At 41.3% G+C, this 144,179-nt stretch overlaps 2 protein-coding genes, 2 long non-coding RNA genes and 1 pseudogene across 5 annotated transcripts; 3 read left to right on the top strand and 2 right to left on the bottom strand.

The window, feature by feature from the left end:
- Positions 1-7,819: 7,819 nt before the first annotated feature.
- Positions 7,820-44,858, bottom strand: LOC148000333 (uncharacterized). Its single transcript, XR_015641958.1, has 4 exons — positions 44,789-44,858; positions 18,644-18,677; positions 11,046-11,358; positions 7,820-8,270 (listed from the first exon to the last, which is right to left on the bottom strand). It is a non-coding gene; the product is annotated as an uncharacterized LOC148000333 (long non-coding RNA).
- LOC148000334 (sperm motility kinase 4A-like) lies at positions 24,621-26,586 on the top strand (annotated as a pseudogene).
- A 27,779-nt stretch (positions 44,859-72,637) lies between the features above and the next one.
- On the top strand, positions 72,638-78,439 carry LOC134482788 (sperm motility kinase X-like). Its single transcript, XM_087591908.1, has one exon. It carries the CDS (start codon positions 76,533-76,535, stop codon positions 78,375-78,377), a length of 1,845 nt encoding a protein of 614 aa, XP_087448034.1. The 5' UTR covers positions 72,638-76,532; the 3' UTR covers positions 78,378-78,439.
- Positions 78,440-109,902: 31,463 nt separating this feature from the next.
- LOC148000331 (uncharacterized) lies at positions 109,903-143,948 on the bottom strand. The gene is made up of 3 exons (XR_015641959.1): positions 143,744-143,948; positions 114,806-115,118; positions 109,903-112,029 (listed from the first exon to the last, which is right to left on the bottom strand). It is a non-coding gene; the product is annotated as an uncharacterized LOC148000331 (long non-coding RNA).
- On the top strand, positions 123,517-133,308 carry LOC148000332 (sperm motility kinase X-like). Of its 2 annotated transcripts, XR_015641956.1 has the most exons (5): positions 123,566-123,686; positions 126,692-126,783; positions 127,788-129,532; positions 129,866-130,036; positions 132,812-133,308. XR_015641956.1 is itself a non-coding variant. In XM_087591910.1 (4 exons), the coding sequence occupies exons 3-4, from the start codon at positions 127,821-127,823 to the stop codon at positions 129,900-129,902; spliced, it is 1,749 nt and encodes a 582-aa protein (XP_087448036.1). In that variant the 5' UTR covers positions 123,517-123,686; positions 126,692-126,783; positions 127,788-127,820; the 3' UTR covers positions 129,903-133,305. The 2 variants fall into 2 exon arrangements, 1 of the variants encoding a protein (XP_087448036.1); XM_087591910.1 differs by having other exon boundaries at positions 123,517-123,686; positions 129,866-133,305.
- Positions 143,949-144,179: the final 231 nt, after the last annotated feature.

The following is a 144,179-nucleotide window of genomic DNA, read 5'->3' as shown; positions in this document are numbered from 1 at the left end:
AAAGCTCTTTACATACAGACACCGCCTACCAATTAACTACATAACAACATCTTTATTACTATAAGATTACTAGGTGTGGATTAGTATAAGGTTACTAGATGTGGAAGTTAACATAAGGGTAGAACATCCAAGGGCCTTCAGGAAGAAAAGACACAAATCACTGTGCCTTACCAGTCTGTTAAACAAACCCTGGAGTAAATGGAAAATGAATTTGATGCTTAAAGAAATACTGGCCAGAATTCAACATAAATGGCATTCAACACGAACCAACAATTTTTTTCTCACACATCTATCAAGCAAGAGCAGATCTCTGTCTGTCTGTGTTGTGGTGTGTTTGTGTGTGTGTGTGTGTGTGTGTGTGTGTGTGTGTGTGTGTGTGAGAGAGAGAGAGAGAGAGAGAGAGAGAGAGAGAGAGAGAGAGAGCAGAGAGAGAGAGAGAGACAGAGAGACAGATAGAGACAGAGCCAGAGAGAAGAATGATTTGCTGTTTTGTTTGTCTCTCTCAGGATTGGAAAAAGACACTTTTCTTGACTGCCTGAGCTCCAACCCTTCATGAATGTTGGCTTCAGGTGGCAGAGGAAATCTCCCTGGTTTATTTCCCTATAATATTAGCATCTCAGCCACCTCTCCAGAGATGAGCATGAACCAGGAAGGGTGGTGTGTGGAGTGCAGCAGCAGGTGTCACAGGCAGGGAAAGGAGAGCAGGAACTTGGAGCACCTGAGTGAGAATGAGATGGGCCCAAGGCTTAAAGTGAGACACCCTCAACCTGTCAGTTCCCTCAATCACCTGCTGGGAAGGACCAGGCAGGCTGAGGGTAGGGAACTTCCAGTTGAGCACTACCTTGGGTGAAGAGACCCCTGAGGGCTCTGGCCTGCAGAACCAGCGCCCTGCTTAGTAAAGTTTCCATGGGGTCCGCCCCACTGCCAGAGCCCTTGGGGCAAGGGACCACCTCAGTAAGCAACCATGCACAGCTCAAGTTCAGTGAACCCGGGCAGGACAAGCACTGGCCACCAACCTTTCCCCTGGCGCGGTACAACCCCGCAGAGTAGCCCTCCACCTTCCCCCCATGACCTGCTGAGGTCGAGACCCTGATCCTCTAAAGCAGCCTGCTCCCTTCTTTACCTCAGCTATGTGGTCCCAGGTGGATTATCACCCTGGCAAGGGAATCCCGACCTGCCTAACCTGCCTGGTCAACCAGAGCTGTTACTCCGCCCTCTCAGGTAACCAAGGAAAAAGGGTTTCCACACCTTCCATAGCCCTGACCCAGACTAGATCTCTATACCTGCACACAGGCGCCTTTTCCTGCGCTTTGATTCCCTCTCTGCTGGGAGGGCGGTCACAACCTGGTCGCCGGAGTGACGCGCTGAGAATCTCAGCCAATGAGAGGAAGAAGGCGGGACCAGTGCAGAGGGGCGAGCCCTGTGCAGCTTCTCCCAGTGACTCTGCTTCTAAAAGCACCAAGTCTCTTGTTTCTAATGTAAGTGCAGGTTCACTGAAAAAACGACATCTGTGTTGAAGACAGCTCAAAGTGCCTGAATAGTACTTGACCACTACACAGGGGATGAATCATCGGAAGCCAAAATTATCTTGTACTATCTTTGGGGTCTTTAAACTTATTACCAACCTTTGTAGCTGACCTAGGATCTTTGTGCCTGTTATATAAAACATTTGAAATGTATTGTTGAACCCAGCCAACGACTGGCTTTTCAGTAATGCGGAAAAGAATATCATCAGCGGGACATTTTCCTGCTGTGCTGTAGGCTGCCCACCAAATGTTCTTTCCCCTGTATTTGTGTATTGATTTATTATCTTTTGTTCTATGGCTATAAGACCTCATGCCAACCTCTTCCCCAATAGAGTCTTTAATTCTGGAAAACCCGAATCTGTACTCCTATGCAGTATTCACTCAGAGTTGCCTCAGAATATACTTCTCCTTGTTTTTGGTTTTGGTTTTATTTTGTTCATGGTCAGTATGTACAATGAACTGTTGTCCTATCATCTGCTGGAGGTCATAGGATTAAAAAGGATGAGTAAAGTTTCACCGAGATGACAGCAGGGCTATCCTCAGATATCTTTGGGGCCCAACCTTATATTTCTTTAGAGAAATAGAGATTCTTGAAAAATTCTGGGTCCAGCTACAATACCCTTTGTAGCCCTGTCCAATTACATTGCATACAGTCGGGTATCTGACACAGATTCTTACACAAATCAAACTTTAGTTAGACTTTGAACCTTCTCCTTGGCCTGTGTGCTTTGTGTGTACATCTTTGTTCACTCAAGATTTAGCAGTCGCCAAGGCAGTTTAGCAAGAACCCACATATACACAATCACCCCCTCCCTATCTTACAGAAATGTTTCTATCCACACCCTTGATATCTGTGCATGCTTGCCTGCCTTCAGCAGGAAGCTTTCAAGGTAGGGGTTACTAAAATTCACCCATGTTGGTATCAACCATGAGCTCCATGTTTCTTGACTATACATCCCCATGTATCTCTCGTGTGTTTAGAACACAGGCCAGCTCAGTACCTGGGTCTCTTTTGTTATACTACCCTGAATAAAATTGGACTTTGTCACTTTAACTTGTGCACAGCTTTGGCTTTCTCTGAGGACTGTTAAGGTTATGTACTTTAATATGCCAATCTCTTCTGAGTGTGGGAACTACAAATTAAATAGTAGGATATCTGAGCCTCACTACAGACAGTCTAACTAAACCAAAGAGTGACAGGACGATCCTGCTCTTGGAATTTGACACATTAGTGGCCATCCTTCCTAATCTTCCAGTCACAGTTGTGAGATAACAGAAGCATGGGGGAAAGTCAAAGATATACTGACATAATTGTTATACTTTGGCAGTTTTAAACGTCTTCCCAAATAATACAATCAAAAGTTAAATAGTCTATGGACTCAGGATCAAGGAGCAGAAGCGTAATGTGGAGAGATTACAATCAAGGACAGAAAAATCGTGGAACCCCCATTTTCTCAACCAAAGGATACATATAACAATTAGAACATATCTGAGAAAATCCCATACCATAGGCATTTGAGGAAAGGTAGGATCTGAGTAAATGATTTATAAAGATGCACAACCCCCATGACCCATACTTTGAGCCTTTGATCTGACTCCAAGATTGGCTCTAACTTTTCTTCCTTAATAAGAGAAGAAAACATTCCTTACTTTCTACCAATATCCTATGTGTCCCTGGTCCAATGCCTTGCTGTTAGTGACAAAAGCCTGGAAATTTCAGTGGTAACTCCAAACCCCACAATTTATCAACAACATGTGTGCACACTGTGTTCACACTGTGTGAAAACACACACACACACATACACACACACACACACTCACACACAGACACACACCCAGTGTGAACTCCAATCAACCTCGTCTACAGTGAGACTTGCCTATCACGTCTGTTTCACTGTTAGTAAATCGATGTCTAACTTATTTTATTGCCAGATATATTTAAAGTGGCAGCTGATGACCAAATGCAGTTGTTTCAATGATTTTTTTCAGATTTATTGGTATGAATGCATGGTGCCTGCAGTGGTCAGAAGAGGGTGACAGATACCCTAGAACTGGAGTTACAGAGTTTGCTTATCAATCTCGATGTGGACCCTGGAAACTCTTGCTCTGCAAGAGGAGCCGGTGTGCTTAACAGCAGAGCCCATCTCTTCAGCCGCTAAACACAGATATTTTTATAAATAGCTTCGTAGGAAAGTCAGATGTTGTGAGCATCAATGATCTAGGCTCCCAGCAGAAAGAGGGGGCGGGCTCTAAACATTTCAGAGATGTGACTGGTTGCCTACTTTCTCATTAAGCTGTCCATGGAATGATCTGGCTGTTTTCACAGGGTCTTGTAGCTCAAGATGCTTTCAAACTCACTCTGTAGCAGAGGATGACCCTGAATTCCTGATCGACTGCCTCTGCCTTCCAAGTGCTGGACCACCATATCTGGTTTAGCTCTTATTTCTTAGAGCAGAAACAAATGCAGGGAAATGTGCTGGAAATCACTGTGTACGAAGGAACTCAGGAGGTGAGGCTCAGAGAAAGAGGGATGATGGAGCCTTAGGAAATGCCAGCCCTAGCATTCCAATGTACCCCATAACTCCCAGAGGATGAAAGGAACATCTTCCAGGCTGACCTATATCTTGTTGACACTGTCTAGCCAGATGTTTTTGATAAGCCCCTTCATTTCCATCTCTACCAAAGCAGACTTGTCACTTCAGCCCAATTTGTGGCCACACCAGAGGCACTGGACTAGGGGAACCTCTATCCTGTTCCTTCTACCTCTGAGCCTGCCATTTCCCCACACAGAGAAAAGAAGGGAGAGGAGGAACTCCAACTCTTTGTCTCTGGTAAGAAGATAGAAAGATACCCTTGTTCCTAAACACTCGTCTTCCTGGAAGGGGCAAGGGGAGAGGCACAGCAGAAGGCCCAGGTAGAAGGGCATGAGTTAGCTCCTGCCTCTCTACCTATGTCCACAGTTCAGTAGAAACTCTGCTCTACTTAAAACATTGGGACAGACTCTATGGTTTGGACACAGCAGCTAAAATGATGGCTTCCAATGCTCTCCAGTTGAACACAGTAGAAAAAAAAACCCCAAAAACTAAAAAACTTCCTAATGCTACTGATTTTACACCAGGAACTAAGATGAAAAATACTCTGATAGAAACAACTGATTAATGGAGATTAGGTATATAAGGTTTCACATAGCCCAGAGTCTCCTCAAACTTGGTATGTAGCTGAGGCTACTCTTCAACTCATGATCCTCCTGAATTCACCTCCTGAGTAGGGGGTGGGGGGATGTGCTACCATACCGAGCCAAACACAATTTACATACACCAGAAATTTCCAGAGTGAGTACTGTTCATGACTGGCCTGGGGCAGCTGATCATCTCAGCCATCACTGTCACAGCCCTTCAGTCTTGAATCTGAACTGGTCACGATGCATCTCCAGAACACAGCTGTGCTTGTAAGTGTTCACTGAACTTGCATTTCTAGCCTTGGATTGAAACTGTCTAGCAGGGCTAGAGAGATGGTTCAGCACTTAAGAACTCTTGCTGCTTTTAAGATAAGATCCAAGTCCTCACATGGGGTGAGTCATGACTGCATGTAACACTAGCTACACACACACACACACACACACACACACACACACACACACACACACACACACACACACACAGAGTAAGTCTCTAAGAGATAACATCAAGCATGGTCTGGAATGTAGCCCAGTTGGTAGAGTCCTTGCCTAGCATGACAAAAGGCCTGAGTTTGTTCCCAGCATGTACCAATGTGATGTTACATGTCTATAATTCAAGCACTTTTGGGCAGAAGTAGATGATCAGAAATTCAAAGTTATCATTAGCAATAAAGTGAGTGTGAGGTCAGCCTTCGATATATGAGCCCATGCCTCAAGAAGAAAACAAAATGTCATGCAAGCCATGTGTGCTCATCCCAATTCATGTGGCCCCAGCATTTTACTCCGTGAGAATTTTTAACTAACATGGGCACAGAATCATCAGAGAGATGAACTGAAATATTTCTTCAAGTTAACTCTGACTGTAAATGTAAGATGGCTTGGATCTGGGTTGCCCAAAGAAAGCCAAGGATTATTCTCAGCTACAGTACAAAATCAGTTTATTGAAAGGTAGCTTACAGTCAGTGATGTCTACAGAAGCATAAATACCCTGGAACGTCACAAAGGTGAGACAAGGGAGAAGGAGGTTACTTTATGATAAACTGATTAAATAATTACTGAAAGCTTGGTCATCATGTTTTAAATATCTGATCATTTTTAGTTACATATCTCTGCGTGAAGTGTGCCCATGAGCATAGGTGTTTGTAGAGACCTTAGGTATTGGAACTCCTGGACCTGGAGTTGCTAGACATGGGTGTTGGGAACTGAACATGTCCTCAACAAAAGTAATATGAGATCTTAACCAATGAGCCATTTCTCCAACATATCATATTCACGCTTAAGAACTTTTGGTCCTGGACACCCGTATTAAGGTGAGCTGCTTGGGAATGATGTTGTTTTCCTAGTAAAGTGTCAAGATCTGCTTAAATATGTTTCCAAAGGCATTTTTCTTTAAGCAAAGTTTCCCCCTGTAAAGGTCTATAATGAGGTCATATATAATATACATTTTATTTGACTGCAGTAGAGAAGAGTCAAATGAAAGGGAAGGGCCCAAAGCCACACTGGACATCCATATACACAGAGACAGATTACACAGTCCTGGGGACCCACACCAGAGGGGCAGACAAAAACACAGCATGCAATATTAGCACCATGAGCTTTTAACTAGTTAGGGCTCGGGGCTCTGCTGGGATGTCCAACCTGTGCCTCTAAGAACAAATAAACAAATAACCTCTGTACAAAGCAGCCACCTACTGGAAATACTGTAATCTGTAATAATACTTAGTAATAATAGTGGAAATCTGGCCATCTCAAACAATAATCTTATGTAGTGCTGCCCCCTGCTGGAGGACACAGAGTCTGGCTTGGTTGGGTGCCTTCCAAGCCTTCCAAGCGGACCCAACTAAGACAGAAAGAAAAAGCATGAATTTTCTCTGTGACTTGGCAGACAAAGGCACTATAACACTGGCATGGCTGAGACTGAGTCTACTGTCACCAGGATGTGCCCAGCACAGTGACCTGGGACTCATCTGTCACCACTGATGGACTTGCCTCCTCCCCGGGGACTGAGGGTACTGTCCTGTCTACTAGGTCTCTTCTTTTCCCAGTTTAGCAGGCAAGGATGCCCTGATGAAGCAGTCTTAGCCTCACCTGCCTTCCAATCATGTACACTACAAAAATGCATGCTTCTAAAGACAGGATTAGTAACCGAGGCTGAACAGTTTTTTTTTTCTTCTGGCCTCTTCCTTGTGTGCCCCTAAGCAGATCTCATTTGGTTTGAGCAAAGACTTTCACCCACCTCTGTTTTTAAAAAAATCAACCCTATTGTCCCTGCTTTATAATTTCCCTCCCCTTTGAAGCCACGGTATTGCTGTCTGTGGCACTTGTTCAGAGCAGGCTCTATGCACATATCAAATCAGCTTCCTCCACCAGCAAACAGTATTGCCCTCTCTGAGATGGCAGAAAACCTCTGCTTCATGTTGTCATGTGCACACAAGGAAACAAGAATGCCATGGACCTAGCAATGCCAAACCACTCTCTGCTCTAGACCAAAGCTGGAGGCACACTGAGAGATATGTGTGCTGTCCCATCACCTGCCTGGGACTTGAACCCCACCCTGGGACTCATGGGTACTTGGTTAGGAATGGGCAAGGAAGGGTGAGTCTTCCTTTACTGTGTTTAGAGAGAATCAAAGCCAAGATGCTGGGCTGAGTGCTGAGGCTACTGAAGCCTCATCATCAGTGGGGGGAGCACATGTGGGTTCCCAAGACTTGAAGGACCTTGGTGGAGTAGGGCCGGCTTCCTTCCCTCCTGTAGCTGTAGAGGGATATGTCCCTGAGAGTTATGTCTGGCAGGGGAATCTCTGGGTGATCACATGTACTGAAGGGCCTGGAGTGGCCAGTGATGCAACTGGAAATGAGATGATCGAGTTTCCCAGCTCTCTTCGAGGTTAAGAAGGATCTTCCCCTTTGTGTGACCATCCATGACCACTGTTCTCTGCAGCACCCCCTGGGAACGTACAGAAGACATTTCAGCCCAGGAAGGCAAAGCTTCTGAAAGTCTTGCTTCCACAGGGATGGCATCTGTATTCCTCGGTGCTAGCCTTTTGAACCTGTCTACATCTTCATCTCCTGTATGATTCTCTAATCCTGTATGTTTTTCTAATGAATAAGGAAAGATTTTTTGGTGCCAATTTAAATAGTTTTATTATTCCATGTTGCTTGTTTTGGGTCCCTGTGGAACAATGCTATACCCTCTACTTTGACTTAATCCACCTCTTCAATGGTGGGGCCTGAAGAACCACCACCAGATGGAGGAGCTCCTCCACCAGGGAAGCCACCAGGCATTCCTCCAGGCTTGCCACCAGCACTCTGGTACAACTTGGTGATGAGAGGGTTGCAGACCTTCTCCAGTTCTTTCTGCTGATGCTCAAATTCTTCCTTCTACGCAGTCTGGTTCTTATCCAGCCAGCTGATGATTTCATTGCACTTGTCAAGAATCTTCTGTTTGTCTTCATCATTTATCTTGCCTTGAAGTTTCTCATCCTCAACAGTTGCTTTCATGTTGAAGGCATAAGACTCCAGCGAGTTCTTCTATAGACATGACTTGAAAATTGTCCATGAATTCTGCTGTTGAGGATTCAGCCAACATCAGAATGAAAATATGTGAGAATTGCATCTAGGATGAACATTTATGCCTTGCCTTCTGATTATTCTCAAAAAATAGAGCATAACAACTATTTATAAGGCATTTCTTTGACATATTACAAGTAACTTAAATATAGTTTAACTTACATAAGAGGCTATATGTATGTTATATGTAAATACGTCATTTTCTAGAAGGGATTTTTAATATTCATAGCTTTTGGTATTCATGGGATGCCTGAAACCAACCTCCAATGAATACTATGGAGAACTATTATTTATGTATGAGGATCAATAAAACCCCTGGGCATTATATATTTGTGACCAATATATACTACGAAAGAAATTATTGGAGCTGTAATATTTTAACTCACACCCATATACTACAAGAATGAATCCACTAGGAATTTCTTAAATTACTTGAATAAGAAGGGTAATACCTAAATTAAGTTGGGATAGAAAAAAATGAAATGCCCAGAGATATCAAGCATTTATATTTGGTAATAGACTTAGAACTCTGGTGCTAGAACCAGATTAAGGTAGCATGCCATATGTCTATTACTACATAGACATCACATTAGAGTTAATAAAAATTTCATAGACTATCCTAATGTAAACATTAGGATAACCCTCTAACCCTGAATGAACCGTGCCCTACTTTGGTTTCTATTGCTATGATCAAACACGAAACAATATTGCACTTTCAAAAAATGGCACTGGTTCAACTGGGGATCACCATGTAGAAGAGTGCAAATGGATCCATTCATATCACCCTGTACCAAGCTCAAATACAGGGGGATCAAGGACCTCCACATAAAACCAGATACACTCAAATTAATAAAAGAAAAAGTGGGGAAGAGCCTCAAACACATGGGCACTGGGAAAAGTTTCCTGATCAGAATACCAATGGCTTCTGCTCTAAGATCGGGAAATGAGAAATGGGACCTCATAAAATTGCAAGGCTTCTGTAAGGCAAAGGACACTGTCATTAGGACAAAACAGCAAACAACATGTTTGGAAAAGTTCTTTACCAATCCTATCCAATAGAGGGCAAATATTGAACATATACAAAGAACTAAAGAAATTAGACTCCAGAGAGTCAAATAACCCTATTAAAAATGGGGTACAGAGCTCAAAAAAGAATTCTCACCTGAGGCATATTGAATGGCTGAGAAATACCTAAGGAAATGTTCAACAGCCTTAGTCAACAAGGAAATGCTAATCAAAACAATCCTGAGATTCCACCTCATACCAGTTAGAATGGCTAAGATCAAAAACTCAGGTGGCAAAAGTACCCATTGAGGATGCTGAAAAAGAGAAAGACTCCTCCATTGTTGGTGAGATTGCAAGCTGGTACAACCAATCTAAAAATCAGTCTGGAGATTCCTCATAAAAATGGACGTAGTACTACCTGAGGACCCTGCCATACCATTCCTGAGCATATACCCAAAAGATGTTCCAAAATACAAGAAGGACACATGCCCCACTATGTTCATACCAGTCTTATTTATATAATTCCCAGAAGCTGGAAAGAAGCCAGATGTCCTTCATGAGAGAAATGGATACAGATTATCTGGTACATTTACACAATGGAATACTACTCAGCTCTTAAAAACAATGACTACATGAAATGCTTATGAAAATTAATGGAACTAGAAAATATCATCCTGAGTGAGGTAACCCAGTCACAAAAGAACACACATGTTACCACTCACTGATAAATAGATATTAGCTCATAAGCTCAGAATATGTTAGAAACGAGTCACAAACCATATGAAGCTCAAGAAGTGGGAAGATAAAAATGGTGATCTTCATTCCTTCATAAAAGTGAGAGCAAAATACTCATGGGAGGACATACAGGGACATAGAGTGTATCAGGAACTGAGGAAAAGGTCATCCAGAGACTGCCCCACATGGGAATCCTTCCCATATTCAGCCTCTAAATCCAGTCACTATTGCTGATGACAAGATGTGCTTGCTGACAAGAGACAGATATGGGTGTCTTTGAGACGCTCTGCCAGAGCCTGACTGATACAGATGGGCTAACCTTTGGGTTGAACAATAGGACCCCAATTACGGAGTTAGAGAAAAGACAGAAGTAGGTGAAGCGGCTTGCAACACCTTAGGAAGAACAACAGTATCATCCAATGAGACCTCACACAAGAGCTCCCAAGGACTAAACCAGCAACCAATGAGTACACATGGAAGGACCCATGACTCCAGCCACATATGTAGCAGAGGATGGCATTGTCCCCATCAATAGGAAGGGAAGCCCTTGGTCCTGTGAAGGCTTGTTTCCTCAATGTAGGGAAATGCCGGTGTTGAGTTTGGAATGGGTGGGTGGGAATTGGAGCGTCTTCATAGAATAAGAGGGAGGGGGAGGGGATGGCCGAGGCTGGGAAAGGGAGTAACATTTAAAATGTAAATACATAAAATATCCAAGAAAAAATACAGTTGAAAAAACCAAATACACATAGTGATACCCTAACAACATGAAGCATTTATGCGTTTGGTTTTGAAGCACTGAATTTGGACAATGGAAGTTTGTAATACAAAGAGTAGATGGTTAAATATTCCCAGCTACCAGACTTGTTTCTATTTTTATTCTTTTATCCCCTTACTCCTTTTAATATTCTTTCTTTATTTCATTACTGTTTGGACTATCACATTGTTAATGCTCTTCACTTTAGCTGTACGTACAATATTATTCAAGAGTAAAAAGGGTGAACAATCGGGTTGAAAAGTATGCAGTTTACTCACAAATGGTGTGTGGAATAGACAAAGATGAGCATGTAGATCTGGATCCTTTAGGTGTGTGGGGGGTGCAGGGCTTGCTGTGATGGGAGAACTGGGTTCTGATGTTGCCAAGTATTAACGGTTTCTGTTGCTTATGTCCTTGTGCTTGAGTGCTGCCATCTGTATATCTCTGGGTTTGATTGGTCTAGCTGTCTCTCACTGGAGTCTGTCCCTACTGCAAGCCTGTTGACCTGTGAGCCTGTGATTCTGTGATGCTGGATACATCAGAACTTCTTGAGGGTCAAGCTGCTTCTACGTGTGGACTCAGTGGGGTCATCTAAAATTGTGAAAGCATTAAGAATAATATTACTTTTGAAATTACTCTGTTCATATATAGAAGTAAATATTCATATATAGATACACACATGTACAAATAAATAAATAATTAGGCTCCAAATATCAAATGTGTTCCCACAATTTTTATATCTCTTTTTTATCATTTTTAATTTAACCTGTGTATTATCCTAATTTTTAAACAGCCTTAAACTTCCTTGACCAATCTAGCAATTAGTTACAAAATTTCTAATGGGAGAAATTGTGGAGTATATTCTCTGGCAACATTCCAGACCCCACTTGAAAATGCGTAGTGTCATCTGTGCCCTCTGAACACAGGGACCTAGGAGCATTCAGGGGCACGACCCTTCTAGTTCCTGCCCTCCCTGAGAGCTGAAAATCAGCTGCCAGGAGCAACTACAACCCTGAGAACAGAACACTCTGTTCTTGGAACTGGCTGAAAGTGAACAGGAAAAGAGGTCCACAGGAGTGCAGACACACGGGCCTACAGGAGAATCAAGCCACAGCCAGAAACAGCAAGAAAAGCTAACTTCAGAGATAAACTGATGATGAGAAGTAAGCACAGGAAGACAAACAACAGAAACTAAGACTACTTGGCATCATCAGAGTCCAGTTCTCCCTTCAAAGGAAATATTGGATATCCAAACACACTGGAAAGGCAAGACTTAGATTTTAAATCCCGTTTTATCATGATGATGGGGGACTTAAAGAAGGTCAGAAATAACTCCCTTAAGGAAATACAGGACAACATCGGTAAACAAGTACAAGCCCTTAAAGAGGAAACACAAAAATCCCTTAAAGAATTACAGGAAAACACAACCAAGCAGTAGAAGGAATTAAACAAAACCATCCATGAGTGAAAAATGTAAATAGAAACAATAAAGAAAGCAAAAAGAGAGACAACCCTGGAGAGAGAAGATCTAGGGAAGAGATTAGGAGTTGTAGATGGGAGATTCACCAACAGAATACAAGGAAGAGAAGATAGAATCTCAGGGGTAGATGATACCATGGAAAACATCAGAAGAACCGTCAAAGACAATGGAAAAAGCAGAAAGTTCTCAGCCCAAAACATACAGGAAATCCATGGAAGAATGAGAAGCTCAAACCTAAGGAATATAGGTATAAAGAGAGAGAAGACTCCAACCTTAAAGGGCCAGTAAATATCTTCAACATATTATAGAAGAAAACTTCCCTAACCTAAAGAAAGAGATGCGCATAAACATACAAGAAACATACAGAACTCCAAACAGACTGTAACAGAAAAGAAATTTCCCCTGTCACATAATCGTCAAAATACCAAATGCAGAAAACAATGAAAGAAATTTCAAAGAAGTAAGGGGAAAAGGTCAAGTAACATATGAAGGCAGACCTATAAGAATTACTCTGGACTACTCACCAGAGATTATGAGAGCCAGAGTTCCTGGACAGAAGTCATACAGAACCTAAGAGAACACAACTGTGAGCCCAGGCTATTATATCCAGCAAAACTCTCAATTAAGATAGAAGAAGAATCCAAGATATTCCATGACAAAATCTAATTTACAAAATCTCTTTCTACAAATACAGCGCTACAAAGGATATTATGTATAAAAGCCCAACACAATGAGGGAAACCACACCCAAGGAAAAGCAAGAAAGTTAATCTCTTTGCAACCAAAATAAAGAAGAGAAACACACAAACATAATACCACCTCTAAATACAAAAATACCAGAAAGCAACAAGCACTATTCCTTAATATCTCTCTACAAAAATGGACTCAATTCTCCAATAAAAAGTTACAGACTGACAGATTGGATACTTAAAGAGTACCCAGCATTTTGCTCCATAGGAAACACACTTAAGAGACAAATATTGACCCTACCCCAGAGTAAAAGACTGGAAAACGACTTTCCAAGCAAATGGTCCAAGGAAGCCAGTGAGAGTAGTCATTCTAATGTTGCATAAACCAAAAGTCATTAAAAAAGATAAGAAAGAAAACGTCATATTCATCAAAGGAAAAATCCACCAAGATGAACTCTCAATCCTAAATATCTATGCTCCAAATGCAAGGGCATATATATTCATAAAAGAAACCTTACTAAAGGTCAAATCACACCTTGTACCTCACACAATAATAGTAGAAGGGTTCAACACAGCTCTCTCATCAATGGACAGACCATGGAAATAGAAATTAAACAGAGACATAGAGAAATTAACAGAAGTTATGACCCAAATGTACTTAACAGATATTAATAGAACATTTCATCCTAAAACAAAAGGATACACCTACTTCTCAGCACCTCATGGTATCTTCTCAAAAATGAACCATATAACCGATCATGGAAACAGAAATTCAACAGATGTAGAGAAACTAACAGACGTTATGAACATAATGGATTTAACAGATATTTGTAGAATATTATATCCTAAAAAACAGGTTATACCTTCTTCTCAGAACCTCATGGAACCTTTTCCAAAATTAACGATATAATAAGTCACTGAACAGGCCTGAACAGATACAGGAAGATAGAAATAGTCCCATGCATTCCATCATGTTCCCACAGACTAAGGCTGATTTGCAATAACAACAATAACGAAAGAACGCCCACATATACATGGAAGTTGAACAACGCTCTACTCACGTATAACTTAGTCAAGGAAAAAAATGAAGAAATTAAATACGTCTTAGAGTTTAATGAAAATGAAAGTAAAACATATCCAAACTTTGGGACACAACGTAAGCTGTGTGAAGAAGAAAACTCAAAACTGTGAGTGACTGCAAAAAAGAAAAAGACAGGGGAGAGCATACATCAGTTCCTTGACAGCACACATGAAAGCTCTAAAACAAAATGAAGCAAATGCACCCAAGAGGAGTAGAAGGTAGGAAATAATCAAACTCAGGGCTGAAATCAACCAAGTAGAAAGGAAAAAGGTCTATACGAAGAATCAACAAAACCAAGAGCTGGTTCTCTGAGAAAATCAACAAGATAGATAAACCCTTAGACAGACTAACCAGAGGGGACAGAGAGTGTGTCCAAATTAACAAAATCAGAAATGAAAAGGGAGACATAACAACAGAATCTGAGGAAATTAAAAGGATCATCAGGTCCTACTAAAAAACAGCCTATATTCAACAAAACTTAAAAATCTGGAGGAAATGGACAGTTTTCTAGACAAATATCAGGTACCAAGGTTAAACCATGAACAGATAAACCATCTAAATTACCCCATAACTCCTAAAGAAGTACAACCAGTGATTAATAGTCTGCGAATCAAATAGAGCCCACCACAAGATGGTTTTAATGCAGAATTCTATCAGACTTTCATAGAAGACCTCATACCAATATTCTCCAAACTATTCCACAAATTAGAAACAGACAAAGCACAACAAATGTCTTCTATGAAGCCACAATTACTTATACCACAGAAAGACCCAACAATGAAAGAGAATTATAGACCAAATTCCCTAATGAATATCAACACAAAAATACTCAATAAAATTCTAGCAACCAGATACAAGAACACATCAAAATGATCATCCATCATCAGGAAGTAGACTTCATCCCAAGAATAGAGGGATGGTTCAATAAATGGAAGTCCATCGACATAATCCACTTTATAAAAAAACTCATAGATAAACACTACATGATCATTAGATGCTGAGAAAGGAATTGATAAAATTCAATACCCTTGCATAATAAAAGTATTGAAAGATGAGGAATTCAAGGCCCATACCTAAACACAGTAAAAGCAATATACAGGAAACCAGAGCCAACTTCAAACTAAATGGAGACAAATGTTAAACAGTCCCACTAAAATCAGGGAATAGAAAAGCTGCCCATTCTCTCGCTATTTAATACTAAATATAGTTTTTGAAGTCTAAGCCAGAATAATCAGAAAACAAAAGAAGGTCAAAGAGATAGAAATTGGAAAGTAAGAAATCAAAATATCACTATTTGCAGATGATATCATAGTATACTTAAGTGATGACAAGAGTTCCACCAGAAAACTACTAAGCCTGATAATGAGCAGAGTGGCTGGATATAAAATTAACTCAAAGATATCACTAGCCATCCTCTACTCAAAGGTTAAAGAGGCTGAGAAAGAAATCAGGGAATGATACCCTTCATATTACTCCCAAATAATACATAATACCATGGTGTGACTTTAACCAAGACAGTGAAAGATCTGTATGACAAGAACTTCCAGTCTCTGAAGAAAGAAATTGAAGAAGATCTCAGAAGATGGAAAGACCTCTCAAGCTCATGGACTGGCAGAATTAATATGGTAAAAATGGCCATTTTGTCAAACGCAATGTACAGATTCAATATACTCTCCAAAATACCAACTGAATTCTTCATAGAGACAGTATGAGCAATTTGCATATTTGTTTGGAATAACAACAACAACAAACAAAACCAAACCAACCAAACAAACAAAAAGGAACGAAGGTAGTTAAAAGTATTCTCAACAATAAAAGAAAAGACCTTCTGGTGGAATCTCCATCCCTGACTTCAGCAGTATTACACAGCAGTAGTTATGAAAACTGCTTGTTAGTTATACAGAGACAGACAGATAGATCAGTGGAATTTAATTGAAAACCCAAAAATGCACCCACACACCTATGGTCACTTGATCTTTGACAAAGGAGCTAAAGCCATTCAATGGAAAAAGATAGCATTTTCAAGAAATGGTGCTATTTCAACTTGATGTCAGTATAGAAGAATGCAAATAGATTCGTTCTTATCACCCTGTACAAAGCTTAAGTCCAAGTGGATCAAGGACCTCCTCATCAAACCAGATACACTCAAACCAATAGAAAAAAAGTGGGGAAGAGTCTGAAACACATGGGCACTGGGGAAATTTTCCTGACTAGATCACCAATGGCTTATGCTCTAAGGTCAAGAATCTACAAATGGGACCTCATAAAACTACAAAGCTTCTGTAAGGCAAAGGACTTTATCATTAGGACAAAAAGGCAACCAACAGATTGGGAAAGATCTTTACCAATCCTACAACTGAAAGAGGGCTAATATCACAAATATACAAAGAACTCAAGAAGTTAGACTCCAGTGAGTCAGACAACCCATGAAAAAAATGGGGTACAGTGTTAAACAAAGAATTCTCAGCTCGGGAATATTGAATGTCGGAAAAGCACCTAAAGAAATGTTCAACATACATCTGTAGTCATCCAGGGAATGCAAATTAAAACAACCCTGAGATTCCACCTCACACCAGTCAGAATGACTAAGATAAAAAAAACTCAGGTGACAGCAGATGCTGGCAAGGATGAGGAGAAAGAGGAACACTCCTCCATTGATGGTGGGATTTTACACTGGTACAACCTCTCTGGGAATCCCTGGGAAGGTTCTTCAGAAAATTAAAAATTGGACTATCTGAGGACCCTGCTATATTTCTCTTGGCCATATTCCCAAAAGATGTACCAACATAAAACAAAAACCCCAAAAGAACAACAATTCCAACCAACCAGAGCTCCTAGGGAGTAATCCACTACCCACAGAGTACACATAGACTGACCCATGGCTCCAGCTGCATATGTAGCTGAGCATGGCCTTGTTGGGTACCAATGGGAGGAGAAACCCTTTGTCCTGCCATGTCTGGACCTCCCACTGCAGTGGAATTTCAGGGCGGGGAGACAGGAAAGGTAGATGTTTGGGGAGGGGAACAAGCTTATAGAAAAAGGGGGAGGGCAAATGGGATGGGGGATTATGAATATGATATCAGGAAAGAGAATAACATTTGAAATCTAAGAACAATTAAAAAATTAGAAGAGGAAAGAAAAATAAAGAAAAATTATCCAGTAAAAATAAAATAAAATAAAAAATAAAAATATAAAAAGAGCAAACTACAAAAAACCAGTTACATACAATCAGACTTAAGGGAACTAGCTCGGTGTATATAGGTGTTTGCTGGGCAAATATAGACATGAGTTTAAATCTCCATAAAAATCACATCTGACTGCATATGTGCCTCTAAACCAAGACTTGAGAGCAGCAAACAAAATATTGGTGCTGGCATGCCAACCTAGCTTCAAGTTCAGACACTATCTCAAAGGAATAAGCAGGATAATGATAGAGCAGGACACCCGAAATCCTCCTCTAGACTGTGCATGCGAACAAATGCTCACAACCAGGTGTACACACACACACACACACACACACACACACACACACACACACACACACGCATAAAATATTTTTTGAAGAGTATAGAAGACAATCTTAACATAACTAAGTTAAAGAGAGGAGGAGCCAAGAAAACACCAGGTGCAGTCTCAGAGTGTCTCCTCAACACATCACATTGCAAAGACATCATATCTGGATTCAGCCCCCTTTACCAAACTCACTCCAGAGAGCTGCTGCAATCCTCCAGCCACATGAGGATGCAACAAAAGGCACAGCCCACAAGTTAATGTCCTGGCTGACTGGCCTGTGGCATTTTGTTGTAACCCCTGAGTCTCATGCAACAACCCCAAAGCCACACTGTCATGCTCTCTCACTGAAGCTCAGGCTTGCTGGCAACTCCTGCTGAGACTAGTTTTCTGTTCTTTGATATTTCATGAGTGATACTCTAATTCATGTTCCTCTATAGCACACACAGAGGCTGCATGCAAAACTCCAACCTTAGGTTGGCCTCCTGAGCTGTTCAATAAGTTGCAAAATAGTGTTATGACTGAACATCTCACAATCCTCTGAGTTTCCCTCAGATGATGACGTGAGTTTGGTAAGCTCAAACATATGATTTCCTTGTTCCTTTACCAATAAAATGAATTATAGTTATATCAGATGTCTTTATAATATGTACCCCAAACCAAAAGTATAGAGAAGAGACAAATAACCATGTTTTACATAAGTAACAATGCAGATGCTTCTGAAAAGCCTGACTTTTACAGGAAGGACACCTTTACTATTGGTGACATTTTTTTTTTCAATTTTTGTTTTTATTAACTTGAGTATTTCTTATTTACATTTCGAGTGTTATTCCCTTTCCCAGTTTCCAGGCCAACAATCCCCTAACCCCCCCTCCTCCTCCCCTTCTTTATGGTTGTTCCCCTCCCCATCCTCCCCGCTTTGCCGCCTCCCCCCACGTTCACTGTGGGTTCAGTCTTAGCAGGATATTGGTGAATTTTGAAAATGTTTTGAAAAGAAATATTTGAATATAACAAAAGATTCTTAATTTTTGTTTTCTACTATATTTCAAAATCACCATATTACTTTAACTTTTATACTCTATCTTATTAAATATGATTAAATAAATTTTTTTCATACTTTGTCCTTTTCATTGGAAGTTTTCTTCGAAGACCTACAAAAATATAATTTACATTCAGATGAATATTAAATTTGTAAAATAAAACAGAAAAATGTTTATTTCTCCTATTCATAAAATTTACCAGCTATTAGAAATAAAATAATTTTCTACAAAAGAAATATGCAGTAGACAAGAAGGGGAACCATGACTGCAATCATGAAAATTGAAATTAAGACTGGAACACAGCTCAGGTTAACAGAAGGCACAGCTTCTGCACAGGAGTTGAGTTCAGAGGCCAGAAGCCATGCTGTGTGTCTCACAACCAACTCTTTTAACTCCAGATCTACAAACACGTAAAACCTGTGGCTTCCACCACCTACTCTAGTCATGTCTGCATACAACTACAAGCACAGACATGTACATGTTATTTAAAATAATGATGACAATATTAACATTTTTAAAAATAATATATTTTGTTCAAATATTATAAGCGTTAAGACAAGGGAAAATGTCCTTCCTCATTTGTTTGATAGAAGCAAATACACTAACATCTCCATTGTCATTTCCAGTAAGAACTTGGAATGAGGTAGACACAACTGTACCAGGATTTTAAATCCAGAGGTGTTCCAAACACAATACAGAACTAAGATCACAAAAGGGGTCAAGGGAGCTACAGTGGCCCAAACCTGCCCAGGGAAGACTTGAGGAGTTGCTTTAGCCTGGAAATGTACACTAAATCTTCATTTATGTCTTCACACTTTTGGTTGGTGTTTGGTTGAGAATTTTTGCTCTATTTCTCAAATCTTGGCGAGGAAAAGCTTGTTTTGTTTAACAAACCATGTGTGCCTCTGTCTTCGGGGTTGAGGATTCTAGGATGACTACTGATCAGTTATTTTCTCTATCATTTAGAAACTATCAATCCTAGCTTTCTGTCTGGTAAGAAACTGGATGAAGACACTATGGGAAAAACATGGGAAAGTCTCACCCCTAGGGATGGTAGTCACAGTGCACTTTGGTCAAAGTATGCCAAGGTCAGTGAGAAGTTAATATTTTATTCTTATGTGAGTCCAAGAAAAAGATCCATTTTTCTCAAGTGCAGATGGGATAGCTTCCACAAACCAACAGTTGTTACAGAATGTTAGGGTCTAAGTGAAAAATAAACCAGGTTATCGATTGACTAATACATGAATGTTAGTGTGTGCCCATTAGTTTGTGTCATATTGAAAGCAAGCTGGAGTAATTTGGGAAAAAACTGAATTGAGTTTAGGTAAGGTCATGGAACCTTTTAATTGATTGATGACATTGAGTATAAGGTCATGGCTCTACATAAGTACGTAACTGTATAATATTACAAACAATAAAGCAAACTAATACACTGTCCATAAACCAGTGTTGGATATCAGTTGTGAATCGTTTATTATAGTTCATATGATACCACTCATTATTTTTAAAGTAGAAAGAGGCTTTATTGGGGTTTGGATATCTACTATCAAGAGAGGATCCTGTTCTTGAACATTGGTCTCTGGCATGTGACCCTGTTTTCTGAGGTTGTAGAAAATCTGAAAAACATAACCTAGCAGAAAGAAGTAGGTCATAGGAGATATAGGGACTGCTAACTGGGTGTAACCATCTTCCTCAAGTCTCTACTGCCTCACTGACCTTAATCCTTTCCTGTCTGGAGGACAGAAAATAAAGAAAACTAGTGGACTGTGCCGAGCCCTCATTGGTCCATTTCAGCTCTGACCTCAAAAGGAACCATTGTGAGGTCATTTACTTCCTTAGTTACTGAAAACACATCTTGTCTGTACAGGGCATTAGCTGTTGGTTGGTGGCTGGGTTAGTTGGTTGGTTTGGTTGGTTTGGTTGGTTTGGTTGGCTGGTTGGTTGGCTGGTTGGTTGGTTGGTTGGTTGGTTGGTTGGACAGCAATTGCATTTATTCAGTTAGCCACTGAACTTGGATATTCATGAATTGTTGAATCTGAACACAGTGAGTTTTCCTCTATATTCCTATGTCTCACTTTAGACTTGTTTGTTTTCTGTATTTAAACTAAGTCTCTCTTCCTGTATATTTTTGTTTGAATATTGAATAGGAGAATTTTTCTTTGTTGATTTGATTTATCACTCGATTTTACATTGTCATATTTTACATGCATTTATTCAATGAACTAATTTTGAACAATAGTTTATGATAACTACACAGCATGAACAATTTCCTAATGGCATTTCCAGACATGTACATGATGAACTTTGACCATATTCCCATGATCACACTTTCCCTGGCTTGTCCCTTTCAGGTTCCTCAGTTTTTCCCTTTTAGTTTGTTCCCTTTCTTTCCAAGTACTGGCCCAATTGTTCAAGTTCTCCTATTCAGAGGACTGATAGGCTACATTGGGTGGTCTACTAAGAAAAGGCACCAACAGGTCTCTGTGATTTAGCAGGAAGCCTCCCCCTAGCCGGTTAACTTGGGATCTTCCTTGCAGTGCAAAACTCATGACCCTATGCAAGCTACAAGGCAATGCTTAGATCCTAATTTTTTGACGATAACTATGAAAGTAGGTAGATGAATAGGATTCAAGGACAGAATAGATATAAGTCTAAGAAGATCCAGTTTTATACTGCCAAGAAGAACCTTCCAAAGTGAGACATATGATACTATGACCCTTCATTTACCTGGGTCATTCTGTTGGCAGCTGTCATTCCATTGAATTGCTATCTTCTATCTTCAGGAGAACAAATGTGACTCTGAAGCTAGTGTGGTACCAGGCACAGGAGGTCGGGCCAATAATGAACTTGAAGCAAAGGAACAAGCATGGGCCTTTGAGTCTTGCTGGCAAAACAGCTTAAAGTACACGTCCAGGAAAAAAGTACCTAGTGCTGGAAATGTCTGCCCAGCATTCCACTGGACTCACTCAAACAACATTTAGAGAAAGAGAGGGAATTTTATATTAACAATGTGTCTCTCCAAATTTCCAAACCTAGGCTTGAATAAAACTACTTCGACCATTCCTATAGTTTTTATCTGTTAGTGGAATGGCAGTGGAGAACAGAACCTTCATAGTCAAGGAACATAGAGCCTTTCAGGATCCTTTTTGATTTCCATGACATTGCTGAGGAAGGAGGGTTGTATTCCCTGGGACATTCAAAAATCTAACATCTGATTAGAGACCTAACAAGTAGAAATTTGAAGCCCATGGCTGGACCATACCTGTACCTCCGTTTCATTGTTTGAGGTTTAGCTTGTTAGCATTGCTAGGAAATGCTTTGTGTGCAATGTGTACACATGTGGTGCTTCTACATGACTATGAACATTTCAAGAGGGAATGTACTTCCTTGACCTCTGCTAAACTGCAGTCCATTTCCTTTGGCATCTGTCATGGAGTTGGTTCTTAGTGAGTCCTGTCAGATTCCTTTAATGTGTAAAACTGATGTGTTGTGGTGAGAGGGGATAGCAGCATACATTCAAACACATGCAAATGGCTCACAAAAGCCCTTGCACCTCTGTCATTAATGTCATAATCTCATGTGTAAGCCCCATGGGTCTAAAGTTACTTTCCAGAGGTTTGGGAACATGGATCAAGCAAAAATACATAGCAGCCACTTCTTTCTTTCATTTCGCATGTGTGTTTTTGTTCCATGAGACAGACGCTCCTGGAGCACAGGCTGGAATCATCATTTCTGAGTAGCCAAAGATTACTTGAAGTGATGATCTTCCTCCACAACTTTCACAAATTTTATAATTAACATGGGCTCATCTTTATGAGACTATCCTGACTTTAACTTTGTCCTATGTCTGTCAGAGGACCCTGAGGGACTCTCATCACTCTGGGTCCAGGTAGCTTACCCAAGTCTAGATTTTTCCTATCTGACTGTTTTGTGCCAATTCCTACTTCAACCTTCAACCCCAATTCAACAGCAGTAAGATGTGGATACACAGGAAACTGCTACAGGGCACAACATGTCACCTGCACCAAAGATACACTGATCTCATACTTTTTCTTGACCCTCTGGGAATACATACACAGGGCCAGTTAGAATTAGAAAGCAGCCTTGGTACATAATTAATTTGTTGGGTACCTGTCCTTGCCTAGCTAACATCTTGATGCACAAGTAATCAACTTCTGTTGTTTTGAAGGTCAAACACAAGGCATTGTGTTTGAGAGCAGAAGGACCCAGAGTTTCAGAACATGGCATCCACTATATCAGTTGTTTATAGGTTCCTGGCTTACGGGTGTTTACTTGATCATTTGGAACATATCAGCTCACTGTTTCTAGATCTTGAGCTTGGTCAGAAGTCTCAAGCCTGAGGGCAGGCAATATGGGATTAATGATGTCATATTCCTCTCAGCCCCACAAATGGTAGTCTCATGCCCAGGGGTGCAATGAATAATAGCATTTTCTCACAACAATCAAGGTAGTCATGACTTACAATCCTTTGGCAACCACTTGTCGGAGTTCAAAAAGTAAATAGAATACATTGAATATGGACATGAATTATTACAAACTTATGAAGTCTGGGGTCCATGTGAGAAGCAAGACAATGTCCATCCACTTGCCATTGAATATCAGAATCCATAAAAAACTGGAGTGCCAAAGCTCTGGCGTCCATTGTCATTCTCAGGATTCCTTGTTTGATTATTAATGACAAAAGTGTCCTTGTTAAAGATGGAGTGTTAAGTGTTTGAACATTGTTCCCATTAGCTGGTGCAATTTGGGTTTAATTATGGTCCTTGGGCAGGGGTACAAGTAGGAAGAAATGGGTCACTGGGTAACATTGGGGACAGACTCTTGAGTCAAACCTGCCCTCTAGTGCTCCAATGACCAAGACTAGCCTTCCTGTCCATGGAGACAGAAGCAGAGGAGAAGCAATGGACCGTGCCTAGCCACAGTGTTGGCTGCTCTTTGCTCTAACCTCCCAAGGAACCCTGTGACAATGGATAGACACCTGTCTACTTACAGCTCTGATTGAGGCTGCATTCTGTCCTTACAGGTATAGAAGCTGTTGCTTGGCTGGAAAGAAATTAGAGTTTGAAGAAACAGAAATTAGACTTGGACATTCAGGAGCTGTTGGACCCTGACATAGTGAGTTTCTCCAAATTGGACACTTCAACTTGCTCTTTTTGACTTTGGTTTCTGTATTTGCTGGCTTCAGTTATGCATTTACATTTCCATGTTTTTTATTATCTTCTATTTCACGTTTTATTAAATTATGTTTGCTATGTTAGAGTATTCTATTTTTTCACTTCATATGTATGACAGATTTGCATCCACATATGCCTTGAGTACCATATCCCAGATGCATTCTGTGGAGGTCAGAAGAGGGAGTCAGGTTTTCTGGGTCTGGAGTTACAGGTGGTTGTGAGTGTCTCACACCATCCCTAGGATTGATATAATAACATATTCACATAGCATAACTCAGTTGTGTAAGAAAATAAAATCTCTCTATACCTGTCTATAGTTCCACTTCCCCGAAATCTGATTCCGTTGCTAACCTGACAGCTCATACTAATAAAATTATATAGAAAGACTTGTATCACTATTTAAGTGGTGTATACCACCTGTGAGTGTGCTGTATAGGTGTGCTTAGAGTAGAGAGTTGTAGTAATCCCTGGAGCTGGAGTTAGGGTAGCTGTGGGCACCTGTGTTCTGAGAACCACCTACAGGTCCTCTGCCCAAATAGCCAAATTTGGGAACTCCAGATGCAGATCGCCATCCTGCACTGTATAGGTTTTCGGGGATCTGTTCTCTTTACACCTTCTCTTGAAGCTGGTATTCTAGATGCCTCTACTCAAAGAGAATGCTGAGATCAGGAGAGAGGATGGTGAGCTTTTCCAATTTAGTGGCTTTTAGTGTCTAGGATACTCTGTTTGCAGTTGGTCCCTGACAACCGCCTCTATGTCATATTTTGCATCTGCTCCTTTGCAGTAGGTCCTTGTCCTTCCCTTCCCAGTATGTAAAGTACGTGGCTAGATTGTCTGATGTTTTTCTGAGCTTTTTTCCTCATATCTTTAATGTAGGAATTTGAGCGTATCAACATGTTCTGGATCCTGATTTTAAATGTCTGTTTTATTTCTCATTGCAAGTTTGCTTCTAGCCATATAAATGAGGGCCTGATCATGGAGCAGGACCCAGAGAGCCGAGACTCTATCGAGAACTTTACCACTGGCTATAAGATCATAAGAACCCTGGGAAGGGGACGATTTTCAGTCGTAAAAATGGCCTACCACGTCCCAACCCTCACCTGTGTAGCTATAAAAGTTCTCAAGAACACCGAGAAGTGCTCCTCAGTGATGAGCAGGGAAGTTGACATTCTAAAGTCCCTGGGCCATCCTCATATCATCAAGGTGGTCGAAGTGGTCCAGACAAGAGAGGCCACCCACCTGGTCATGGAGCATGCCTCTCAGGGAGACCTACTGGACCGAATCCGGGAATGTGGATATTTAAAGTCGTGGGAGGCCCAAAGAATGTTTAGACAGATATTAGAGGCAGTACAATTCTGCCATGACAAAAATATTGTCCACCGAGACATAAAGGCCAACAACATTTTGATAGACGGAAGGTCGAATGCCAAGCTTGTGATTTTGGCCTAGCTGCTAAAACACTTCCTGGGCAGAAGCTGATTGATTTCTGTGGCACGCTGCCATACTGTGCGCCAGAATTCTTTGAAGCTGAGGAATATGAGGGCCGCCCATTTGACGTATGGAGTGTAGGTGTCCTCCTCTTCTTCATGGTGACTGGGCACTTGCATTTCCTAGGCAAGTCATTTGCAGAGGTGAGGAGACAAATCAGTTCAGCCAATTTCAGCATTCCGCCTCACGTTGCCAACGATATTTTCAATGTTATAGTGGAAATGCTGATGATAAATCCCAGCAGGAGGCCCAGCATCCAGCAAATTATGATGCGCCCCATGATCAAAGACAGCCAGGCCTACTCACCACCGACATCCATACAGACGTTCACAGGAACACCAAGCCCTAGCATCATCAAAGCCATGAGAGTCATGAGGCATACACCTGAGAAAAGCACTGAGTCTCTGATAGACCAAAATATCAACGAGGTGCTGGCAACATATTTGATTCAACAGCACAAGCCACTCAGGAAAGTCTGCACACACCACCAAGTGGAGCCAGGTGTAGAAGATCTTCACTCCTTCCCTCGTTTTCTTAAGAGAAAGGGACCTCTTCTCTCCTCCTTCACCTTGTCCTCAAATTCATCCAATATGCGGGAGAACGAGGATAGGAAGAATTCCAGGAAGGTTGTCAGAAGGCATGATGTGGGCTACCAGCAAACAAGGACCAACACTCTCCACCTCGACTGCCTAGACTGTCCTATAGCTGAAGAATTCAAGGATAACAGGCTGCAAATCAGGAACACATTCTCAGACTCCAAGACTGTGTTGTCTTGTAGTCTAACTGAACATATCCAGTCACCTCGACTTCAATACACCTATTCCACTACAGCAGACAGGAATGTGTCCTCCTTCATACCGCCACATGATTTCTGTGCATCACTGCAGACACCTAAGGGGATAAGCCTTGCAGGCTGCTCTGGAGATACCTGGCAGAGAGAGACACTCGTGGACAAAAACACCTTCATCAAGGAAGAGGCCATGGTTCATGAAGATACCGTCACTAGTGGCCAGCCACAAGTTCCTTGCCCAGCTTCCCGTCGGGGATGGCGTCACCACTGGAAGGGGTTTAAAAAGACAATTAGTAGAAGCCTTCGAAACCTGTGCTGCTGTCTGCCACCACCATCGGAAAATCAAGTCTCCTGCAATAACTTGGCTCTCAGGAAGAGAGGAGAACATTGTGTCACCCACAGGACCAGTTGGGTGCATGTCCTCATTCATTTCATCCATATTTGTTCCTGTCCTTTGTGACAAATGATGATGGCCCTTGAGGCACACAGAAACTTGACAAAATGTAACTTCAGAAAGATTAAGTTCATAGAAACCCCTGAAGGGTGATCTGATGCTTCGTGACTCATAAGGGGAATCAGAGACACTGATTAAAGCAGGACGAGAGGGAGGTGGGGCAATCCCAAATGGGGCAGAGAGTTCTAAGACAACCAGTGGGGTGCTATGGCTCTTTATGGAAAGCACTTGAAGTTCTTTTTTTTTCTTTTTCTTTTTTTTTTTTTGCCGGGGTTCTGTTTCGTTTCTTTATTTTTTTTTTAACATTCTTTTTTTTTTTTATTAACTTGAGTGTTTCTTATTTACATTTCGAGTGTTACTCCCTTTCCCGGTTTCCAGGCAGACATCCCCCTAATCCCTTCCCCTCCCCTTCTTTATGGGTGTTCCTCTCCCCACCCTCCCCCCATTACTGCCCTCCCCCCAACAATCACATTCACTGGGGGTTCAGTCTTAGCAGGACCAAGGGCTTCCCCTTCCACTGGTGATCTTACTAGAATATTCATTGCTACCTATGAGGTCAGAGTCCAGGGTCAGTCCATGTATAGTCTTTAGGTAGTGGCTTAGTCCCTGGAAGCTCTGGTTGATTGGCATTGTTGTTCATAAGGGGTATCGAGCTCCTTCAAGCTCTTCAAGTTCTTTCTCTGATTCCTTCAACAGGGGTCCCGTTCTCAGTTCAGTGGTTTGCTGCTGGCATTCGCCTCTGTATTTGCTGTATTCTGGCTGTGTCTCTCAGGAGAGATATACATCCAGCTCCTGTCGGCCTGCACTTCTTTGCTGCACTCATCTTGTCTAATTGGATGGCTGTATATGTATGGGCCACATGTGGGGCAGGCTCTGAATTGTGTTCCTTCTGTGTCTGTTTTAATCTTTGCCTCTCTATTCCCTGCCAAGGGTATTCTTGTTCCCCTTTTAAAGAAGGAGTGAAGCATTCACATTTTGATCATCTGTCTTGAGTTCCATTTGTTCTAGGCATCTAGGGTAATTCAAGCATTTGGGCTAATAGCCACTTATCAGTGAGTGCATACCATGTATATCTTTCTGTGTTTGGGTTAGCTCACTCAGGATGATATTTTCCAGTTCCAACCATTTGCCTACGAATTTCATAAAGGTATTGTTTTTGATAGCTGAGTAATATTCCATTGTGTAGATGTACCACATTTTCTGTATCCATTCCTCTGTTGAAGGGCATCTGGGTTCTTTCCAGCTTCTGGCTATTATAAATAAGGCTGCAATGAACATAGTGGAGCACGTGTCTTTTTTATATGTTGGGGCATCTTTTGGGTATATGCCCAAGAGAGGTATAGCTGGATCCTCAGGCAGTTCAATGTCCAATTTTCTGAGGATCCTCCAGACTGATTTCCAGAATGGTTGTACCAGTTTGCAATCCCACCAACAATGGAGGAGTGTTCCTCTTTCTCCACATCCTCGCCAGCATCTGTTGTCCCCTGAGTTTTTGATCTTAGCCATTCTCACTGGTGTGAGGTGAAATCTCAGGGTTGTTTTGATTTGCATTTCCCTTATGACTAAAGATGTTGAACATTTCTTTAGGTGTTCCTCCGCAGTTCGGCATTCCTCAGCTGTGAATTCTTTGTTTAGCTCTGAGCCCCATTTTTTAATAGGGTTATTTGTTTCCCTGAGGTCTAACTTCTTGAGTTCTTTGTATATTTTGGATATAAGGCCTCTATGTGTTGTAGGATTGGTAAAGATCTTTTCCCAATCTGTTGGTTGCCGTTTTGTCCTAACCACCGTGTCCTTTGCCTTACAGAAGCTTTGCAGTTTTATGAGATCCCATTTGTCAATTCTTGATCTTAGAGCGTAAGCCATTGGTTTTTTGTTCAGGAAAATTTTTCCAGTGCCCATGTGTTCCAGATGCTTCCCTAGTTTTTCTTCTATTAGTTTGAGTGTGTCTGCTTTGATGTGGAGGTCCTTGATCCACTTGGACTTAAGCTTTGTACAGGGTGATAAGCATGGATCGATCTGCATTCTTCTACATGTTGCCCTCCAGTTGAACCAGCACCAATTGCTGAAAATGCTATCTTTTTTCCATTGGATGGTTTTGGCTCCTTTGTCAAAAATCAAGTGACCATAGGTGTGTGGGTTCATTTCTGGGTCTTCAATTCTATTCCATTGGTCTATCTGTCTGTCTCTGTACCAATACCATGCAGTTTTTATCACTATTGCTCTGTAATACTGCTTGAGTTCAGGGATAGTGATTCCCCCTGAAGTCCTTTTATTGTTGAGGATAGCTTTAGCTATCCTGGGTTTTTTGTTATTCCAGATGAATTTGCAAATTGTTCTGTCTAACTCTTTGAAGAATTGGATTGGTATTTTGATGGGGATTGCATTGAATCTGTAGATCGCTTTTGGTAAAATGGCCATTTTTACTATATTAATCCTGCCAATCCATGAGCATGGGAGATCTTTCCATCTTCTGAGGTCTTCTTCAATTTCCTTCTTCAGTGTCTTGAAGTTCTTATTGTATAGATCTTTTACTTGCTTTGTTAAAGTCACACCGAGGTACTTTATATTATTTGGGTCTATTATGAAGGGTGTCGTTTCCCTAATTTCTTTCTCGGCTTGTTTCTCTTTTGTATAGAGGAAGGCAACTGATTTATTTGAGTTAATTTTATACCCAGCCACTTTGCTGAAGTTGTTTATCAGCTTTAGTAGTTCTCTGGTGGAACTTTTGGGATCACTTAAATATACTATCATATCATCTGCAAATAGTGATATTTTGACTTCTTCTTTTCCGATCTGTATCCCCTTGACCTCCTTTTGTTGTCTGATTGCTCTGGCTAGAACTTCAAGAACTATATTGAATAAGTAGGGAGAGAGTGGGCAGCCTTGTCTAGTCCCTGATTTTAGTGGGATTGCTTCAAGTTTCTCTCCATTTAGTTTAATGTTAGCAACTGGTTTGCTGTATATGGCTTTTACTATGTTCAGGTATGGGCCTTGAATTCCTATTCTTTCCAGGACTTTTATCATGAAGGGGTGTTGAATTTTGTCAAATGCTTTCTCAGCGTCTAATGAAATGATCATGTGGTTTTGTTCTTTCAGTTTGTTTATATGATGGATCACGGTGATGGTTTTCCGTATATTAAACCATCCCTGCATGCCTGGGATGAAGCCTATTTGGTCATGGTGGATGATTGTTTTGATGTGCTCTTGGATTCGGTTTGCCAGAATTTTGTTGAGTATTTTTGCGTCGATATTCATAAGGGAAATTGGTCTGAAGTTCTCTTTCTTTGTTGTGTCTTTGTGTGGTTTAGGTATAAGAGTAATTGTGGCTTCGTAGAAGGAATTCGGTAGTGATCCATCTGTTTCAATTTTGTGGAATAGTTTGGATAATATTGGTATGAGGTCTTCTATGAAGGTCTGATAGAATTCTGCACTAAACCCGTCTGGACCAGGGCTCTTTTTGGTTGGGAGACCTTTAATGACTGCTTTTATTTCCTTAGGAGTTATGGGGTTATTTAACTGGTTTATCTGTTCCTGATTTAACTTCGGTACCTGGTATCTGTCTAGGAAATTGTCCATTTCCTGAAGATTTTCAAATTTTGTTGAATATAGGTTTTTATAGTAAGATCTGATGATTTTTTTAATTTCCTCTGAATCTGTAGTTATGTCTCCCTTTTCATTTCTGATTTTGTTAATTTGGATGCACTCTCTGTGTCCTCTCGTTAGTCTGGCTAAGGGTTTATCTATCTTGTTGATTTTCTCAAAGAACCAACTTTTGGTTCTGTTGATTCTTTCTATGGTCCTTTTTGTTTCTACTTGGTTGATTTCAGCTCTGAGTTTGATTATTTCCTGCCTTCTACTCCTCCTGGGTGTATTTGCTTCTTTTTGTTCTAGAGCTTTTAGGTGTGCTGTCAAGCTGCTGACATATGCTCTTTCCTGTTTCTTTCTGCAGGCACTCAGCGCTATGAGTTTTCCTCTTAGCACAGCTTTCATTGTGTCCCATAAGTTTGGGTATGTTGTACCTTCATTTTCATTAAATTCTAAAAAGTTTTTAATTTCTTTCTTTATTTCTTCCTTGACCAGGTTATCATTGAGTAGAGCATTGTTCAATTTCCAAGAATATGTGGACATTCTTCCTTGATTGTTATTGAAGACCAGTTTTAGGCCGTGGTGGTCCGATAGCACGCATGGGATTATTTCTATCTTTCTGTACCTGTTGAGGCCCGTTTTTTTGACCAATTTTATGGTCAATTCTGGAGAAAGTACCATGAGGAGCTGAGAAGAAGGTATATACTTTTGCTTTAGGATAGAATGTTCTATAATATCCGTTAGGTCCATTTGGCTCATGACTTCTCTTAGTCTGTCTACATCTCTGTTTAATTTCTGTTTCCATGATCTGTCCATTGATGAGAGTGGGGTGTTGAAATCTCCCACTATTATTGCGTGAGGTCCAATGTGTGTTTTGAGCTTTAGTAAGGTTTCTTTTACATATGTAGGTGCCCATATGTAGGTGGCATAGATATTTAGGATTGAGAGTTCATCTTGGTGGATTTTTCCTTTGATGAATATGAAGTGTCCTTCCTTACCTTTTTTGATGACTTTTAGTTGAAAATTGATTTTATTTGATATTAGAATGGCTACTCCAGCTTGCTTCTTCTGACCATTTGCTTGGAAAGTTGTTTTCCAGCCTTTCACTCTGAGGTAGTTTCTGTCTTTGTCTCTGAGGTGTGTTTCCTGTAGGCAGCAGAATGCAGGGTCCTCGTTGCGTATCCAGTTTTTTTTTTTTTTTATAATTTTTTTTATTTTTTTTTATTTTTTTTATTATTTTTTTATTAACTTGAGTATTTCTTATATACATTTCAAGTGTTATTCCCTTTCCCGGTTTCTGGGCAAAATCCCCCTCCCCCCTCCCCTTCCTTATGGGTGTTCCCCTCCCAACCCTCCCCCCATTGCCGCCCTCCCCCCATAGTCTAGTTCACTGGGGGTTCAGTCTTAGCAGGACCCAGGGCTTCCCCTTCCACTGGTGCTCTTACTAGGATATTCATTGCTACCTATGGGGTCAGAGTCCAGGGTCAGTCCATATATAGTCTTTAGGTAGTGGCTTAGTCCCTGGAAGCTCTGGTTGCTTGACATTGTTGTACTTTTGGGGTCTCGAGCCCCTTCAAGCTCTTCCAGTTCTTTCTCTGATTCCTTCAACGGGGGACCTATTCTCAGCTCAGTGGTTTGCTGCTGGCATTCGCCTCTGTATTTGCTGTATTCTGGCTGTGTCTCTCAGGAGCGATCTACATCCGGCTCCTGTCGGTCTGCACTTCTTTGCTTCATCCATCTTGTCCAATTGGGTGGCTGTATATGTATGGGCCACCTGTGGGGCAGGCTCTGAATGGGTGTTCCTTCAGTCTCTGTTTTAATCTTTGCCTCTCCCTTCCCAGCCAAGGGTATTCTTTTTCCTCATTTAAAGAAGGAGTGAAGCATTCACATTTTGATCATCCGTCTTGAGTTTCGTTTGTTCTAGGGATCTAGGGTAATTCAAGCATTTGGGCTAATAGCCACTTATCAATGAGTGCATACCATGTATGTCTTTCTGTGATTGGGTTAGCTCACTCAGGATGATATTTTCCAGTTCCAACCATTTGCCTACGAATTTCATAGACTCGTTGTTTTTGATAGCTGAGTAATATTCCATTGTGTAGATGTACCACATTTTCTGTATCCATTCCTCTGTTGAAGGGCATCTCGGTTCTTTCCATTTTCTGGCTATTATAAATAAGGCTGCGATGAACATAGTGGAGCACGTGTCTCTTTTATATGTTGAGGCATCTTTTGGGTATATGCCCAAGAGAGGTATAGCTGGATCCTCAGGCAGTTCAATGTCCAATTTTCTGAGGAACCTCCAGACTGATTTCCAGAATGGTTTTACCAGTCTGCAATCCCACCAACAATGGAGGAGTGTTCCTCTTTCTCCACATCCTCGCCAGCATCTGTTGTCCCCTGAGTTTTTGATCTTAGCCATTCTCACTGGTGTGAGGTGAAATCTCAGGGTTGTTTTGATTTGCATTTCCCTTATGACTAAAGATGTTGAACATTTCTTTAGGTGTTTCTCAGCCATTCGGCATTCCTCAGCTGTGAATTCTTTGTTTAGCTCTGAACCCCATTTTTAATAGGGTTATTTGTTTCCCTGCGGTCTAACTTCTTGAGTTCTCTGTATATTTTGGATATAAGGCCTCTATCTGTTGTAGGATTGGTAAAGATCTTTTCCCAATCTGTTGGTTGCCGTTTTGTCCTAACCACCGTGTCCTTTGCCTTACAGAAGCTTTGCAGTTTTATGAGATCCCATTTGTCGATTCTTGATCTTAGAGCATAAGCCATTGGTGTTTTGTTCAGGAAATTTTTTCCAGTGCCCATGTGTTCCAGATGCTTCCCTAGTTTTTCTTCTATTAGTTTGAGTGTGTCTGCTTTGATGTGGAGGTCCTTGATCCACTTGGACTTAAGCTTTGTACAGGGTGATAAGCATGGATCGATCTGCATTCTTCTACATGTTGCCCTCCAGTTGAACCAGCACCAATTGCTGAAAATGCTATCTTTTTTCCATTGGATGGTTTTGGCTCCTTTGTCAAAAATCAAGTGACCATAGGTGTGTGGGTTCATTTCTGGGTCTTCAATTCTATTCCATTGGTCTATCTGTCTGTCTCTGTACCAATACCATGCAGTTTTTATCACTATTGCTCTGTAATACTGCTTGAGTTCAGGGATAGTGATTCCCCCTGAAGTCCTTTTATTGTTGAGGATAGCTTTAGCTATCCTGGGTTTTTTGTTATTCCAGATGAATTTGCAAATTGTTCTGTCTAACTCTTTGAAGAATTGGATTGGTATTTTGATGGGGATTGCATTGAATCTGTAGATCGCTTTTGGTAAAATGGCCATTTTTACTATATTAATCCTGCCAATCCATGAGCATGGGAGATCTTTCCATCTTCTGAGGTCTTCTTCAATTTCCTTCTTCAGTGTCTTGAAGTTCTTATTGTATAGATCTTTTACTTGCTTTGTTAAAGTCACACCGAGGTACTTTATATTATTTGGGTCTATTATGAAGGGTGTCGTTTCCCTAATTTCTTTCTCGGCTTGTTTCTCTTTTGTATAGAGGAAGGCAACTGATTTATTTGAGTTAATTTTATACCCAGCCACTTTGCTGAAGTTGTTTATCAGCTTTAGTAGTTCTCTGGTGGAACTTTTGGGATCACTTAAATATACTATCATATCATCTGCAAATAGTGATATTTTGACTTCTTCTTTTCCGATCTGTATCCCCTTGACCTCCTTTTGTTGTCTGATTGCTCTGGCTAGAACTTCAAGAACTATATTGAATAAGTAGGGAGAGAGTGGGCAGCCTTGTCTAGTCCCTGATTTTAGTGGGATTGCTTCAAGTTTCTCTCCATTTAGTTTAATGTTAGCAACTGGTTTGCTGTATATGGCTTTTACTATGTTCAGGTATGGGCCTTGAATTCCTATTCTTTCCAGGACTTTTATCATGAAGGGGTGTTGAATTTTGTCAAATGCTTTCTCAGCGTCTAATGAAATGATCATGTGGTTTTGTTCTTTCAGTTTGTTTATATGATGGATCACGGTGATGGTTTTCCGTATATTAAACCATCCCTGCATGCCTGGGATGAAGCCTATTTGGTCATGGTGGATGATTGTTTTGATGTGCTCTTGGATTCGGTTTGCCAGAATTTTGTTGAGTATTTTTGCGTCGATATTCATAAGGGAAATTGGTCTGAAGTTCTCTTTCTTTGTTGTGTCTTTGTGTGGTTTAGGTATAAGAGTAATTGTGGCTTCGTAGAAGGAATTCGGTAGTGATCCATCTGTTTCAATTTTGTGGAATAGTTTGGATAATATTGGTATGAGGTCTTCTATGAAGGTCTGATAGAATTCTGCACTAAACCCGTCTGGACCAGGGCTCTTTTTGGTTGGGAGACCTTTAATGACTGCTTTTATTTCCTTAGGAGTTATGGGGTTATTTAACTGGTTTATCTGTTCCTGATTTAACTTCGGTACCTGGTATCTGTCTAGGAAATTGTCCATTTCCTGAAGATTTTCAAATTTTGTTGAATATAGGTTTTTATAGTAAGATCTGATGATTTTTTTAATTTCCTCTGAATCTGTAGTTATGTCTCCCTTTTCATTTCTGATTTTGTTAATTTGGATGCACTCTCTGTGTCCTCTCGTTAGTCTGGCTAAGGGTTTATCTATCTTGTTGATTTTCTCAAAGAACCAACTTTTGGTTCTGTTGATTCTTTCTATGGTCCTTTTTGTTTCTACTTGGTTGATTTCAGCTCTGAGTTTGATTATTTCCTGCCTTCTACTCCTCCTGGGTGTATTTGCTTCTTTTTGTTCTAGAGCTTTTAGGTGTGCTGTCAAGCTGCTGACATATGCTCTTTCCTGTTTCTTTCTGCAGGCACTCAGCGCTATGAGTTTTCCTCTTAGCACAGCTTTCATTGTGTCCCATAAGTTTGGGTATGTTGTACCTTCATTTTCATTAAATTCTAAAAAGTTTTTAATTTCTTTCTTTATTTCTTCCTTGACCAGGTTATCATTGAGTAGAGCATTGTTCAATTTCCAAGAATATGTGGACATTCTTCCTTGATTGTTATTGAAGACCAGTTTTAGGCCGTGGTGGTCCGATAGCACGCATGGGATTATTTCTATCTTTCTGTACCTGTTGAGGCCCGTTTTTTTGACCAATTTTATGGTCAATTCTGGAGAAAGTACCATGAGGAGCTGAGAAGAAGGTATATACTTTTGCTTTAGGATAGAATGTTCTATAATATCCGTTAGGTCCATTTGGCTCATGACTTCTCTTAGTCTGTCTACATCTCTGTTTAATTTCTGTTTCCATGATCTGTCCATTGATGAGAGTGGGGTGTTGAAATCTCCCACTATTATTGTGTGAGGTCCAATGTGTGTTTTGAGCTTTAGTAAGGTTTCTTTTACATATGTAGGTGCCCATATGTAGGTGGCATAGATATTTAGGATTGAGAGTTCATCTTGGTGGATTTTTCCTTTGATGAATATGAAGTGTCCTTCCTTACCTTTTTTGATGACTTTTAGTTGAAAATTGATTTTATTTGATATTAGAATGGCTACTCCAGCTTGCTTCTTCTGACCATTTGCTTGGAAAGTTGTTTTCCAGCCTTTCACTCTGAGGTAGTTTCTGTCTTTGTCTCTGAGGTGTGTTTCCTGTAGGCAGCAGAATGCAGGGTCCTCGTTGCGTATCCAGTTTTTTTTTTTTTTTTTTATAATTTTTTTTATTTTTTTTATTTTTTTTATTATTTTTTTATTAACTTGAGTATTTCTTATATACATTTCAAGTGTTATTCCCTTTCCCGGTTTCTGGGCAAAATCCCCCTCCCCCCTCCCCTTCCTTATGGGTGTTCCCCTCCCAACCCTCCCCCCATTGCCGCCCTCCCCCCATAGTCTAGTTCACTGGGGGTTCAGTCTTAGCAGGACCCAGGGCTTCCCCTTCCACTGGTGCTCTTACTAGGATATTCATTGCTACCTATGGGGTCAGAGTCCAGGGTCAGTCCATATATAGTCTTTAGGTAGTGGCTTAGTCCCTGGAAGCTCTGGTTGCTTGACATTGTTGTACTTTTGGGGTCTCGAGCCCCTTCAAGCTCTTCCAGTTCTTTCTCTGATTCCTTCAACGGGGGACCTATTCTCAGCTCAGTGGTTTGCTGCTGGCATTCGCCTCTGTATTTGCTGTATTCTGGCTGTGTCTCTCAGGAGCGATCTACATCCGGCTCCTGTCGGTCTGCACTTCTTTGCTTCATCCATCTTGTCCAATTGGGTGGCTGTATATGTATGGGCCACCTGTGGGGCAGGCTCTGAATGTGTGTTCCTTCAGTCTCTGTTTTAATCTTTGCCTCTCCCTTCCCAGCCAAGGGTATTCTTTTTCCTCATTTAAAGAAGGAGTGAAGCATTCACATTTTGATCATCCGTCTTGAGTTTCGTTTGTTCTAGGGATCTAGGGTAATTCAAGCATTTGGGCTAATAGCCACTTATCAATGAGTGCATACCATGTATGTCTTTCTGTGATTGGGTTAGCTCACTCAGGATGATATTTTCCAGTTCCAACCATTTGCCTACGAATTTCATAGACTCGTTGTTTTTGATAGCTGAGTAATATTCCATTGTGTAGATGTACCACATTTTCTGTATCCATTCCTCTGTTGAAGGGCATCTCGGTTCTTTCCATTTTCTGGCTATTATAAATAAGGCTGCGATGAACATAGTGGAGCACGTGTCTCTTTTATATGTTGAGGCATCTTTTGGGTATATGCCCAAGAGAGGTATAGCTGGATCCTCAGGCAGTTCAATGTCCAATTTTCTGAGGAACCTCCAGACTGATTTCCAGAATGGTTTTACCAGTCTGCAATCCCACCAACAATGGAGGAGTGTTCCTCTTTCTCCACATCCTCGCCAGCATCTGTTGTCCCCTGAGTTTTTGATCTTAGCCATTCTCACTGGTGTGAGGTGAAATCTCAGGGTTGTTTTGATTTGCATTTCCCTTATGACTAAAGATGTTGAACATTTCTTTAGGTGTTTCTCAGCCATTCGGCATTCCTCAGCTGTGAATTCTTTGTTTAGCTCTGAACCCCATTTTTTAATAGGGTTATTTGTTTCCCTGCGGTCTAACTTCTTGAGTTCTCTGTATATTTTGGATATAAGGCCTCTATCTGTTGTAGGATTGGTAAAGATCTTTTCCCAATCTGTTGGTTGCCGTTTTGTCCTAACCACCGTGTCCTTTGCCTTACAGAAGCTTTGCAGTTTTATGAGATCCCATTTGTCGATTCTTGATCTTAGAGCATAAGCCATTGGTGTTTTGTTCAGGAAATTTTTTCCAGTGCCCATGTGTTCCAGATGCTTCCCTAGTTTTTCTTCTATTAGTTTGAGTGTGTCTGCTTTGATGTGGAGGTCCTTGATCCACTTGGACTTAAGCTTTGTACAGGGTGATAAGCATGGATCGATCTGCATTCTTCTACATGTTGCCCTCCAGTTGAACCAGCACCAATTGCTGAAAATGCTATCTTTTTTCCATTGGATGGTTTTGGCTCCTTTGTCAAAAATCAAGTGACCATAGGTGTGTGGGTTCATTTCTGGGTCTTCAATTCTATTCCATTGGTCTATCTGTCTGTCTCTGTACCAATACCATGCAGTTTTTATCACTATTGCTCTGTAATACTGCTTGAGTTCAGGGATAGTGATTCCCCCTGAAGTCCTTTTATTGTTGAGGATAGCTTTAGCTATCCTGGGTTTTTTGTTATTCCAGATGAATTTGCAAATTGTTCTGTCTAACTCTTTGAAGAATTGGATTGGTATTTTGATGGGGATTGCATTGAATCTGTAGATTGCTTTTGGTAAAATGGCCATTTTTACTATATTAATCCTGCCAATCCATGAGCATGGGAGATCTTTCCATCTTCTGAGGTCTTCTTCAATTTCTTTCCTCAGTGTCTTGAAGTTCTTATTGTACAGATCTTTTACTTGCTTGGTTAAAGTCACACCGAGGTACTTTATATTATTTGGGTCTATTATGAAGGGTGTCGTTTCCCTAATTTCTTTCTCGGCTTGTTTCTCTTTTGTATAGAGGAAGGCAACTGATTTATTTGAGTTAATTTTATACCCAGCCACTTTGCTGAAGTTGTTTATCAGCTTTAGTAGTTCTCTGGTGGAACTTTTGGGATCACTTAAATATACTATCATGTCATCTGCAAATAGTGATATTTTGACTTCTTCTTTTCCGATCTGTACCCCTTGATCTCCTTTTGTTGTCTGATTGCTCTGGCTAGAACTTCAAGAACTATATTGAATAAGTAGGGAGAGAGTGGGCAGCCTTGTCTAGTCCCTGATTTTAGTGGGATTGCTTCGAGTTTCTCTCCATTTAGTTTAATGTTAGCAACTGGTTTGCTGTATATGGCTTTTACTATGTTTAGGTATGGGCCTTGAATTCCTATTCTTTCCAGGACTTTTATCATGAAGGGGTGTTGAATTTTGTCAAATGCTTTCTCAGCATCTAATGAAATGATCATGTGGTTTTGTTCTTTCAGTTTGTTTATATGATGGATCACGTTGATGGTTTTCCGTATATTAAACCATCCCTGCATGCCTGGGATGAAGCCTACTTGATCATGGTGGATGATTGTTTTGATGTGCTCTTGAATTCGGTTGGCCAGAATTTTATTGAGTATTTTTGCGTCGATATTCATAAGGGAAATTGGTCTGAAGTTCTCTTTCTTTGTTGTGTCTTTGTGTGGTTTAGGTATAAGAGTAATTGTGGCTTCGTAGAAGGAATTCGGTAGTGCTCCATCTGTTTCAATTTTGTGGAATAGTTTGGATAATATTGGTATGAGGTCTTCTATGAAGGTTTGATAGAATTCTGCACTAAACCCGTCTGGACCTGGGCTCTTTTTGGTTGGAAGACCTTTAATGACTGCTTCTATTTCCTTAGGAGTTATGGGGTTGTTTAACTGGTTTATCTGTTCCTGATTTAACTTCGATACCTGGTATCTGTCTATTAAATTGTCCATTTCCTGAAGATTTTCAAATTTTGTTGAATATAGGTTTTTATAGTAAGATCTGATGATTTTTTTGAATTTCCTCTGAATCTGTAGTTATGTCTCCCTTTTCATTTCTAATTTTGTTAATTTGGACGCACTCTCTGTGTCCTCTCGTTAGTCTGGCTAAGGATTTATCTATCTTGTTGATTTTCTCAAAGAACCAACTTTTGGTTCTGTTGATTCTTTCTATGGTCCTTTTTGTTTCTACTTGGTTGATTTCAGCTCTGAGTTTGATTATTTCCTGCCTTCTACTCCTCCTGGGTGTATTTGCTTCTTTTTGTTCTAGAGCTTTTAGGTGTGCTGTCAAGCTGCTGACATATGCTCTTTCCTGTTTCTTTCTGCAGGCACTCAGCGCTATGAGTTTTCCTCTTAGCACAGCTTTCATTGTGTCCCATAAGTTTGGGTATGTTGTATCTTCATTTTCATTAAATTCTAAAAAGTTTTTAATTTCTTTCTTTATTTCTTCCTTGACCAGGTTATCATTGAGTAGAGCATTGTTCAATTTCCAAGAATATGTGGACATTCTTCCTTGATTGTTATTGAAGACCAGTTTTAGGCCGTGGTGGTCCGATAGCACGCATGGGATTATTTCTATCTTTCTGTACCTGTTGAGGCCCGTTTTTTTGACCAATTATATGGTCAATTTTGGAGAAAGTACCATGAGGAGCTGAGAAGAAGGTATATACTTTTGCTTTAGGATAGAATGTTCTATAATATCCGTTAGGTCCATTTGGCTCATGACTTCTCTTAGTCTGTCTACATCTCTGTTTAATTTCTGTTTCCATGATCTGTCCATTGATGAGAGTGGGGTGTTGAAGTCTCCCACTATTATTGTGTGAGGTGCAATGTGTGTTTTGAGCTTTAGTAAGGTTTCTTTTAGGTATGTAGGAGCCCTTGTATTTGGGGCATAGATATTTAGGATTGAGAGTTCATCTTGGTGGATTTTTCCTTTGATGAATATGAAGTGTCCTTCCTTATCTTTTTTGATGACTTTTAGTTGGAAATTGATTTTATTTGATATTAGAATGGCTACTCCAGCTTGCTTCTTCTGACCATTTGCTTGGAAAGTTGTTTTCCAGCCTTTCACTCTGAGGTAGTTTCTGTCTTTGTCTCTGAGGTGTGTTTCCTGTAGGCAGCAGAATGCAGGGTCCTCGTTGCGTATCCAGTTTGTTAATCTATTTCTTTTTATTGGGGAGTTGAGGCCATTGATGTTGAGAGATATTAAGGAATAGTGATTATTGCTTCCCGTTATATTCATATTTGGATGTGAGGTTATGTTTGTGTGCTTTCATTCTCTTTGTTTTGTTGCCAAGACGATTAGTTTCTTGCTTCTTCTAGGGTATAGCTTGCCTCCTTATGTTGGGCTTTACCATTTATTATCCTTTGTAGTGCTGGATTTGTAGAAAGATATTGTGTAAATTTGGTTTTGTAATGGAATATCTTGGTTTCTCCATCTATGTTAATTGAGAGTTTTGCAGGATACAGTAACCTGGGCTGGCATTTGTGTTCTCTTAGGGTCTGTATGACATCAGTCCAGGATCTTCTGGCCTTCATAGTTTCTGGCGAGAAGTCTGGTGTGATTCTGATAGGTCTGCCTTTATATGTTACTTGACCTTTTTCCCTTACTGCTTTTAATATTCTTTCTTTATTTTGTGCGTTTGGTGTTTTGACTATTATGTGACGGGAGGTGTTTCTTTTCTGGTTCAATCTATTTGGGGTTCTGTAGGCTTCTTGTATGCCTATGGGTATCTCTTTTTTTAGGTTAGGGAAGTTTTGTTCTATGATTTTGTTGAAGATATTTACTGGTCCTTTGAGCTGGGAGTCTTCGCTCTCTTCTATACCTATTATACTTAGGTTTGATCTTCTCATTGAGTCCTGGATTTCCTGTATGTTTTGGACCAGTAGCTTTTTCCGCTTTACATTATCTTTGACAGTTGAGTCAATGATTTCTATGGAATCTTCTGCTCCTGAGATTCTCTCTTCCATCTCCTGTATTCTGTTGGTGAAGCTTGTATCTACAGCTCCTTGTCTCTTCTTTTGGTTTTCTATATCCAGGGTTGTTTCCATGTGTTCTTTCTTGATTGATTCTATTTCCATTTTTAATTCCTTCAACTGTTTGATTGTGTTTTCCTGGAATTCTTTCAGGGATTTTTGCGATTCCTCTCTGTAGGCTTCTACTTGTTTATAAATGTTTTCCTGTGTTTCCCTAAGGGAGTTCTTCATGTCTTTCTTGAAGTCCTCCAGCATCATGATCAAATATGATTTTGAAACTAGATCTTGCTTTTCTGGTGTCTTTGGATATTCGATGTTTGTTTTGGTGGGAGAATTGGGCTCCGATGATGCCATGTAGTTTTGGTTTCTGTTGCTTGGGTTCCTGGGCTTGCCTCTCGCCATCAGATTATCTCTAGTGTTACTTTGTTCTGCTATTTCTGACAGTGGCTAGACTGTCCTATAAGCCTGTGTGTCAGGAGTGCTGTAGACCTGTTTTCCTCTCTTTCAGTCAGTTATGGGGACAGAGTGTTCTGCTTTCGGGCGTGTAGTTTTTCCTCTCTACAAGTCTTCAGCTGTTCCTGTGGGCCTGTGTCTTGAGTTCACCAGGCAGCTTTCTTGCAGCAGAAAAGTTGGTCTTACCTGTGGTCCCGAGGTTCAAGTTCGCTCGTGGGGTGCTGCCCACGGGCTCTCTGCAGCGGCAGCAACCAGGAAGACCTGTGCCGCCCCTTCCGGGAGCTTCAGTGCACCAGGGTTCCAGATGGCCTTTGGTGTTTTCCTCTGGCGTCCGAGATGTGTGCACAGAGAGCAGTCTCTTCTGGTTTCCCAGGCTTGTCTGCCTCTCTGAAGGTTTAGCTCGCCCTCCCATGGGATTTGGGTGCAGAGAACTGTTTATCCGGTCTGTTTCCTTCATGTTCCGGTGGTGTCTCAGGCAGGTGTCCTGCCGCTCCTGGGCCCTCCCCCACGGGAGCCCAGAGGCCTTATACAGTTTCCTCTTGGGCCAGGGATGTGGGCAGGGGTGGGCAGTGTTGGTGGTCTCTTCCGCTCTGCAGCCTCAGGAGTGCCCACCTGACCAGGCGGTTGGGTCTCTCTCTCCCGGGGTCTGGGAGCAGAGAGCTGCTGCGGGCCGGGATCCACCAGCGTGGGACCTCCGGCAAACACAGGACGTGCCCGGTCCTAGATGAACTTTGCCTCTGTGTGTCCCAATCTCACCAGGCAGCTCTCTTGCAGCAGACAAGTTGGTCTTACCTGTGGTCCCGAGGCTCAAGTTTGCTCGCAGGGTGATGCCCAAGGGCTCTCTGCAGCGGCAGCAACCAGGAAGTTCTCTGTTTTTCAAAGACACCAAGAGCCTCTTTTCTGTGTCTTTTTCTTTTCAAGTCCTGAAGAACAGCAGCCTCAGCTCCATGGCTTTTAAGCCAGTGGTGGGGGTTGGCCTGGCTGAAGATTATACAATCTCAGAGGAGCCAGGCCAGACGTCCAGGTGCCTGTGTGCTTGCAGGCCCCTTCTCCAGAGGAAGAGCTGTCCACACCACAGCAAGGTCTCTCCAGGTAAAACCCCAGGCAGGAAGGCCTGCCTTTTCACTGTGTCTTGCTCAGAAGGGAGGGATGAAGTAGAACAGTGCCCTAAAAGTGTCAGTGGACCAGTAGCCCTCTGCCCTCTCTTCTAGCAGAGGTAAACATCAGAGACTGTTCTGTGGGACTGTACTGTTCTTTGCTTCCTGTTTCTTGCAGAGAACATTGGTCTTCATCATGAAGTAGACTTCTCAGAAAAGTCTCCCTAGTCAGCCCATCAGACCTGAGCTAAAATGGGTTCCCAGTTTGAATATGAGGCCTGTATGTCTCCTGTGAAGGGAATCCTCCTGTCACACTTTGACCAGACCCTCACCCATCCCCTACTGCCCTGCGAAAGATATCACAGTTTATATTGCTTAAGTCCTCAGACCCAACTCAGGGTAATGCTTAAAAAACCCATACTGTGGAGTGACTCCCAAGGCAGCTGTGCCCTCTCTCTCACCAGTTCTGCCCTGTAATTACTCACCTCTCTATTTTTGCTCCCTCAAGGCCAACTTTCAAATGTGTAACAGGATTCCTACCTGTGTCACAGCCTCCTCGAAGGAGGAGGGACAGGTGTTATGAGCAGAGTCAAAAGAACAACTTAATGAAGGAGAAGCAAACTGGTGTGGCCCTACCTCATGCCAGCTTCAGGCCTCCACTGGAGTATGCATTCCACTGGATAAATCTTCCCAGGCTGCTTCCATTAACCTGAGAATTTGCACACTGCTTTTTTATGCCCAGTTAAACAGCCTTGCAATTCCTTTGTGAGAGCTTCTGGGAAGCTTTCCCTGTCCCTCCTACTGTTACATTTGTTAAGATATCATCTCCTGTGTTCTTTTTAACTAGACTGTATCAACATCTTCCACAGCATGAGGTGTACAGAATACCATATGACTGACGTGGAGGGTCCCTCTGACCCAGTGTCTCTCTTAATTTGTTCAAAGGACATCAAGGATCCAGGCATAGTAATCCTGCAGTGATATGTGCTGAGTTTAACAGCATGTCCCTATAGTTCTCCACCATTGTGATCACATACATATTTCTCATGTGCTTTATCCCCTGAGCTACACGAAATTCTCTTAGGACAGACAATCTTTTCCTCTCTAATTTGAGTGGGAAAGCACATTATATTCCACTCTGGAGCAAGAAGAGCACTATATGAACTCGTGTACCTGAACCCACAACGCACAAGTCTGGGAAAGTTCATTAAAGGGGTTCTTTGCTGGCCTCTAGCACTGAACCAGGTTAGCTACTCAGACAAAAACCAAGGAAAACCTCTCACAGACACTGGCCAGCCTAGGTTTTAAGAGTTGGCCTCACACCCTGATGATTCCTTGTCATCCATACACTGATATGTAGAAGCCCTGGAGTCTATATCTCTGTCAGTGTGTCTGTCTTTACTTTTACATGAACTACTTCCATGCCGGTGGGTCTCAATGGATGTTTCTTATACTGGACTCCTAGAGAGCCATGTACCCCTCAGGATGGCCTTAAGTGGAAAACACAAAATAGAAACATCAAGTATAAAATCCCAATTGATGGAAATAGATTCACAAAATTAAAAACCAACAGATGAAAAACACTAACCACTCCAATAAAAATCCTTAATATATCACTCTTAATTCTAACAGACTCACAGGTGTATGCTAAGGGAACATATTCCATGTACAATAAACAGAAGAAATTGGTTCTTATTTTCTGATATGTTTATGTAAATTAAGCATACTTTCATTTTTTTCTGACATTTTTTTTCCTATTTTGGAATAGTGTTGCTATGCCGGTTTTAGTGTTCACACAGTCAAACCTAAAATTCTGAGAGAATACCACTCGGGATAGAATGAAAGCCCAGGCTACCTTTGTCTTCCTCTTGATCTTGCTGCCTCTGTTCCTCCTTTCGTGTAATGCTATGCTGCAAACATTTCTGTTTTCATCAAGGTCTCTTAAATCCCAACAGGCCACCTTGTAGCTAAAGATTACCTTGAGCACGATCCTCTTCTTCCTGTCTCTAATTCTGCAATGTAGAAGTTTCAGTTCTGAGCCACTCTACCCTGTCAAGTAACACAACTTCAAGGCCAGTATAGGCAAGAGGAAGTACCAGGCTGAGTGCAATCCTGTCAGAAAAAGGACATTCTAAATATTTTTACCTGGCAGATCTGGTCTCTGCAGCTGGGGAGATGGATGTTGGGTAAAGTGTCACAGTGCAACAAAAGGACTCTGGAAATCAGACAAGGAAGAATCATGGTGTCATCTTAGGCCTTGAGCTTAACAGAGGCAGGTGTGGCAGATTGGTGGCCTGAGATTACTGACATATTACTCTGTCTCAATATTGAGGTAAAAAAGCGTTTGATGATTATTCCTGGCCTCCAGGTATGAGGACAGACAGACACCAACACAAAAACACACACACACAATCACACACACACACACATACACACACACAGAGAGAGAGAGAGAGAGAGAGAGAGAGACAGAGAGGCAGAGAGACAGAGACAGAGAGAGACAGAGAGAGAAAAGGAGAGAGGGGGGGTAACTCTGAGGTAATGTATGTATCATGCACACACTAATTCTTTATACATCTATCTAGACTTTTCCAAGTATGGACTGTCTAAATTTTATAGTCATGTCTGTCTATTTCTTGGCCAGTGAACATAAACCTAAGTCCCGTGGCAAAAAACGTACTAGGGTTTTCTAGTGATGAATATTATTTTCTTTCTCTTGTTTAACTCCAGTTTTCTTTATGCAGTCCAGGCAGCCAATGACTTTTGATCCTGCTGGACAACGGACTGGACACAATGAGTGGCCTGATGAGTGGACCGTTGGACCATTTGGGACTCACCTGGACTAAAATCCATGTATAACAAAAGGGTCTCCAACATCCTGCTCCTTCCACTAGGAGGGCAGATGAAAGGAAGATGCTCCAAGATATAGATTTCTTGGGGCTTTTTTTTCTCTGTGTTTTCTTTTGAAGCTTGTAAGGTTTGCTTTTTATTCCTCTTATTTGTATATAATTTTGTTCATACATTTGTATTTATCTAATATTTTAATGTTTTAATTGAAACAGTGACATCACCTCCCTCTTTTGTACCTCCTCTCCAAACTCTCCCAGCTATCCTATATCAAACATTTCTCATGCCTTCACTCTTAAGTTTATAGACTCCTTTATGTGCTTAAATTTGTTATATATATTTACATATCTTGTGTATCCAGAAATAAATATAAACATACCTGCAGAGCCCATATTTGTTGCTTGTGTATATATTTGTTCAAGACTGACTACTCTGTATTTGACAACATGGTACTTTCTATTTTTACCTTTTGATATTTTCTCTTCCCCATCTTAAAATTCTTTTTCTGGCTAATGGTTTCTTGCCACTTTTATTTAACCTAAATTATTTATTTCCTTCTTTTGCCTCCTTTCTATACTCCCCCCATCTTTGATTCTACTACAACAAAGACCACTGCCTGTGGGAAGGACTCACTCTTGAAAGAGCCAGAGGTGTGGGTCAATTGAAGACCAGTGGGAAAGTTCCACTGCCAACCTTCAAGCACAATGACCCCTCCCTTCCAGGTAATAGTCAGATCCCACAGAACTGCAAGCCAAACTGTTAAACAAAGCTACCTGTGATTTCCAACTCACCTCTCCTTCCCCTCTGGAAAAGCAGGAATGGTTCACTGATTACTAGTCAGTAGGAGGTCACTTCGCCCCATCAATAATACCCTGCCTAGTTACCAACTGCTTGAATTCTGCCCCATCTCTTAGCAAGGTATATAACTGCCTGTCAGAATCTGCCCAGGGTCATCTCCCTTTAAGGAGGAAGGCCTCAATAAGGCAGAATTAAACTCCTCTTGCTATTGTATAGATCACTGTCTCCATGAATGTCAATCAAGAGGTCCTGGAATCGGTTCAGTTTGAACCTCACATTGGTGCATACATCTGGAAACTTGCTTCTTCTGTGGGACCCATGGGAGAGTGGTGAAAGGGAGGAGTGGCAGTTACAACTAGGTACTGAGGTTGACTTCTCTGTGCTCTCTCTATCTAGCTTCATAGTGTTCTGCTTTTGACTTCTTTCTTTCTTGCAAGTATCAGGAGGGCTCACAGAGGCTAGGTAACAGGGCTTTGACCTGTCCAGAGGCCAGCAATGTCAGAGAACTTTGATCCAGTGTGACGCCAGCAAATTCACCAGAACCTGTGTGCATCTCACATCTGGCAGGAGCAGATAGCCTGCTTTATCACATCCACAGCAGTGATGGTTTGGTCTGTGTACTTTGCCCTTGAAAAGGGACACTTGGTTTGTGTGTTTATTGTTCTTTTTGTGCATTCAGTTTTCATGTTTTGGACTTGGACTGATGAAAATTTTGGACATGGGACGAATTGTTTTCTCACCTTAATCTTATTCTGAGTCATTTTCAAGAATTTAGGATTAAGGACCACTTAATGAAACTTGGAGTGGGCTGCTTTTGATGTTAAATGGCCACCAGGAGAGAGACATTTTAACTCCCCAAGGTATCAGCAATAGAGGATAAAAAGTTTCAGACATTTTCCCTCCTCCTCAACCCCTACCTTCTAAACACTTCTTTTTCACTAGAAACAACAAAAGCCTACTTCAGCCCAGCACCCAGCTCCTTCCTTATTGACAGTATCAGCCTTAGGGCTGGAGAGATGGCACAAAGGTGAAGAGAACTGAGTGCTCTTCCAGAGCTCCCGAGTTTAATGCCCAGCAGACACTTGTTGAATTCTCTTTTTCTTCAGGATAGGTTCAGAGTTTCATGGCTCACAAGGTCACAAGGATTTAACCCCTTTTTCCCTGCTCTTCTGCTCATTGCTGACACAGTGCAAACTGGCATCCAGCATCCCTGACAGGAGAGGCTCCATGTGGGCAAAAGTATCATTCAACAGAGCTTACAAATGGCTCCTGGCCCCACAAGGAACCCACCCAGATTAGGGCTTCAATTCAGTAACGGTTGGGAGTGTGTCCAGATTTGCCACAAGGCTCTATAAGCATATCTCAATAATAATTTGTCCCAGGTTCACATATGATATTAAATAAGAGCAAACAGAAAATTCTCATATGATAGCCCTGACTTTCATCAATTAAGTTCGTACCAAAGGTTAGAGAAAAGTTAAGTTGCAGGGAGATTGTAGAAGAGTGCAGATCACGACAGAAAGAATTAATTAGACCACTTACAGCCAATAAACCACCCGATCCAGGACAAAAGAAATTCCAAGCTTCAATAAATTTACTTTGACACTCATGACTACCCATACAATTCTGACTGATGATTCAGTAATGCCTACAGGCTTCATTATCAGAGTTTTCCCTGGCTGAGATGTTTTCTAGCTACCTGTTTTCCTAAACCTTGCAACTCTCCCACCTGACCCTGACTTGGACTGTCCACTCCATCAATGTGACGAGGTTGTGGCACAGGTGTTCAGTACCTGACCTGACTTGAGGAACACTCCTTTGTCAGAAACAGAACAGACCTGGGTCATGGACAGAAGCAGCTTCATCCATGGGGGTGAGAGGAGGGCAGGGGCAGTGGTGACAATACAAATGGAGGGAATGCAGTTGCCAAAAACAATAAAAGGCCTCCCTGTCCTGTGGCTGCACTCAAGGAAAGAGAAACCACAGTCCATTGTCACCCCCCTTTATCTGTGTCCCCAGAACAGCTTCACAGAGGACACATTTTGAATGTTCCTCTGAAGACACCACAGTCTGAAGGCCTCCCAGGAGAGCTACTGCAGCCTGGGCAACATATCAGCAGCTTCTCTGCCCCTTTGAATATCCTCCAGTTGGAAGGCCCTCACAGGAGGTCTGCTACAGACAGGGCCACAGTCCTGACAGGAGCCCTGTTGGAAACCAGGGACCAAGGAGTCAGACTCCAGAGTCACCTTCTTTTCAGCACCTCATGGTATCTTCTCAAAAACTGACCATATGACGGGTCATAAAACATACCTCAACAAATACAGGAAGATAGAAATAATCCCATGCAATCCATCATATTCCACAGACTAAGGCTGATCTTCAATAACAACAATAATGAAAGAACACCCACATATACATGGAAGTTGAACAATGCTCTACACATATACCTTAGTCAAGGAAGGTATAAAGAAAGAAATTAGAACACTTCTCAGAGTTTAATGAAAATGAAGGTACAACATACCCAAACTGATGGGACACCATTAAAGCTGTGCAAAGAGGTAAACTCATAGGTGTGACTGCCTGAAAAAAGCAAAAAACAGGAGAGAGCACAAATCAGCAGCTTGACAGCACACCTAAAATCTCCAGATCAAAACAAGCAACTGCAACCAAGTGCAGTAGAAGGTAGGAAATAATCATTCTCAGGGCTGAAGTCAACCAAGTAGAAACAAAAAGGTCTATACAAAGAACCAACAAAACCAAGAGCTGGCTCTCTGAGAAAATCAATAAGTAGATAAACTCATAGACAGACTAACCAGAGGGCATAGAGTGTGTGTCCAAATTAACAAAATCAGAAATTAAAGAGGAGACATAACAACAGAATCTGAGGAAATGAAAAAAATCATCAGGTCCTATTAAGAAAGGCCAAATTTAACAAAACATAAAAATCTGGAGGAAATGGACAGTTTTCTAGACAAATACCAAGTACCAAAGATAAACAAGGAACAGATAAACCATCGAAATTACCTCATAACTCCTAAAGAATTAGAACCAGTTATTAAAAGTCTGTGAATCAAAAAGGGCCCACCACAAGATGGGTTTAATGCAGAATTCTATCAGACCTTAATAGAAGACCTCATACCAATGCTCTCCAAACCATTCTACAAAATAGAAAGGGAGAAAGCACTACCAAATGCCTTCTATGAAGTCACAATTACTTATACTGAAACCACAGAAAGACCCAACAAATAAAGAGAACTACAGACCAAATTCCCTTTTGAATATCAATGCAAAAATACTTAATAAAATTCTCGCAATAGGATCAAAGAATACATAAAAATGAACAACCACCCTGATCAAGGAGACTTCATCCCAGGAAGAGAGGGATGGTTCAATATATGGAAGTCCATTAACAGATTTCACTTTATAAAAAAACCTCAAAGATAAAAACCACATGATCATTTCATTAGATGCTGAGAAAGCAATGGACAAAATGCAACACCCCTTCATAATAAAAGCCCTGGAATGATCAGGAATTCAGTGTCGGTAACTAAACGTAGTAAAAGCAATATACAGCAAACAGTAGACAACATCAAACTACATGGAGAGAAACATGAAACAGTCCCATTAAAATCAGGGAGTAGACAAAGCTGCCCAATTTCTTGCTGCTTATTGAATATAGTTCTTGAATTCTTAGCCAGAGTAATCAGACAACAAATGAAGGTCAAAGAGATACAAAGTGGAAAGGAAGAAGTCAAAATATCACTATTCGCAGATGATATGATAGAATACTTAAGTGACCACAGAAGTTGAACCAGAGAACTACTAAGCCTGACAAAGAGCAAAGTGGCTCGGTATAAAATTAACTCAAACAAATCAGTAGCCATCCTCTATTCAAAGGACAAACAGGCTGAAAAAGAAATTAGGGAAATGATAACCTTCATATTAGTCCCAAATAATATATAATGCCATGGTGTGACTTTAACCAACAGATTGGGAAAAGATCTTTAACAATCCTACATCTGATAGAGGGCTAATATCCAAAATATACAAAGAACTCAAGAAGTTAGACTCCAGTGAGTCAGATAAACCTATGAAAAAAACGGGGTACAGAGTTAAACAAAGAATTCTCAGCTGAGGAATATCGAATGTCGGAGAAACACCTAAAGAAATGTTCAGCATACATCTGGAGTCATTCAGAGAATGCAAATTGAAACAACCCTGAGATTCCATCTCAAGTCAGAATGACTAAGATAAAAACTCAGGTGACAGAAGATGGTGGAGAGGATGTGGGGAAAGAGGAACACCCCTCCTTTGTTGGGTGGATTGCAAATGGGTACAACCTCTCTGGAAATCCCTCTGGAGGTTCGTCAGAAAATTGAAAATTGGACTGTCTGAGGACCCTGCTATACCTGTCCTGGCCGTATTCCCAAAAGATGTTCCATCATAAAACAAAACCCCAAAAGAACAACAATTCTAATCAACCAGAGCTCCTAGGGACGAATCCACTACCCACAGAGTACACATGAACAGACCCATGGCTCCCGCTTCATGTAGCAGAGCATGGCCTTGTTGGGTACCAATGGGAGGAGAAACCCTTTGTCCTGCCAAGTCTGGACCTCTCACTGTAGTGGAATTTCAGGGCAGGGAGGCAGGAAAGGGAGATGTTTGGGGAGGAAAAAAAATTATGAAATAAAGGGGAGGGTGAATGGGATGGGGGTTATGGATAGGAAACCACGAAAGGGAATAACATTTGAAATGTAAATACATTTTAAAAAAATAGAAAAGAATATAAAAAGAGAAATACCCAATAAAATTAAAATGAATAATAAAAATAAATAAAATAGGAGCAAATTTAGAAAAAAAGAAGTTATGTACAATCAGCCTTAAGGGAACTAGGTCAGTGTATATGGGTGTTTGCTGGGCAAACATAAACCTGAGTTTAAATCTCCATAAAAAGCACATCTGACTACATATATGCCTCTAAACCAAGCCTTGAGAGCAGCAGACAAAATATTGGTGCTGGCATGCCAACCTAGCTTCAAGCTCAGACACCATCTCAAAGGACTCAGCAGGACAATGATAGAGCAGGACACCTGAACTCCTCCTCTAGACTGTGCATGCGAACAAATGCTCACAACGAGGTGTACACACACACACACACACACACACACACACACACACACACACATAGATACACATACTCGCATGCGTAAAATATTTTTTGAAAAGTATAAAAGACATCTAGTCCAATTGAAACTCATTTCTGGCTCTGCCTTCTCCCTGCTTTTTCTCTTAAGTCCTATAACATCATCTGACAAGGGCATATTCTATTTATTTATGATCTGAAGTTCTTCTAGAAGACGGCTGTCCCAAGAGGTGATATTCACCTGCTGTTGAAAAGCGTCTCTTGCACAATAGATACTTAACAGATCTTTATTAAATACATATGCTGTATATGAAAGTTATTGTTTGGGAAGTATCTTAATGGAAACTAAATCAGAGAAACCCATCTCCCTCATGTCCTCTCACAAAGTCTCTCAATGTCTGTATGTGTTAGTAAAAATGTGGATGACAGCAAAGAGCAACAGAAAAGTTACCTGTAAAGCTCTTTACATACAGACATCCCCTACCAATTAACTACATAACAACATCTTCATTACTATAAGATTACTAGGTGTGGATTAGTATAAGGTTACTAGATGTGGAAGTTAACATAAGGGTAGAACATCCAAGGGCCTTCAGGAAGAAAAGACACAAATCAATGTGCTTAATCAATCTGTTAAACAAACCCTGGAGGAAATGGAAAATGAATTTGATGCTTACAGAAATACTTGCCAGAATTCAACATAAATGGCATTCAACACGAACCAACAATTTTTTTCTCACACTTCTATCAGGCAGGAGCAGATCTCTGTCTGTCTGGGTTGTGGTGTGTGTGTGTGTGTGTGTGTGTGTGTGTGTGTGTGTGTGTGTGTGTGTGTGTGTGTGTTTGTGAGAGAGATAGAGCGAGAGAGAGCGCGCAGAGACAGAGAGACAGAGTGACAGAGACGGAGACAGAGAGACAGATATAGACAGAGATAGAGAAGAATGATTTGCTGTTTTGTTTGTCTCTCTCAGGATTGGAAAAAGACACTTTTCTTGACTGCCTGAGCTCCAACCCTTCATGAATGTTGGCTTCAGGTGGCAGAGGAAATCTCCCTGGTTCATTTCCCTATAATATTAGCATCTCAGCCACCTCTCCAGAGATGAGCATGAACCAGGAAGGGTGGTGTGTGGAGTGCAGCAGCAGGTGTCACAGGCAGGGAAAGGAGAGCAGGAACTTGGAGCACCTGAGTGAGAATGAGATGGGCCCAAGGCTTAAAGTGAGACACCCTCAACCTGTCAGTTCCCTCAATCACCTGCTGGGAAGGACCAGGTAGGCTGAGGGTAGGGAACTTCCAGTTGAGCACTACCTCGGGTGAAGAGACCTCTGAGGGCTCTGGCCTGCCGCACCAGCGCCCTGCTTAGTAAAGTTTGCATGGGGTCCGCCCCACTGCCAGAGCCCTTGGGGCAAGGGACCGCCTCAGTAAGCAACCATGCACAGCTCAAGTTCAGTGAACCCGGGCAGGACAAGCACTGGCCACCAACCTTTCCCCTGGCGCGGTACAACCCCGCAGAGTAGCCCTCCACCTTCCCCCCATGACCTGCTGAGGTCGAGACCCTGATCCTCTAAAGCAGCCTGCTCCCTTCTTTACCTCAGCTATGTGGTCCGAGGCGGATTATCACCCTGGCAAGGGAATCCCGACCTGCCTAACCTGCCTGGTCAACCAGATCTGTTACTCCGCCCTCTCAGGTAACCAAGGAAACAGGGTTTCCTCACCTTCCATAGCCCTGACCCAGACTAGGTCTCTATACCTGCACACACGCGCCTTTTCCTGCGCTTTGATTCCCTCTCTGCTGGGAGGGCGGGCACAACCTGGTCGCCGGAATGACGCGCTGAGAATCTCAGCCAATGAGAGGAAGAAGGCGGGACCAGTGCAGAGGGGCGGGCCCTGTGCAGCTTCTCCCAGTGACTCTGCTTCTAAAAGCACCAAGTCTCTTGTTTCTAATGTAAGTGCAGGTTCACTGAAAAAACGACATCTGTGTTGAAGACAGCTCAAAGTGACTGAGGAGTACTTGACCACTACACAGGGGATGAATCATCGGAAGCCAAAATTATCTTGTACTATCTTTGGGGTCTTTAAACTTATTACCAACCTTTGTAGCTGACCTAGGATCTTTGTGCCTGTTATATAAAACATTTGAAATGTATTGTTGAACTCAGCCAACCACTGGCTTTTCAGTAATGTGGAAAAGAAGAATATCATCAGCGGGACATTTTCCTGCTGTGCTGTAGGCTGCCCACCAAATGTTCTTTCCCCTGTATTTGTGTATTGATTTATTATCTTTTGTTCTATGGCTATAAGACCTCATGCCAACCTCTTCCCCAATAGAGTCTTTAATTCTGGAAAACCCGAATCTGTACTCCTATGCAGTATTCACTCAGAGTTGCCTCAGAATATACTTCTCCTTGTTTTTGGTTTTGGTTTTATTTTGTTCATGGTCAGTATGTACAATGAACTGTTGTCCTATCATCTGCTGGAGGTCATAGGATTAAAAAGGATGAGTAAAGTTTCACCGAGATGACAGCAGGGCTATCCTCAGATATCTTTGGGGCCCAACCTTATATTTCTTTAGAGAAAGAGAGATTCTTGAAAAATTCTGGGTCCAGCTACAATACCCTTTGTAGCCCTGTCCAATTACATTGCATACAGTCGGGTATCTGACACAGATTCTTACACAAATCAAACTTTAGTTAGACTTTGAACCTTCTCCTTGGCCTGTGTGCTTTGTGTGTACATCTTTGTTCACTCAAGATTTAGCAGTCACCAAGGCAGTTTAGCAAGAACCCACATATACACACTCACCCCCTCCCTATCTTACAGAAATGTTTCTATCCACATCCTTGATATCTGTGCATGCTTGCCTGCCTTCAGCAGGAAGCTTTCAAGGTAGGGGTTACTAAAATTCACCCATGTTGGTATCTACCATGAGCTCCATGTTTCTTGACTATACATCCCCATGTATCTCTCGTGTGTTTAGAACACAGGCCAGCTCAGTACCTGGGTCTCTTTAGTTATACTACCCTGAATAAAATTGGACTTTGTCACTTTAACTTGTGCACAGCTTTGGCTTTCTCTGAGGACTGTTAAGGTTATGTACTTTAATATGCCAATCTCTTCTGAGTGTGGGAACTACAAATTAAATAGTAGGATATCTGAGCCTCACTACAGACAGTCTAACTAAACCTAAGAGTGACAGGACGATCCTGCTCTAGGAATTTGACACATTAGTGGCCATCCTTCCTAATCTTCCAGTCACAGCTGTGAGATAACAGAAGCATGGGGGAAAGTCAAAGCTACACTGACATATTTGGTATACTTTGGCAGTTTTAAACGTCTTCCCAAATAATACAATCAAAAGTTAAATAGTCTATGGACTCAGGATCAAGGAGCAGAAGCGTAATGTGGAGAGATTACAATCAAGGACAGAAAAATCGTGGAACCCCCATTTTCTCAACCACAGGATACATATAACAATTAGAACATGTCTGAGAAAATCCCATACCATAGGCATTTGAGGAAAGGTAGGATCTGTGTAAATGATTTATAAAGATGCACAACCCCCATGACCCATACTTTGAGCCTTTGATCTGACTCCAAGATTGGCTCTAACTTTTCTTCCTTAATAAGAGAAGAAAACATTCCTTACTTTCTACCAATATCCTATGTGTCCCTGGTCCAATGCCTTGCTCTTAGTGACAAAAGCCTGGAAATTTCAGTGGTAACTCCAAACCCCACAATTTATCAACAACATGTGTGCACACTGTGTTCACACTGTGTGAAAACACACACACACACATACACACACACACACACACACTCACACACAGACACACACCCAGTGTGAACTCCAATCAACCTCGTCTACAGTGAGACTTGCCTATCACGTCTGTTTCACTGTTAGTAAATCGATGTCTAACTTATTTTATTGCCAGATATATTTAAAGTGGCAGCTGATGACCAACTGCAGTCGTTTCAATGATTTTTTTCAGATTTATTGGTATGAATGCATGGTGCCTGCAGTGGTCAGAAGAGGGTGACAGATACCCTAGAACTGGAGTTACAGAGTTTGCTTATCAATCTCGATGTGGACCCTGGAAACTCTTGCTCTGCAAGAGGAGCCGGTGTGCTTAACAGCAGAGCCCATCTCTTCAGCCGCTAAACACAGATATTTTTATAAATAGCTTCGTAGGAAAGTCAGATGTTGTGAGCATCAATGATCTAGGCTCCCAGCAGAAAGAGGGGGCGGGCTCTAAACATTTCAGAGATGTGACTGGTTGCCTACTTTCTCATTAAGCTGTCCATGGAATGATCTGGCTGTTTTCACAGGGTCTTGTAGCTCAAGATGCTTTCACACTCACTCTGTAGCAGAGGATGACCCTGAATTCCTGATCGACTGCCTCTGCCTTCCAAGTGCTGGACCACCATATCTGGTTTAGCTCTTACTTCTTAGAGCAGAAACAAATGCAGGGAAATGTGCTGGAAATCACTGTGTACGAAGGAACTCAGGAGGTGAGGCTCAGAGAAAGAGGGATGATGGAGCCTTAGGAAATGCCAGCCCTAGCATTCCAATGTACCCCATAACTCCCAGAGGATGAAAGGAACATCTTCCAGGCTGACCTATATCTTGTTGACACTGTCTAGCCAGATGTTTTTGATAAGCCCCTTCATTTCCATCTCTACCAAAGCAGACTTGTCACTTCAGCCCAATTTGTGGCCACACCAGAGGCACTGGACTAGGGGAACCTCTATCCTGTTCCTTCTACCTCTGAGCCTGCCATTTCCCCACACAGAGAAAAGAAGGGAGAGGAGGAACTCCAACTCTTTGTCTCTGGTAAGAAGATAGAAAGATACCCTTGTTCCTAAACACTCGTCTTCCTGGAAGGGGCAAGGGGAGAGGCACAGCAGAAGGCCCAGGTAGAAGGGCATGAGTTAGCTCCTGCCTCTCTACCTATGTCCACAGTTCAGTAGAAACTCTGCTCTACTTAAAACATTGGGACAGACTCTATGGTTTGGACACAGCAGCTAAAATGATGGCTTCCAATGCTCTCCAGTTGAACACAGTAGAAAAAAAAACCCAAAAACTAAAAAACTTCCTAATGCTACTGATTTTACACCAGGAACTAAGATGAAAAATACTCTGATAGAAACAACTGATTAGTGGAGATTAGGTATATAAGGCTTCACATAGCCCAGAGTCTCCTCAAACTTGGTATGTAGCTGAGGCTGCTCTTCAGCTCATGATCCTCCTGAATTCACCTCTTGAGTAGGGGGTGGGGGATGTGCTACCATACCGAGCCAAACACAATTTACATACACCAGAAATTTCCAGAGTGAGTACTGTTCATGACTGGCCTGGGGCAGCTGATCATCTCAGCCATCACTGTCACAGCCCTTCAGTCTTGAATCTGAACTGGTCACGATGCATCTCCAGAACACAGTTGTGCTTGTAAGTGTCACTGAACTAGCATTTCTAGCCTTGGATTGAAACTGTCTAGCAGGGCTAGAGGGATGGTTCAGCACTTAAGAACTCTTGGTCCTTTTAAGCTAGTTCCAAGTCCTCACATGGGGTGAGTCATGACTGCATGTAACACTACCTACACACACACACACACACACACACACACACACACACACACACACAAACACACACACACACAGAGTAAGTCTCTAAGAGATAACGTCAAGCATGGTCTGGAATGTAGCCCAGTTGGTAGAGTCCTTGCCTAGCATGCCAAAAGGCCTGAGTTTGTTCCCAGCATGTACCAATGTGATATTACATGTCTATAATTCAAGCACTTTTGGGCAGAAGTAGATGATCAGAAATTCAAAGTTATCATTAGCAATAAAGTGAGTGTGAGGTCAGCCTTCGATATATGAGCCCCTGCCTCAAGAAGAAAACAAAATGTCATGCAAGCCATGTGTGCTCATCCCAATTCATGTGGCCCCAGCATTTTACTTTGTGAGAATTTTTAACTAACAGGGGCACAGAATCATCAGAGAGATGAACTGAAAGATTTCTTCAAGTTAACTCTGACTGTAAATGTAAGATGGCTTGGATCTGGGTTGCCCAAAGAAAGCCAAGGATTATTCTCAGCTACAGTACAAAATCAGTTTATTGAAAGGTAGCTTATAGTCAGTGATGTCTACAGAAGCATAAATACCCTGGAACGTCACAAAGGTGAGATGAGGGAGAAGGAGGTTACTGTATGTTAAACTGATTAAATAATTAAGAAAGCTTGGTCATCATGTTTTAAATATCTGATCATTTTTAGTTACATATCTCTGCGTGATGTGTGCCCATGAGTATAGGTGTTTGTAGAGACCTTAGGTATTGGAACTCCTGGAGCTGGAGTTGCTAGACATGGGTGTTGGGAACTGAACATGTCCTCAACAAAAGTACTATGAGATCTTAACCAATGAGCCATTTCTCCAACATATCATATTCACGCTTAAGAACTTTTGGTCCTGGACACCCGTATTAAGTGTGCTGCTTGGGAATGATGTTGTTTTCCTAGTAAAGTGTCAAGATCTGCTTAAATATGTTTCCAAAGGCATTTTTCTTTAAGCAAAGTTTCCCCCTGTAAAGGTCTATAATGAGGTCATATATAATATACATTTTATTTCTGTGCAGTAGAGAAGAGTCAAATGAAAGGGAAGGGCACAAAGCCACACTGGACAGCCATATACATAGAGACAGATTACACAGTCCTGGGGACCCACACCAGAGGGGCAGACAAAAACACAACATGCAATATTAGCACCATGAGCTTTTAACTAGTTAGGGCTCGGGGCTCTGCTGGGATGTCCAACCTGTGCCTCTAAGAACAAATAAACAAATAACCTCTGTACAAAGCAGCCACCTACTGGAAATACTGTAATCTGTAATAATACTTAGTAATAATAGTGGAAATCTGGACATCTCAAACAATAATCTTATGTAGTGCTGCCCCCTGCTGGAGGACACAGAGTATGGCTTGGTTGGGTGCCTTCCAAGCCTTCCAAGCGGACCCAACTAAGACAGAAAGAAAAAGCATGAATTTTCTCTGTGACTTGGCAGACAAAGGCACTATAACACTGGCATGGCTGAGACTGAGTCTACTGTCACCAGGATGTGCCCAGCACAGTGACCTGGGACTCATCTGTCACCACTGATGGACTTGCCTCCTCCCCAGGGACTGAGGGTACTGTCCTGTCTACTAGGTCTCTTCTTTTCCCAGTTCAGCAGGCAAGGATGCCCTGATGAAGCAGTCTTAGCCTCACCTGCCTTCCAATCATGTACATTACAAAAATGCATGCTTCTAAAGACAGGATTAGTAACCGAGGCTGAACAGTTATTTTCCTTCTGGCCTCTTCCGTGTGTGCAGCTAAGCAGATCTCATTTGGTTTGAACGAAGATTTCAAACAAGTCTTATTTTAAAAAATCAACCCTATTGTCCCTGCTTTATAATTTCCCTCCCCTTTGAAGCCACGGTATTGCTGTCTGTGGCACTTGTTCAGAGCAGGCTCTATGCACATATCAAATCATCTTCCTCCACCAGCAAACAGTATTGCCCTCTCTGAGATGGCAGCAAACCTCTGCTTCATGTTGTCATGTGCACACAAAGAAACACCAATGCCATGGACCTAGCAATGCCAAACCACTCTCTGCTCTAGACCAAAGCTGGAGGCACACTGAGAGATATGTGTGCTGTCCCATCACCTGCCTGGGACTTGAACCCCACCCTGGGACTCATGGGCACTTGGTTATGAATGGGCAAGGAAGGGTGAGTCTTGCCTTTACTGTGTTTACAGAGAATCAAAGCCAAGATGCTGGGCTGAGTGCTGGGGCTACTGAAGCCTCATCATCAGTGGGGGGAGCACATGTGGGTTCCCAAGACTTGAAGGACCTTGGTGGAGTAGGGCCTGCTTCCTTCCCTCCTGTAGCTGTAGAGGGATATGTCCCTGAGAGTTATGTCTGGCAGGGGAATCTCTGGGTGATCACATGTACTGAAGGGCCTGGAGTGGCCAGTGATGCAACTGGAAATGAGATGATCGAGTTTCCCAGCTCTCTTGGAGGTTAAGAAGGATCTTCCCCTTTGTGTGACCATCCATGACCACTGTTCTCTGCAGCACCCCCTGGGAACGTACAGAAGACATTTCAGCCCAGGAAGGCAAAGCTTCTGAAAGTCTTGCTTCCACAGGGATGGCATCTGTACTCCTCGGTGCTAGCCTTTTGAACCTGTCTACATCTTCATCTCCTGTATGATTCTCTAATCCTGTATGTTTTTCTAATGAATAAGGAAAGATTTTTTTGGTGACAATTTAAATAGTTTTATTATTCCATGTTGCTTGTTTTGGGTCCCTGTGGAACAATGCTATACCCTCTACTTTGACTTAATCCACCTCTTCAATGGTGGGGCCTGAAGAACCACCACCAGATGGAGGAGCTCCTCCACCAGGGAAGCCACCAGGCATTCCTCCAGGCTTGCCACTAGCACTCAGGTACAACTTGGTGATGAGAGGGTTGCAGACCTTCTCCAGTTCTTTCTGCTGATGCTCAAATTCTTCCTTCTACGCAGTCTGGTTCTTATCCAGCCAGCTGATGATTTCATTGCACTTGTCAAGAATCTTCTGTTTGTCTTCATCATTTATCTTGCCTTGAAGTTTCTCATTCTCAACAGTTGCTTTCATGTTGAAGGCATAAGACTCCAGCGAGTTCTTCTATAGACATGACTTGAAAATTGTCCATGAATTCTGCTGTTGAGGATTCAGCCAACATCAGAATGAAAATATGTGAGAATTGCATCTAGGATGAACATTTATGCCTTGCCTTCTGATTATTCTCAAAAAATAGAGCATAACAACTATTTATAAGGCATTTCTTTGACATATTACAAGTAACTTAAATATAGTTTAATTTACATAAGAGGCTATATGTATGTTATATGTAAATACGTCATTTTCTAGAAGGGATTTTTAATATTCATAGCTTTTGGTATTCATGGGATGCCTGAAACCAACCTCCAATGAATACTATGGAGAACTATTATTTATGTATGAGGATCAATAAAACCCCTGGGCATTATATATTTGTGACCAATATATACTACGAAAGAAATTCTTGGAGCTGTAATATTTTAACTCACACCCATATACTACAAGAATGAATCCACTAGGAATTTCTTAAATTACTTGAATAAGAAGGGTAATACCTAAATTAAGTTGGGATAGAAAAAAATGAAATGCCCAGAGATATCAAGCATTTATATTTGGTAATAGACTTAGAACTCTGGTGCTAGAACCAGATTAAGGAAGCATGCCATATGTCTATTACTACATAGACTTCACATTAGAGTTAATAAAAATTTCATAGACTATCCTAATGTAAACATTAGGATAACCCTCTAACCCTGAATGAACCGTGCCCTACTTTGGTTTCTATTGCTATGATCAAACACGAAACAATATTGCACTTTCAAAAAATGGCACTGGTTCAACTGGGGATCACCATGTAGAAGAGTGCAAATCGATCCATTCATATCACCCTGTACCAAGCTCAAATACAGGGGGATCAAGGACCTCCACATAAAACCAGATACACTCAAATTAATAAAAGAAAAAGTGGGGAAGAGCCTCAAACACATGGGCACTGGGAAAAGTTTCCTGATCAGAATACCAATGGCTTCTGCTCTAAGATCGGGAAATGAGAAATGGGACCTCATAAAATTGCAAGGCTTCTGTAAGGCAAAGGACACTGTCATTAGGACAAAACAGCAAACAACATGTTTGGAAAAGTTCTTTACCAATCCTATCCAATAGAGGGCAAATATTGAACATATACAAAGAACTAAAGAAGTTAGACTCCAGAGAGTCAAATAACCCTATTAAAAATGGGGTACAGAGCTCAAAAAAGAATTCTCACCTGAGGCATATTGAATGGCTGAGAAATACCTAAGGAAATGTTCAACAGCCTTAGTCAACAAGGAAATGCTAATCAAAACAATCCTGAGATTCCACCTCATACCAGTTAGAATGGCTAAGATCAAAAACTCAGGTGGCAAAAGTACCCATTGAGGATGCTGAAAAAGAGAAAGACTCCTCCATTGTTGGTGAGATTGCAAGCTGGTACAACCAATCTAAAAATCAGTCTGGAGATTCCTCAGAAAAATGGACGTAGTACTACCTGAGGATCCTGCCATACCATTCCTGAGCATATACCCAAAAGATGTTCCAAAATATAAGAAGGACACATGCTCCACTATGTTCATACCAGTCTTATTTATATAATTCCCAGACGCTGGAAAGAAGCCAGATGTCCTTCATGAGAGAAATGGATACAGATAATCTGGTACATTTACACAATGGAATACTACTCAGCTCTTAAAAACAATGACTACATGAAATGCTTATGAAAATTAATGGAACTAGAAAATATCATCCTGAGTGAGGTAACACAGTCACAAAAGAACACACATGTTACCACTCACTGATAAATAGATATTAGCTCATAAGCTCAGAATATGTTAGAAACGAGTCACAAACCATATGAAGCTCAAGAAGTGGGAAGATAAAAATGGTGATCTTCATTCCTTCATAAAAGTGAGAGCAAAATACTCATGGGAGGACATACAGGGACATAGAGTGTATCAGGAACTGAGGAAAAGGTCATCCAGGAATCCTTCCCATATTCAGCCTCTAAATCCAGTCACTATTGCTGATGACAAGATGTGCTTGCTGACAAGAGACAGATATGGGTGTCTTTGAGACGCTCTACCAGAGCCTGACTGATACAGATGGGCTAACCTTTGGGTTGAACAATAGGACCCCAATTACGGAGTTAGAGAAAAGACAGAAGTAGGTGAAGCGGCTTGCAACACCTTAGGAAGAACAACAGTATCATCCAATGAGACCTCACACAAGAGCTCCCAAGGACTAAACCAGCAACCAATGAGTACACATGGAAGGACCCATGACTCCAGCCACATATGTAGCAGAGGATGGCATTGTCCCCATCAATAGGAAGGGAAGCCCTTGGTCCTGTGAAGGCTTGTTTCCTCAATGTAGGGAAATGCCGGTGTTCAGTTTGGAATGGGTGGGTGGGAATTGGAGCGTCTTCATAGAATAAGAGGGAGGGGGAGGGGATGGCCGAGGCTGGGAAAGGGAGTAACATTTAAAATGTAAATACATAAAATATCCAAGAAAAAATACAGTTGAAAAACCAAATACACATAGTGATACCCTAACAACATGAAGCATTTATGCGTTTGGTTTTGAAGCACTGAATTTGGACAATGGAAGTTTGTAATACAAAGAGTAGATGGTTAAATATTCCCAGCTACCAGACTTGTTTCTATTTTTATTCTTTTATCCCCTTACTCCTTTTAATATTCTTTCTTTATTTCATTACTGTTTGGACTATCACATTGTTAATGCTCTTCGCTTTAGCTGCACGTACAATATTATTCAAGAGTAAAAAGGGTGAACAATCGGGTTGAAAAGTATGCAGTTTACTCACAAATGGTGTGTGGAATAGACAAAGATGAGCATGTAGATCTGGATCCTTTAGGTGTGTGGGGGGTGCAGGGCTTGCTGTGATGGGAGAACTGGGTTCTGATGTTGCCAAGTATTAAGGGTTTCTGTTGCTTATGTCCTTGTGCTTGAGTGCTGCCATCTGTATATCTCTGGGTTTGATTGGTCTAGCTGTCTCTCACTGGAGTCTGTCCCTACTGCAAGCCTGTTGACCTGTGAGCCTGTGATTCTGTGATGCTGGATACATCAGAACTTCTTGAGGGTCAAGCTGCTTCTACGTGTGGACTCAGTGGGGTCATCTAAAATTGTGAAAGCATTAAGAATAATATTACTTTTGAAATTACTCTGTTCATATATAGAAGTAAATATTCATATATACATACACACACATATACAAATAAATAAAAAATTAGGCTCCAAATATCAAATGTGTTCCCACAATTTTTATATCTCTTTTTTATCATTTTTAATTTAACCTGTGTATTATCCTAATTTTTAAACAGCCTTAAACTTCCTTGACCAATCTAGCAATTAGTTACAAAATTTCTAATGGGAGAAATTGAGGAGTATACTCTCTGGCAACATTCCAGACCCCACTTGAAAATGCCTAGTGTCATCTGTGCCCTCTGAACACAGGGACCTAGGAGCATTCAGGGGCACGACGCTTCTAGTTCCTGCCCTCCCTGAGAGCTGAAAATCAGCTGCCAGGAGCAACTACAACCCTGAGAACAGAACACTCTGTTCTTGGAACTGGCTGAAAGTGAACAGGAAAAGAGGTCCACAGGAGTGCAGACACACGGGCCTACAGGAGAATCAAGCCACAGCCAGAAACAGCAAGACAAGCTAACTTCAGAGACAAACTGATGATGAGAAGTAAGCACAGGAAGACAAACAACAGAAACTAAGACTACTTGGCATCATCAGAGTCCAGTTCTCCCTTCAAAGGAAATATTGGATATCCAAACACACTGGAAAGGCAAGACTTAGATTTTAAATCCCGTTTTATCATGACGATGGGGGACTTAAAGAAGGTCAGAAATAACTCCCTTAAGGAAATACAGGACAACATCGGTAAACAAGTACAAGACCTTAAAGAGGAAACACAAAAATCCCTTAAAGAATTACAGGAAAACACAACCAAGCAGTAGAAGGAATTAAACAAAACCATCCATGAGTGAAAAATGTAAATAGAAACAATAAAGAAAGCACAAAGAGAGACAACCCTGGAGAGAGAAGATCTAGGGAAGAGATTAGGAGTTGTAGATGGGAGATTCACCAACAGAATACAAGGAAGAGAAGATAGAATCTCAGGGGCAGATGATACCATGGAAAACATCAGAAGAACCGTCAAAGACAATGGAAAAAGCAGAAAGTTCTCAGCCCAAAACATACAGGAAATCCATGGAAGAATGAGAAGCTCAAACCTAAGGAATATAGGTATAAAGAGAGAGAAGACTCCAACCTTAAAGGGCCAGTAAATATCTTCAACATATTATAGAAGAAAACTTCCCTAACCTAAAGAAAGAGAAGCGCATAAACATACAAGAAACATACAGAACTCCAAACAGACTGTAACAGAAAAGAAATTTCCCCTGTCACATAATCGTCAAAATACCAAATGCAGAAAACAATGAAAGAAATTTCAAAGAAGTAAGGGGAAAAGGTCAAGTAACATATGAAGGCAGACCTATAAGAATTACTCTGGACTACTCACCAGAGATTATGAGAGTCAGAGTTCCTGGACAGAAGTCATACAGAACCTAAGAGAACACAACTGTGAGCCCAGGCTATTATATCCAGCAAAACTCTCAATTAAGATAGAAGAAGAATCCAAGATATTCCATGACAAAACCTAATTTACAAAATCTCTTTCTACAAATACAGCCCTACAAAGGATATTATGTATAAAAGCCCAACACAATGAGGGAAACCACACCCAAGGAAAAGCAAGAAAGTTAATCTCTTTGCAACCAAAATAAAGAAGAGAAACACACAAACATAATACCACCTCTAAATACAAAAATACCAGAAAGCAACAAGCACTATTCCTTAATATCGCTCTACAAAAATGGACTCAATTCTCCAATAAAAAGATACAGACTGACAGATTGGATACTTAAAGAGTACCCAGCATTTTGCTCCATAGGAAACACACTTAAGAGACAAATATTGACCCTACCCCCGAGTAAAAGACTGGAAAACGACTTTCCAAGCAAATGGTCCAAGGAAGCCAGTGAGAGTAGTCATTCTAATGTTGCATAAACCAAAAGTCATTAAAAAAGATAAGAAAGAAAACGTCATATTCATCAAAGGAAAAATCCACCAAGATGAACTCTCAATCCTAAATGTCTATGCTCCAAATGCAAGGGCATATACATTCATAAAAGAAACCTTACTGAAGGTCTAATCACACCTTGTACCTCACACAATAATAGTAGAAGGGTTCAATACAGCTCTCTCATCAATGGACAGACCATGGAAATAGAAATTAAACAGAGACATAGAGAAATTAACAGAAGTTATGACCCAAATGTACTTAACAGATATTAATAGAACATTTCATCCTAAAACAAAAGGATACACCTACTTCTCAGCACCTCATGGTATCTTCTCAAAAATGAACCATATAACCGATCATGGAAACAGAAATTCAACAGAGATGTAGAGAAACTAACAGACGTTATGAACATAATGGATTTAACAGATATTTGTAGAATATTATATGCTAAAAAAAGGTTATACCTTCTTCTCAGAACCTCATGGAACCTTTTCCAAAATTAACGATATAATAAGTAACTGAACAGGCCTGAACAGATACAGGAAGATAGAAATAGTCCCATGCATTCCATCATGTTCCCACAGACTAAGGCTGATTTGCAATAACAACAATAACGAAAGAACGCCCACATATACATGGAAGTTGAACAACGCTCTACTCACGTATAACTTAGTCAAGGAAAAAAATGAAGAAATTAAATACGTCTTAGAGTTTAATGAAAATGAAAGTAAAACATATCCAAACTTTGGGACACAACGTAAGCTGTGTGAAGAAGAAAACTCAAAACTGTGAGTGACTGCAAAAAAGAAAAAGACAGGGGAGAGCATACATCAGTTCCTTGACAGCACACATGAAAGCTCTAAAACAAAATGAAGCAAATGCACCCAAGAGGAGTAGAAGGTAGGAAATAATCAAACTCAGGGCTGAAATCAACCAAGTAGAAAGGAAAAAGGTCTATACGAAGAATCAACAAAACCAAGAGCTGGTTCTCTGAGAAAATCAACAAGATAGATAAACCCTTAGACAGACTAACCAGAGGGCACAGAGAGTGTGTCCAAATTAACAAAATCAGAAATGAAAAGGGAGACATAACAACAGAATCTGAGGAAATTAAAAGGATCATCAGGTCCTACTTAAAAAAAGCCTATATTCAACAAAACTTAAAAATCTGGAGGAAATGGACAGTTTTCTAGACAAATATCAGGTACCAAGGTTAAACCATGAACAGATAAACCATCTAAATTACCCCATAACTCCTAAAGAAGTACAACCAGTGATTAATAGTCTGCGAATCAAATAGAGCCCACCACAAGATGGGTTTAATGCAGAATTCTATCAGACTTTCATAGAAGACCTCATACCAATATTCTCCAAACTATTCCACAAATTAGAAACAGACAAAGCACACCAAATGTCTTCTATGAAGCCACAATTACTTATACCACAGAAAGACCCAACAATAAAAGAGAATTATAGACCAAATTCCCTAATGAATATCAACACAAAAATACTCAATAAAATTCTAGCAACCAGATCCAAGAACACATCAAAATGATCATCCATCATGAGGAAGTAGACTTCATCCCAGGAATAGAGGGATGGTTCAATAAATGGAAGTCCATCGACATAATCCACTTTATAAAAAAACTCATAGATAAACACTACATGATCATTAGATGCTGAGAAAGGAATTGATAAAATTCAATACCCTTGCATAATAAAAGTATTGAAAGATGAGGAATTCAAGGCCCATACCTAAACACAGTAAAAGCAATATACAGGAAACCAGAGCCAACTTCACACTAAATGGAGACAAATGTTAAACAGTCCCACTAAAATCAGGGAATAGAAAAGCTGCCCATTCTCCCGCTATTTAATACTAAATATAGTTTTTGAAGTCTAAGCCAGAATAATCAGAAAACAAAAGAAGGTCAAAGAGATACAAACTGGAAAGTAAGAAATCAAAATATCACTATTTGCAGATGATATCATAGTATACTTAAGTGATGACAAGAGTTCCACCAGAAAACTACTAAACCTGATAATGAGCAGAGTGGCTGGATATAAAATTAACTCAAAGATATCACTAGCCATCCTCTACTCAAAGGTTAAAGAGGCTGAGAAAGAAATCAGGGAATGATACCCTTCATATTACTCCCAAATAATACATAATACCATGGTGTGACTTTAACCAAGACAGTGAAAGATCTGTATGACAAGAACTTCGAGTCTCTGAAGAAAGAAATTGAAGAAGATCTCAGAAGATGGAAAGACCTCTCAAGCTCATGGACTGGCAGAATTAATATGGTAAAAATGGCCATTTTGTCAAACGCAATGTACAGATTCAATATACTCTCCAAAATACCAACTGAATTCTTCATAGAGACAGTATGAGCAATTTGCATATTTGTTTGGAATAACAACAACAACAAACAAAACCAAACCAACCAAACAAACAAAAAGGAACGAAGGTAGTTAAAAGTACTCTCAACAATAAAAGAAAAGACCTTCTGGTGGAATCTCCATCCCTGACTTCAGCAGTATTACACAGCAGTAGTTATGAAAACTGCTTGTTAGTTATACAGAGACAGACAGATAGATCTGTGGAATTTAATTGAAAACCCAAAAATGCACCCACACACCTATGGTCACTTGATCTTTGACAAAGGAGCTAAAGCCATTCAATGGAAAAAGATAGCATTTTCAAGAAATGGTGCTATTTCAACTTGATGTCAGTATAGAAGAATGCAAATAGATTCGTTCTTATCACCCTGTACAAAGCTTAAGTCCAAGTGGATCAAGGACCTCCTCATCAAAACAGATACACTCACACCAATAGAAAAAAAGTGGGGAAGAGTCTGAAACACATGGGCACTGGGGAAATTTTCCTGACTAGATCACCAATGGCTTATGCTCTAAGGTCAAGAATCTACAAATGGGACCTCATAAAACTACAAAGCTTCTGTAAGGCAAAGGACTTTATCATTAGGACAAAAAGGCAACCAACAGATTGGGAAAGATCTTTACCAATCCTACAACTGAAAGAGGGCTAATATCACAAATATACAAAGAACTCAAGAAGTTAGACTCCAGTGAGTCAGAGAACCCATGAAAAATGGGGAACAGTGTTAAACAAAGAATTCTCAGCTCGGGAATATTGAATGTCGGAAAAGCACCTAAAGAAATGTTCAACATACATCTGTAGTCATCCAGGGAATGCAAATTGATACAACCCTGAGATTCCACCTCACACCAGTCAGAATGACTAAGATAAAAAAAAAAACTCAGGTGACAGCAGATGCTGGCAAGGATGAGGAGAAAGAGGAACACTCCTCCATTGATGGTGGGATTTTAAACTGGTACAACCTCTCTGGGAATCCCTGGGAAGGTTCTTCAGAAAATTGAAAATTGGACTATCTGAGGACCCTGCTATATTTCTCTTGGCCATATTCCCAAAAGATGTACCAACATAAAACAAAAACCCCAAAAGAACAACAATTCCAACCAACCAGAGCTCCTAGGGAGTAATCCACTACCCACAGAGTACACATAGACTGACCCATGGCTCCAGCTGCATATGTAGCTGAGCATGGCCTTGTTGGGTACCAATGGGAGGAGAAACCCTTTGTCCTGCCATGTCTGGACCTCCCACTGCAGTGGAATTTCAGGGCGGGGAGACAGGAAAGGTAGATGTTTGGGGAGGGGAACAAGCTTATAGAAAAAGGGGGAGGGCAAATGGGATGGGGGATTATGAATATGATATCAGGAAAGAGAATAACATTTGAAATCTAAGTACAATTAAAAAATTAGAAGAGAAAAGAAAAATAAAGAAAAATTATCCAGTAAAAATAAAATAAAATAAAAAATAAAAATATAAAAAGAGCAAACTACAAAAAACCAGTTACATACAATCAGACTTAAGGGAACTAGCTCGGTGTATATAGGTGTTTGCTGGGCAAATATAGACATGAGTTTAAATCTCCATAAAAATCACATCTGACTGCATATGTGCCTCTAAACCAAGACTTGAGAGCAGCAAACAAAATATTGGTGCTGGCATGCCAACCTAGCTTCAAGTTCAGACACTATCTCAAAGGAATAAGCAGGATAATGATAGAGCAGGACACCCGAAATCCTCCTCTAGACTGTGCATGCGAACAAATGCTCACAACCAGGTGTACACACACACACACACACACACACACACACACACACACACACACGCATAAAATATTTTTTGAAGAGTATAGAAGACAATCTTAACATAACTAAGTTAAAGAGAGGAGGAGCCAAGAAAACACCAGGTGCAGTCTCAGAGTGTCTCCTCAACACATCACATTGCAAAGACATCATATCTGGATTCAGCCCCCTTTACCAAACTCACTCCAGAGAGCTGCTGCAATCCTCCAGCCACATGAGGATGCAACAAAAGGCACAGCCCACAAGTTAATGTCCTGGCTGACTGGCCTGTGGCATTTTGTTGTAACCCCTGAGTCTCATGCAACAACCCCAAAGCCACACTGTCATGCTCTCTCACTGAAGCTCAGGCTTGCTGGCAACTCCTGCTGAGACTAGTTTTCTGTTCTTTGATATTTCATGAGTGATACTCTAATTCATGTTCCTCTATAGCACACACAGAGGCTGCATGCAAAACTCCAACCTTAGGTTGGCCTCCTGAGCTGTTCAATAAGTTGCAAAATAGTGTTATGACTGAACATCTCACAATCCTCTGAGTTTCCCTCAGATGATGACGTGAGTTTGGTAAGCTCAAACATATGATTTCCTTGTTCCTTTACCAATAAAATGAATTATAGTTATATCAGATGTCTTTATAATATGTACCCCAAACCAAAAGTATAGAGAAGAGACAAATAACCATGTTTTACATAAGTAACAATGCAGATGCTTCTGAAAAGCCTGACTTTTACAGGAAGGACACCTTTACTATTGGTGACATTTTTTTTTTCAATTTTTGTTTTTATTAACTTGAGTATTTCTTATTTACATTTCGAGTGTTATTCCCTTTCCCAGTTTCCAGGCCAACAATCCCCTAACCCCCCCTCCTCCTCCCCTTCTTTATGGTTGTTCCCCTCCCCATCCTCCCCGCTTTGCCGCCTCCCCCCACGTTCACTGTGGGTTCAGTCTTAGCAGGATATTGGTGAATTTTGAAAATGTTTTGAAAAGAAATATTTGAATATAACAAAAGATTCTTAATTTTTGTTTTCTACTATATTTCAAAATCACCATATTACTTTAACTTTTATACTCTATCTTATTAAATATGATTAAATAAATTTTTTTCATACTTTGTCCTTTTCATTGGAAGTTTTCTTCGAAGACCTACAAAAATATAATTTACATTCAGATGAATATTAAATTTGTAAAATAAAACAGAAAAATGTTTATTTCTCCTATTCATAAAATTTACCAGCTATTAGAAATAAAATAATTTTCTACAAAAGAAATATGCAGTAGACAAGAAGGGGAACCATGACTGCAATCATGAAAATTGAAATTAAGACTGGAACACAGCTCAGGTTAACAGAAGGCACAGCTTCTGCACAGGAGTTGAGTTCAGAGGCCAGAAGCCATGCTGTGTGTCTCACAACCAACTCTTTTAACTCCAGATCTACAAACACGTAAAACCTGTGGCTTCCACCACCTACTCTAGTCATGTCTGCATACAACTACAAGCACAGACATGTACATGTTATTTAAAATAATGATGACAATATTAACATTTTTAAAAATAATATATTTTGTTCAAATATTATAAGCGTTAAGACAAGGGAAAATGTCCTTCCTCATTTGTTTGATAGAAGCAAATACACTAACATCTCCATTGTCATTTCCAGTAAGAACTTGGAATGAGGTAGACACAACTGTACCAGGATTTTAAATCCAGAGGTGTTCCAAACACAATACAGAACTAAGATCACAAAAGGGGTCAAGGGAGCTACAGTGGCCCAAACCTGCCCAGGGAAGACTTGAGGAGTTGCTTTAGCCTGGAAATGTACACTAAATCTTCATTTATGTCTTCACACTTTTGGTTGGTGTTTGGTTGAGAATTTTTGCTCTATTTCTCAAATCTTGGCGAGGAAAAGCTTGTTTTGTTTAACAAACCATGTGTGCCTCTGCCTTCGGGGTTGAGGATTCTAGGATGACTACTGATCAGTTATTTTCTCTATCATTTAGAAACTATCAATCCTAGCTTTCTGTCTGGTAAGAAACTGGATGAAGACACTATGGGAAAAACATGGGAAAGTCTCACCCCTAGGGATGGTAGTCACAGTGCACTTTGGTCAAAGTATGCCAAGGTCAGTGAGAAGTTAATATTTTATTCTTATGTGAGTCCAAGAAAAAGATCCATTTTTCTCAAGTGCAGATGGGATAGCTTCCACAAACCAACAGTTGTTACAGAATGTTAGGGTCTAAGTGAAAAATAAACCAGGTTATCGATTGACTAATACATGAATGTTAGTGTGTGCCCATTAGTTTGTGTCATATTGAAAGCAAGCTGGAGTAATTTGGGAAAAAACTGAATTGAGTTTAGGTAAGGTCATGGAACCTTTTAATTGATTGATGACATTGAGTATAAGGTCATGGCTCTACATAAGTACGTAACTGTATAATATTACAAACAATAAAGCAAACTAATACACTGTCCATAAACCAGTGTTGGATATCAGTTGTGAATCGTTTATTATAGTTCATATGATACCACTCATTATTTTTAAAGTAGAAAGAGGCTTTATTGGGGTTTGGATATCTACTATCAAGAGAGGATCCTGTTCTTGAACATTGGTCTCTGGCATGTGACCCTGTTTTCTGAGGTTGTAGAAAATCTGAAAAACATAACCTAGCAGAAAGAAGTAGGTCATAGGAGATATAGGGACTGCTAACTGGGTGTAACCATCTTCCTCAAGTCTCTACTGCCTCACTGACCTTAATCCTTTCCTGTCTGGAGGACAGAAAATAAAGAAAACTAGTGGACTGTGCCGAGCCCTCATTGGTCCATTTCAGCTCTGACCTCAAAAGGAACCATTGTGAGGTCATTTACTTCCTTAGTTACTGAAAACACATCTTGTCTGTACAGGGCATTAGCTGTTGGTTGGTGGCTGGGTTAGTTGGTTGGTTTGGTTGGTTTGGTTGGTTTGGTTGGCTGGTTGGTTGGCTGGTTGGTTGGTTGGTTGGTTGGTTGGACAGCAATTGCATTTATTCAGTTAGCCACTGAACTTGGATATTCATGAATTGTTGAATCTGAACACAGTGAGTTTTCCTCTATATTCCTATGTCTCACTTTAGACTTGTTTGTTTTCTGTATTTAAACTAAGTCTCTCTTCCTGTATATTTTTGTTTGAATATTGAATAGGAGAATTTTTCTTTGTTGATTTGATTTATCACTCGATTTTACATTGTCATATTTTACATGCATTTATTCAATGAACTAATTTTGAACAATAGTTTATGATAACTACACAGCATGAACAATTTCCTAATGGCATTTCCAGACATGTACATGATGAACTTTGACCATATTCCCATGATCACACTTTCCCTGGCTTGTCCCTTTCAGGTTCCTCAGTTTTTCCCTTTTAGTTTGTTCCCTTTCTTTCCAAGTACTGGCCCAATTGTTCAAGTTCTCCTATTCAGAGGACTGATAGGCTACATTGGGTGGTCTACTAAGAAAAGGCACCAACAGGTCTCTGTGATTTAGCAGGAAGCCTCCCCCTAGCCGGTTAACTTGGGATCTTCCTTGCAGTGCAAAACTCATGACCCTATGCAAGCTACAAGGCAATGCTTAGATCCTAATTTTTTGACGATAACTATGAAAGTAGGTAGATGAATAGGATTCAAGGACAGAATAGATATAAGTCTAAGAAGATCCAGTTTTATACTGCCAAGAAGAACCTTCCAAAGTGAGACATATGATACTATGACCCTTCATTTACCTGGGTCATTCTGTTGGCAGCTGTCATTCCATTGAATTGCTATCTTCTATCTTCAGGAGAACAAATGTGACTCTGAAGCTAGTGTGGTACCAGGCACAGGAGGTCGGGCCAATAATGAACTTGAAGCAAAGGAACAAGCATGGGCCTTTGAGTCTTGCTGGCAAAACAGCTTAAAGTACACGTCCAGGAAAAAAGTACCTAGTGCTGGAAATGTCTGCCCAGCATTCCACTGGACTCACTCAAACAACATTTAGAGAAAGAGAGGGAATTTTATATTAACAATGTGTCTCTCCAAATTTCCAAACCTAGGCTTGAATAAAACTACTTCGACCATTCCTATAGTTTTTATCTGTTAGTGGAATGGCAGTGGAGAACAGAACCTTCATAGTCAAGGAACATAGAGCCTTTCAGGATCCTTTTTGATTTCCATGACATTGCTGAGGAAGGAGGGTTGTATTCCCTGGGACATTCAAAAATCTAACATCTGATTAGAGACCTAACAAGTAGAAATTTGAAGCCCATGGCTGGACCATACCTGTACCTCCGTTTCATTGTTTGAGGTTTAGCTTGTTAGCATTGCTAGGAAATGCTTTGTGTGCAATGTGTACACATGTGGTGCTTCTACATGACTATGAACATTTCAAGAGGGAATGTACTTCCTTGACCTCTGCTAAACTGCAGTCCATTTCCTTTGGCATCTGTCATGGAGTTGGTTCTTAGTGAGTCCTGTCAGATTCCTTTAATGTGTAAAACTGATGTGTTGTGGTGAGAGGGGATAGCAGCATACATTCAAACATATGCAAATGGCTCATAAAAGCCCTTGCACCTCTGTCATTAATGTCATAATCTCATGTGTAATCCCAATGGGTCTAAAGTTACTTTCCAGAGGTTTGGGAACATGGATCAAGCAAAAATACATAGCAGCCACTTCTTTCTTTCATTTCGCATGTGTGTTTTTGTTCCATGAGACAGACGCTCCTGGAGCACAGGCTGGAATCATCATTTCTGAGTAGCCAAAGATTACTTGAAGTGATGATCTTCCTCCACCACTTTCACAAATTTTATAATTAACATGGGCTCATCTTTATGAGACTATCCTGACTTTAACTTTGTCCTATGTCTGTCAGAGGACCCTGAGGGACTCTCATCACTCTGGGTCCAGGTAGCTTACCCAAGTCTAGATTTTTCCTATCTGACTGTTTTGTGCCAATTCCTACTTCAACCTTCAACCCCAATTCAACAGCAGTAAGATGTGGATACACAGGAAACTGCTACAGGGCACAACATGTCACCTGCACCAAAGATACACTGATCTCATACTTTTTCTTGACCCTCTGGGAATACATACACAGGGCCAGTTAGAATTAGAAAGCAGCCTTGGTACATAATTAATTTGTTGGGTACCTGTCCTTGCCTAGCTAACATCCTGATGCACAAGTAATCAACTTCTGTTGTTTTGAAGGTCAAACACAAGGCATTGTGTTTGAGAGCAGAAGGACCCAGAGTTTCAGAACATGGCATCCACTATATCAGTTGTTTATAGGTTCCTGGCTTACGGGTGTTTACTTGATCATTTGGAACATATCAGCTCACTGTTTCTAGATCTTGAGCTTGGTTAGAAGTCTCAAGCCTGAGGGCAGGCAATATGGGATTAATGATGTCATATTCCTCTCAGCCCCACAAATGGTAGTCTCATGCCCAGGGGTGCAATGAATAATAGCATTTTGTCACAACAATCAAGGTAGTCATGACTTACAATCCTTTGGCAACCACTTGTCGGAGTTCAAAAAGTAAATAGAATACATTGAATATGGACATGAATTATTACAAACTTATGAAGTCTGGGGTCCATGTGAGAAGCAAGACAATGTCCATCCACTTGCCATTGAATATCAGAATCCATAAAAAACTGGAGTGCCAAAGCTCTGGCGTCCATTGTCATTCTCAGGATTCCTTGTTTGATTATTAATGACAAAAGTGTCCTTGTTAAAGATGGAGTGTTAAGTGTTTGAACATTGTTCCCATTAGCTGGTGCAATTTGGGTTTAATTATGGTCCTTGGGCAGGGGTACAAGTAGGAAGAAATGGGTCACTGGGTAACATTGGGGACAGACTCTTGAGTCAAACCTGCCCTCTAGTGCTCCAATGACCAAGACTAGCCTTCCTGTCCATGGAGACAGAAGCAGAGGAGAAGCAATGGACCGTGCCTAGCCACAGTGTTGGCTGCTCTTTGCTCTAACCTCCCAAGGAACCCTGTGACAATGGATAGACACCTGTCTACTTACAGCTCTGATTGAGGCTGCATTCTGTCCTTACAGGTATAGAAGCTGTTGCTTGGCTGGAAAGAAATTAGAGTTTGAAGAAACAGAAATTAGACTTGGACATTCAGGAGCTGTTGGACCCTGACCTAGTGAGTTTCTCCAAATTGGACACTTCAACTTGCTCTTTTTGACTTTGGTTTCTGTATTTGCTGGCTTCAGTTATGCATTTACATTTCCATGTTTTTTATTATCTTCTATTTCACGTTTTATTAAATTATGTTTGCTATGTTAGAGTATTCTATTTTTTCACTTCATATGTATGACAGATTTGCATCCACATATGCCTTGAGTACCATATCCCAGATGCATTCTGTGGAGGTCAGAAGAGGGAGTCAGGTTTTCTGGGTCTGGAGTTACAGGTGGTTGTGAGTGTCTCACACCATCCCTAGGATTGATATAATAACATATTCACATAGCATAACTCAGTTGTGTAAGAAAATAAAATCTCTCTATACCTGTCTATAGTTCCACTTCCCCGAAATCTGATTCCGTTGCTAACCTGACAGCTCATACTAATAAAATTATATAGAAAGACTTGTATCACTATTTAAGTGGTGTATACCACCTGTGAGTGTGCTGTATAGGTGTGCTTAGAGTAGAGAGTTGTAGTAATCCCTGGAGCTGGAGTTAGGGTAGCTGTGGGCACCTGTGTTCTGAGAACCACCTACAGGTCCTCTGCCCAAATAGCCAAATTTGGGAACTCCAGATGCAGATCGCCATCCTGCACAGTATAGGTTTTCGGGGATCTGTTCTCTTTACACCTTCTCTTGAAGCTGGTATTCTAGATGCCTCTACTCAAAGAGAATGCTGAGATCAGGAGAGAGGATGGTGAGCTTTTCCAATTTAGTGGCTTTTAGTGTCTAGGATACTCTGTTTGCAGTTGGTCCCTGACAACCGCCTCTATGTCATATTTTGCATCTGCTCCTTTGCAGTAGGTCCTTGTCCTTCCCTTCCCAGTATGTAAAGTACGTGGCTAGATTGTCTGATGTTTTTCTGAGCTTTTTTCCTCATATCTTTAATGTAGGAATTTGAGCGTATCAACATGTTCTGGATCCTGATTTTAAATGTCTGTTTTATTTCTCATTGCAAGTTTGCTTCTAGCCATATAAATGAGGGCCTGATCATGGAGCAGGACCCAGAGAGCCGAGACTCTATCGAGAACTTTACCACTGGCTATAAGATCATAAGAACCCTGGGAAGGGGACGATTTTCAGTCGTAAAAATGGCCTACCACGTCCCAACCCTCACCTGTGTAGCTATAAAAGTTCTCAAGAACACCGAGAAGTGCTCCTCAGTGATGAGCAGGGAAGTTGACATTCTAAAGTCCCTGGGCCATCCTCATATCATCAAGGTGGTCGAAGTGGTCCAGACAAGAGAGGCCACCCACCTGGTCATGGAGCATGCCTCTCAGGGAGACCTACTGGACCGAATCCGGGAATGTGGATATTTAAAGTCGTGGGAGGCCCGAAGAATGTTTAGACAGATATTAGAGGCAGTACAATTCTGCCATGACAATAATATTTTCCACCGAGACATAAAGGCCAACAACATTTTGATAGACGGAAGGTCGAATGCCAAGCTCTGTGATTTTGGCCTAGCTGCTAAAACACTTCCTGGGCAGAAGCTGATTGATTTCTGTGGCACGCTGCCATACTGTGCGCCAGAATTCTTTGAAGCTGAGGAATATGAGGGCCGCCCATTTGACGTATGGAGTGTAGGTGTCCTCCTCTTCTTCATGGTGACTGGGCACTTGCATTTCCTAGGCAAGTCATTTGCAGAGGTGAGGAGACAAATCAGTTCAGCCAATTTCAGCATTCCGCCTCACGTTGCCAACGATATTTTCAATGTTATAGTGGAAATGCTGATGATAAATCCCAGCAGGAGGCCCAGCATCCAGCAAATTATGATGCGCCCCATGATCAAAGACAGCCAGGCCTACTCACCACCGACATCCACACAGACGTTCACAGGAACACCAAGCCCTAGCATCATCAAAGCCATGAGAGTCATGAGGCATACACCTGAGAAAAGCACTGAGTCTCTGATAGACCAAAATATCAACGAGGTGCTGGCAACATATTTGATTCAACAGCACAAGCCACTCAGGAAAGTCTGCACACACCACCAAGTGGAGCCAGGTGTAGAAGATCTTCACTCCTTCCCTCGTTTTCTTAAGAGAAAGGGACCTCTTCTCTCCTCCTTCACCTTGTCCTCAAATTCATCCAATATGCGGGAGAACGAGGATAGGAAGAATTCCAGGAAGGTTGTCAGAAGGCATGATGTGGGCTACCAGCAAACAAGGACCAACACTCTCCACCTCGACTGCCTAGACTGTCCTATAGCTGAAGAATTCAAGGATAACAGGCTGCAAATCAGGAACACATTCTCAGACTCCAAGACTGTGTTGTCTTGTAGTCTAACTGAACATATCCAGTCACCTCGACTTCAATACACCTATTCCACTACAGCAGACAGGAATGTGTCCTCCTTCATACCGCCACATGATTTCTGTGCATCACTGCAGACACCTAAGGGGATAAGCCTTGCAGGCTGCTCTGGAGATACCTGGCAGAGAGAGACACTCGTGGACAAAAACACCTTCATCAAGGAAGAGGCCATGGTTCATGAAGATACCGTCACTAGTGGCCAGCCACAAGTTCCTTGCCCAGCTTCCCGTCGGGGATGGCGTCACCACTGGAAGGGGTTTAAAAAGACAATTAGTAGAAGCCTTCGAAACCTGTGCTGCTGTCTGCCACCACCATCGGAAAATCAAGTCTCCTGCAATAACTTGGCTCTCAGGAAGAGAGGAGAACATTGTGTCACCCACAGGACCAGTTGGGTGCATGTCCTCATTCATTTCATCCATATTTGTTCCTGTCCTTTGTGACAAATGATGATGGCCCTTGAGGCACACAGAAACTTGACAAAATGTAACTTCAGAAAGATTAAGTTCATAGAAACCCCTGAAGGGTGATCTGATGCTTCGTGACTCATAAGGGGAATCAGAGACACTGATTAAAGCAGGACGAGAGGGAGGTGGGGGCAATCCCAAATGGGGCAGAGAGTTCTAAGACAACCAGTGGGGTGCTATGGCTCTTTATGGAAAGCACTTGAAGTTCTTTTTTTTTCTTTTTCTTTTTTTTTTTTGCCGGGGTTCTGTTTCGTTTCTTTATTTTTTTTTAACATTCTTTTTTTTTTTTATTAACTTGAGTGTTTCTTATTTACATTTCGAGTGTTACTCCCTTTCCCGGTTTCCAGGCAGACATCCCCCTAATCCCTTCCCCTCCCCTTCTTTATGGGTGTTCCTCTCCCCACCCTCCCCCCATTACTGCCCTCCCCCCAACAATCACGTTCACTGGGGGTTCAGTCTTAGCAGGACCAAGGGCTTCCCCTTCCACTGGTGATCTTACTAGAATATTCATTGCTACCTATGAGGTCAGAGTCCAGGGTCAGTCCATGTATAGTCTTTAGGTAGTGGCTTAGTCCCTGGAAGCTCTGGTTGATTGGCATTGTTGTTCATAAGGGGTATCGAGCTCCTTCAAGCTCTTCAAGTTCTTTCTCTGATTCCTTCAACAGGGGTCCCGTTCTCAGTTCAGTGGTTTGCTGCTGGCATTCGCCTCTGTATTTGCTGTATTCTGGCTGTGTCTCTCAGGAGCGATATACATCCAGCTCCTGTCGGCCTGCACTTCTTTGCTGCACTCATCTTGTCTAATTGGATGGCGGTATATGTATGGGCCACATGTGGGGCAGGCTCTGAATTGTGTTCCTTCTGTGTCTGTTTTAATCTTTGCCTCTCTATTCCCTGCCAAGGGTATTCTTGTTCCCCTTTTAAAGAAGGAGTGAAGCATTCACATTTTGATCATCTGTCTTGAGTTTCATTTGTTCTAGGCATCTAGGGTAATTCAAGCATTTGGGCTAATAGCCACTTATCAGTGAGTGCATACCATGTATATCTTTCTGTGTTTGGGTTAGCTCACTCAGGATGATATTTTCCAGTTCCAACCATTTGCCTACGAATTTCATAAAGGTATTGTTTTTGATAGCTGAGTAATATTCCATTGTGTAGATGTACCACATTTTCTGTATCCATTCCTCTGTTGAAGGGCATCTGGGTTCTTTCCAGCTTCTGGCTATTATAAATAAGGCTGCAATGAACATAGTGGAGCACGTGTCTTTTTTATATGTTGGGGCATCTTTTGGGTATATGCCCAAGAGAGGTATAGCTGGATCCTCAGGCAGTTCAATGTCCAATTTTCTGAGGATCCTCCAGACTGATTTCCAGAATGGTTGTACCAGTTTGCAATCCCACCAACAATGGAGGAGTGTTCCTCTTTCTCCACATCCTCGCCAGCATCTGTTGTCCCCTGAGTTTTTGATCTTAGCCATTCTCACTGGTGTGAGGTGAAATCTCAGGGTTGTTTTGATTTGCATTTCCCTTATGACTAAAGATGTTGAACATTTCTTTAGGTGTTCCTCCGCCATTCGGCATTCCTCAGCTGTGAATTCTTTGTTTAGCTCTGAGCCCCATTTTTTAATAGGGTTATTTGTTTCCCTGAGGTCTAACTTCTTGAGTTCTTTGTATATTTTGGATATAAGGCCTCTATGTGTTGTAGGATTGGTAAAGATCTTTTCCCAATCTGTTGGTTGCCGTTTTGTCCTAACCACAGTGTCCTTTGCCTTACAGAAGCTTTGCAGTTTTATGAGATCCCATTTGTCAATTCTTGATCTTAGAGCGTAAGCCATTGGTTTTTTGTTCAGGAAAATTTTTCCAGTGCCCATGTGTTCCAGATGCTTCCCTAGTTTTTCTTCTATTAGTTTGAGTGTGTCTGCTTTGATGTGGAGGTCCTTGATCCACTTGGACTTAAGCTTTGTACAGGGTGATAAGCATGGATCGACATGCATTCTTCTACATGTTGACTTCCAGTTGAACCAGCACCAATTGCTGAAAATGCTATCTTTTTTCCATTGGATGGTTTTGGCTCCTTTGTCAAAAATCAAGTGACCATAGGTGTGTGGGTTCATTTCTGGGTCTTCAATTCTATTCCATTGGTCTATCTGTCTGTCTCTGTACCAATACCATGCAGTTTTTATCACTATTGCTCTGTAATACTGCTTGAGTTGAGGGATAGTGATTCCCCCTGAAGTCCTTTTATTGTTGAGGATAGCTTTAGCTATCCTGGGTTTTTTGTTATTCCAGATGAATTTGCAAATTGTTCTGTCTAACTCTTTGAAGAATTGGATTGGTATTTTGATGGGGATTGCATTGAATCTGTAGATCGCTTTTGGTAAAATGGCCATTTTTACTATATTAATCCTGCCAATCCATGAGCATGGGAGATCTTTCCATCTTCTGAGGTCTTCTTCAATTTCCTTCTTCAGTGTCTTGAAGTTCTTATTGTATAGATCTTTTACTTGCTTTGTTAAAGTCACACCGAGGTACTTTATATTATTTGGGTCTATTATGAAGGGTGTCGTTTCCCTAATTTCTTTCTCGGCTTGTTTCTCTTTTGTATAGAGGAAGGCAACTGATTTATTTGAGTTAATTTTATACCCAGCCACTTTGCTGAAGTTGTTTATCAGCTTTAGTAGTTCTCTGGTGGAACTTTTGGGATCACTTAAATATACTATCATATCATCTGCAAATAGTGATATTTTGACTTCTTCTTTTCCGATCTGTATCCCCTTGACCTCCTTTTGTTGTCTGATTGCTCTGGCTAGAACTTCAAGAACTATATTGAATAAGTAGGGAGAGAGTGGGCAGCCTTGTCTAGTCCCTGATTTTAGTGGGATTGCTTCAAGTTTCTCTCCATTTAGTTTAATGTTAGCAACTGGTTTGCTGTATATGGCTTTTACTATGTTCAGGTATGGGCCTTGAATTCCTATTCTTTCCAGGACTTTTATCATGAAGGGGTGTTGAATTTTGTCAAATGCTTTCTCAGCGTCTAATGAAATGATCATGTGGTTTTGTTCTTTCAGTTTGTTTATATGATGGATCACGTTGATGGTTTTCCGTATATTAAACCATCCCTGCATGCCTGGGATGAAGCCTATTTGGTCATGGTGGATGATTGTTTTGATGTGCTCTTGGATTCGGTTTGCCAGAATTTTGTTGAGTATTTTTGCGTCGATATTCATAAGGGAAATTGGTCTGAAGTTCTCTTTCTTTGTTGTGTCTTTGTGTGGTTTAGGTATAAGAGTAATTGTGGCTTCGTAGAAGGAATTCGGTAGTGATCCATCTGTTTCAATTTTGTGGAATAGTTTGGATAATATTGGTATGAGGTCTTCTATGAAGGTCTGATAGAATTCTGCACTAAACCCGTCTGGACCAGGGCTCTTTTTGGTTGGGAGACCTTTAATGACTGCTTTTATTTCCTTAGGAGTTATGGGGTTATTTAACTGGTTTATCTGTTCCTGATTTAACTTCGGTACCTGGTATCTGTCTAGGAAATTGTCCATTTCCTGAAGATTTTCAAATTTTGTTGAATATAGGTTTTTATAGTAAGATCTGATGATTTTTTTAATTTCCTCTGAATCTGTAGTTATGTCTCCCTTTTCATTTCTGATTTTGTTAATTTGGATGCACTCTCTGTGTCCTCTCGTTAGTCTGGCTAAGGGTTTATCTATCTTGTTGATTTTCTCAAAGAACCAACTTTTGGTTCTGTTGATTCTTTCTATGGTCCTTTTTGTTTCTACTTGGTTGATTTCAGCTCTGAGTTTGATTATTTCCTGCCTTCTACTCCTCCTGGGTGTATTTGCTTCTTTTTGTTCTAGAGCTTTTAGGTGTGCTGTCAAGCTGCTGACATATGCTCTTTCCTGTTTCTTTCTGCACGCACTCAGCGCTATGAGTTTTCCTCTTAGCACAGCTTTCATTGTGTCCCATAAGTTTGGGTATGTTGTACCTTCATTTTCATTAAATTCTAAAAAGTTTTTAATTTCTTTCTTTATTTCTTCCTTGACCAGGTTATCATTGAGTAGAGCATTGTTCAATTTCCAAGAATATGTGGACATTCTTCCTTGATTGTTATTGAAGACCAGTTTTAGGCCGTGGTGGTCCGATAGCCCGCATGGGATTATTTCTATCTTTCTGTACCTGTTGAGGCCCGTTTTTTTGACCAATTATATGGTCAATTCTGGAGAAAGTACCATGAGGAGCTGAGAAGAAGGTATATACTTTTGCTTTAGGATAGAATGTTCTATAATATCCGTTAGGTCCATTTGGCTCATGACTTCTCTTAGTCTGTCTACATCTCTGTTTAATTTCTGTTTCCATGATCTGTCCATTGATGAGAGTGGGGTGTTGAAATCTCCCACTATTATTGTGTGAGGTCCAATGTGTGTTTTGAGCTTTAGTAAGGTTTCTTTTACATATGTAGGTGCCCATATGTAGGTGGCATAGATATTTAGGATTGAGAGTTCATCTTGGTGGATTTTTCCTTTGATGAATATGAAGTGTCCTTCCTTACCTTTTTTGATGACTTTTAGTTGAAAATTGATTTTATTTGATATTAGAATGGCTACTCCAGCTTGCTTCTTCTGACCATTTGCTTGGAAAGTTGTTTTCCAGCCTTTCACTCTGAGGTAGTTTCTGTCTTTGTCTCTGAGGTGTGTTTCCTGTAGGCAGCAGAATGCAGGGTCCTCGTTGCGTATCCAGTTTTTTTTTTTTTTTATAATTTTTTTTATTTTTTTTATTTTTTTTATTATTTTTTTATTAACTTGAGTATTTCTTATATACATTTCAAGTGTTATTCCCTTTCCCGGTTTCTGGGCAAAATCCCCCTCCCCCCTCCCCTTCCTTATGGGTGTTCCCCTCCCAACCCTCCCCCCATTGCCGCCCTCCCCCCATAGTCTAGTTCACTGGGGGTTCAGTCTTAGCAGGACCCAGGGCTTCCCCTTCCACTGGTGCTCTTACTAGGATATTCATTGCTACCTATGGGGTCAGAGTCCAGGGTCAGTCCATATATAGTCTTTAGGTAGTGGCTTAGTCCCTGGAAGCTCTGGTTGCTTGACATTGTTTTACTTTTGGGGTCTCGAGCCCCTTCAAGCTCTTCCAGTTCTTTCTCTGATTCCTTCAACGGGGGACCTATTCTCAGCTCAGTGGTTTGCTGCTGGCATTCGCCTCTGTATTTGCTGTATTCTGGCTGTGTCTCTCAGGAGCGATCTACATCCGGCTCCTGTCGGTCTGCACTTCTTTGCTTCATCCATCTTGTCCAATTGGGTGGCTGTATATGTATGGGCCACCTGTGGGGCAGGCTCTGAATGGGTGTTCCTTCAGTCTCTGTTTTAATCTTTGCCTCTCCCTTCCCAGCCAAGGGTATTCTTTTTCCTCATTTAAAGAAGGAGTGAAGCATTCACATTTTGATCATCCGTCTTGAGTTTCGTTTGTTCTAGGGATCTAGGGTAATTCAAGCATTTGGGCTAATAGCCACTTATCAATGAGTGCATACCATGTATGTCTTTCTGTGATTGGGTTAGCTCACTCAGGATGATATTTTCCAGTTCCAACCATTTGCCTACGAATTTCATAGACTCGTTGTTTTTGATAGCTGAGTAATATTCCATTGTGTAGATGTACCACATTTTCTGTATCCATTCCTCTGTTGAAGGGCATCTCGGTTCTTTCCATTTTCTGGCTATTATAAATAAGGCTGCGATGAACATAGTGGAGCACGTGTCTCTTTTATATGTTGAGGCATCTTTTGGGTATATGCCCAAGAGAGGTATAGCTGGATCCTCAGGCAGTTCAATGTCCAATTTTCTGAGGAACCTCCAGACTGATTTCCAGAATGGTTTTACCAGTCTGCAATCCCACCAACAATGGAGGAGTGTTCCTCTTTCTCCACATCCTCGCCAGCATCTGTTGTCCCCTGAGTTTTTGATCTTAGCCATTCTCACTGGTGTGAGGTGAAATCTCAGGGTTGTTTTGATTTGCATTTCCCTTATGACTAAAGATGTTGAACATTTCTTTAGGTGTTTCTCAGCCATTCGGCATTCCTCAGCTGTGAATTCTTTGTTTAGCTCTGAACCCCATTTTTAATAGGGTTATTTGTTTCCCTGCGGTCTAACTTCTTGAGTTCTCTGTATATTTTGGATATAAGGCCTCTATCTGTTGTAGGATTGGTAAAGATCTTTTCCCAATCTGTTGGTTGCCGTTTTGTCCTAACCACCGTGTCCTTTGCCTTACAGAAGCTTTGCAGTTTTATGAGATCCCATTTGTCGATTCTTGATCTTAGAGCATAAGCCATTGGTGTTTTGTTCAGGAAATTTTTTCCAGTGCCCATGTGTTCCAGATGCTTCCCTAGTTTTTCTTCTATTAGTTTGAGTGTGTCTGCTTTGATGTGGAGGTCCTTGATCCACTTGGACTTAAGCTTTGTACAGGGTGATAAGCATGGATCGATCTGCATTCTTCTACATGTTGCCCTCCAGTTGAACCAGCACCAATTGCTGAAAATGCTATCTTTTTTCCATTGGATGGTTTTGGCTCCTTTGTCAAAAATCAAGTGACCATAGGTGTGTGGGTTCATTTCTGGGTCTTCAATTCTATTCCATTGGTCTATCTGTCTGTCTCTGTACCAATACCATGCAGTTTTTATCACTATTGCTCTGTAATACTGCTTGAGTTCAGGGATAGTGATTCCCCCTGAAGTCCTTTTATTGTTGAGGATAGCTTTAGCTATCCTGGGTTTTTTGTTATTCCAGATGAATTTGCAAATTGTTCTGTCTAACTCTTTGAAGAATTGGATTGGTATTTTGATGGGGATTGCATTGAATCTGTAGATCGCTTTTGGTAAAATGGCCATTTTTACTATATTAATCCTGCCAATCCATGAGCATGGGAGATCTTTCCATCTTCTGAGGTCTTCTTCAATTTCCTTCTTCAGTGTCTTGAAGTTCTTATTGTATAGATCTTTTACTTGCTTTGTTAAAGTCACACCGAGGTACTTTATATTATTTGGGTCTATTATGAAGGGTGTCGTTTCCCTAATTTCTTTCTCGGCTTGTTTCTCTTTTGTATAGAGGAAGGCAACTGATTTATTTGAGTTAATTTTATACCCAGCCACTTTGCTGAAGTTGTTTATCAGCTTTAGTAGTTCTCTGGTGGAACTTTTGGGATCACTTAAATATACTATCATATCATCTGCAAATAGTGATATTTTGACTTCTTCTTTTCCGATCTGTATCCCCTTGACCTCCTTTTGTTGTCTGATTGCTCTGGCTAGAACTTCAAGAACTATATTGAATAAGTAGGGAGAGAGTGGGCAGCCTTGTCTAGTCCCTGATTTTAGTGGGATTGCTTCAAGTTTCTCTCCATTTAGTTTAATGTTAGCAACTGGTTTGCTGTATATGGCTTTTACTATGTTCAGGTATGGGCCTTGAATTCCTATTCTTTCCAGGACTTTTATCATGAAGGGGTGTTGAATTTTGTCAAATGCTTTCTCAGCGTCTAATGAAATGATCATGTGGTTTTGTTCTTTCAGTTTGTTTATATGATGGATCACGTTGATGGTTTTCCGTATATTAAACCATCCCTGCATGCCTGGGATGAAGCCTATTTGGTCATGGTGGATGATTGTTTTGATGTGCTCTTGGATTCGGTTTGCCAGAATTTTGTTGAGTATTTTTGCGTCGATATTCATAAGGGAAATTGGTCTGAAGTTCTCTTTCTTTGTTGTGTCTTTGTGTGGTTTAGGTATAAGAGTAATTGTGGCTTCGTAGAAGGAATTCGGTAGTGATCCATCTGTTTCAATTTTGTGGAATAGTTTGGATAATATTGGTATGAGGTCTTCTATGAAGGTCTGATAGAATTCTGCACTAAACCCGTCTGGACCAGGGCTCTTTTTGGTTGGGAGACCTTTAATGACTGCTTTTATTTCCTTAGGAGTTATGGGGTTATTTAACTGGTTTATCTGTTCCTGATTTAACTTCGGTACCTGGTATCTGTCTAGGAAATTGTCCATTTCCTGAAGATTTTCAAATTTTGTTGAATATAGGTTTTTATAGTAAGATCTGATGATTTTTTTAATTTCCTCTGAATCTGTAGTTATGTCTCCCTTTTCATTTCTGATTTTGTTAATTTGGATGCACTCTCTGTGTCCTCTCGTTAGTCTGGCTAAGGGTTTATCTATCTTGTTGATTTTCTCAAAGAACCAACTTTTGGTTCTGTTGATTCTTTCTATGGTCCTTTTTGTTTCTACTTGGTTGATTTCAGCTCTGAGTTTGATTATTTCCTGCCTTCTACTCCTCCTGGGTGTATTTGCTTCTTTTTGTTCTAGAGCTTTTAGGTGTGCTGTCAAGCTGCTGACATATGCTCTTTCCTGTTTCTTTCTGCACGCACTCAGCGCTATGAGTTTTCCTCTTAGCACAGCTTTCATTGTGTCCCATAAGTTTGGGTATGTTGTACCTTCATTTTCATTAAATTCTAAAAAGTTTTTAATTTCTTTCTTTATTTCTTCCTTGACCAGGTTATCATTGAGTAGAGCATTGTTCAATTTCCAAGAATATGTGGACATTCTTCCTTGATTGTTATTGAAGACCAGTTTTAGGCCGTGGTGGTCCGATAGCCCGCATGGGATTATTTCTATCTTTCTGTACCTGTTGAGGCCCGTTTTTTTGACCAATTATATGGTCAATTCTGGAGAAAGTACCATGAGGAGCTGAGAAGAAGGTATATACTTTTGCTTTAGGATAGAATGTTCTATAATATCCGTTAGGTCCATTTGGCTCATGACTTCTCTTAGTCTGTCTACATCTCTGTTTAATTTCTGTTTCCATGATCTGTCCATTGATGAGAGTGGGGTGTTGAAATCTCCCACTATTATTGTGTGAGGTCCAATGTGTGTTTTGAGCTTTAGTAAGGTTTCTTTTACATATGTAGGTGCCCATATGTAGGTGGCATAGATATTTAGGATTGAGAGTTCATCTTGGTGGATTTTTCCTTTGATGAATATGAAGTGTCCTTCCTTACCTTTTTTGATGACTTTTAGTTGAAAATTGATTTTATTTGATATTAGAATGGCTACTCCAGCTTGCTTCTTCTGACCATTTGCTTGGAAAGTTGTTTTCCAGCCTTTCACTCTGAGGTAGTTTCTGTCTTTGTCTCTGAGGTGTGTTTCCTGTAGGCAGCAGAATGCAGGGTCCTCGTTGCGTATCCAGTTTTTTTTTTTTTTAATAATTTTTTTTATTTTTTTTATTATTTTTTTTATTAACTTGAGTATTTCTTATATACATTTCAAGTGTTATTCCCTTTCCCGGTTTCTGGGCAAAATCCCCCTCCCCCCTCCCCTTCCTTATGGGTGTTCCCCTCCCAACCCTCCCCCCATTGCCGCCCTCCCCCCATAGTCTAGTTCACTGGGGGTTCAGTCTTAGCAGGACCCAGGGCTTCCCCTTCCACTGGTGCTCTTACTAGGATATTCATTGCTACCTATTGGGTCAGAGTCCAGGGTCAGTCCATATATAGTCTTTAGGTAGTGGCTTAGTCCCTGGAAGCTCTGGTTGCTTGACATTGTTGTACTTTTGGGGTCTCGAGCCCCTTCAAGCTCTTCCAGTTCTTTCTCTGATTCCTTCAACGGGGGACCTATTCTCAGCTCAGTGGTTTGCTGCTGGCATTCGCCTCTGTATTTGCTGTATTCTGGCTGTGTCTCTCAGGAGCGATCTACATCCGGCTCCTGTCGGTCTGCACTTCTTTGCTTCATCCATCTTGTCCAATTGGGTGGCTGTATATGTATGGGCCACCTGTGGGGCAGGCTCTGAATGGGTGTTCCTTCAGTCTCTGTTTTAATCTTTGCCTCTCCCTTCCCAGCCAAGGGTATTCTTTTTCCTCATTTAAAGAAGGAGTGAAGCATTCACATTTTGATCATCCGTCTTGAGTTTCGTTTGTTCTAGGGATCTAGGGTAATTCAAGCATTTGGGCTAATAGCCACTTATCAATGAGTGCATACCATGTATGTCTTTCTGTGATTGGGTTAGCTCACTCAGGATGATATTTTCCAGTTCCAACCATTTGCCTACGAATTTCATAGACTCGTTGTTTTTGATAGCTGAGTAATATTCCATTGTGTAGATGTACCACATTTTCTGTATCCATTCCTCTGTTGAAGGGCATCTCGGTTCTTTCCATTTTCTGGCTATTATAAATAAGGCTGCGATGAACATAGTGGAGCACGTGTCTCTTTTATATGTTGAGGCATCTTTTGGGTATATGCCCAAGAGAGGTATAGCTGGATCCTCAGGCAGTTCAATGTCCAATTTTCTGAGGAACCTCCAGACTGATTTCCAGAATGGTTTTACCAGTCTGCAATCCCACCAACAATGGAGGAGTGTTCCTCTTTCTCCACATCCTCGCCAGCATCTGTTGTCCCCTGAGTTTTTGATCTTAGCCATTCTCACTGGTGTGAGGTGAAATCTCAGGGTTGTTTTGATTTGCATTTCCCTTATGACTAAAGATGTTGAACATTTCTTTAGGTGTTTCTCAGCCATTCGGCATTCCTCAGCTGTGAATTCTTTGTTTAGCTCTGAACCCCATTTTTTAATAGGGTTATTTGTTTCCCTGCGGTCTAACTTCTTGAGTTCTCTGTATATTTTGGATATAAGGCCTCTATCTGTTGTAGGATTGGTAAAGATCTTTTCCCAATCTGTTGGTTGCCGTTTTGTCCTAACCACCGTGTCCTTTGCCTTACAGAAGCTTTGCAGTTTTATGAGATCCCATTTGTCGATTCTTGATCTTAGAGCATAAGCCATTGGTGTTTTGTTCAGGAAATTTTTTCCAGTGCCCATGTGTTCCAGATGCTTCCCTAGTTTTTCTTCTATTAGTTTGAGTGTGTCTGCTTTGATGTGGAGGTCCTTGATCCACTTGGACTTAAGCTTTGTACAGGGTGATAAGCATGGATCGATCTGCATTCTTCTACATGTTGCCCTCCAGTTGAACCAGCACCAATTGCTGAAAATGCTATCTTTTTTCCATTGGATGGTTTTGGCTCCTTTGTCAAAAATCAAGTGACCATAGGTGTGTGGGTTCATTTCTGGGTCTTCAATTCTATTCCATTGGTCTATCTGTCTGTCTCTGTACCAATACCATGCAGTTTTTATCACTATTGCTCTGTAATACTGCTTGAGTTCAGGGATAGTGATTCCCCCTGAAGTCCTTTTATTGTTGAGGATAGCTTTAGCTATCCTGGGTTTTTTGTTATTCCAGATGAATTTGCAAATTGTTCTGTCTAACTCTTTGAAGAATTGGATTGGTATTTTGATGGGGATTGCATTGAATCTGTAGATTGCTTTTGGTAAAATGGCCATTTTTACTATATTAATCCTGCCAATCCATGAGCATGGGAGATCTTTCCATCTTCTGAGGTCTTCTTCAATTTCCTTCTTCAGTGTCTTGAAGTTCTTATTGTACAGATCTTTTACTTGCTTGGTTAAAGTCACACCGAGGTACTTTATATTATTTGGGTCTATTATGAAGGGTGTCGTTTCCCTAATTTCTTTCTCGGCTTGTTTCTCTTTTGTATAGAGGAAGGCAACTGATTTATTTGAGTTAATTTTATACCCAGCCACTTTGCTGAAGTTGTTTATCAGCTTTAGTAGTTCTCTGGTGGAACTTTTGGGATCACTTAAATATACTATCATGTCATCTGCAAATAGTGATATTTTGACTTCTTCTTTTCCGATCTGTACCCCTTGATCTCCTTTTGTTGTCTGATTGCTCTGGCTAGAACTTCAAGAACTATATTGAATAAGTAGGGAGAGAGTGGGCAGCCTTGTCTAGTCCCTGATTTTAGTGGGATTGCTTCGAGTTTCTCTCCATTTAGTTTAATGTTAGCAACTGGTTTGCTGTATATGGCTTTTACTATGTTTAGGTATGGGCCTTGAATTCCTATTCTTTCCAGGACTTTTATCATGAAGGGGTGTTGAATTTTGTCAAATGCTTTCTCAGCATCTAATGAAATGATCATGTGGTTTTGTTCTTTCAGTTTGTTTATATGATGGATCACGTTGATGGTTTTCCGTATATTAAACCATCCCTGCATGCCTGGGATGAAGCCTACTTGATCATGGTGGATGATTGTTTTGATGTGCTCTTGAATTCGGTTGGCCAGAATTTTATTGAGTATTTTTGCGTCGATATTCATAAGGGAAATTGGTCTGAAGTTCTCTTTCTTTGTTGTGTCTTTGTGTGGTTTAGGTATAAGAGTAATTGTGGCTTCGTAGAAGGAATTCGGTAGTGCTCCATCTGTTTCAATTTTGTGGAATAGTTTGGATAATATTGGTATGAGGTCTTCTATGAAGGTTTGATAGAATTCTGCACTAAACCCGTCTGGACCTGGGCTCTTTTTGGTTGGAAGACCTTTAATGACTGCTTCTATTTCCTTAGGAGTTATGGGGTTGTTTAACTGGTTTATCTGTTCCTGATTTAACTTCGATACCTGGTATCTGTCTATTAAATTGTCCATTTCCTGAAGATTTTCAAATTTTGTTGAATATAGGTTTTTATAGTAAGATCTGATGATATTTTTGAATTTCCTCTGAATCTGTAGTTATGTCTCCCTTTTCATTTCTAATTTTGTTAATTTGGACGCACTCTCTGTGTCCTCTCGTTAGTCTGGCTAAGGATTTATCTATCTTGTTGATTTTCTCAAAGAACCAACTTTTGGTTCTGTTGATTCTTTCTATGGTCCTTTTTGTTTCTACTTGGTTGATTTCAGCTCTGAGTTTGATTATTTCCTGCCTTCTACTCCTCCTGGGTGTATTTGCTTCTTTTTGTTCTAGAGCTTTTAGGTGTGCTGTCAAGCTGCTGACATATGCTCTTTCCTGTTTCTTTCTGCAGGCACTCAGCGCTATGAGTTTTCCTCTTAGCACAGCTTTCATTGTGTCCCATAAGTTTGGGTATGTTGTACCTTCATTTTCATTAAATTCTAAAAAGTTTTTAATTTCTTTCTTTATTTCTTCCTTGACCAGGTTATCATTGAGTAGAGCATTGTTCAATTTCCAAGAATATGTGGACATTCTTCCTTGATTGTTATTGAAGACCAGTTTTAGGCTGTGGTGGTCCGATAGCACGCATGGGATTATTTCTATCTTTCTGTACCTGTTGAGGCCCGTTTTTTTGACCAATTATATGGTCAATTTTGGAGAAAGTACCATGAGGAGCTGAGAAGAAGGTATATACTTTTGCTTTAGGATAGAATGTTCTATAATATCCGTTAGGTCCATTTGGCTCATGACTTCTCTTAGTCTGTCTACATCTCTGTTTAATTTCTGTTTCCATGATCTGTCCATTGATGAGAGTGGGGTGTTGAAGTCTCCCACTATTATTGTGTGAGGTGCAATGTGTGTTTTGAGCTTTAGTAAGGTTTCTTTTAGGTATGTAGGAGCCCTTGTATTTGGGGCATAGATATTTAGGATTGAGAGTTCATCTTGGTGGATTTTTCCTTTGATGAATATGAAGTGTCCTTCCTTATCTTTTTTGATGACTTTTAGTTGGAAATTGATTTTATTTGATATTAGAATGGCTACTCCAGCTTGCTTCTTCTGACCATTTGCTTGGAAAGTTGTTTTCCAGCCTTTCACTCTGAGGTAGTTTCTGTCTTTGTCTCTGAGGTGTGTTTCCTGTAGGCAGCAGAATGCAGGGTCCTCGTTGCGTATCCAGTTTGTTAATCTATTTCTTTTTATTGGGGAGTTGAGGCCATTGATGTTGAGAGATATTAAGGAATAGTGATTATTGCTTCCCGTTATATTCATATTTGGATGTGAGGTTATGTTTGTGTGCTTTCATTCTCTTTGTTTTGTTGCCAAGACGATTAGTTTCTTGCTTCTTCTAGGGTATAGCTTGCCTCCTTATGTTGGGCTTTACCATTTATTATCCTTTGTAGTGCTGGATTTGTAGAAAGATATTGTGTAAATTTGGTTTTGTAATGGAATATCTTGGTTTCTCCATCTATGTTAATTGAGAGTTTTGCAGGATACAGTAACCTGGGCTGGCATTTGTGTTCTCTTAGGGTCTGTATGACATCAGTCCAGGATCTTCTGGCCTTCATAGTTTCTGGCGAGAAGTCTGGTGTGATTCTGATAGGTCTGCCTTTATATGTTACTTGACCTTTTTCCCTTACTGCTTTTAATATTCTTTCTTTATTTTGTGCGTTTGGTGTTTTGACTATTATGTGACGGGAGGTGTTTCTTTTCTGGTTCAATCTATTTGGGGTTCTGTAGGCTTCTTGTATGCCTATGGGTATCTCTTTTTTTAGGTTAGGGAAGTTTTGTTCTATGATTTTGTTGAAGATATTTACTGGTCCTTTGAGCTGGGAGTCTTCGCTCTCTTCTATACCTATTATCCTTAGGTTTGATCTTCTCATTGAGTCCTGGATTTCCTGTATGTTTTGGACCAGTAGCTTTTTCCGCTTTACATTATCTTTGACAGTTGAGTCAATGATTTCTATGGAATCTTCTGCTCCTGAGATTCTCTCTTCCATCTCCTGTATTCTGTTGGTGAAGCTTGTATCTACAGCTCCTTGTCTCTTCTTTTGGTTTTCTATATCCAGGGTTGTTTCCATGTGTTCTTTCTTGATTGATTCTATTTCCATTTTTAATTCCTTCAACTGTTTGATTGTGTTTTCCTGGAATTCTTTCAGGGATTTTTGCGATTCCTCTCTGTAGGCTTCTACTTGTTTATAAATGTTTTCCTGTGTTTCCCTAAGGGAGTTCTTCATGTCTTTCTTGAAGTCCTCCAGCATCATGATCAAATATGATTTTGAAACTAGATCTTGCTTTTCTGGTGTCTTTGGATATTCGATGTTTGTTTTGGTGGGAGAATTGGGCTCCGATGATGCCATGTAGTTTTGGTTTCTGTTGCTTGGGTTCCTGGGCTTGCCTCTCGCCATCAGATTATCTCTAGTGTTACTTTGTTCTGCTATTTCTGACAGTGGCTAGACTGTCCTATAAGCCTGTGTGTCAGGAGTGCTGTAGACCTGTTTTCCTCTCTTTCAGTCAGTTATGGGGACAGAGTGTTCTGCTTTCGGGCGTGTAGTTTTTCCTCTCTACAAGTCTTCAGCTGTTCCTGTGGGCCTGTGTCTTGAGTTCACCAGGCAGCTTTCTTGCAGCAGAAAAGTTGGTCTTACCTGTGGTCCCGAGGCTCAAGTTCGCTCGTGGGGTGCTGCCCACGGGCTCTCTGCAGCGGCAGCAACCAGGAAGACCTGTGCCGCCCCTTCCGGGAGCTTCAGTGCACCAGGGTTCCAGATGGCCTTTGGTGTTTTCCTCTGGCGTCCGAGATGTGTGCACAGAGAGCAGTCTCTTCTGGTTTCCCAGGCTTGTCTGCCTCTCTGAAGGTTTAGCTCGCCCTCCCATGGGATTTGGGTGCAGAGAACTGTTTATCCGGTCTGTTTCCTTCATGTTCCGGTGGTGTCTCAGGCAGGTGTCCTGCCGCTCCTGGGCCCTCCCCCACGGGAGCCCAGAGGCCTTATACAGTTTCCTCTTGGGCCAGGGATGTGGGCAGGGGTGGGCAGTGTTGGTGGTCTCTTCCGCTCTGCAGCCTCAGGAGTGCCCACCTGATCAGGCGGTGAGGTCTCTTTCCCACAGGGTCTGGGAGCAGAGAGCTGCTGCGGGCCGGGATCCACCAGCGTGGGACCTCCGGCAAACACAGGACGTGCCCGGTCCTAGATGAACTTTGCCTCTGTGTGTCCCAATCTCACCAGGCAGCTCTCTTGCAGCAGACAAGTTGGTCTTACCTGTGGTCCCGAGGCTCAAGTTTGCTCGCAGGGTGCTGCCCAAGGGCTCTCTGCAGCGGCAGCAACCAGGAAGTTCTCTGTTTTTCAAAGACACCAAGAGCCTCTTTTCTGTGTCTTTTTCTTTTCAAGTCCTGAAGAACAGCAGCCTCAGCTCCATGGCTTTTAAGCCAGTGGTGGGGGTTGGCCTGGCTGAAGATTATACAATCTCAGAGGAGCCAGGCCAGACGTCCAGGTGCCTGTGTGCTTGCAGGCCCCTTCTCCAGAGGAAGAGCTGTCCACACCACAGCAAGGTCTCTCCAGGTAAAACCCCAGGCAGGAAGGCCTGCCTTTTCACTGTGTCTTGCTCAGAAGGGAGGGATGAAGTAGAACAGTGCCCTAAAAGTGTCAGTGGACCAGTAGCCCTCTGCCCTCTCTTCTAGCAGAGGTAAACATCAGAGACTGTTCTGTGGGACTGTACTGTTCTTTGCTTCCTGTTTCTTGCAGAGAACATTGGTCTTCATCATGAAGTAGACTTCTCAGAAAAGTCTCCCTAGTCAGCCCATCAGACCTGAGCTAAAATGGGTTCCCAGTTTGAATATGAGGCCTGTATGTCTCCTGTGAAGGGAATCCTCCTGTCACACTTTGACCAGACCCTCACCCACCCCTACTGCCCTGCGAAAGATATCACAGTTTATATTGCTTAAGTCCTCAGACCCAACTCAGGGTAATGCTTAAAAAACCCATACTGTGGAGTGACTCCCAAGGCAGCTGTGCCCTCTCTCTCACCAGTTCTGCCCTGTAATTACTCACCTCTCTATTTTTGCTCCCTCAAGGCCAACTTTCAAATGTGTAACAGGATTCCTACCTGTGTCACAGCCTCCTCGAAGGAGGAGGGACAGGTGTTATGAGCAGAGTCAAAAGAACAACTTAATGATGGAGAAGCAAACTGGTGTGGCCCTACCTCATGCCAGCTTCAGGCCTCCACTGGAGTATGCATTCCACTGGATAAATCTTCCCAGGCTGCTTCCATTAACCTGAGAATTTGCACACTGCTTTTTTATGCCCAGTTAAACAGCCTTGCAATTCCATTGTGAGAGCTTCTGGGAAGCTTTCCCTGTCCCTCCTACTGTTACATTTGTTAAGATATCATCTCCTGTGTTCTTTTTAACTAGACTGTATCAACATCTTCCACAGCATGAGGTGTACAGAATACCATATGACTGACATGGAGGGTCCCTCTGACCCAATGTCCCTCTTAATTTGTTCAAAGGACATCAAGGATCCAGGCATAGTAATCCTGCAGTGATATGTGCTGAGTTTAACAGCATGTCCCTATAGTTCTCCACCATTGTGATCACATACATATTTCTCATGTGCTTTATCCCCTGAGCTACACGAAATTCTCTTAGGACAGACAATCTTTTCCTCTCTAATTTGAGTGGGAAAGCACATTATATTCCACTCTGGAGCAAGAAGAGCACTATATGAACTCGTGTACCTGAACCCACAACGCACAAGTTTGGGAAAGTTCATTAAAGGGGTTCTTTGCTGGCCTCTAGCACTGAACCAGGTTAGCTACTCAGACAAAACCAAGGAAAGCCTCTCACAGACCCTGGCCAGCCTAGGTTTTAAGAGTTGGCCTCACACCCTGATGATTCCTTGTCATCCATACCCTGATATGTAGAAGCCCTGGTGAGTCTATATCTCTGTCAGTGTGTCTGTCTTTACTTTTACATGAACTACTTCCATGCAGGTGGGTCTCAATGGATGTTTCTTATACTGGACTCCTAGAGAGCCATGTACCCCTCAGGATGGCCTTAAGTGGAAAACACAAAATAGAAACATCAAGTATAAAATCCCAATTGATGGAAATAGATTCACAAAATTAAAAACCAACAGATGAAAAACACTAACCACTCCAATAAAAATCCTTAATATATCACTCTTAATTCTAACAGACTCACAGGTGTATGCTAAGGGAACATATTCCATGTACAATAAACAGAAGAAATTGGTTCTTATTTTCTGATATGTTTATGTAAATTAAGCATACTTTCATTTTTTTCTGACATTTTTTTTCCTATTTTGGAATAGTGTTGCTATGCCGGTTTTAGTGTTCACACAGTCAAACCTAAAATTCTGAGAGAATACCACTCGGGATAGAATGAAAGCCCAGGCTACCTTTGTCTTCCTCTTGATCTTGCTGCCTCTGTTCCTCCTTTCGTGTAATGCTATGCTGCAAACATTTCTGTTTTCATCAAGGTCTCTTAAATCCCAACAGGCCACCTTGTAGCTAAAGATTACCTTGAGCACGATCCTCTTCTTCCTGTCTCTAATTCTGCAATGTAGAAGTTTCAGTTCTGAGCCACTCTACCCTGTCAAGTAACACAACTTCAAGGCCAGTATAGGCAAGAGGAAGTACCAGGCTGAGTGCAATCCTGTCAGAAAAAGGACATTCTAAATATTTTTACCTGGCAGATCTGGTCTCTGCAGCTGGGGAGATGGATGTTGGGTAAAGTGTCACAGTGCAACAAAAGGACTCTGGAAATCAGACAAGGAAGAATCATGGTGTCATCTTAGGCCTTGAGCTTAACAGAGGCAGGTGTGGCAGATTGGTGGCCTGAGATTACTGACATATTACTCTGTCTCAATATTGAGGTAAAAAAGCGTTTGATGATTATTCCTGGCCTCCAGGTATGAGGACAGACAGACACCAACACAAAAACACACACACACAATCACACACACACACACATACACACAGAGAGAGAGAGAGAGAGAGAGAGAGAGAGAGAGAGAGAGACAGAGAGGCAGAGAGACAGAGACAGAGAGAGACAGAGAGAGAAAAGGAGAGAGGGGGGGTAACTCTGAGGTAATGTATGTATCATGCACACACTAATTCTTTATACATCTATCTAGACTTTTCCAAGTATGGACTGTCTAAATTTTATAGTCATGTCTGTCTATTTCTTGGCCAGTGAACATAAACCTAAGTCCCGTGGCAAAAAACGTACTAGGGTTTTCTAGTGATGAATATTATTTTCTTTCTCTTGTTTAACTCCAGTTTTCTTTATGCAGTCCAGGCAGCCAATGACTTTTGATCCTGCTGGACAACGGACTGGACACAATGAGTGGCCTGATGAGTGGACCGTTGGACCATTTGGGACTCACCTGGACTAAAATCCATGTATAACAAAAGGGTCTCCAACATCCTGCTCCTTCCACTAGGAGGGCAGATGAAAGGAAGATGCTCCAAGATATAGATTTCTTGGGGCTTTTTTTTTCTCTGTGTTTTCTTTTGAAGCTTGTAAGGTTTGCTTTTTATTCCTCTTATTTGTATATAATTTTGTTCATACATTTGTATTTATCTAATATTTTAATGTTTTAATTGAAACAGTGACATCACCTCCCTCTTTTGTACCTCCTCTCCAAACTCTCCCAGCTATCCTATATCAAACATTTCTCATGCCTTCACTCTTAAGTTTATAGACTCCTTTATGTGCTTAAATTTGTTATATATATTTACATATCTTGTGTATCCAGAAATAAATATAAACATACCTGCAGAGCCCATATTTGTTGCTTGTGTATATATTTGTTCAAGACTGACTACTCTGTATTTGACAACATGGTACTTTCTATTTTTACCTTTTGATATTTTCTCTTCCCCATCTTAAAATTCTTTTTCTGGCTAATGGTTTCTTGCCACTTTTATTTAACCTAAATTATTTATTTCCTTCTTTTGCCTCCTTTCTATACTCCCCCCATCTTTGATTCTACTACAACAAAGACCACTGCCTGTGGGAAGGACTCACTCTTGAAAGAGCCAGAGGTGTGGGTCAATTGAAGACCAGTGGGAAAGTTCCACTGCCAACCTTCAAGCACAATGACCCCTCCCTTCCAGGTAATAGTCAGATCCCACAGAACTGCAAGCCAAACTGTTAAACAAAGCTACCTGTGATTTCCAACTCACCTCTCCTTCCCCTCTGGAAAAGCAGGAATGGTTCACTGATTACTAGTCAGTAGGAGGTCACTTCGCCCCATCAATAATACCCTGCCTAGTTACCAACTGCTTGAATTCTGCCCCATCTCTTAGCAAGGTATATAACTGCCTGTCAGAATCTGCCCAGGGTCATCTCCCTTTAAGGAGGAAGGCCTCAATAAGGCAGAATTAAACTCCTCTTGCTATTGTATAGATCACTGTCTCCATGAATGTCAATCAAGAGGTCCTGGAATCGGTTCAGTTTGAACCTCACATTGGTGCATACATCTGGAAACTTGCTTCTTCTGTGGGACCCATGGGAGAGTGGTGAAAGGGAGGAGTGGCAGTTACAACTAGGTACTGAGGTTGACTTCTCTGTGCTCTCTCTATCTAGCTTCATAGTGTTCTGCTTTTGACTTCTTTCTTTCTTGCAAGTATCAGGAGGGCTCACAGAGGCTAGGTAACAGGGCTTTGACCTGTCCAGAGGCCAGCAATGTCAGAGAACTTTGATCCAGTGTGACGCCAGCAAATTCACCAGAACCTGTGTTCATCTCACATCTGGCAGGAGCAGATAGCCTGCTTTATCACATCCACAGCAGTGATGGTTTGGTCTGTGTACTTTGCCCTTGAAAAGGGACACTTGGTTTGTGTGTTTATTGTTCTTTTTGTGCATTCAGTTTTCATGTTTTGGACTTGGACTGATGAAAATTTTGGACATGGGACGAATTGTTTTCTCACCTTAATCTTATTCTGAGTCATTTTCAAGAATTTAGGATTAAGGACCACTTAATGAAACTTGGAGTGGGCTGCTTTTGATGTTAAATGGCCACCAGGAGAGAGACATTTTAACTCCCGAAGGTATCAGCAATAGAGGATAAAAAGTTTCAGACATTTTCCCTCCTCCTCAACCCCTACCTTCTAAACACTTCTTTTTCACTAGAAACAACAAAAGCCTACTTCAGCCCAGCACCCAGCTCCTTCCTTATTGACAGTATCAGCCTTAGGGCTGGAGAGATGGCACAAAGGTGAAGAGAACTGAGTGCTCTTCCAGAGCTCCCGAGTTTAATGCCCAGCAGACACTTGTTGAATTCTCTTTTTCTTCAGGATAGGTTCAGAGTTTCATGGCTCACAAGGTCACAAGGATTTAACCCCTTTTTCCCTGCTCTTCTGCTCATTGCTGACACAGTGCAAACTGGCATCCAGCATCCCTGACAGGAGAGGCTCCATGTGGGCAAAAGTATCATTCAACAGAGCTTACAAATGGCTCCTGGCCCCACAAGGAACCCACCCAGATTAGGGCTTCAATTCAGTAACGGTTGGGAGTGTGTCCAGATTTGCCACAAGGCTCTATAAGCATATCTCAATAATAATTTGTCCCAGGTTCACATATGATATTAAATAAGAGCAAACAGAAAATTCTCATATGATAGCCCTGACTTTCATCAATTAAGTTCGTACCAAAGGTTAGAGAAAAGTTAAGTTGCAGGGAGATTGTAGAAGAGTGCAGATCACGACAGAAAGAATTAATTAGACCACTTACAGCCAATAAACCACCCGATCCAGGACAAAAGAAATTCCAAGCTTCAATAAAGTTACTTTGACACTCATGACTACCCATACAATTCTGACTGATGATTCAGTAATGCCTACAGGCTTCATTATCAGAGTTTTCCCTGGCTGAGATGTTTTCTAGCTACCTGTTTTCCTAAACCTTGCAACTCTCCCACCTGACCCTGACTTGGACTGTCCACTCCATCAATGTGACGAGGTTGTGGCACAGGTGTTCAGTACCTGACCTGACTTGAGGAACACTCCTTTGTCAGAAACAGAACAGACCTGGGTCATGGACAGAAGCAGCTTCATCCATGGGGGTGAGAGGAGGGCAGGGGCAGTGGTGACAATACAAATGGAGGGAATGCAGTTGCCAAAAACAATAAAAGGCCTCCCTGTCCTGTGGCTGCACTCAAGGAAAGAGAAACCACAGTCCATTGTCACCCCCCTTTATCTGTGTCCCCAGAACAGCTTCACAGAGGACACATTTTGAATGTTCCTCTGAAGACACCACAGTCTGAAGGCCTCCCAGGAGAGCTACTGCAGCCTGGGCAACATATCAGCAGCTTCTCTGCCCCTTTGAATATCCTCCAGTTGGAAGGCCCTCACAGGAGGTCTGCTACAGACAGGGCCACAGTCCTGACAGGAGCCCTGTTGGAAACCAGGGACCAAGGAGTCAGACTCCAGAGTCACCTTCTTTTCAGCACCTCATGGTATCTTCTCAAAAACTGACCATATGACGGGTCATAAAACATACCTCAACAAATACAGGAAGATAGAAATAATCCCATGCAATCCATCATATTCCACAGACTAAGGCTGATCTTCAATAACAACAATAATGAAAGAACACCCACATATACATGGAAGTTGAACAATGCTCTACACATATACCTTAGTCAAGGAAGGTATAAAGAAAGAAATTAGAACACTTCTCAGAGTTTAATGAAAATGAAGGTACAACATACCCAAACTGATGGGACACCATTAAAGCTGTGCAAAGAGGTAAACTCATAGGTGTGACTGCCTGAAAAAAGCAAAAAACAGGAGAGAGCACAAATCAGCAGCTTGACAGCACACCTAAAATCTCCAGATCAAAACAAGCAACTGCAACCAAGTGCAGTAGAAGGTAGGAAATAATCATTCTCAGGGCTGAAGTCAACCAAGTAGAAACAAAAAGGTCTATACAAAGAACCAACAAAACCAAGAGCTGGCTCTTTGAGAAAATCAATAAGTAGATAAACTCATAGACAGAGTAACCAGAGGGCATAGAGTGTGTGTCCAAATTAACAAAATCAGAAATTAAAGAGGAGACATAACAACAGAATCTGAGGAAATGAAAAAAATCATCAGGTCCTATTAAGAAAGGCCAAATTTAACAAAACATAAAAATCTGGAGGAAATGGACAGTTTTCTAGACAAATACCAAGTACCAAAGATAAACAAGGAACAGATAAACCATCGAAATTACCTCATAACTCCTAAAGAATTAGAACCAGTTATTAAAAGTCTGTGAATCAAAAAGGGCCCACCACAAGATGGGTTTAATGCAGAATTCTATCAGACCTTAATAGAAGACCTCATACCAATGCTCTCCAAACCATTCTACAAAATAGAAAGGGAGAAAGCACTACCAAATGCCTTCTATGAAGTCACAATTACTTATACTGAAACCACAGAAAGACCCAACAAATAAAGAGAACTACAGACCAAATTCCCTTTTGAATATCAATGCAAAAATACTTAATAAAATTCTCGCAATAGGATCAAAGAATACATAAAAATGAACAACCACCCTGATCAAGGAGACTTCATCCCAGGAAGAGAGGGATGGTTCAATATATGGAAGTCCATTAACAGATTTCACTTTATAAAAAAACCTCAAAGATAAAAACCACATGATCATTTCATTAGATGCTGAGAAAGCAATGGACAAAATGCAACACCCCTTCATAATAAAAGCCCTGGAATGATCAGGAATTCAGTGTCGGTAACTAAACGTAGTAAAAGCAATATACAGCAAACAGTAGACAACATCAAACTACATGGAGAGAAACATGAAACAGTCCCATTAAAATCAGGGAGTAGACAAAGCTGCCCAATTTCTTGCTGCTTATTGAATATAGTTCTTGAATTCTTAGCCAGAGTAATCAGACAACAAATGAAGGTCAAAGAGATACAAAGTGGAAAGGAAGAAGTCAAAATATCACTATTCGCAGATGATATGATAGAATACTTAAGTGACCACAGAAGTTGAACCAGAGAACTACTAAGCCTGACAAAGAGCAAAGTGGCTCGGTATAAAATTAACTCAAACAAATCAGTAGCCATCCTCTATTCAAAGGATAAACAGGCTGAAAAAGAAATTAGGGAAATGATAACCTTCATATTAGTCCCAAATAATATATAATGCCATGGTGTGACTTTAACCAACAGATTGGGAAAAGATCTTTAACAATCCTACATCTGATAGAGGGCTAATATCCAAAATATACAAAGAACTCAAGAAGTTAGACTCCAGTGAGTCAGATAACCCTATGAAAAAAACGGGGTACAGAGTTAAACAAAGAATACTCAGCTGAGGTATATCGAATGTTGGAGAAACACCTAAAGAAATGTTGAGCATACATCTGGAGTCATCCAGGGAATGCAAATTGAAACAACCCTGAGAATCCATCTCATACCAGTCAGAATGACTAAGATAAAAACTCAGGTGACAGAAGATGGTGGAGAGGATGTGGGGAAAGAGGAACACTCCTCCTTTGTTGGGTGGATTGCAAACTGGTACAACCTCTCTGGAAATCCCTCTGGAGGTTCTTCAGAAAATTGAAAATTGGACTGTCTGAGGACCCTGCTATACCTGTCCTGGCCGTATTCCCAAAAGATGTTCCATCATAAAACAAAACCCCCAAAAGAACAACAATTCCAACCAACCAGAGCTCCTAGGGACTAATCCACTACCCACAGAGTACACATGGACCGACCCATGGCTCCAGCTTCATGTAGCAGAGCATGGCCTTGTTGGGTACCAATGGGAGGAGAAACCCTTTGTCCTGCCAAGTCTGGACCTCTCACTGTAGTGGAATTTCAGGGCAGGGAGACAGGAAAGGGAGATGTTTGGGGAGGAAAAAATATAAAAGAACTGGGAGGGTGAATGGGATGGGGGTTATGGATATGAAACCAGGAAAGTGAATCACATTTGAAATGTAAATACATTTTAAAAAAATAGAAAAGAATAGAAAAAGAGAAATACCCAATAAAATTAAAATGAATAATAAAAATAAATAAAATAGGAGCAAATTTAGAAAAAAAGAAGTTATGTACAATCAGCCTTAAGGGAACTAGGTCAGTGTATATGGGTGTTTGCTGGGCAAACATAAACCTGAGTTTAAATCTCCATAAAAAGCACATCTGACTACATATATGCCTCTAAACCAAGCCTTGAGAGCAGCAGACAAAATATTGGTGCTGGCATGCCAACCTAGCTTCAAGCTCAGACACCATCTCAAAGGACTCAGCAGGACAATGATAGAGCAGGACACCTGAACTCCTCCTCTAGACTGTGCATGCGAACAAATGCTCACAACGAGGTGTACACACACACACACACACACACACACACACACACACACACACATAGATACACATACTCGCATGCGTAAAATATTTTTTGAAAAGTATAAAAGACATCTAGTCCAATTGAAACTCATTTCTGGCTCTGCCTTCTCCCTGCTTTTTCTCTTAAGTCCTATAACATCATCTGACAAGGGCATATTATATTTATTTATGATCTGAAGTTCTTCTAGAAGACGGCTGTCCCAAGAGGTGATATTCACCTGCTGTTGAAAAGCGTCTCTTGCACAATAGATACTTAACAGATCTTTATTAAATACATATGCTGTATATGAAAGTTATTGTTTGGGAAGTATCTTAATGGAAACTAAATCAGAGAAACCCATCTCCCTCATGTCCTCTCACAAAGTCTCTCAATGTCTGTATGTGTTAGTAAAAATGTGGATGACAGCAAAGAGCAACAGAAAAGTTACCTGTAAAGCTCTTTACATACAGACATCCCCTACCAATTAACTACATAACAACATCTTCATTACTATAAGATTACTAGGTGTGGATTAGTATAAGGTTACTAGATGTGGAAGTTAACATAAGGGTAGAACATCCAAGGGCCTTCAGGAAGAAAAGACACAAATCAATGTGCTTAATCAATCTGTTAAACAAACCCTGGAGGAAATGGAAAATGAATTTGATGCTTACAGAAATACTTGCCAGAATTCAACATAAATGGCATTCAACACGAACCAACAATTTTTTTCTCACACTTCTATCAGGCAGGAGCAGATCTCTGTCTGTCTGGGTTGTGTGTGTGTGTGTGTGTGTGTGTGTGTGTGTGTGTGTGTGTGTGTGTGTGTGTGTGTGTGTTTGTGAGAGAGATAGAGCGAGAGAGAGCGCGCAGAGACAGAGAGACAGAGTGACAGAGACGGAGACAGAGAGACAGATATAGACAGAGATAGAGAAGAATGATTTGCTGTTTTGTTTGTCTCTCTCAGGATTGGAAAAAGACACTTTTCTTGACTGCCTGAGCTCCAACCCTTCATGAATGTTGGCTTCAGGTGGCAGAGGAAATCTCCCTGGTTCGTTTCCCTATAATATTAGCATCTCAGCCACCTCTCCAGAGATGAGCATGAACCAGGAAGGGTGGTGTGTGGAGTGCAGCAGCTGGTGTCACAGGCAGGGAAAGGAGAGCAGGAACTTGGAGCACCTGAGTGAGAATGAGATGGGCCCAAGGCTTAAAGTGAGACACCCTCAACCTGTCAGTTCCCTCAATCACCTGCTGGGAAGGACCAGGCAGGCTGAGGGTAGGGAACTTCCAGTTGAGCACTACCTTGGGTGAAGAGACCCCTGAGGGCCCTGGCCTGCCGCACCAGCGCCCTGCTTAGTAAAGTTTGCATGGGGCCGCCCCACTACCAGAGCCCTTGGGGCAAGGGACCGCCTCAGTAAGCAACCATGCAGGGCTCAAGTTCAGTGAACCCGGGCAGGACAAGCACTGGCCACCAACCTTTCCCCTGGCGCGGTACAACCCCGCAGAGTAGCCCTCCACCTTCCCGCCACGACCTGCTGAGGTAGAGACCCTGATCCTCTAAAGCAGCCTGCTCCATTCTTTACCTCAGCTATGTGGTCCGAGGTGGATTATCACCCTGGCAAGGGAATCCCGACCTGCCTAACCTGCCTGGTCAACCAGAGCTGTTACTCCGCCCTCTCAGGTAACCAACGAAACAGGGTTTCCACACCTTCCATAGCCCTGACCCAGACTAGATCTCTATACCTGCACACAGGCGCCTTTTCCTGCGCTTTGATTCCCTCTCTGCTGGGAGGGCGGTCACAACCTGGTCGCCGGAGTGACGCGCTGAGAATCTCAGCCAATGAGAGGAAGAAGGCGGGACCAGTGCAGAGGGGCGGGCCCTGTGCAGCTTCTCCCAGTGACTCTGCTTCTAAAAGCACCAAGTCTCTTGTTTCTAATGTAAGTGCAGGTTCACTGAAAAAACGACATCTGTGTTGAAGACAGCTCAAAGTGACTGAGGAGTACTTGACCACTACACAGGGGATGAATCATCGGAAGCCAAAATTATCTTGTACTATCTTTGGGGTCTTTAAACTTATTACCAACCTTTGTAGCTGACCTAGGATCTTTGTGCCTGTTATATAAAACATTTGAAATGTATTGTTGAACTCAGCCAACGACTGGCTTTTCAGTAATGTGGAAAAGAAGAATATCATCAGCGGGACATTTTCCTGCTGTGCTGTAGGCTGCCCACCAAATGTTCTTTCCCCTGTATTTGTGTATTGATTTATTATCTTTTGTTCTATGGCTATAAGACCTCATGCCAACCTCTTCCCCAATAGAGTCTTTAATTCTGGAAAACCCGAATCTGTACTCCTATGCAGTATTCACTCAGAGTTGCCTCAGAATATACTTCTCCTTGTTTTTGGTTTTGGTTTTATTTTGTTCATGGTCAGTATGTACAATGAACTGTTGTCCTATCATCTGCTGGAGGTCATAGGATTAAAAAGGATGAGTAAAGTTTCACCGAGATGACAGCAGGGCTATCCTCAGATATCTTTGGGGCCCAACCTTATATTTCTTTAGAGAAAGAGAGATTCTTGAAAAATTCTGGGTCCAGCTACAATACCCTTTGTAGCCCTGTCCAATTACATTGCATACAGTCGGGTATCTGACACAGATTCTTACACAAATCAAACTTTAGTTAGACTTTGAACCTTCTCCTTGGCCTGTGTGCTTTGTGTGTACATCTTTGTTCACTCAAGATTTAGCAGTCGCCAAGGCAGTTTAGCAAGAACCCACATATACACACTCACCCCCTCACTATCTTACAGAAATGTTTCTATCCACATCCTTGATATCTGTGCATGCTTGCCTGCCTTCAGCAGGAAGCTTTCAAGGTAGGGGTTACTAAAATTCACCCATGTTGGTATCAACCATGAGCTCCATGTTTCTTGACTATACATCCCCATGTATCTCTCGTGTGTTTAGAACACAGGCCAGCTCAGTACCTGGGTCTCTTTAGTTATACTACCCTGAATAAAATTGGACTTTGTCACTTTAACTTGTGCACAGCTTTGGCTTTCTCTGAGGACTGTTAAGGTTATGTACTTTAATATGCCAATCTCTTCTGAGTGTGGGAACTACAAATTAAATAGTAGGATATCTGAGCCTCACTACAGACAGTCTAACTAAACCTAAGAGTGACAGGACGATCCTGCTCTAGGAATTTGACACATTAGTGGCCATCCTTCCTAATCTTCCAGTCACAGCTGTGAGATAACAGAAGCATGGGGGAAAGTCAAAGCTACACTGACATATTTGGTATACTTTGGCAGTTTTAAACGTCTTCCCAAATAATACAATCAAAAGTTAAATAGTCTATGGACCTAGGATCAATGAGCAGAAGCGTAATGTGGAGAGATTACAATCAAGGACAGAAAAATCGTGGAACCCCCATTTTCTCAACCAACGGATACATATAACAATTAGAACATGTCTGAGAAAATCCCTTACCATAGGCATTTGAGGAAAGGTAGGATCTGTGTAAATGATTTATAAAGATGCACAACCCCCATGACCCATACTTTGAGCCTTTGATCTGACTCCAAGATTGGCTCTAACTTTTCTTCCTTAATAAGAGAAGAAAACATTCCTTACTTTCTACCAATATCCTATGTGTCCCTGGTCCAATGCCTTGCTCTTAGTGACAAAAGCCTGGAAATTTCAGTGATAACTCCAAACCCCACAATTTATCAACAACATGTGTGCACACTGTGTTCACACTGTGTGAAAACACACACACACATACACACACACACACTCACACACAGACACACACCCAGTGTGAACTCCAATCAACCTCGTCTACAGTGAGACTTGCCTATCACGTCTGTTTCACTGTTAGTAAATCGATGTCTAACTTATTTTATTGCCAGATATATTTAAAGTGGCAGCTGATGACCAAATGCAGTCGTTTCAATGATTTTTTTCAGATTTATTGGTATGAATGCATGGTGCCTGCAGTGGTCAGAAGAGGGTGACAGATACCCTAGAACTGGAGTTACAGAGTTTGCTTATCAATCTCGATGTGGACCCTGGAAACTCTTGCTCTGCAAGAGGAGCCGGTGTGCTTAACAGCAGAGCCCATCTCTTCAGCCGCTAAACACAGATATTTTTATAAATAGCTTCATAGGAAAGTCAGATGTTGTGAGCATCAATGATCTAGGCTCCCAGCAGAAAGAGGGGGCGGGCTCTAAACATTTCAGAGATGTGACTGGTTGCCTACTTTCTCATTAAGCTGTCCATGGAATGATCTGGCTGTTTTCACAGGGTCTTGTAGCTCAAGATGCTTTCACACTCACTCTGTAGCAGAGGATGACCCTGAATTCCTGATCGACTGCCTCTGCCTTCCAAGTGCTGGACCACCATATCTGGTTTAGCTCTTACTTCTTAGAGCAGAAACAAATGCAGGGAAATGTGCTGGAAATCACTGTGTACGAAGGAACTCAGGAGGTGAGGCTCAGAGAAAGAGGGATGATGGAGCCTTAGGAAATGCCAGCCCTAGCATTCCAATGTACCCCATAACTCCCAGAGGATGAAAGGAACATCTTCCAGGCTGACCTATATCTTGTTGACACTGTCTAGCCAGATGTTTTTGATAAGCCCCTTCATTTCCATCTCTACCAAAGCAGACTTGTCACTTCAGCCCAATTTGTGGCCACACCAGAGGCACTGGACTAGGGGAACCTCTATCCTGTTCCTTCTACCTCTGAGCCTGCCATTTCCCCACACAGAGAAAAGAAGGGAGAGGAGGAACTCCAACTCTTTGTCTCTGGTAAGAAGATAGAAAGATACCCTTGTTCCTAAACACTCGTCTTCCTGGAAGGGGCAAGGGGAGAGGCACAGCAGAAGGCCCAGGTAGAAGGGCATGAGTTAGCTCCTGCCTCTCTACCTATGTCCACAGTTCAGTAGAAACTCTGCTCTACTTAAAACATTGGGACAGACTCTATGGTTTGGACACAGCAGCTAAAATGATGGCTTCCAATGCTCTCCAGTTGAACACAGTAGAAAAAAAACCCAAAAACTAAAAAACTTCCTAATGCTACTGATTTTACACCAGGAACTAAGATGAAAAATACTCTGATAGAAACAACTGATTAGTGGAGATTAGGTATATAAGGCTTCACATAGCCCAGAGTCTCCTCAAACTTGGTATGTAGCTGAGGCTGCTCTTCAGCTCATGATCCTCCTGAATTCACCTCTTGAGTAGGGGGTGGGGGATGTGCTACCATACCGAGCCAAACACAATTTACATACACCAGAAATTTCCAGAGTGAGTACTGTTCATGACTGGCCTGGGGCAGCTGATCATCTCAGCCATCACTGTCACAGCCCTTCAGTCTTGAATCTGAACTGGTCACGATGCATCTCCAGAACACAGTTGTGCTTGTAAGTGTCACTGAACTAGCATTTCTAGCCTTGGATTGAAACTGTCTAGCAGGGCTAGAGGGATGGTTCAGCACTTAAGAACTCTTGGTCCTTTTAAGCTAGTTCCAAGTCCTCACATGGGGTGAGTCATGACTGCATGTAACACTACCTACACACACACACACACACACACACACACACACACACACACACACACACACAAACACACACACACACAGAGTAAGTCTCTAAGAGATAACGTCAAGCATGGTCTGGAATGTAGCCCAGTTGGTAGAGTCCTTGCCTAGCATGCCAAAAGGCCTGAGTTTGTTCCCAGCATGTACCAATGTGATATTACATGTCTATAATTCAAGCACTTTTGGGCAGAAGTAGATGATCAGAAATTCAAAGTTATCATTAGCAATAAAGTGAGTGTGAGGTCAGCCTTCGATATATGAGCCCCTGCCTCAAGAAGAAAACAAAATGTCATGCAAGCCATGTGTGCTCATCCCAATTCATGTGGCCCCAGCATTTTACTTTGTGAGAATTTTTAACTAACAGGGGCACAGAATCATCAGAGAGATGAACTGAAAGATTTCTTCAAGTTAACTCTGACTGTAAATGTAAGATGGCTTGGATCTGGGTTGCCCAAAGAAAGCCAAGGATTATTCTCAGCTACAGTACAAAATCAGTTTATTGAAATGTAGCTTATAGTCAGTGATGTCTACAGAAGCATAAATACCCTGGAACGTCACAAAGGTGAGATGAGGGAGAAGGAGGTTACTGTATGTTAAACTGATTAAATAATTAAGAAAGCTTGGTCATCATGTTTTAAATATCTGATCATTTTTAGTTACATATCTCTGCGTGATGTGTGCCCATGAGTATAGGTGTTTGTAGAGACCTTAGGTATTGGAACTCCTGGAGCTGGAGTTGCTAGACATGGGTGTTGGGTGTCCTCAACAAAAGTACTATGAGATCTTAACCAATGAGCCATTTCTCCAACATATCATATTCACGCTTAAGAACTTTTGGTCCTGGACACCCGTATTAAGTGTGCTGCTTGGGAATGATGTTGTTTTCCTAGTAAAGTGTCAAGATCTGCTTAAATATGTTTCCAAAGGCATTTTTCTTTAAGCAAACTTTCCCCCTGTAAAGGTCTATAATGAGGTCATATATAATATACATTTTATTTCTGTGCAGTAGAGAAGAGTCAAATGAAAGGGAAGGGCACAAAGCCACACTGGACAGCCATATACATAGAGACAGATTACACAGTCCTGGGGACCCACACCAGAGGGGCAGACAAAAACACAGCATGCAATATTAGCACCATGAGCTTTCAACTAGTTAGGGCTCGGGGCTCTGCTGGGATGTCCAACCTGTGCCTCTAAGAACAAATAAACAAATAACCTCTGTACAAAGCAGCCACCTACTGGAAATACTGTAATCTGTAATAATACTTAGTAATAATAGTGGAAATCTGGACATCTCAAACAATAATCTTATGTAGTGCTGCCCCCTGCTGGAGGACACAGAGTCTGGCTTGGTTGGGTGCCTTCCAAGCCTTCCAAGCGGACCCAACTAAGACAGAAAGAAAAAGCATGAATTTTCTCTGTGACTTGGCAGACAAAGGCACTATAACACTGGCATGGCTGAGACTGAGTCTACTGTCACCAGGATGTGCCCAGCACAGTGACCTGGGACTCATCTGTCACCACTGATGGACTTGCCTCCTCCCCAGGGACTGAGGGTACTGTCCTGTCTACTAGGTCTCTTCTTTTCCCAGTTCAGCAGGCAAGGATGCCCTGATGAAGCAGTCTTAGCCTCACCTGCCTTCCAATCATGTACATTACAAAAATGCATGCTTCTAAAGACAGGATTAGTAACCGAGGCTGAACAGTTATTTTCCTTCTGGCCTCTTCCGTGTGTGCAGCTAAGCAGATCTCATTTGGTTTGAACGAAGATTTCAAACAAGTCTTATTTTAAAAAATCAACCCTATTGTCCCTGTTTTATAATTTCCCTCCCCTTTGAAGCCACGGTATTGCTGTCTGTGGCACTTGTTCAGAGCAGGCTCTATGCACATATCAAATCATCTTCCTCCACCAGCAAACAGTATTGCCCTCTCTGAGATGGCAGCAAACCTCTGCTTCATGTTGTCATGTGCACACAAAGAAACAACAATGCCATGGACCTAGCAATGCCAAACCACTCTCTGCTCTAGACCAAAGCTGGAGGCACACTGAGAGATATGTGTGCTGTCCCATCACCTGCCTGGGACTTGAACCCCACCCTGGGACTCATGGGCACTTGGTTATGAATGGGCAAGGAAGGGTGAGTCTTGCCTTTACTGTGTTTACAGAGAATCAAAGCCAAGATGCTGGGCTGAGTGCTGGGGCTACTGAAGCCTCATCATCAGTGGGGGGAGCACATGTGGGTTCCCAAGACTTGAAGGACCTTGGTGGAGTAGGGCCTGCTTCCTTCCCTCCTGTAGCTGTAGAGGGATATGTCCCTGAGAGTTATGTCTGGCAGGGGAATCTCTGGGTGATCACATGTACTGAAGGGCCTGGAGTGGCCAGTGATGCAACTGGAAATGAGATGATCGAGTTTCCCAGCTCTCTTGGAGGTTAAGAAGGATCTTCCCCTTTGTGTGACCATCCATGACCACTGTTCTCTGCAGCACCCCCTGGGAACGTACAGAAGACATTTCAGCCCAGGAAGGCAAAGCTTCTGAAAGTCTTGCTTCCACAGGGATGGCATCTGTACTCCTCGGTGCTAGCCTTTTGAATCTTTCTACATCTTCATCTCCTGTATGATTCTCTAATCCTGTATGTTTTTCTAATGAATAAGGAAAGATTTTTTGGTGCCAATTTAAATAGTTTTATTATTCCATGTTGCTTGTTTTGGGTCCCTGTGGAACAATGCTATACCCTCTACTTTGACTTAATCCACCTCTTCAATGGTGGGGCCTGAAGAACCACCACCAGATGGAGGAGCTCCTCCACCAGGGAAGCCACCAGGCATTCCTCCAGGCTTGCCACCAGCACTCTGGTACAACTTGGTGATGAGAGGGTTGCAGACCTTCTCCAGTTCTTTCTTCTGATGCTCAAATTCTTCCTTCTACGCAGTCTGGTTCTTATCCAGCCAGCTGATGATTTCATTGCACTTGTCAAGAATCTTCTGTTTGTCTTCATCATTTATCTTGCCTTGAAGTTTCTCATCCTCAACAGTTGCTTTCATGTTGAAGGCATAAGACTCCAGCGGGTTCTTCTATAGACATGACTTGAAAATTGTCCATGAATTCTGCTGTTGAGGATTCAGCCAACATCAGAATGAAAATATGTGAGAATTGCATCTAGGATGAACATTTATGCCTTGCCTTCTGATTATTCTCAAAAAATAGAGCATAACAACTATTTATAAGGCATTTCTTTGACATATTACAAGTAACTTAAATATAGTTTAACTTACATAAGAGGCTATATGTATGTTATATGTAAATACGTCATTTTCTAGAAGGGATTTTTAATATTCATAGCTTTTGGTATTCATGGGATGCCTGAAACCAACCTCCAATGAATACTATGGAGAACTATTATTTATGTATGAGGATCAATAAAACCCCTGGGCATTATATATTTGTGACCAATATATACTACGAAAGAAATTCTTGGAGCTGTAATATTTTAACTCACACCCATATACTACAAGAATGAATCCACTAGGAATTTCTTAAATTACTAGAATAAGAAGGGTAATACCTAAATTAAGTTGGGATAGAAAAAAATGAAATGCCCAGAGATATCAAGCATTTATATTTGGTAATAGACTTAGAACTCTGGTGCTAGAACCAGATTAAGGAAGCATGCCATATGTCTATTACTACATAGACTTCACATTAGAGTTAATAAAAATTTCATAGACTATCCTAATGTAAACATTAGGATAACCCTCTAACCCTGAATGAACCGTGCCCTAGTTTGGTTTCTATTGCTATGATCAAACAAGAAACAATATAGCACTTTCAAAAAATGGCACTGGTTCAACTGGGGATCACCATGTAGAAGAGTGCAAATCGATCCATTCATATCACCCTGTACCAAGCTCAAATACAGGGGGATCAAGGACCTCCACATAAAACCAGATACACTCAAATTAATAAAAGAAAAAGTGGGGAAGAGCCTCAAACACATGGGCACTGGGAAAAGTTTCCTGATCAGAATACCAATGGCTTCTGCTCTAAGATCTGGAAATGAGAAATGGGACCTCATAAAATTGCAAGGCTTCTGTAAGGCAAAGGACACTGTCATTAGGACAAAACAGCAAACAACATGTTTGGAAAAGTTCTTTACCAATCCTATCCAATAGAGGGCAAATATTGAACATATACAAAGAACTAAAGAAGTTAGACTCCAGAGAGTCAAATAACCCTATTAAAAATGGGGTGCAGAGCTCAAAAAAGAATTCTCACCTGAGGCATATTGAATGGCTGAGAAATACCTAAGGAAATGTTCAACAGCCTTAGTCAACAGGGAAATGCTAATCAAAACAATCCTGAGATTCCACCTCATACCAGTTAGAATGGCTAAGATCAAAAACTCAGGTGGCAAAAGTACCCGTTGAGGATGCTGAAAAAGAGAAACACTCCTCCATTGTTGGTGAGATTGCAAGCTGGTACAACCAATCTAAAAATCAGTCTGGAGATTCCTCAGAAAAATGGACGTAGTACTACCTGAGGACCCTGCCATACCATTCCTGAGCATATACCCAAAAGATGTTCCAACATATAAGAAGGACACATGCCCCACTATGTTCATACCAGTCTTATTTATATAATACCCAGAAGCTGGAAAGAAGCCAGATGTCCTTCATCAGAGAAATGGATACAGATAATCTGGTACATTTACACAATGGAATACTACTCAGCTCTTAAAAACAATGACTACATGAAATGCTTATGAAAATTAATGGAACTAGAAAATATCATCCTGAGTGAGGTAACCCAGTCACAAAAGAACACACATGGTACCACTCACTGATAAATAGATATTAGCTCATGAGCTCAGAATATGTTAGAAACGAGTCACAAACCATATGAAGCTCAAGAAGTGGGAAGATCAAAATGGTGATCTTCATTCCTTCACAAAAGTGAGAACAAAAAACTCATGGGAGGACATACAGGGACATAGAGTGTATCAGGAACTGAAGAAAAGGTCATCCAGAGACTGCCCCACCTGGGAATCCTTCCCATATTCAGCCTCTAAATCCAGTCACTATTGCTGATGACAAGATGTGCTTGCTGACAAGAGACAGATATGGGTGTCTTTGAGACGCTCTGCCAGAGCCTGACTGATACAGATGGGCTAACCTTTGGGTTGAACAATAGGACCCCAATTATGGAGTTAGAGAAAAGACAGAAGTAGGTGAAGCGGCTTGCAACACCTTAGGAAGAACAACAATATCATCCAATGAGACCTCACAGATGAGCTTCCAAGGACTAAACCAGCAACCAATGAGTACACATGGAAGGACCCATGACTCCAGCCACATATGTAGCAGAGGATGGCATTGTCCCCATCAATAGGAAGGGAAGCCCTTGGTCCTGTGAAGGCTTGTTTCCTCAATGTAGGGAAATGCCGGTGTTGAGTTTGGAATGGGTGGGTGGGAGTTGGAGCGTCTTCATAGAATCAGAGGGAGGGGGAGGGGATGGCCGAGGCTGGGAAAGGGAGTAACATTTAAAATGTAAATACGTAAAATATCCAAGAAAAAATACAGTTGAAAAAACCAAATACACATAGTGATACCCTAACAACATGAAGCATTTATGCATTTGGTATTGAAGCACTGAATTTGGACAATGGAACTTTGTAATACAAAGAGTAGATGGTTAAATATTCCCAGCTACCAGACTTGTTTCTATTTTTATTGTTTTTTCCCCTTACTCCATTTAATATTCTTTCTTTGTTTTCATTACTGTTTGGATTATCACATTGTTAATGCTCTTCGCTTTAGCTGTACGTACAATATTATTCAAGAGTAAAAAGGGTGAACAATCGGGTTGAAAAGTATGCAGTTTACTCACAAATGGTGTGTGGAATAGACAAAGATGAGCATGTAGATCTGGATCCTTTAGGTGTGTGGGGTGTGCAGGGCTTGCTGTGATGGGAGAACTGGGTTCTGATGTTGCCAAGTATTAACAGTTTCTGTTGCTTATGTCCTTGTGCTTGAGTGCTGCCATCTGTATATCTCTGGGTTTGATTGATCTAGCTGTCTCTCACTGGAGCCTGTCCCTACTGCAAGCCTGTTGACCTGTGAGCCTGTGATTCTGTGATCCTGGATACATCAGAACTTCTTGAGGGTCAAGCTGCTTCTACGGGTGGACTCAGTGGGGTCATCTAAAATTGTGAAAGCATTAATAAAAATATTAGTTTTCAAATTACTCTGTTCATATATAGAAGTAAATATTCATAAATACATACACACATATATAAATAAATAAATAATTAGACTCCAAATATCAAATGTGTTCCCACAATTTTATATCTCTTTTTTATCATTTTTAATTTAACCTGTGTATTATCCTAATTTTTAAACAGCCTTAAACTTCCTTGACCAATCTAGCAATTAGTTACCAAGTTTCTAATGGGAGAAATTGAGGAGAATACTCTCTGGCAACATTCCAGACCCCACTTGAAAATGCCTAGTGTCATCTGTGCCCTCTGAACACAGGGACCTAGGAGCATTCAGGGGCACGACCCTTCTAGTTCCTGCCCTCCCTGAGAGCTGAAAATCAGCTGCCAGGAGCAACTACAACCCTGAGAACAGAACACTCTGTTCTTGGAACTGGCTGAAAGTGAACAGGAAAAGAGGTCCACAGGAGTGCAGACACACGGGCCTACAGGAGAATCAAGCCACAGCCAGAAACAGCAAGACAAGCTAACTTCAGAGACAAACTGATGATGAGAAGTAAGCACAGGAAGACAAACAACAGAATCTAAGAATACTTGGCATCATCAGAGTCCAGTTCTCCCTTCAAAGGAAATATTGGATATCCAAACACACTGGAAAGGCAAGACTTAGATTTTAAATCCCGTTTTTATCATGACGATGGGGGACTTAAAGAAGGTCAGAAATAACTCCCTTAAGGAAATACAGGACAACACTGGTAAACAAGTACAAGCCCTTAAAGAGGAAACACAAAAATCCCTTAAAGAATTACAGGAAAACACAACCAAGCAGTAGAAGGAATTAAACAAAACCATCCATGAGTGAAAAATGTAAATAGAAACAATAAAGAAAGCACAAAGAGAGACAACCCTGGAGAGAGAAGATCTAGGGAAGAGATTAGGAGTCGTAGATGTGAGATTCACCAACAGAATACAAGGAAGAGAAGATAGAATCTCAAGGGCAGATGATACCATGGAAAACATCAGAAGAACCGTCAAAGACAATGGAAAAAGCAGAAAGTTCTCAGCCCAAAACATACAGGAAATCCATGGAAGAATGAGAAGCTCAAACCTAAGGAATATAGGTATAAAGAGAGAGAAGACTCCAACCTTAAAGGGGCATTAAATATCTTCAACATATTATAGAAGAAAACTTCCCTAACCTAAAGAAAGAGATGCACATAAAGATACAAGAAACATACAGAACTCCAAACAGACGGAACAGAAAAGAAATTTCTCCTGTCACATAATAGTCAAAATACCAAATGCAGAAAACAATGAAAGAAATTTCAAAGAAGTAAGGGGAAAAGGTCAAGTAACATATGAAGGCAGACCTATAAGAATTACTCTGGACTACTCACCAGAGATTATGAGAGCCAGAAGTTCCTGGACAGAAGTCATACAGAACCTAAGAGAACACAACTGTGAGCCCAGGCTATTATATCCAGCAAAACTCTCAATTAAGCTAGAAGAAGAATCCAAGATATTCCATGACAAAAACAAATTTATAAAATCTCTTTCTACAAATACAGCCCTACAAAGGATATTAAGTGGAAAAGCCCAACACAAGGAGGGAAACCACACCCAAGGAAAAGCAAGAAAGTTAATCTCTTTGCAACCAAAATAAAGAAGAGAAACACACAAACATAATACCACCTCTAAATACAAAAATACCAGAAAGCAACAATCACTATTCCTTAATATCTATCAACAACAATGGACTCAATTCTCCAATAAAAAGATACAGACTGACAGATTGAATATGTAAAGAGTACCCAGCATTTTGCTCCATAGGAAACACATCTAAGAGACAAATATTGACCCTACCCCCGAGTAAAAGACTTGAAAACGACTTTCCAAGCAAATGGTCCAAGGAAGCCAGTGAGAGTAGCCATTCTAATGTTGAATAAACCAAAAGTCAGTAAAAAAGATAAGAAAGAAAACGTCATACTCATCAAAGGAAAAATCCACCAAGATGAACTCTCAATCCTAAATGTCTATGCTCCAAATGCAAGGGCATATACATTCATAAAAGAAACCTTACTGAAGGTCTAATCACACCTTGTACCTCACACAATAATAGTAGAAGGGTTCAACACTGCTCTCTCATCAATGGACAGACCATGGAAATAGAAATTAAACAGAGACATAGAGAAATTAACAGAAGTTATGACCCAAATGTACTTAACAGATATTAATAGAACATTTCATCCTAAAACAAAAGGATACACCTACTTCTCAGCACCTCATGGTATCTTCTCGAAAATGAACCATTTAACCGATCATGGAAACAGAAATTCAACAGAGATGTAGAGAAACTAAAAGAAGTTAGGAAACAAATGGATTTAACAGATATTTATAGAACATTCCATCCTAAAAAAGGTTATACCTTCTTCTCAGAACCTCCTGGACCCTTTTCCAAAGTTAAAGATATAATCAGTCACTGAACAGGCCTGAACAGATACAGGAAGATAGAAATAGTCCCATGCATTCCGTCATATGCCCACAGACTAAGGCTGATCTGCAATAACAACAATAACGAAAGAACGCCCATATATACATGGAAGTTGAACAACGCTCTACTCACTTATAACTTAGTCAAGGAAAAAAATGAAGAAATTAAAAGACTTCTTAGAGTTTAATGAAAATGAAGGTAAAACATATCCAAACTTTGGGACACAACAAAAGCTGTGTGAAGAAGAAAACTCATAACTGTGACTGACTGCAAAAAAGAAAAAGACAGGGGAGAACACACACCAGTTCCTTGACAGCACACATGAAAACTCTAAAACAAAATGAAGCAAATGCACCCAAGAGCAGTAGAAGGTAGGAAATAATCAAACTCAGGGCTGAAATCAACCAAGTAGAAAGGAAAAAGGTCTATACAAAGAATCAACAAAACCAAGAGCTGGTTCTCTGAGAAAATCAACAAGATAGATAAACCCTTAGACAGACTAACCAGAGGGCACAGAGAGTGTGTCCAAATTAACAAAATCAGAAATGAAAAAGGAGACAAAACAACAGAATCTGAGGAAATTAAAAAAATCATCAGGTCCTACTAAAAAAAATCCTATATTCAACAAAACTTAAAAATCTGGAGGAAATGGACAGTTTTCTAGACAAATATCAGGTACCAAGGTTAAACCATGAACAGATAAACCATCTAAATTACCCCATAACTCCTAAAGAGGTAGAACCAGTGATTAATAGTCTGTGAATCAAATAGAGCCCACCACGAGATTGGTTTAATGCAGAATTCTATCAGACTTTCATAGAAGACCTCATACCAATATTCTCCAAACTATTCCACAAATTAGAAACAGACAAAGCACAACAAATGTCTTCTATGAAGTCACAATTACTTATACCACAGAAAGACCCAAAAATGAAAGAGAATGATAGACCAAATTCCCTAATGAATATCAACACAAAAATACTCAATAAAATTCTAGCAACCAGATCCAAGAACACATCAAAATGATCATCCATCATGAGGAAGTAGACTTCATCCCAGGAATAGAGGGATGGTTCAATAAATGGAAGTCCATCGACATAATCCACTTTATAAAAAAACTCAAAGATAAACACTACATGATCATTTCATTAGATGCTGAGAAAGGAATTGATAAAATTCAATACCCTTGCATAATAAAAGTCCTGAAAGATGAGGAATTCAAGGCCCATACCTAAACACAGTAAAAGCAATATACAGGAAACCAGAGCCAACATCACACTAAATGGAGACAAATGTTAAACAGTCCCACTAAAATTAGGGAATAGAAAAGCTGCCCATTCTCTCGCTATTTAATACTAAATATAGTTTTTGAAGTCTAAGCCAGAATAATCAGAAAACAAAAGAAGGTCAAAGAGATAGAAATTGGAAAGTAAGAAATCAAAATATCACTATTTGCAGATGATATCATAGTATACTTAAGTGATGACAAGAGTTCCACCAGAAAACTACTAAGCCTGATAATGAGCAAAGTGGCTGGATATAAAAATTAACTCCAAGATATCAGTAGCCATCCTCTACTCAAAGGTTAAAGAGGCTGAGAAAGAAATCAGGGAATGATACCCTTCATATTACTCCCAAATAATACATAATACCATGGTGTGACTTTAACCAAGACAGGGAAAGATCTGTATGACAAGAACTTCCAGTCTCTGAAGAAAGAAATTGAAGAAGGTCTCAGAAGATGGAAAGACCTCTCAAGCTCATGGATTGGCAGAATTAATATGATAAAAATGGCCATTTTGTCAAACGCAATGTACAGATTCAATATACTCTCCAAAATACCAACTGAATTCTTCATAGAGACAGTATGAGCAATTTGCATATTTGTTTGGAATAACAACAACAACAAACAAAACCAAACCAACCAAACAAACAAAAAGGAACGAAGGTAGTTAAAAGTACTCTCAACAATAAAAGAAAAGACCTTCTGGTGGAATCTCCATCCCTGACTTCAGCAGTATTACACAGCAGTAGTTATGAAAACTGCATGTTAGTTGTACAGAGACAGACAGATAGATCTGTGGAATTTAATTGAAAACCCAAAAATGAACCCACACACCTATGGTCACTTGATCTTTGACAAAGGAGCTAAAGCCATTCAATGGAAAAAAGATAGCATTTTCAAGAAATGGTGCTATTTCAACTTGATGTCAGTATGTAGAAGAATGCAAATAGATTCATTCTTATCACCCTGTACAAAGCTTAAGTCCAAGTGGATCAAGGACCTCCTCATCAAACCAGATACACTCAAACCAATAGAAAAAAAGTAGGGAAGAGTCTGAAACACATGGGCACTGGGGAAATTTTCCTGACTAGATCACCAATGGTTTATGCTCTAAGGTCAAGAATCTACAAATGGGACCTCATAAAACTACAAAGCTTCTGTAAGGCAAAGGACTTTATCATTAGGACAAAAAGGCAACCAACAGATTGGGAAAAGATCTTTACCAATCCTACAACTGAAAGAGGGCTAATATAAAAATATACAAAGAATTCAAGAAGTTAGACTCCAGTGAGTCAGAGAACCCATGAAAAAATGGGGTACAGTGTTAAACAAAGAATTCTCAGCTCGGGAATATTGAATGTCGGAAAAGCACCTAAAGAAATGTTCAACATACATCTGTAGTCATCCAGGGAATGCAAATTGAAACAACCGTGAGATTCCACCTCACACCAGTCAGAATGACTAAGAAAAAAAAAACTCAGGTGACAGCAGATGCTGGCAAGGATGAGGAGAAAGAGGAACACTCCTGCATTGATGGTGGGATTTTAAACTGGTACAACCTCTCTGGAAATCCCTGGGTAGGTTCTTCAGAAAATTGAAAATTGGACTCTCTGAGGTTCCTGCTATATTTCTCTTGGCCATATTCCCAAAAGATGTTCCAACATAAAACAAAAACCCCAAAAGAACAACAATTCCAACCAACCAGAGCTCCTAGGGAGTAATCCACTACCCACAGAGTACACATAGACTGACCCATGGCTCTAGCTGCATATGTAGCCAAGCATGGCCTTGTTGGGTACCAATGGGAGGAGAAACCCTTTGTCCTGCCATGTCTGGACCTCCCACTGCAGTGGAATTTCAGGGCAGGGAGACAGGAAAGGTAGATATTTGGGGAGGGGAACAAGCTTATAGAAGAAGGGGGAGGGCAAATGGGATGGGGGATTATGAATATGATATCAGGAAAGAGAATAACATTTGAAATCTAAGTACAATTAAAAAAATAGAAAAGAAAAGAAAAATAAAGAAAAATTATCCAGTAAAAATAAAATAAAATAAAATAAAAAAATATAAAAAGAGCAAACTACAAAAATACAGTTACATACAATCAGCCTTAAGGGAACTAGCTCGGTGTATATGGGTGTTTGCTGGGCAAATATAGACATGAGTTTAAATCTCCATAAAAATCACATCTGACTACATATGTGCCGCTAAACTAAGCCTTGAGAGCAGCAGACAAACTATTGGTGCTGGCATGCCAACCTAGCTTCAAGTTCAGACACCATCTCAAAGGACTAAGCAGGACAATGATAGAGCAGGACACCTGAACTCCTCCTCTAGACTGTGCATGCGAACAAATGCTCACAACCAGGTGTACACACACACACACACACACACACACACACACACACACACACACACACACACAAACACACACACACACACACGCATAAAATATTCTTTGAAGAGTATTGAAGACAATGTTAACATAACTAAGGTAAAGAGAGGAGCCAATAAAACACCCGGTGTAGTCTCAGAGTGTCTCCTCAACACATCACATTGCAAAGACATCATGTCTGGATTCATCCTCCCCATCCTCCCCCCTTTGCCGCCTCCCCCCAACAATCACGTTCATTGTGGGTTCAGTCTTAGCAGGATATTGGTGAATTTTGAAAATGTTTTGAAAAGAAATATTTGAATATAACAAAAGCTTCTTAATTTTTGTTTTCTACTATATTTCAAAATCACCATATTACTTTAACTTTTATACTCTATCTTATTAAATATGATTGAATAAATTTTTTCATACTTTGTCCTTTTCATTGGAAGTTTTTTTGAAGACCTACAAAAATATAATATACTTTCTGATGAATATTAAATTTGTAAAATAAAACAGAAAAATGTTTATTTCTCCTATTCATAAAATTTACCAGCTATTAGAAATAAAATAATTTTCTACAAAAGAAATATGCAGTAGACAAGAAGGGGAACATTATTATACAATGAATACCATGACTGCAATCATAAAAAGATTGAAATTAAGACTGGAACACAGCTCAGGTTGACAGAAGGCACTGCTTGTGCACAGGAGTTGAGTTCAGTGGCCAGAAGCCATGCTGTGTGTCTCACAACCAACTCTAACTCCAGATCTACAAACACGTAAAACCTGTGGCTTCCACCACCAACTCTAGTCATGTCTGCATACAACTACAAGCACAGACATGTACATGTTATTTAAAATAATGATGATAATATTAACATTTTAAAAATAATATATTTTGTTCAAATATTAAAGGCATTAAGACAAGGGAAAATGTCCTTCCTCATTTGTTTGATAGAAGCAAATACACTAACATCTCCATTGTCATTTCCAGTAAGAACTTGGAATGAGGTAGACACAAACTGTACCAGGATTTTAAATCCAGAAGTGTTCAAAACACAATACAGAGCTAAGATCACAAAAGGGGTCAAGGGAGCTCCACTGGCCCAAACCTGCTCAGGGAAGACATGAGCAGTTGCTTTAGCCTGGAAATGTTCACTAAATCTTCATTTATGTCTTCACGGTTTTGGTTGGTGTTTGGTTGAGAACTTTTGCTCTATTTATCAAATCTTGGCGAAGAAAATCTTGTTTTGTTTAACAAACCATGTGTGCCTCTGCCTTCGGGGTTGAGGATTCTAAGATGACTATTGATCAGTTATTTTCTCTATCATTTAGAAACTATCAATCCTAGCTTTCTGTCTGGTGAGAAACTGGATGAAGACTCTATGGGAAAAACATGGGAAAGTCTCACCCCTAGGGATGGTAGTCACAGTGCAGTTTGGTCAAAGTATGCCAGGGTCAGTGAGAAGTTAACATTTTGTTCTTATGTGAGTCCAAGAAAATGATCTACTTTTCTCAAGTGCAGATGGGATAGCTTCCACAAACCAACAGTTGTTACAGAATGTTAGGGTCTAAGTGAAAAATGAACCATGTTATCCATTGACTAATATATGAATGTTTCTGTGTGCCCTTTAGCTTGTGTCATATTAAATGCAAGCTGGAGTAATTTGAGAAAAAACTGAATTGAGTTTAGGTAAGGTCATGGAACCTTTTAATTGATTGATGACATTGGGTATAAGGTCATGGCTCCACATAAGTACGTAACTGTATAATATTACAAACAATAAAGCAAACTAATACACTGTCCATAAACCAGTGTTGGATATCAGTTGTGAATCGCTTATTATAAGTCATATGATACCACTCATTATTTTTAAAGTAGAAAGAGGCTTTATTGGGGTTTGGATATCTACTATCAAGAGAGGATCCTGTGCTTGAACATTGGTCTCTGGCATGTGACCCTGTTTTCTGAGGTTGTAGAAAATCTGAAAAACATAACCTAGCAGAAAGAAGTAGGTCATAGGAGATATAGGGACTGCTAACTGGGTGTAACCATCTTCCTCAAGTCTCTACTGCCTCACTGACCTTAATTCTTTCCTGTCTGGAGGACAGAAAATAAAGAAAACTAGTGGACTGTGCCCAACCCTCATTGGTCCATTTCAGCTCTGACCTCAAAAGGAACCATTGTGAGGTCATTTACTTCCTTAGTTACTGAAAACACATCCTGTCTGTACAGGGCATTAGCTGTTGGTTGGTGGCTGGGTTAGTTGGTTGGTTTGGTTGGTTTGGTTGGCTGGTTGATTGGATGGTTGGTTGGTTGGTTGGTTCGCTGGACAGCAATTGCATTTATTCAGTTAGCCACTGAACTTGGATATTCATGAACTGTTGAATCTGAACACAGTGAGTTTTCCTCTATATTCCTATGTCTCACTTTAGACTTGTTTGTTTTCTGTATTTAAACTAAGTCTCTGTTCCTGTATATTTTTGTTTGAATATTGAATAGGAGAATTTTTCTTTGTTGATTTGATTTATCACCCGATTTTGCATTGTCATATTTTACATGTATTTATTCCATGAACTAATTTTGAACAATAGTTTATGATAACAAAACAGCACGAACAATCTCCTAATGGCATTTCCAGACATGTACATAAAGAACTTTGACCATATTCCCATGATCACACTTTCCCTGGCTTGTCCCTTTCAGGTTCCTCAGTTTTTCCCTTTTAGTTTGTTCCCTTTCTTTCCAAGTACTGGCCCAATTGTTCAAGTTCTCCTATTCAGAGGACTGGTAGGCTACATTGGGTGGTCTATTAAGAAAAGGCACCAACAGGTCTCTGTGATTTAGCAGGAAGCCTCCCCCTAGCGGGTTAACTTGGGATCTTCCTTGCAGTGCAAACTCATGACCCTATGCAAGCTACAAGGCAATGCTTAGATCCTAATTTTTTGACGATAACTATGAAAGTAGGTAGATGAATAGAATTCAAGGACAGAATAGAATAAGTCTAAAAAGATCCAGTTTTATACTGCCAAGAAGAACTTTCCAAAGTGAGACATATGATACTATGACCCTTCATTTACCTGGGTCATTCTGTTGGCAGCTGTCATTCCATTGAATTGCTATCTTCTATCTTCAGGAGAACAAATGTGACTCTGAAGCTAGTGTGGTACCAGGCACAGGAGGTCGGGCCAATAATGAACTTGAAGCAAAGGAACAAGCATGGGCCTTTGAGTCTTGCTGGCAAAACAGCTTAAAGTACACGTCCAGGAAAAAAAGTGCCTAGTGCTGGAATGGTCTGCCCAGCATTCCACTGGACTCACTCAAACAACATTTAGAGAAAGAGAGGGAATTTTATATTGACAATGTGCCTCTCCAAATTTCCAAACCTAGGCTTGAATAAAACTACTTCCACCATTCCTATAGTTTTTATCTGCTAGTGGAATGGGAGTGCAGAACAGAACCTTCATAGTCAAGCAACAAAGAGCCTTTCAGGATCCTTTTTGCTTTCCATGACATTGCTGAGGAAGGAGGGTTGTATTCCCTGGGACATTCAAAAATCTAACATCTGATTAGAGACCTAACAAGTAGGACTTTGAAGCCCATGGCTGGACCATACCTGTACCTCTGTTTCATTGTTTGAAGGTTTAGCTTGTTAGCATTGCTAGGAAATGCTTTGTGTGCAATGTGTACACATGTGGTGTTTCTATATGACTATGAACATTTCAAGAGGGAATGTCCTTCCTTGACCTCTGCTAAACTGCAGTCCATTTCCTTTGGCATCTGTCATGGAGTTGGTTCTTAGTGAGTCCTGTCAGATTCCTCTAATGTGTAAAACTGATGAGTTGTGGTGAGAGGGGATAGCAGCATACATTCAAACACATGCAAATGGCTCACAAAAGCCCTTGCACCTCTGTCATTAATGTCATAATCTCATGTGTAAGCCCAATGGGTCTAAAGTTAGTTTCTAGAGCTTTGGGAACATAGATCAAGCAAAAAATACATAGCAGCCACTTCTTTCTTTCATTTCGCATGTTTGTTTTTGTTCCATGAGACAGACGCTCCTGGACCACAGGCTGGAATCATCATTTCCGAGTAGCCAAAGATTACTTGAAGTGATGATCTTCCTCCTCCACTTTCACAAATTTTATAATTAACATGGGCTCATCTTTATGAGACTATCCTGACTTTAACTTTGTCCTATGTCTGTCAGAGGACCCTGAGGAACTCTCATCACTCTGGGTCCAGGTAGCTTACCCAAGTCTAGATTTTTCTTATCGGACTGTTTTGTGCCAATTCCTACTTCAACTTTCAACCCCAATTCAACAGCAGTAAGATGTGGATACACAGGAAACTGCTACAGGGCACAACATGTCACCTTCACCAAAGATACACTGATCTCATACTTTTTCTTGACACTCTGGGAATACATACACAGGGCCAGTTAGAATTAGAAAGCAGCCTTGGTACATAATTAATTTGTTGGGTATTTGTCCTTGCCTTGCTAACATCCTGATGCACAAGTAATCAACTTCTGTTGTTTTGAAGGTCAAACAGAAGGCATTTTGTTTGAGAGCAGAAGGACCCAGAGTTCCAGAACAAGGCACCATCTACTACATCAGTTGTTTATAGGTTCCTGGCTTACGGGTGTTTACTTGATCATTTGGAACATATCAAATCACTGTTTCTAGATCTTGAGCTTTGGTCAGAAGTCTCAAGCCTGAGGGCAGGCAATATGGGATTAATGGTGTCATATTCCTCTCAGCCCCCAAAATGGTAGTCTCATGCCCAGGGGTGCAATGGGCAATAGCATTTTGTCACAACAATCAAGGTAGTCAGGACTTACAATCCTTTAGCAACCACTTGTCGGAGTTCAAAAAGTAAATAGAATACATTGAATATGGACATGAATTATTACAAACTTATGAAGTCTGGGGTCCATGTGAAAAGCAAGACAATGTCCATCAACTTGCCATTGAATATCAGAATCCATTAAAAACTGGAGTGCCAAAGCTCTGGCGTCCATTGTCATTCTCAGGATTCCTTGTTTGATTATTAATGACAAAAGTGTCCTTGTTAAAGATGGAGTGTTATGTGTTTGAACATTGTTCCCATTAGGTGGTGCAATTTGGGGTTAATTATGGTCCTTGGGCAGGGGTACAAGTAGGAAGAAATGGGTCACTGGGTAACACTGGGGACAGACTCTTGAGTCAAACCTGCCCTCTAGTGCTCTAATGACCAAGACTAGCCTTCCTGTCCATGGAGACAGAAGCAGAGGAGAAGGAATGGACCGTGCCTAGCCACAGTGTTGGCTGCTCTTTGCTCTAACCTCCCAAGGAACCCTGTGACAATGGATAGACACCTGTCTACTTACAGCTCTGATTGAGGCTGCATTCTGTCCTTACAGGTACAGAAGCTGTTGCTTGGCTGGAAAGAAATTAGAGTTTGAAGACACAGAAATTAGACTTGGACATTCAGGAGCTGTTGGACCCTGACATAGTGAGTTTCTCCAACTTTGGACACTTCAACTTGCTCTTTTTGACTTTGGTTTCTGTATTTGCTGGCTTGAGTTATGCATTTACATTTCCATGTTTTTTATTATCTTCTATTTCACGTTTTATTAAATTATGTTTGCTATGTTAGAGTATTCTATTTTTTCACTTCATATGTATGACAGATTTGCATCCTCATATGCCTTGAGTACCATATCCAAGATGCATTCTGTGGAGGTCAGAAGAGGGAGTCAGGTTTTCTGGGTCTGGAGTTACAGGGGTTGTGAGTCTCTCACACCATCCCTAAGATTCATACAATAACATATTCACATAGCATAACTCAGTTGTGTAAGAAAATAAAATCTCTCTATACCTGTCTATAGTTCCACTTCCCCGAAATCTGATTCCTTTGCTAACCTGACAGCTCATACTAATAAAATTATATAGAAAGACTTGTATCACTATTTTAAGTGGTGTATACCACCTGTGAGTGTGCTGTATAGGTGTGCTTAGAGTCGAGAGGTGTAGTAACCCCTGGAGCTGGAGTTAGGGTAGCTGTGGGCACCTGTGTTCTGAGAACCACCTACAGGTCCTCTGCCTGAGTAGCCAAATTTGGGAACTCCAGACGCAGATCGCCATCCTGCACAGTATAGGTTTTCGGGGATCTGTTCTCTTTACACCTTCTCTTGAAGCTGATATTCCAGATGCCTCTACTCAAAGAGAATGCTGAGATCAGGAGAGAGGATGGTGAGCTTTTCCAATTTAGTGGCTTTTAGTGTCTAGGATTCTCTCAGTTTGCAGTTGGTCCCTGACAACCGCCTCTATGTCATATTTTGCATCTGCTCCTTTGCAGTAGGTCCTTGTCCTTCCCTTCCCAATATGTAAAGTACATGTCTAGATTGTCTGATGTTTTTCTGAGCTTTTTTTCTCATCTCTTTAATGTAGGAATTTGAGCATATCAACATAGTCTGAGGCCTGTTTTTAAATGTCTGTTTTATTTCTCATTGCAAGTTTGCTTCTAGCCATATAAATGAGGGCCTGATCATGGAGCAGGACCCAGAGAGCCGAGACTCTATCGAGAACTTTACCACTGACTATAAGATCATAAGAACCCTGGGAAGGGGACGATTTTCAGTCGTAAAAATGGCCTACCACGTCCCAACCCTCACCTGTGTAGCTATAAAAGTTCTCAAGAACACCGAGAAGTGCTCCTCAGTGATGAGCAGGGAAGTTGACATTCTAAAGTCCCTGGGCCATCCTCATATCATCAAGGTGGTCGAAGTGGTCCAGACAAGAGAGGCCACCCACCTGGTCATGGAGCATGCCTCTCAGGGAGACCTACTGGACCGAATCCGGGAATGTGGATATTTAAAATCGTGGGAGGCCCGAAGAATGTTTAGACAGATATTAGAGGCAGTACAATTCTGCCATGACAATAATATTGTCCACCGAGACATAAAGGCCAACAACATTTTGATAGACGGAAGGTCGAATGCCAAGCTCTGTGATTTTGGCCTAGCTGCTAAAACACTTCCTGGGCAGAAGCTGATTGATTTCTGTGGCACGCTGCCATACTGTGCGCCAGAATTCTTTGAAGCTGAGGAATATGAGGGCCGCCCATTTGACGTATGGAGTGTAGGTGTCCTCCTCTTCTTCATGGTGACTGGGCACTTGCCTTTCCTAGGCAAGTCATTTGCAGAGGTGAGGAGACAAATCAGTTCAGCCAATTTCAGCATTCCGCCTCACGTTGCCAACGATATTTTCAATGTTATAGTGGAAATGCTGATGATAAATCCCAGCAGGAGGCCCAGCATCCAGCAAATTATGATGCGCCCCATGATCAAAGACAGCCAGGCCTACTCACCACAGACATCCATACAGACGTTCACAGGAACACCAAGCCCTAGCACCATCAAAGCCACGAGAGTCATGAGGCATACACCTGAGAAAAGCACTGAGTCTCTGATAGACCCAAATATCAACGAGGTGCTGGCAACATACTTGATTCAACAGCACAAGCCACTCAGGAAAGTCTGCACACACCACCAAGTGGAGCCAGGTGTAGAAGATCTTCACTCCTTCCCTCGTTTTCTTAAGAGAAAGGGACCTCTTCTCTCCTCCTTCACCTTGTCCTCACATTCATCCAATATTCGGGAGAAGGAGGATAGGAAGAATTCCAGGAAGGTTGTCAGAAGGCATGCTGTAGGCTACCAGCAAACAAGGACCAACACCGTCCAGCTCGATCTCCTGGACTGTCCTATAGCTGAAGAATTCAGGGATAACAGGCTGCAAATCAGGAAGACATTCTCAGACTCCAAGACTGTGTTGTCTTGTAGTCTAACTGAACATATCCAGTCACCTCGACTTCAATACACCTATTCCACTACAGCAGACCGGAATGGGTCCTCCTTCATACCGCCACATGATTTCTGTGCATCACTGCAGACACCTAAGGGGATAAGCCTTGCAGGCTGCTCTGGAGATACCTGGCAGAGAGAGACACTCTTGGACAAAAACACCTTCATCAAGGAAGAGGCCATGGTTCATGAAGATACCGTCACTAGTGGCCAGCCACAAGTTCCTTGCCCAGCTTCCCGTCGGGGATGGCGTCACCACTGGAAGGGGTTTAAAAAGACAATTAGTAGAAGCCTTCGAAACCTGTGCTGCTGTCTGCCACCACCATCAGAAAATCAAGTCTCCTGCAATAACTTGGCTCTCAGGAAGAGAGGAGAACATTGTGTCACCCACAGAACCAGGTGGGTGCATGTCCTCATTCATTTCATCCATATTCCCTCCTGTCCTTTGTGACAAATGAGGATGGTCCTTGAGGCACACAGAAACTTGACAAACTGTAACTTCAGAAAGATTAAGTCCATAGAAACCCCTGAAGGGTGATCTGATGCTTTGTGAGTCATAAGGGGAATCAGAGACACTGATTAAAGCAGGACGAGAGGGAGGTGGGGGCATGCCCAAATGGGGCAGAGAGTCCTAAGACAACCAGTGGGGTGCTATGACTCTTTATGGAAAGCACAGGAAGTTCTCTGTTTTTCAGACACCAAGAGCCTCTTTTCTGTCTTTTTCTTTTCAAGTCCTGAAGAACAGCAGCCTCAGCTCCCTGGCTTTTAAGCCAGTGGTGGGGGTTGGCCTGGCTGAAAATTATACAGTCTCAGAGGAGCCAGGCCAGACGTCCAGGTGCCTGTGTGCTTGCAGGCCCCTTCTCCAGAGGAAGAGCTGTCCACACCACAGCAAGTTCTCTCTAGGTAAAGCCCCAGGCAGGAAGGCCTGCCTTTTCACTGTGTCTTGCTCAGAATGGAGGGATGAAGTAGAACAGTGCCCTAAAAGTGTCAGTGGATCAGTAGCCCTCTGACCTCTCTTCTAGCAGAGGTAAACATCAGAGATTGTTCTGTGGGACTGTACTGTTCTTTGCTTCCTGTTTCTTGCAGAGAACATGGTCTGCATCATGAAGTAGACTTCTCAGAAAAGTCTCCCTAGTCAGCCCATCAGACCTGAGCTAAAATGGGTTCCCAGGTTGAATATGAGACCTCTATGTCTCCTCTGAAGGGAATTCTCCTGTCAAACTTTGACCAGACCCTCACCCATCCCCACTGCCCTGCAAATGATATCACAGTTTATATTGCTTAAGTCCTCAGACCCAACTCAGGGTAAAGCTTACAAAACCCATACTGTGGAGTGACTCCCAAGGCAGCTGTGCCCTCTCTCTCACCAGTTCTGCCCTGTAATTACTCACCTCTCTCTGTTTGCTCCCTCAAGGCCAACTTTCAAATGTCTAACTGGATTCCTACCTGTGTCACAGCCTCCTGGAAGGAGGAGGGACAGGTGTTATGAGCAGAGTCAAAACAACAACTTAATGATGGAGAAGCAAACTGGTGTGGCCCTACCTCATGCCAGCTTCAGGCCTCCACTGGAGTATGCATTCCACTGGATAAATCTACCCAGGCTGCTTCCATTAACCTGAGAATTTGCACACTGCTTTTTTATGCCCAGTTAAACAGCCTTGCAATTCCTTTGTGAGAGCTTCTGGGAAGCTTTCCCTGTCCCTCCTACTGTTACATTTGTTAAGATGTCATCTCCTGTGTTCTTTCTAACTAGACTGTATCAACATCTTCCACAGCATGAGGTGTACAGAATACCATATGACTGACGTGGAGGGTCCCTCTGACCCAGTGTCTCTCTTAATTTGTTCAAAGGACATCAAGGATCCTGGCATAGTAATCCTGCAGTGATATGTGCTGAGTTTAACAGCATGTCCCTATAGTACTCCACCATTGTGATCACATACATATTTCTCATGTGCTTTATCCCCTGAGCTACAGGAAATTCTCTTACGACAGACAATCGTTTCCTGTCTAATTTGAGTGGGAAAGCATATCATATTCCACTCTGGAGCAAGAAGAGCACTATATGAACTCGTGTATCTGAACCCACAATGCACAAGTTTGGGAAAGTTCATTAAAGGGGTTCTTTGCTGGCCTCTAGCACTGAACCAGGTTAGCTACTCAGACAAAACCAAGGAAAGCCTCTCACAGACACTGGCCAGCCTAGGTTTTAAGAGTTGGCCTCACACCCTGATGATTCCTTGTCATTCATACCCTGATATGTAGAAGCCCTGGTGAGTCTATATCTCTGTCAGTGTGTCTGTCTTTACTTTTACATGAACTACTTCCATGCAGGTGGGTCTCAATGGATGTTTCTTATACTGGACTCCTAGAGAGCCATGTACCCCTCAGGATGGCCTTAAGTGGAAAACACAAAATAGAAACATCAAATATAAAATCCCAATTGATGGAAATAGATTCACAAAATTAAAAACCAACAGATGAAAAACACTAACCACTCCAATAAAAATCCTTAATATATCACTCTTAATTCTAACAGACTCACAGGTGTATGCTAAGGGAACATATTCCATGTACAATAGACAGGAGAAATTGGTTCTTATTTTCTGATATGTTTATGTAAATTAAGCATACACTCATTTTTTTCTGACATTTGTTTTGTTTTTTTTTCTATTTTGGAATAGTGTTGCTATGCTGGTTTTAGTGTTCACACAGTCAAACCTAAAATTCAGAGAGAATACCACTCGGGATAGAATGAAAGCCCAGGCTACCTTTGTCTTCCTCTTGATCTTGCTGCCTCTGTTCCTCCTTTAGTGTAATGCTATGCTGTGAACATTTCTGTTTTCATCAAGGTCTCTTAAATCCCAACAGGCCACCTTGTAGCTAAAGATTACCTTGAGCACGATCCTCTTCTTCCTGTCTCTAATTCTGCAATGTAGAAGTTTCAGTTCTGAGCCACTCTACCCTGTCAAGTAACACAACTTCAAGGCCAGTATAGGCAAGAGGAAGTACCAGGCTGAGTGCATTCCTGTCAGAAAAAGGACATTCTAAATATTTTTACCTGGCAGATCTGGTCTCTGCAGCTGGGGAGATGGATGTTGGGTAAAATGTCACAGTGCAACAAAAGGACTCTGGAAATCAGACAAGGAAGAATCATGGTGTCATCTTAGGCCTTGAGCTTAACAGAGGCAGGTGTGGCAGATTGATGAGCTGAGATTACTGACATATTACTCTGTCTCAATATTGAGGTAAAAAAGCATTTGATGATTATCCCTGGCCTTCAGGTATGAGGACAAACAGACAGACACCAACACACAAACACACACACACACACACACACACACACACAGAGAGAGAGCGAGAGAGAGAGAGAGAGAGAGAGAGAGAGAGACAGAGACAGAGACAGAGACAGAGAGACAGAGAGACAGAGAGAGAAAGGGAGAGAGAGAGAGAGAGAGAGGGGTAACTCTGAGGTAATGTATGTATCATGCACACATTAACTCTTTATAGATCTATCTAGACTTTTCCAACTATGGACTGTCTAAATTTTATAGTCATGTCTGTCTATTTCTTGGCCAGTGAACATAAACCTATGTCCCGTGGCAAAAAACCTACTAGGGTTTGCTAGTGATGAATATTTTTTCTTTCTCTTGTTTAACTCCAGTTTTCTTTATGCAGTCCAGGCAGCCAAGGACTTTTGATCCTGCTGGACAACGGACTGGACACAATGAGTGGCCTGATGAGTGGACCGTTGGACCATTTGGGACTCACCTGGACTAAAATCCATGTATAACAAAAGGGTCTCCAACATCCTGCTCCTTCCACTAGGAGGGCAGATGAAAGGAAGATGCTCCGAGATATAGATTTATTGTGGCTTTTTTTTTTCTTTGTGTTTTCTTTTGAGCTTGTAAGGTTTGCTTTTTATTCCTCTTATTTGTATATAATTTTGTTCATACATTTGTATTTATCTAATATTTTAATGTTTTAATTGAAGCAGTGACATAACCTCCCTCTTTTGTGCCTGCTCTCCAAACTCTCCCAGCTATCTTATATCAAACATTTCTCATGCCTTCACTCTTAAGTTGATGGACTCCTTTACGTGATTAAATTTGTTATATATTTTTACATATCTTGTGTATCCAGAAATAAATATAAATATACCTGCAGAGCCCATATTTGTTGCTTGTGTATATATTTGTTCAAGACTGACTACTCTGTATTTGACAACATGGTAATTTGTATTTTTACCTTTTGATATTTTCTCTTCCCCATCTTAAAATTCTTTTTCTGGCTAATGGTTTTTGCCACTTTTATTTAACCTAAATTATTTATTTTCTTCTTTTGCCTCCTTTCTATACTCCCCCATCTTTGATTCTACTACAACAAAGACCACTGCCTGTGGGAAGGAATCACTCTTGAAAGAGCCGGAGGTGTGGGTCAATTGAAGACCAGTGGGAAAGTTCCACTGCCGACCTTCAAGCACAATGACCCATCCCATCCAGGGAATAGTCAGTTCCCACAGAACTGCAAGCCAAACTGTTAAACAAAGCTACCTGTGATTTCCAACTAACCTCTCATTCCCCTCTGGAAAAGCAGGAATGGTTCATTGATCACTAGTCAGTAGGAGGTCACTTCGCCCCATCAATAATACCCTGCCTAGTTACCAACTGCTTGAATTCTGCCCCAATTCTTAGCAAGGTATATAACTCCCTGTCAGAATCTGCCCAGGGTCATCTCCCTTTAAGCAGGAAGGCCTCAATAAGGCAGAATTAAGCTATTGTATAGATCACTGTCTCCATGAATGTCAATCAAGAGGTCCTGGAGTCGGTTCAGTTTGAACCTCACATTGGTGCATTCATCTGGAAACTTGCTTCTTCTGTGGGACCCATGGGAGAGTGGTGAAAGGGAGGAGTGGCAGTTACAACTAGGTACTGAGGTTGACTTCTCTGTGCTCTCTCTATCTAGCTTCATTGTGTTCTGCTTTTGGCTCATTTCTTTCTTGCAAGCATCAGGAGGGCTCACAGAGGCTAGGTAACAGGGCTTTGACCTGTCCAGAGGCCAGCAATGTCAGAGAACTTTGATCCAGGGTGAGGCCAGCAAAGTCACCAGAACCTGTGTGCATCTCACTTCTGGCAGGAGCAGATAGTCTGAGTTATCCCATCCACAGCAGTGATGGGTTGGTCTGTGTACTTTGCCCTTGAAAAGGGACACTTGGTTTGTGTGTTAGTTGTTCTTTTTTTTGCATTCTTGTTTTCATGTTTTGGACTTGGACTGATGAAAATTTTGGACATGGGACCAGTTGTTTTCTCACCTTAATCTTATTCTGAGTCATTTTCAAGAATTTAGGACTAAGGACCACTTAATGAAACTTGGAGTGGCCTGCTTTTGATGTTAAATGGCAACAGGAGAGAGACCTTTTAACTCTCCAAGGTGTCAGCAATAGAAGATAAAATGTTTCAGACATTTTCCCTCCTCCTCAACCCCTACCTTCTAAACACTTCTTCTTCACTAGAAACAACAAAAGCCTACTTCAGCCCAGCAGCCAGCTCCTTCCTTATTGACAGTATCAGCCTTAGGGCTGGAGAGATGGCACAGAAGTGAAGAGAACTGAGTGCTCTTCCAGAGCTCCCGAGTTTGATGCCCAGCAGACACTTGTTGAATTCTCTTTTTCTTCAGGATTGGTTCAGAGTTTCATGGCTCACAAGGTCACAAGGATTTAACCCCTTTTTCCCTGCTCCTCTGCTCATTGCTGACACAGTGCAAACTGGCATCCAGGATCCCTGACAGGAGAGGCTCCATGTGGGCAAAAGTATATTTCAACAGAGCTTACAAATGGCTCCTGGCCCCAAAAGGAACCCACCCAGATTAGGGCTTCAATTCAGTAAGGGGTAGGGAGTGTCTCCAGATTTGCCACCAGGTTCTATAAGCATATCTCAATATAATTTGTCCCAGGCTCACATATGATATTAAATAAGAGCAAAGAGAAAATTCTCATATGATAGCCCTGACTTTCATCAATTAAGTTCGTACCAAATGTTTGAGAAAAGTTAAGGTTGCAGGGAGATTGTAGAACAGTGCAGATCATGGCAGTAAGAATTAATTAGACCACTTCCAGCCAACACACCACCCGATCCAGGACAAAAGAAATTCCAAGCTTCAATATATTTACATTGACACTCATGACTACCCCTACAATTCTGACTGATGATTCAGTAATGCCTACAGGCTTCATTATCAGAGTTTTCCCTGGTTGAGATGTTTTCTACCACCTGTTTTCCTAAACCTTGCAACTCTCCCACCTGACCCTGACTTGGGACTGTCCATTCCATCAATGTGACGAGGTTGTGGCACAGGTGTTCAGTACCTGACCTGACTTGAGGAACACACCTTTGTCAGAAACAGAACAGACCTGGGTTATGGACAGAAGCAGCTTCATCCATGGGGGTGAGAGGAGGGCAGGGGCAGTGGTGACAATACAAATGGAGGGAATCTGGACTCAGTGTCTTCCTCCAAGCACTTCATTTCAAATGGTCAAACTAAGAACATTAAAACAGGCCCTCATCATGGGAAGAGGACTGGTTGTTAACATCTTCAGGGACAGCCAGATAGGCATTTACAACTGCTCATGTGCATGGAAACCTTTGCCAAAAGATCCAATGGCTAGAGATAACAGCTGGGCTGATAAGGCTGTTTAGGATGCAACCTTAAAGTAAAGAGTCATCTCTAGATTGGCCACTGTCCTAGCAAAACTGTCCAGAACAGCTGATATATGTAGAAAAAGAAATTAAATGGGCTCATGACGATCGACTAAAGGTAAGGTAATAGTACCCACCTCTTTAACAAGAACTGTTCCCAGAAAGATCCAGAGTCAAGGACATGACAAACTTGAATTCTTGCCAGGTGACCCAGGTTTAGAGCACTTAAGGTAATAGGATCAGATAATGGGGACTGCCTTTGTATTTCAGGTAAGCCAGGGACTTGCTACGGTCTTGGGGCCTAGTTCGAAACTCCACTGTGTATATATATTGTCCCCGGAGTTCAGAAAAGTTAGAAAAGATTAATAAAATTCTAAAAGAGACCTTAATTAAAATAGCCTTGGAGATTGATGGGGACTGCATGATGCTCCTTCCCTCTGCCCTATATTAGATATAGATGGCATTCTAGCCCCCATTGTGTCCAACCTATAGTTGACAGCTATTACAGATCTGAAAAATGATAATTTAATATTTAAGGTCAGAGCTCCCCAATAGGCTCATGAATATGTTTGGCCTAAATTATGTACCCTCTATGAAGTAGGCCTGGTTCCAGAACCTCACAAGTTAAGATTTCACCAAGCTGAGCCTAAACCGAAATGAAAAGGACGTTTCATCATCCTGTTGAACACAGTCGCCACCTGGGTGCACTACAACCATGCCAGACCTGCTCCTCCACTGAAGAAGACTACCTGGCTCTAGCTGTCGGAAAATAAAGGTTCAAACGCACACCAACCCCGTCAAGTCAAAGTTGACTCAGTCTCAGTCCTGAGTCTATTCTCCCTGCTAACTATATGTCTGTATGGACTGTGTGTCTTAATTTCCCCTGTTATGAAGGTACTCTAGCTGGACCCTTGCTAAGTGAATATAGTCCAGTTAATCATCTTAAGACAACACTAGGTGTAGCTGCAAATAGGGAGGCAAAATACAAGCTGGAGGACTGTAAGCTTCAAGATGGAAGCTGTGCTAAAAGACAATGGGGGAATGAAAGAGTTATAGTTGGAGTCGATCTAAGGCCAGTGGGAAAGTTTCCCCTCAAACCTCCATGCACACAGACCCCTCCCTTCCAAGGAGTAGTTAGTTTCCTGAGCATCTATAAGCCAGACTGTCAGACAAACCCACCTGTAACTCCACAGACCTCCTTGACTCCCCACTGTGCCCGCTGGAAAGTCCACAATGGTCCACTGATCACGAGTCAGCTTGAATGTCACTTCACCCCATCATTAGTACCCTGCCTAGTTACCAATGTTTGAATTCTGTCCAATAGTTTTCAAGGTATATAACTCCCTATCAGAGACTGCTCAGGGTCATCTCCTTTGAACTGGGAAGACCCAGGCATGCCAGATTAAATTAAATTACTCTTGCTACTGCATAGATCACTGTTTCCATACAGGGACCCTGAAGAGCTTCATTTCGGACCTCACAAGATGAGGTGCAAGTATGACCAGGGAACACTACAACACATTACAATGAAGACAATGAAATTCAATATGATAAAAGTGGACAGTCAAAACTTTTAATACTCTTAAAAATGTGAAGCCCAACAAAATAGTCTCTACATGGACACTCAACATGCACACATCCACACAAATAAGTGCATACATATCTATTGTGGCTATTCCTAGTTGTCAACTTGACTATATCCAGAATGAACTACAATTCAGAATTGAAAGGTTCACCTTTGATACTGATCTTAAGGCTAGGAGATAGAAGTATTTGACGTGTATCTTGGCATGGAGATCTTGGGGCATAGTGCCTATGAATTCCAGGAGACTAAGGCTAGGCGATCTCAGAGTTCAAGGTCATCTGGGACAAAGCAAGTTCCAGACACCTTCTGCTGGAGACCTATATAAGGACTTTGGAATAAGGAAGGTTCTCTCTTCTTAGCCTGCCTGTCTTGTGGGACTAAGACACTGCTATATCCTTGGACAACATTTACAGCTGATGCTGGGGAGTTGGACTACAGACTGTATGTCATCAACAAGTTCCCTTACTATACAGAGACTACCTATAAATTCTGTGAGTCTAGAGAACTCTGACCAATACATAAGTTGGTACCTGGAATGGTTCTAGAGGAGCAGATGTGTAAATACGAGACTTTTAGGAATGTGGAGTTGGTTTAATAATTCACCAGCTCCTTCAACTACTGAAACCTCCACTCATACTCTGTCTTCTGGGGGTCAGAAAATATTGAAGATCTGTGGTTGATACTGTCTTTCAAACTTAAAGAAGCCAATGCCTTTGATTATCTTCATGACTTTGGTGATTAGGTATACAAAATTTTCTACAAGTTGGGGGAAAAATCAGAAAATGATTTTGCTGGCTTGATGCTCTTAGTACCTCTGGACAAATGGATGAAGGAAATGAATGAGCTGCATGATAAAATTAAATGGCTCCAGATGCAAGTAAACAGTGTAAAATTTACTAAGTGTGTCCTTGGAGAGAAGTTATCTCTAGCAGTCATAGATCTTGAGTTGCAGAACATCAAACTTCAGCCCTCTTTAGTTTGGCTGAATTAGAGTGAAAATTCAAGCTTCAGCAGTTACAGTAAAGACATTAACTGACAAAGAATGGGATCCTTGAAATGGGGTGTGTGGAAGGACCCTGTTGAAGATGAGAATTTTGAATCTTCAGATTCTCACGGTTTGACCACACCAGTGGAAGTGGTAACCTCACCATTGAAATAAAGCCTTTTTCACATGAGGAATTTAGTCCTACAGAGTCTGATAAACCAGCAGTGACTTTCACTGAAGAAAATGTCAGACAGACTTTCTGCCTCTACCTTTCTGCAGGGACAGACTGCTAGCTAGTCTGCTTCCTGGAAGATACTATATCTTGAGGCTTAACAGAGGATCCACTGTACTCTGAACATTAGGCGTAATATCCTGAAGTGTATCAGAAGAAGTACTGCACTCAGAACATTTGATACCGCATGCTGAGGCATCCCAGGAAATCTGCTACAATCAGGGCATCTGACAACACAATTTGAGACATCCCAGGAGATGTAATGCACATAGGACACCACAGTTGAGGGCATTCCAAGAGGTCCTCTTTATACAGGGCAACTGGGTAATTGACACCACAATCTGGAAGCCTCCCAGGGTCTCTGTGACAGGCAGGGCAGTTGCCAAAATCAATAAAAGGCCTCCCTGTCCTGTGGCTGCCCTCAAGGAAAGAGAAACCACAGTCCATTGTCACCCCCCTCCATCTGTGTCCCCAGAACAGCTTCACAGAGGACACATTTTGAATGTTCCTCTGAAGATGCCACAGTCTGAAGGCCTCCCAGGAGATCTACTGCAGGCTGGGCAACATATCAGCAGCTTCTCTGCCCCTTTGAATATCCTCCAGTTGGAAGGCCCTCACAGGAGGTCTGCTACAGACGGGACCACAGTCCTGACAGGAGCCCTGTTGGAAACCAGGGACCAAGGAGTCAGACTCCAGAGTCACCTTTGTTTCAGCACCTCATGGTATCTTCTCAAAAACTGACCATATGACGGGTCATAAAACACACCTCAACATATACAGGAAGATAGAAATAGTCCCATGCAATCTATCATATTCCCACAGACTAAGGCTGATCTTCAATAACAACAATAATGAAAGAACACCCACATATACATGGAAGTTGAACAATGTTCTACACACATATACCTTAGTCAAGGAAGGAATAAAGACAGAAATTAGAACACTCCTTAGAGATTAATGAAAATGAAGGTACAACATTCCCAAACTGATGGGACAATATTGAAGCTGTGTGAAGTGGAAAACTCATAGCTGTGACTGCCTGAAAAAAGCAAAAAACAGGAGAGAGCACAAATCAGCAGCTTGACAGCACACCTAAAATCTCCAGATCAAAACAAGGCAACTGCAACCAAGAGCAGTAGAAGGTAGGAAATAATCATTCTCAGGGCTGAAATCAACCAAGTAGAAACAAAAAGGTCTATACAAGGAACCAACAAAACCAAGAGCTGGTTCTCTGAGAAAATCAATAAGATAGATAAACTCTTAGACAGACGAACCAGAGGGCACAGAGAGTGTGTCCAAATAAACAAAATCAGAAATAAAAGAGGAGACATAACAACAGAATCTGAGGAAATGAAAAAAACCATCAGGTCCTATTAAGAAAGGCCAAATTTAACAAAACTTAAAAATCTGGAGGAAATGGACAGTTTTCTAGACAAATACCAAGTACCAAAGATAAACAAGGAACAGATAAACCATCGAAATTACCTCATAACTCCTAAAGAATTAGAACCAGTTATTAAAAGTCTGCGAATCAAAAAGAGCACACCACAAGATGGGTTTAATGCAGAATTCTATCAGACCTTAATAGAAGACCTCATACCAATGCTCTCCAAACCATTCTACAAATTAGAAATGGAGAAAGCACTACCAAATGCCTTCTATGAAGTCACAATTACTTATACTGAAACCACAGAAAGACCCAACATTAAAGAGAACTACAGACCAAATTCCCTTTTGAATATCAATGCAAAAATACTTAATAAATTCTCGCAACAGGATCAAAGAATACATAAAAATGAACAACCATCATGATCAAGTAAACTTCACCCCAGGAATAGTGGGATGGTTCAATATATGGAAGTCCATTAACAGATTTCACTTTATAAAAAAACCTCAAAGATAAAAACCACATGATCATTTCATTAGATGCTGAGAAAGCAATGGACAAAATTCAACACCCCTTCATAATAAAAGTCCTGGAATGATCAGGAATTCAGTGTCGGCACCTAAACGTAGTAAAAGCAATATACAGCAAACAGTTGCCAACATCAAACTATATGGAGAGAAACATGAAACAATCCTAATAAAATCAGGGAGTAGACAAAGCTGCCCAATTTCTTGCTGCTTATTGAATATAGTTCTTGAAGTCTTAGCCAGAGTAATCAGACAACAAACGAAGGTCAAAGAGATACAAAGTGGAAAGGAAGAAGTCAAAATATCAGTATTCGCAGATGATATGATAGTATACCTAAGTGACCACAGAAGTTGAACCAGAGAACTACTAAGCCTGAGAAACAGCAAAGTGGCTCGATATAAAATTAACTCAAACAAATCAGTAGCCATCTTCTATTCAAAGGACAAACAGGCTGAGAAAGAAATTAGGGAAAGGATACCCTTCATATTAGTCCCAAATGATATATAATGCCATGGTGTGACTTTAACCAACAGATTGGGAAAAGATCTTTAACAATCCTACATCTGATAGAGGGCTAATATCCAAAATATACAAAGAACTCAAGAAGTTAGACTCCAGTGAGTCAGATAACCCTATGAAAAAAACGGGGTACAGAGTTAAACAAAGAATTCTCAGCTGAGGATTATCGAATGTCGGAGAAACACCTAAAGAAATGTTGAGCATACATCTGGAGTCATCCAGGGAATGCAAATTGAAACAAACCTGAGAATCCATCTCATACCAGTCAGAATGACTAAGATAAAAACTCAGGTGACAGAAGATGGTGGAGAGGATGTGGGGAAAGAGGAACACCCCTCCTTTGTTGGGTGGATTGCAAACTGGTACAACCTCTCTGGAAATCCCTCTGGAGGTTCTTCAGAAAATTGAAAATTGGACTGTCTGAGGACCCTGCTATACCTGTCCTGGCCGTATTCCCAAAAGATGTTCCATCATAAAACAAAAAGCCCAAAAGAACAACAATTCTAATCAACCAGAGCTCCTAGGGACGAATCCACTACCCACAGAGTACACATGAACAGACCCATGGCTCCCGCTTCATGTAGCAGAGCATGGCCTTGTTGGGTACCAATGGGAGGAGAAACCCTTTGTCCTGCCAAGTCTGGACCTCTCACTGTAGTGGAATTTCAGGGCAGGGAGGCAGGAAAGGGAGATGTTTGGGGAGGAAAAAAAATTATGAAAGAAGGGGGAGGGTGAATGGGATGGGGGTTATGGATATGAAACCAGGAAAGTGAATAACATTTGAAATGTAAATACATTTTAAAAAAATAGAAAAGAATAGAAAAAGAGAAATACCCAATAAAAATTAAAATGAATAATAAAAATAAATAAAATAGGAGCAAATTTAGAAAAAAAGAAGTTATATACAATCAGCCTTAAGGGAACTAGGTCAGTGTATATGGGTGTTTGCTGGGCAAACATAAACCTGAGTTTAAATCTCCATAAAAAGCACATCGGACTACATATATGCCTCTAAACCAAGCCTTGAGAGCAGCGGACAAAATATTGGTGCTGGCATGCCAACCTAGCTTCAAGTTCAGACACCATCTCAAAGGACTAAGCAGGACAATGATAGAGCAGGACACCTGAACTCCTCCTCTAGACTGTGCATGCAAACAAATGCTAACAACCAGGTGTACACACACACACACACACACACACACACACACACACACATAGATACACGCACTCGCATGCGTAAAATATATTTTGAAAAGTATAGAAGACATCTAGTCCTATTGAAACCCATTTCTGGCTCTGCCTTCTCCCTGCTTTTTCTCTTAAGTCCTATAACATCATCTGACAAGGGCATATTCTATTTATTTATGATCTGAAGTTCTTCTAGAAGATAGATGCCCCAAGAGGTGATATTCACCTGCTTTTGAAAAGTGTCTCTTGCACAATAGATACTTAACAGATCTTTATTAAATACATATGCTGTATATGAAATTTATTGTTTGGGAAGTATCTTAATGGAAACTAAATCAGAGAAACCCATCCCCCTCATGTCCTCTCACAAAGTCTCTCAGTGTCTGTATGTATTAGTAAAAATGTGGATGACAGCAAAGAGCAACAGAAAAGTTACCTGCAAAGCTCTTTACATACGGACACCCCCTACCAATTAACTACATAACAACATCTTTATTACTATAAGGTTACTAGGTGTGGATTAGTATAAGGTTACTAGATGTGGAACTTAACATAAGGGTAGAACATCCAAGGGCCTTCAGGAAGAAAAGACACAAATCACTGTGCCTTACCAATCTGTTAAACAAACCCTGGAGGAAATGGAAAATGAATTTGATGCTTAAAGAAATACTGGCCAGAATTCAACATAAATGGCATTCAACGCGAACCAACAAATTTTTTCTCACATATCTATCAGGCAAGAGCAGATCTCTGTCTGTCTGTCTGTGGTGAGTGTGTGTGTGTGTGTGTGTGTGTGTGTTAGAGAGAGACAGAGAGACAGATAGAGACAGAGATAGAGAAGAATGACTTGCTGTTTTGTTTGTCTCCCTCAGGATTGGAAAAAGACACTTTTCTTGATTGCCTGAGCTCCAACCCTTCATGAATGTTGGCTTCAGGTGGCACAGGAAATCTCCCTGGTTCGTTTCCCTATAATATTAGCATCTCAGCCACCTCTCCAGAGATGAGCATGAACCAGGAAGGGTGGTGTGTGGAGTGCAGCAGCTGGTGTCACAGGCAGGGAAAGGAGAGCAGGAACTTGGAGCACATGAGTGAGAATGAGAGATGGGCCCAAGGCTCAAAGTGAGACACTCTCAACCTGTCAGTTCCCTCAATCACCTGCTGGGAAGGACCAGGCAGGCTGAGGGTAGGGAACTTCCAGTTGAGCACTACCTTGGGTGAAGAGACCCCTGAGGGCTCTGGCCTGCAGAACCAGCGCCCTGCTTAGTAAAGTTTGCATGGGGTCCTCACCACTGCCAGAGCCCTCGGGCCAAAGGACTGCCTCAGTAAGCAACCATGCAGGGCTCAACCTCAGTGAACCCGGGCCAGGACAAGCACTGGCCACCAACCTTTTCCCTGGCGCGGTACAACCCCGCAGAGTAGCCCTCCACCTTCCGCCATGCTCTGCTGAGGTCCAGACCCTGATCCTCTATAGCAGCCTGCTCCCTTCTTTACCTCAGCTCTGTGGTCCAAGGCGGGATATTCTCCTGGCAAGGGAATCCGGACCTGCCTAACCTGCCTGGTCAACCAGAGCTGTTACTCCGCTCTCTTAGGTAACCAAGGAAACAGGGTTTCCACACCTTCCATAGCCCTGACCCAGACTAGATCCTCTACACCTGCACACACGCACCTTTTCCTGCGCTTTGATTCCCTCTCTGCTGGGAGGGCGGGCACAACCTGGTCGCCTGTGTGACGCGCTGAGAATCTCAGCCAATGAGAGAAAGAAGGCGGGACCAGTGCAGAGGGGCGGGCCCCGTGCCGCTTCTCTGAGTCCCACCCCTCCCAGTGACTCTGCTTCTAAAAGCACCAAATCTCTTGTTTCTAATTTAAGTGCGGGTTCACTGAAAAAACGACATCTGTGTTGAAGACTGCTCAAAGTGCCTGAATAGTA

Source organism: Rattus norvegicus, chromosome 17, assembly GCF_021556685.1.
Source record: "Rattus norvegicus strain SHRSP/BbbUtx chromosome 17, alternate assembly SHRSP_T2T, whole genome shotgun sequence".
NCBI lineage: Eukaryota > Metazoa > Chordata > Mammalia > Rodentia > Muridae > Rattus > Rattus norvegicus.
This window is presented reverse-complemented; position numbering and strand designations above follow the sequence as displayed.

Excerpts from the sequence above, each read along its gene's own strand:
- LOC134482788 (XM_087591908.1), top strand. The coding sequence starts at position 76,533 with ATGTTCTGGATCCTGATTTTAAATGTCTGTTTTATTTCTCATTGCAAG.
- LOC148000332 (XM_087591910.1), top strand. The coding sequence starts at position 127,821 with ATGGAGCAGGACCCAGAGAGCCGAGACTCTATCGAGAACTTTACCACT. Across the intron at positions 129,533-129,865 it reads TGTGTCACCCACAGAACCAG|TCCTGAAGAACAGCAGCCTC; the intron begins GTGGGTGCATGT and ends TTTCTTTTCAAG.